This window comes from Heptranchias perlo, chromosome 16, assembly GCF_035084215.1.
Source record: "Heptranchias perlo isolate sHepPer1 chromosome 16, sHepPer1.hap1, whole genome shotgun sequence".
NCBI classification, from domain to species: domain Eukaryota; kingdom Metazoa; phylum Chordata; class Chondrichthyes; order Hexanchiformes; family Hexanchidae; genus Heptranchias; species Heptranchias perlo.
Window position 1 is genome coordinate 2,518,506 of NC_090340.1, and position 144,179 is coordinate 2,662,684.

The following is a 144,179-nucleotide window of genomic DNA, read 5'->3' on the forward strand; positions in this document are numbered from 1 at the left end:
CCTCAGGGCAGTGTCCTAGGCCCAACCATCATAAGGTCAGAAATGAGGATGTTCGCTGATGATTGCACAGTGTTCAGTTCCATTCGCAACCCTTCAGATAATGAAGCAGTCCGAGCCCACATGCAGAAAGACCTGGACAACATCCAGGCTTGGGCTGATAAGTGGCAAGTAACATTCGCGCCAGACAAGTGCCAGGCAATGACCATCTCCAACAAGAGAGTGTCTAACCACCTCCCCTTGACATTCAACGCATTACCATTGCCGAATCCCCCACCTGGGGGTCACCATTGACCAGAAACTTAACTGGACCAGCCACATAAATACTGCGACTACAAGAGCAGGTCAGAGACTGGGTATTCTGTGGCGAGTGACTCACCTCCTGATTCCCCAAAGCCTTTCCACCATCTACAAGGCACAAGTCAGGAGTGTGATAGAATACTCTCCACTTGCCTGGATGAGTGCAGCTCCAACAACACTCAAGAAGCTCGACACCATCCAGGACAAAGCAGCCCTCTTGATTGGCACCCCATCCACCACCCTAAACATTCACTCCCTTCACCCCCAGTGCACTGTGGCTGCAGTGTGTACCATCCACAGGATGCACTACAGCAACTCGCCAAGGCTTCTTCGACAGCACCTCCCAAACCCGCGACCTCTACCACCTAGAAGGACAAGAGCAGCAGGCACATGGGAACAACACCACCTGCACGTTCCCCTCCAAGTCACACACCATCCCGACTTGGATCTGCGCTGCACCCCCTCCAAGGCCAATATATCCTTCCTGAGTAAGGTGCCCAAAACTGAATGCAGTCTCCAGATGGGGTCTGATCAAGGCTCTGTACAATTGAAGCATCACTTCCACCCCTTTGTATTCCAGCCCCTTTGAGATAAAGGCCAACATTCCATGAGCCCTTTCGATTGCCTTTTGTACCTGTCCACTAGCTTTTGATGATTTGTGCACATGGACTCCCAAATCTCTTCGCTCCTCTACAGTTCCTATTTTCTCACTATTTGGAAAATACTCTAGATTTATCTTTCTTAGGTGAAATGTGGATGACCTCACATTTGCCGACATTAAATTCCATCTGCCAGAGTTTTGCCCGCTCACATAATCTGTCTATGTCCTTTGCAACTTCCTGCTCTCATCTGCACTACTTCCTGTCTCTCCATAGTGTCATCTGCAGTCTTATACAACTCTCTATTCCTTTATCTGGGTCATAAATAAATATGGTGAAAAGGCCTAAGAACAGATCTCTGGGGAACACCGCTTGTCACATCCTGCCAATCTGAGTACGTTCCCTTTTTCCCCACTCTCTGTCTCCTACCACCCAACCAATTTCCAACCCAAGTCAAAATGATACCGGGTTTAGAGGGTTAAATTATGAGGGCAGGTTGTATAAACTCTCCCGGGTGTCCGCTTTTTTGTATATAAACCAACCAAACCCCTCGATCAGATCCCAGCCTGTAACTCACTCCCGAGTATATGAATTTTATATGTAGACCACCCTAACTTGGAAATATATCGCCGTTCCTTCATCGTCGCTGGGTCAAAATCCTGAAACTCCCTTCCTAACAGCACTGCAGCGGTTCAAGAAGGCGGCTCACCACCACCTTCTCAAGGGCAATTAGGGATGGGCAATAAATGCCGGCCTTGCCCATGACGCCCACATCCCATGAACGAATAAAAAAAAAAATCCTCTGGTGAGGGAATACAGAAGAAGGGGACATAATCTTAAAATTAGAGCTCGGCCATTCAGGAGCGTGATCACGAAGCACTTTTTCACACAAAGGGTAGTTTAAATCTAGAACTCTCCCCCCTAAAAGATTGTGGGTGCTGGGGATCAATTGGAGCTTTGAAGACTAAGATCAACAGATTTTTGTCAGGTAATGGTATCAAGGAATATGGAGCAGATACAGGAAAATGGAGTTGAGGTACAGATCAGCCACGATCTGACTGAATGATGGAACAGGCCCGAGGGGCTGAATGGCCTACTCCTGTTCCTCCTAATGTTAATATGTAATTTAGTATTTGTCACACCTTGAGGTTTTTTATCTATTTGCCTTGGAAGGGAGTTAATTTATATTATGATGCTGCTATGAAGTTAAAATAAATGTTTGTGGTTTAGAATTACTCAAGTCTGCCTCCTGGGAGATAGGAGAACTCACGTTGGGCATGGGTGAGACCATAGTATCCAATACACACAACAAGGGGTCTTATTGTTACACCAACCCCCTGCCCCACTAGGTATTGGGCAGTGAAGGTGCAGTCCAGGTGGTCGAGGATGTGAGGTTCACTGGCAGGAGCCGCTGGTGACTCTGATCCTGTGGGAATATTTAGTGCCGACCCGAGATTTGGAACAGTAATTGTCAGCAGGTGTCAGTTGGCATTTTTTAATGCAAGGTTTTAATAAGTGGAATCTTTCAGACACTGAAGAGAATATCATGCACCAAAGATTAATTTGGGATTGAAGTGAAAAGCTAAATTAAGAGAAAAGATCATGAACAGCAAGTATTGAAACACACTGTTACGCCAACAAGTTTAACACATTTGTAGGATATTCTTCTTAATTCAACAGAGGTGATAACCCATTTAGAACAATCTGATTAGCAATTCCATTCAATAGCGAACAGAAGGTCAAGTGAACATGAGCACAATCGCCCGTGAATACTACCCTCGGTGTATTTAAAACAAAGCAAAATTATTTGACATAAATATACAATTTCAAAATCCTGCCCAGTTACAGGAGTTATTAACATCAGCATGAACAAACCCCAGCCTGGCTCAGTGCTGGATGTTATAACAGCTAATCTAACCGCTGCAGTCACCATGCACACGCTGGTGCATCAGCAGATACGATGAACAAATGAATCCCTTCCCACACACTGAGCATTTATACAGCCTCTCGCCAGAGTGAATGCGCTGATGATTCAGCAGGTGGGATGACTGAGTGAATCCCTTCCCACACACAGAGCAGGTGAATGGCCTTTCCCTGGTGTGAACACGCTGGTGCGTCAGTAGGTGTGAAGACTGGGTGAATCCCTTACCACACACGGAGCAGGAGAATGGTCTCTCTCCAGAATGAGCACGCTGGTGCCTCAGGAGGGTGGAGGACTGAGTGAATCCTTTCTCACACACTGAGCAGGTGAACAGCCTTTCTTTATTGTGAACACGTTCGTGTGTCAGTAGGTGGGAGGACTGAGTGAATCTCTTCCCACACACGGAGCAGGTGAACGGGTGCTCCCTGGTGTGAACACGATGGTGTGTCAGTAGATGGAACGACCGAGCAAATCCCTTTCCACACATGGAGCAGGTAAACGGCTTCTCTCCCGTGTGAACTCGCTGGTGTGTCAGTAGGCTGGAGGACTGGGTGAATCCCTTCCCACACACGGAGCAGGTGAATGGCAACTCTCCAGTGTGACTGCGTCGATGAATTTCCAGCTCAGAGGGGTAATTGAATCCCTTCCCACAGTCCCCACATTTACACGGTTTCTCCCCGCCGTGGTTGCCCTTGTGTCTTGCCAGGTTGGATGATCGGCTGAAGCCTCGTCCACACACAGAACACGTGTACAGTTTCTCCCCGCTGTGAATGGTGCAATGTTTTTTCAGGTTGCGTGACTGGTTAAAGCTCTTTCCACAGTCAGTGCACTGGAACACTCTCCCTCGGGTGTGTGTGTCTTGGTGCTTTTCCAGCCACACCGATGTTTTAAATTTTTTCCCACAGACAGAACACTCAAACAGTTTTCCTTCCATATTCAAAAGCTGGACATTTTTAGGGTCTGGCGAATGGAGTGATGTTTGGTTTGAGCTTCCCGTTTGCACATCCTCCATTTCTAATATGCTGTAAAATTAATTTACAAAAGTCATTACTTGAGTATAGGACAGAAATTCAGAAGAGACCACTGTAGTTTCCAGGTAGCTTTCTTCGCGCTGTCATTCCCACTGAGCTGTAAATACACCATCCGGTTCATTATTCTATCTTCCTGTATTCTCATCGTGTTGAAATCAATATTACCAACCGATTTTGCACTTTCCAATTTTTTTCTTTCTCTCTTTTCCAGAACGCACTGACTCATTTTCAGTTATGATTCAACTGTTGCTGTTTGTCATTCAGTAACCCAACCAAGTGCCTATTTTTCACCTGTCACCTTGGCCAGACAGTGTTAGAGCTGGCTATTCGACTGTAGTGGGTTGCCTCGCAGCTGAGCTGAACTTTCACCTCACCCAGTATCAAAACACGGGTGTCACTGGATAGTGACCGGGAGCAGGAACACACGGGGTGTCACTGGATAGTGATCGGGAGCAGGAACACACGGGGGTCACTGGATAGTGATCGGGAGCAGGAACCTTGGCTGATTGTTTTCCTTTCGTTGTTCAAAGGTACAAGAACTGTGCCTTGGCTACTGGAGCACAGATGGAAGCTGAAACTGTCCTGATCTGTATATATTTTTCATCTGTTGCCTAATGTCAAGGAGACACTGTATTTGGGGGAATTCAGCAGCAGTTGGAAGGATGAAGCAACTAAGCAGCATATCAGGGACCTGGAGCTGTTCAGGAACTGAGAACTTTGCGTTTAATCATTGGTAAGGTGGGACTGGATGGGAATCACTTTTAGGATCTAAGGCCCCACCATATGTACAGCCTGCTCTTTAATGTTTTTTGATCTCGACTTGGCATTACAACCAAGACCGTGTCTCTCCTCACCCGACAAGTGATGCCACCCATGGTCAAATTTCCTGCTGAAACTCACTGTCCCAACTCACAGTTGAAGAATGGCCAGTCAGGCAATGCCTGTGGAGCACTAATCCCAGCGTGAGTCAGTGCTTTCAGGATAGATGGGGAGAAACCTGGCAGCAAACCTGGTGTGGAGTGAACGTATCAAATAAATGAGCCAAACATTATCTATCTGGGTGCCTGGGACCAGGTGGGAACAGACCCCGAGCCCACCCGCTCTGGCTCCTGTACCAAGATGGCGAATACATGCACTGTACTGCACAGTGACCCTCCCTCCTGTACCAAGATGGCGAATACATGCACTGTACTGCACACTGACCCTCCCTCCTGTACCAAGATGGCGAATACATGCACTGTTCTGCACACTGACCCTCCCTCCTGTACCAAGATGGCAGATACATGAACTGTGTTGCACACTGACCACCCTTCCTGTACTAAGATGGCAGATAAATGTACTGCGCTGCACACTGATCCCCCTTCCTGTTCCAAGATGGCAGAATACACCCACTGCGCTGCGCACTGACCCCTCCTGTACCAAGATGGCGGATACATGCACTGTGCTGCACACTGACCCCCCTCCTGTACCAAGATGGCAGATTTAAACCTGACTGTAAAAAGCGCCTGGAATTTCTGACAGGAAATGTGGAATAATTAGGACGGCAAGGGAAAAGGTGAGGTTTTTTTTATATAACAAACAAGGTTAATCCCAAACTCAGTGAGAGAAAGAAAGGCGAGCCATGCTCAATTACACTTCAGTATAAAGATATTTTTGAGAGTGTTTTGTCTGTTAACTATGAAGATTATTAAAAAAGATCTGTTGCGGCTCCAGATCCATTCCTGCTGTAGATAAACCTTGGCCGTGTCCCTGAGGAGCCTGCCTGTCTTCTGTCGCAGCCATTCCCTGCCTCCCATTTCAAGAAGAGGCCTGGAATTTCTTCTAACAGCCGGTCCCGCCCAATGACCCCTGCTTTCAATTCTGAGAATTTTAGCTCCGTTCTCTCTCTACTGACTGGCTTGCGAGATTCGGGATCGGGATTAATATTTCAACGGGTAAGAGCAGGGTGAGGGGAATCAAACAATGACACCTGGTCTCCCGTGACTGAAGATAGGGAGAGCAGCCACCGACCGCAGCCGCTGGATGGAGTAACCCAGCCTCTGGGAGAGGGCCAGTCCGTGTCAGCCTGCGCTGAACGCTGTTGTAGAATGTGTTTTATTACCAGAGTCAGGCAGCTTTGGTGCTTCTTCCTGAGGACTGAGCCTCAGCTCCCTGACACTGGGCTTCTGGGCTGGCACGTGGGAGTGAGAGAATTGAATGAATTCACCCACTCCCACTCTGACCTCTACGTCCTCGGCCTCTGACACTGTTCCAATGAAGCTCGAGGAACAGCACCTCGTCTTTCGTTTAGGCACTTTACAACCTTCCGGATTCCAAATTGATTTCAATAACTTCAGAGTATAACCACTGCTCCGATTTTTAACTTTTTTTGCTGGACTGCAGCTGCTGGTAATGGTTCTGCTGTTGCCATTTACAGCTCCTCTAGACTCATCATTTGTTTCTTTACTTGTCCCATTACCACCCTCCTTACCTTGAACTATCATCCCTTTCGACATTTAATCATTCTTGCCCTCTACCCTATCACAGACCTTCCCTTTTGTTTTTCCCTCGCCCGCACTCACTTTCCCTGGCTTTGTATTTGCTTAAAAACTTTAACTATTTAACATCTTTCAGTTCTGATGAAAGGTTTTCGACCTGAAACGTTAACTCTGTTTCTTTCTCCATAGATGCTGCCTCACTTGCTGAGCTTTTCCAACATTTTCTGTTTTTATTTCAGATTTCCAGCATCCGCAGTATTTTGCTTTTGATTTGGTGAATTGAATGAAATTTGGTTTGGTTTTATTTATTATTTTTACAACTGTGTATTATTATAGCTGCATTTGTAAAAACTCATAAAATTGCACGAAATTTTAGTTAGAAATTACTTCTATCAATGATATTTTTGTGGAATCAGTGGGATTGATGTTACTCTGTGGTCGATCCTGTAGCAACATCACAGGAGCAGTATTTATTTAATCATGACTTATCCTTAAAACTTTCTATTCTGTTGCATCCTTGCTTTGATTTATAAATTAGTTTGTAATTAAACTTCCTGAAATCTTCGTATTGTACAAACTACCGGACGGAAGTATTTTATTTGGCAGTAATTGATACTGTGATACTCAACTGAGGTAAATGCTAAGTGGGCAGATGCCACATGATCAGTGCCTTGGCAACCACAGGTGGAAGGGGCAGTAAATCAATGTCAAACCCACAGAGAAAGGATGCAGTGCCCCTTTAATTATCCTGGGGGTAGAGGATGGCCCCTGCCCCTTTAATTATCCTGGGGGGTGGAGGATGGCCTCTGCCCCTTTAATTATCCTGGGGGGGTGGAGGATGGCCCCTGCCCCTTTAATTCTCCTGGGGGTAAAGAATGGCCCCTGTCCCTTCAATTATCCTGGGGTGAAGATTGGCCCCTACGCCTTTAATTACCCTGGGAGTAGAGGATTGGCCCTGCCCCTTTAATTATTCTGGGGGTAGAGAATGGCCCCTGCCCCTTTAATTATCCTGGGGGTAGAGAATGGCCCCTGCCCCTTTAATTATCCTGGGGGTAGAGAATGGTCCCTGCCCCTTTCATTATCCTCGGGGTGGAGGATGGCACCTGCCCCTTTAATTATCCTGGGGGTAGAGGAAAGCCCCTGCCCCTTTAAGTATTCTGGGTGTAGAGAATGGCCCCTGCCCCTTTAATTATCCTGGGGGTAGAGAATGGTCCCTGCCCCTTCAATTATCCTGGGGGTGGAGGATGGCCTCTGCCCCTTTAATTATCCCGGGGGTGGAGGATTGTCCCTGCACCTTTAATTATCCTGAAGGTAGAAGATGGCTCCTGCCCCTTTAATTATCCTGGGGGTAGAAAATGGCCGCTGCCCCTTTAATTATACTGAAGGTGGAGGATGGCCCCTGCGCCTGAAATTATCCTGCAGGTGCAGGATGACCCCTGCCTCTTTAATTATCCTGGGGTGGAGATTGGCCCCTGCCCCTTTAATGATCCTGGGGGTGGAGGATGGCCCCTGCCCCTTTAATTATCCTGCGGGTGGAGGATGACCCTTGTCCCTTTAATTATCCTGGGGTGGAGATTGGCCCCTGCCCCTTTAATTATTCTGGGGGTAGAGAATGGCCCCTGCCCCTTTAATTATCCTGGGGGTAGAGAATGGTCCCTGCCCCTTTCATTATCCTCGGGGTGGAGGATGGCACCTGCCCCTTTAATTATCCTGGGGGTAGAGGAAAGCCCCTGCCCCTTTAAGTATTCTGGGTGTGGAGAATGGCCGCTGCCCCTTTAATTATCCTGAGGGTAGAGAATGGTCCCTGCCCCTTCAATTATCCTGGGGGTGGAGGATGGCCTCTGCCCCTTTAATTATCCCGGGGGTGGAGGATTGTCCCTGCACCTTTAATTATCCTGAAGGTAGAAGATGTCTCCTGCCCCTTTAATTATCCTGGGGGTAGAAAATGGCCCCTGCCCCTTTAATTATCCTGGGGGTGGAGGATGGCCCGTGCTCCTGAAATTATCCTGCAGGTGCAGGATGACCCCTGCCTCTTTAATTATCCTGGGGTGGAGATTGGCCCCTGCCCCTTTAATGATCCTGGGGGTGGAGGATGACCCCTGTCCCTTTAATTATCCTGCGGGTGGAGGATGACCCTTGCCCCTTTAATTATCCTGGGGTGGAGATTGGCCCCTGCCCCTTTAATTATCCTGGGAGCAGAGGATGGCCCATGCCCCTTTAATTCTCCTGGGGAGGAGATTGGCCCCTGCCCCTTTCATTATCCTGGGGTTGGAGGATTGCCCCCACCACTTTAATTATACTGGGGCGGAGATTGGCCCCTGCCCCTTTAATTATCCTGGTGCTAGAGGATGTTCCCTGCCCCTTTAATTATCCTGGTGATAGAGGATGGCCCCTTCCCCTTTAATTATCCTGGCGCTAGAGGATGGCCCCTGCCCCTTTAATTATCCTGGGAGTCGAGGAAGGCCCTCACCCCTTTAATTATCCTAGGGTGGCAATTGGCCCCTGCCCCTTTAATTATCCTGGGGGTGGAGGATGGCCCCTGCCTCTTTAATTATCCTAGCATGGAGATTGGCTCCTGCCCCTTTAATTATCCTGGGAGTCGAGGATAGCCCCCACCCCTTTAATTATCCCGGGGTGGCGATTGGCCCCTGCCACTTTAATTATCCTGGGGGCAGAGGATGGCCCCTGTCCCTTTAATTATCCTGGTGATAGAGGATTGCCCCTGCCCCTTTAATTATCCTGGTGATAGAGGACGGCCCCTGCCCCTTTAATTATCCTGGTGATCGAGGATGGCCATTGCCCCTTTAATTATCCTGGTGTTCGAGGATGGCCCCTGCCCCTTTAATTATCCCGGTGATCGAGGATGGCCCCTGCCCCTTTAATTATCCCGGGATGGTGATTGGCCCCTGCCCCTTTAATTATCCCGGGATGGTGATTGGCCCCTGCCTCTTTAATTATCCTGGGGGGTGGAGGATGGCCCCTGCCCTTTTAATTACACTGGTGTTAGAGGATGGCCCCTGCCCCTTTAATTATCCTGGTGATAGAGAATGGCCCCTGCCCCTTTAATTATCCTGGAGGTAGAGAATGGCCCCTGTCCCTCTAATTATCCTGGGGGTAGAGAATGGCCCCTGCCCCTTTAAATATCCTGGGAGTACAGGATGGTCCCTGCCCCTTTAATTATCCTGGAGGTAGAGAATGGCCCCTGTCCCTTTCTAATCCTGGTGGTAGAGGATGGCCCCTGTCCCTTTCATTATCCTGGTGGTAGAGGATGTCCCCTGCCCCTTTAATTATCCTGAGGTGAAGATTGGCACCTACCCCTTTAATTATCCTGGGAGTAGAGGATGGAACCTGCCCCTTTAATTATTCTGCGGGTAGAGAATGGCCCCTGCCCCTTTAATTATCCTGGGGGTAGAGAATGACCCCTACCCCTTTAGTTATCCTGGGGCTAGAGAATGGCCCCTGGCCCTTTAATTATCCTGGGGGTAGAGAATGACCCCTGCCCCTTTAGTTATCCTGGGGCGAGAGAATGGCCCCTGCTCCATTCATTATCCTAGGGGTGGAGGATGGCACCTGCCCCTTTAATTATCCTGGGGGTAGAGGATGGTCCCTGCCCCTTTAAGTATTCTGGGGGTAGAGAATGGCCCCTGCCACTGTAATTATCCTGGGGGTGGAGGATGGCCTCTGCCTCTTTAATTATCCTGGGGTGGAGATTGGCCCCTGCCCCTTTAATTATCCCGGGGGTGGAGGATGGCCCCTGCACCTGTAATTATCCTGCAGGTGGAGGATGACCCCTGCCCCTTTAATTATCCTGGGGGGTGGAGATTGGCCCCTGCCCCTTTAATTATCCTGGGGGTAGAGGATGGTCCCTGCCCCTTTAAGTATTCTGGGTGTAGATAATGGCCCCTGCCACTGTAATTATCCTGGGGGTGGAGGATGGCCTCTGCCCCTTTAATTATCCTGGGGTGGAGATTGGCCCCTGCCCCTTTAATTATCCCGGGGGTGGAGGATGGCCCCTGCACCTGTCATTATCCTGCAGGTGGAGGATGACCCCTGCCCCTTTAATTATCCTGGGGGGTGGAGATTGGCCCCTGCCCCTTTAATTATCCTGGGGGTAGAGGATGGTCCCTGCCCCTTTAAGTATTCTGGGTGTAGATAATGGCCCCTGCCACCTTAATTATCCTGGGGGTGGAGGATGGCCTCTGCCCCTTTAATTATCCTGGGGTGGAGATTGGCCCCTGCCCCTTTAATTATCCCGGGGGTGGAGGATGGCCCCTGCACCTGTCATTATCCTGCAGGTGGAGGATGACACCTGCCCCTTTAATTATCCTGGGGGTAGAGAATGGCCACTGCCCCTTAAATTATCCTGGGGGTGGAGTATGGCCCCTGCGCCTGTAATTATCCCGCAGGTGGAGGATGACCACTGCCCCTTTAATTATCCTGGGATGGAGATTGGCCCCTGCCCCTTTAATTATCCTGGAAGCAGAGGATGGCCCGTGCCACTTTAATTATCCTGGCGTGGAGATTGGCCCCTGCCCCTTTAATTATCCTGGGGTTGAAGGATGGCCCCCACCTCTTTGATTATCCTGGGGTGGCGATTGGCCCCTGCCCCTTTAATTATCCTGGAGGTGGAGGATGTCCCCTGCCCCTTTAATTATCCTGCAGTGCATGATGGCCGCCGCCCCTTTAATTATCCTGGGATGGAGATTAGCCCCTGCCGCTTTAATTATCCTGGGGTGGAGATTGGCCCCTGCACCTTTAATTATCCTGGTGATAGAGAATGGCCCCTGCCCCTTTAATTATCCTGGAGGTAGAGAATGGCCCCTGTCCCTCTAATTATCCTGGGGGTAGAGAATGGCCCCTGCCCCTTTAAATATCCTGGGAGTACAGGATGGTCCCTGCCCCTTTAATTATCCTGCAGGTAGAGAATGGACCCTGTCCCTTTCATTATCCTGGTGGTAGAGGATGGCCCCTGCTCCTTTAATTATCCTGAGGTGAAGATTGGCACCTACCCCTTTAATTATCCTGGGAGTAGAGGATGGAACCTGCCCCTTTAATTATTCTGCAGGTAGAGAATGGCCCCTGCCCCTTTAATTATCCTGGGGGTAGAGAATGACCCCTACCCCTTTAGTTATCCTGGGGCTAGAGAATGGCCCCTGCCCCTTTAATTATCCTGGGGTAGAGAATGACCCCTGCCCCTTTAGTTATCCTGGGGCCAGAGAATGGCCCCTGCTCCGTTCATTATCCTAGGGGTGGAGGATGGCACCTGCCCCTTTAATTATCCTGGGGGTAGAGGATGGTCCCTGCCCCTTTAAGTATTCTGGGGGTGGAGAATGGCCCCTGCCACTGTAATTATCCTGGGGGTGGAGGATGGCCTCTGCCCCTTTAATTATCCTGGGGTGGAGTTTGGCCCCTGCCCCTTTAATTATCCCGGGGGTGGAGGATGGCCCCTGCACTTGTAATTATCCTGCAGGTGGAGGATGACCCCTGCCCCTTTAATTATCCTGGGGGTGGAGATTGGCCCCTGCCCCTTTAATTATCCTGGGGGTAGAGGATGGTCCCTGCCCCTTTAAGTATTCTGGGGGTAGAGAATGGCCCCTGCCACTGTAATTATCCTGGGGGTGGAGGATGGCCTCTGCCACTTTAATTATCCTGGGGTGGAGATTGGCCCCTGCCCCTTTAATTATCCCGGGGGTGGAGGATGGCCCCTGCACCTGTAATTATCCTGCAGGTGGAGGATGACACCTGCCCCTTTAATTATCCTGGGGGTAGAGAATGGCCACTGCCCCTTAAATTATCCTGGGGGTAGAGGATGGCCTCTGCCACTTTAATTATCCTGGGGTGGAGATTGGCCCCTGCCCCTTTAATTATCCCGGGGGTGGAGGATGGCCCCTGCACCTGTAATTATCCTGCAGGTGGAGGATGACACCTGCCCCTTTAATTATCCTGGGGGTAGAGAATGGCCACTGCCCCTTAAATTATCCTGGGGGTGGAGGATGGCCCCTGCGCCTGTAATTATCCCGCAGGTGGAGGATGACCCCTGCCCCTTTAATTATCCTGGGATGGAGATTGGCCCCTGCCCCTTTAATTATCCTGGGAGCAGAGGATGGCCCGTGCCACTTTAATTATCCTGGCGTGGAGATTGGCCCCTGCCCCTTTAATTATCCTGGAGGTGGAGGATGTCCCCTGCCCCTTTAATTATCCTGCAGTGCATGATGGCCGCCGCCCCTTTAATTATCCTGGGGTGGAGATTAGCCCCTGCCGCTTTAATTATCCTGGGGTGGAGATTGGCCCCTGCACCTTTAATTATCCTGGTGATAGAGGATGGCCCCTGCCCCTTTAATTATCCTGGTGTTAGAGGATGGCCCCTGCCCCATTAATTATCCTTGTGTTACAGGATGGCCCCTGCCCCTTTAATTATCCTGGTGCTAGAGGATGGCCCCTGTCCCTTTAATTATCCTGGGGGTGGAGGATGGCCCCTGTCCCTTTAAATCATCCTGGTGATAGAGGATGGCCCATGCCCCATTCATTATCCTTGTGTTACAGGATGGCCCCTGCCCCTTTCATTATCCTCGGGGTGGAGGATGGCACCTGCCCCTTTAATTATCCTGGGGGTAGAGGAAAGCCCCTGCCCCTTTAAGTATTCTGGGTGTAGAGAATGGCCCCTGCCCCTTTAATTATCCTGGGGGTAGAGAATGGTCCCTGCCCCTTCAATTATCCTGGGGGTGGAGGATGGCCTCTGCCCCTTTAATTATCCCGGGGGTGGAGGATTGTCCCTGTGCCTGAAATTATCCTGCAGGTAGAAGATGGCTCCTGCCCCTTTAATTATCCTGGGGGTAGAAAATGGCTCCTGCCCCTTTAATTATCCTGGGGGTGGAGGATGGCCCCTGTGCCTGAAATTATCCTGCAGGTGCAGGATGACCCCTGCCTCTTTAATTATCCTGGGGTGGAGATTGGCCCCTGCCCCTTTAATGATCCTGGGGGTGGAGGATGACCCCTGTTCCTTTAATTATCCTGCGGGTGGAGGATGACCCTTGCCCCTTTAATTATCCTGGGGTGGAGATTGGCCCCTGCCCCTTTAATGATCCTGGGGGTGGAGGATGACCCCTGTCCCTTTAATTATCCTGCGGGTGGAGGATGACCCTTGCCCCTTTAATTATCCTGGGGTGGAGATTGGCCCCTGCCCCTTTAATTATCCTGGGAGCAGAGGATGGCCCATGCCCATTTAATTCTCCTGGGGAGGAGATTGGCCCCTGCCCCTTTAATTATCCTGGTGCTAGAGGATGTTCCCTGCCCCTTTAATTATCCTGGTGATAGAGGATGGCCCCTTCCCCTTTAATTATCCTGGCGCTAGAGAATGGCCCCTGCCACTTTAATTATCCTGGGAGTCGAGTATGGCCCTCACCGCTTTAATTATCCTAGGGTGGCAATTGGCCCCTGCCCCTTTAATTATCCTGGGGGTGGAGATTGGCCCCTGCCCCTTTAAGTATTCTGGGGGTAGAGAATGGCCCCTGCCACTGTAATTATCCTGGGGGTGGAGGATGGCCTCTGCCTCTTTAATTATCCTGGGGTGGAGATTGGCCCCTGCCCCTTTAATTATCCCGGGGGTGGAGGATGGCCCCTGCACCTGTAATTATCCTGCAGGTGGAGGATGACCCCTGCCCCTTTAATTATCCTGGGGGGTGGAGATTGGCCCCTGCCCCTTTAATTATCCTGGGGGTAGAGGATGGTCCCTGCCCCTTTAAGTATTCTGGGTGTAGATAATGGCCCCTGCCACTGTAATTATCCTGGGGGTGGAGGATGGCCTCTGCCCCTTTAATTATCCTGGGGTGGAGATTGGCCCCTGCCCCTTTAATTATCCCGGGGGTGGAGGATGGCCCCTGCACCTGTCATTATCCTGCAGGTGGAGGATGACCCCTGCCCCTTTAATTATCCTGGGGGGTGGAGATTGGCCCCTGCCCCTTTAATTATCCTGGGGGTAGAGGATGGTCCCTGCCCCTTTAAGTATTCTGGGTGTAGATAATGGCCCCTGCCACCTTAATTATCCTGGGGGTGGAGGATGGCCTCTGCCCCTTTAATTATCCTGGGGTGGAGATTGGCCCCTGCCCCTTTAATTATCCCGGGGGTGGAGGATGGCCCCTGCACCTGTCATTATCCTGCAGGTGGAGGATGACACCTGCCCCTTTAATTATCCTGGGGGTAGAGAATGGCCACTGCCCCTTAAATTATCCTGGGGGTGGAGTATGGCCCCTGCGCCTGTAATTATCCCGCAGGTGGAGGATGACCACTGCCCCTTTAATTATCCTGGGATGGAGATTGGCCCCTGCCCCTTTAATTATCCTGGAAGCAGAGGATGGCCCGTGCCACTTTAATTATCCTGGCGTGGAGATTGGCCCCTGCCCCTTTAATTATCCTGGGGTTGAAGGATGGCCCCCACCTCTTTGATTATCCTGGGGTGGCGATTGGCCCCTGCCCCTTTAATTATCCTGGAGGTGGAGGATGTCCCCTGCCCCTTTAATTATCCTGCAGTGCATGATGGCCGCCGCCCCTTTAATTATCCTGGGATGGAGATTAGCCCCTGCCGCTTTAATTATCCTGGGGTGGAGATTGGCCCCTGCACCTTTAATTATCCTGGTGATAGAGAATGGCCCCTGCCCCTTTAATTATCCTGGAGGTAGAGAATGGCCCCTGTCCCTCTAATTATCCTGGGGGTAGAGAATGGCCCCTGCCCCTTTAAATATCCTGGGAGTACAGGATGGTCCCTGCCCCTTTAATTATCCTGCAGGTAGAGAATGGACCCTGTCCCTTTCATTATCCTGGTGGTAGAGGATGGCCCCTGCTCCTTTAATTATCCTGAGGTGAAGATTGGCACCTACCCCTTTAATTATCCTGGGAGTAGAGGATGGAACCTGCCCCTTTAATTATTCTGCAGGTAGAGAATGGCCCCTGCCCCTTTAATTATCCTGGGGGTAGAGAATGACCCCTACCCCTTTAGTTATCCTGGGGCTAGAGAATGGCCCCTGCCCCTTTAATTATCCTGGGGTAGAGAATGACCCCTGCCCCTTTAGTTATCCTGGGGCCAGAGAATGGCCCCTGCTCCGTTCATTATCCTAGGGGTGGAGGATGGCACCTGCCCCTTTAATTATCCTGGGGGTAGAGGATGGTCCCTGCCCCTTTAAGTATTCTGGGGGTGGAGAATGGCCCCTGCCACTGTAATTATCCTGGGGGTGGAGGATGGCCTCTGCCCCTTTAATTATCCTGGGGTGGAGTTTGGCCCCTGCACTTGTAATTATCCTGCAGGTGGAGGATGACCCCTGCCCCTTTAATTATCCTGGGGGTGGAGATTGGCCCCTGCCCCTTTAATTATCCTGGGGGTAGAGGATGGTCCCTGCCCCTTTAAGTATTCTGGGGGTAGAGAATGGCCCCTGCCACTGTAATTATCCTGGGGGTGGAGGATGGCCTCTGCCACTTTAATTATCCTGGGGTGGAGATTGGCCCCTGCCCCTTTAATTATCCCGGGGGTGGAGGATGGCCCCTGCACCTGTAATTATCCTGCAGTGCATGATGGCCGCCGCCCCTTTAATTATCCTGGGGTGGAGATTAGCCCCTGCCGCTTTAATTATCCTGGGGTGGAGATTGGCCCCTGCACCTTTAATTATCCTGGTGATAGAGGATGGCCCCTGCCCCTTTAATTATCCTGGTGTTAGAGGATGGCCCCTGCCCCATTAATTATCCTTGTGTTACAGGATGGCCCCTGCCCCTTTAATTATCCTGGTGCTAGAGGATGGCCCCTGTCCCTTTAATTATCCTGGGGGTGGAGGATGGCCCCTGTCCCTTTAAATCATCCTGGTGATAGAGGATGGCCCATGCCCCATTCATTATCCTTGTGTTACAGGATGGCCCCTGCCCCTTTCATTATCCTCGGGGTGGAGGATGGCACCTGCCCCTTTAATTATCCTGGGGGTAGAGGAAAGCCCCTGCCCCTTTAAGTATTCTGGGTGTAGAGAATGGCCCCTGCCCCTTTAATTATCCTGGGGGTAGAGAATGGTCCCTGCCCCTTCAATTATCCTGGGGGTGTAGGATGGCCTCTGCCCCTTTAATTATCCCGGGGGTGGAGGATTGTCCCTGTGCCTGAAATTATCCTGCAGGTAGAAGATGGCTCCTGCCCCTTTAATTATCCTGGGGGTAGAAAATGGCTCCTGCCCCTTTAATTATCCTGGGGGTGGAGGATGGCCCCTGTGCCTGAAATTATCCTGCAGGTGCAGGATGACCCCTGCCTCTTTAATTATCCTGGGGTGGAGATTGGCCCCTGCCCCTTTAATGATCCTGGGGGTGGAGGATGACCCCTGTCCCTTTAATTATCCTGCGGGTGGAGGATGACCCTTGCCCCTTTAATTATCCTGGGGTGGAGATTGGCCCCTGCCCCTTTAATGATCCTGGGGGTGGAGGATGACCCCTGTCCCTTTAATTATCCTGCGGGTGGAGGATGACCCTTGCCCCTTTAATTATCCTGGGGTGGAGATTGGCCCCTGCCCCTTTAATTATCCTGGGAGCAGAGGATGGCCCATGCCCATTTAATTCTCCTGGGGAGGAGATTGGCCCCTGCCCCTTTAATTATCCTGGGGTTGGAGGATGGCCCCCACCCCTTTAATTATACTGGGGCGGAGATTGGCCCCTGCCCCTTTAATTATCCTGGTGCTAGAGGATGTTCCCTGCCCCTTTAATTATCCTGGTGATAGAGGATGGCCCCTTCCCCTTTAATTATCCTGGCGCTAGAGGATGGCCCCTGCCACTTTAATTATCCTGGGAGTCGAGTATGGCCCTCACCGCTTTAATTATCCTAGGGTGGCAATTGGCCACTGCCCCTTTAATTATCCTGGGGGTGGAGATTGGCCCCTGCCCCTTTAAGTATTCTGGGGGTAAAGAATGGCCCCTGCCACTGTAATTATCCTGGGGGTGGAGGATGGCCTCTGCCCCTTTAATTATCCTGGGGTGGAGATTGGCCCCTGCCCCTTTAATTATCCCGGGGGTGGAGGATGGCCCCTGCACCTGTCATTATCCTGCAGGTGGAGGATGACACCTGCCCCTTTAATTATCCTGGGGGTAGAGAATGGCCACTGCCCCTTTAATTATCCTGGGGGTGGAGGATGGCCCCTGCGCCTGTAATTATCTCGCAGGTGGAGGATGACCCCTGCCCCTTTAATTATCCTGGGATGGAGATTGGCCCCTGCCCCTTTAATTATCCTGGGAGCAGAGGATGGCCCGTGCCACTTTAATTATCCTGGCGTGGAGATTGGCCCCTGCCCCTTTAATTATCCTGGAGGTGGAGGATGTCCCCTGCCCCTTTAATTATCCTGCAGTGCATGATGGCCGCCGCCCCTTTAATTATCCTGGGGTGGAGATTAGCCCCTGCCGCTTTAATTATCCTGGGGTGGAGATTGGCCCCTGCACCTTTAATTATCCTGGTGATAGAGGATGGCCCCTGCCCCTTTAATTATCCTGGTGCTAGAGGATGGCCCCTGTCCCTTTAATTATCCTGGTGCTAGAGGATGGCCCCTGTCCCTTTAATTATCCTGGGGGTGGAGGATGGCCCCTCCCTTTAATTATCCAGGGGGTGGAGGATGGCCCCTGTCCCTTTAATTATCCTGGGGGTGGAGGATGGCACCTGCCCCTTTAATTATCTTGGGAGCAGAGGATGGCCCGTGCCACTTTAATTATCCTGGCGTGGAGATTGGCCCCTGCCCCTTTAATTATCCTGGAGGTGGAGGATGTCCCCTGCCCCTTTAATTATCCTGCAGTGCATGATGGCCGCCGCCCCTTTAATTATCCTGGGGTGGAGATTAGCCCCTGCACCTTTAATTATCCTGGTGATAGAGGATGGCCCCTGTCCCTTTAATTATCCTGGTGCTAGAGGATGGCCCCTGTCCCTTTAATTATCCTGTGGGTATTTCACGGACCGACGCTGCCATGAACCGCACTCACCGATCGAGCCGCGCTCCTCCCGACACTGGGCTTTAAACAGGAACCGTCTCCGGGGCCGAGACAATGAGCGGGCCTCAGGCCGCCCGTCCCGCCCCCCGACCCCCATTGGCAGCAGGTCCGGCGCCCAGTCCAGCTCCGCTCCCTCGATTGGTTCCCGGCTCGTCAACAGTGCGGGAGGCGGGACTGGAGGCCCTGAATCAGAATCACCGGGCCCGGGGGGATAGGGGCGGGTCCGTCCCGAGTCACCGGGCCCGGGGGATAGGGGGGGCTCCGTCCCGAGTCACCGGGCCCGGGGGGGTCCGTCCCGAGTCACCGGGCCCGGGGGGAGAGGGGGGCTCCGTCACCGGGCCCGGGGGGAGAGGGGGGCTCCGTCCCGAGTCACCGGGCCCGGGGGGAGAGGGGCGGCTCCGTCCCGAGTCACCGGGCCCGGGGGGATAGGGGGGGCTCCGTCCCGAGTCACCGGGCGCGGGGGGAGACGGGGGGCTCCGTCACCGGGCCCGGGGGGAGAGGGGGGGCTCCGTCCCGAGTCACCGGGGGGAGAGGGGGGGCTCCGTCCCGAGTCACCGGGGGGAGAGGGGGGGCTCCGTCCCGAGTCACCGGGGGGAGAGGGGGGGCTCCGTCCCGAGTCACCGGGGGGAGAGGGGGGGCTCCGTCCCGAGTCACCGGGGGGAGAGGGGGGGCTCCGTCACCGGGCCCGGGGGGAGAGGGGGGGCTCCGTCCCGAGTCACCGGGCCCGGGGGGATAGGGGGGGCTCCGTCCCGAGTCACCGGGCCCGGGGGGATACGGGGGGCTCCGTCCCGAGTCACCGGGCGCGGGGGGAGAGGGGGGGCTCCGTCACCGGGCCCGGGGGGAGAGGGGGGGCTCCGTCACCGGGCCCGGGGGGAGAGGGGGGGCTCCGTCACCGGGCCCGGGGGGAGAGGGGGGGCTCCGTCACCGGGCCCGGGGGGAGAGGGGGGGCTCCGTCACCGGGCCCGGGGGGAGAGGGGGGGCTCCGTCACCGGGCCCGGGGGGAGAGGGGGGGCTCCGTCACCGGGCCCGGGGGGAGAGGGGGGGCTCCGTCACCGGGCCCGGGGGGAGAGGGGGGGCTCCGTCACCGGGCCCGGGGGGAGCTCCGTCCCCTGGGGGAGGAGGCTCCATCCGGGGTCCTGTCCCAAGTCACCCAAGGAACGATTATTAAACAAAATTTGACACTGAGCCCCATCAGGAGATATTAGGACAGGAGACCAAAAGCTCGGTTAAAGAGGCAGGTTTTAAGGAGCGTCTTGAGAGAAGGGGAGAGGTTTAGGGAGAGAATTCCGGAGCTTAGGGCCCAGGCAGCTGAAGGCACGGTCGCCAATGGTGGAGCGATTAAAACCGGGAATGCACAAAAGGCCAGAATTGGAGGCGCCCAGAGATCTGGGAGGGTTGTAGGGCTGGAGGAGGTTACAGAGATAGGGAGGGGCGAGGCCGTGGAGGGATTTGAAAACAAGGATGAGAATTTTAAAATTAACGTGTTGCTGGACGGGGAGCCAATGTAGGTCAGTGAGCACAGGGGTGATGGGTGAACAGGACTTGGTGCAAGTTCGGATACGGGCAGCAGAGTTTTGGATGAGCTCAAGTTTACAGAGGCCGGCCAGGAGAGCATTGGAATAATCAAGTTTAGAGGTAACAAAGGCATGGATGAGGGTTTCAGCAGCAGATGGGCTGAGGCGAGAGACGGGCAATGTTACGTTAGTGGAAGTAGGTGATCTTGATGATGATGATATGGGGTTGGAAGCTCATCTCAGGGTCAAATAAGAAGCCAAGGTTGCTAACGGTCCGCTTCAGTCTCCGACAGTGATCAGGGAGAGGGATGGACTCGGTGGCTGGGGAATGGAGTTTGTGGTAGGGATCTAAGACAATGGCTTTGGTCTTCCCAATATTTAATTGGAGGAAATTTTTGCTCATCCAATATTGGATGTCAGACAAGCAGTGTGACAAATCAGAGGCAATGGAGGGGTCGAGAGAGGTGGTGGTGAGGTAGAGCTGGGTGTCGTTAGCGTACATTTGGAACCTGACGTGATTTCGGATGATGTTGCCGAGGGGCAGCATGTAGATGAGAAATAGGATAGATCCTTGGGGGACACCAGAGGTAACGATGCGGGAGTGGGAAGAGAAGCCATTGCAGGTGATTCTCTGGCTACGACTGGATAGATAGGATTGGAACCAGGTGAATGCAGTCCCGCCCAGCTGGACAACAGAGGAGACTCGTTGCAAGAGGATGGTGTGGTCAACCGTGTTATGCCATCTTTCATTTCTCCCCTTGACTACTATCTCCCCCCCCCAATCCCTATCCCAATCCTTCACTATTCCTCTATCTTCCTACTCTCCTGCCCATATCCCAGGTTTTACTCCCTCTTGGATAAGTTTTCAGCTTCCCTCTGTGCCTCTCTCGGCATCTTCCGAAGGGCCCATTGAAGCACTTGTCACTGCCTCCTTACGAGCAGCAACCCCAAAAGCCCAAACCTACCCTCTCACCGACTTTCCCACCAACCGCACCCGCTGGGGGCTAATCTTGCCAACCTCCTTCCCATTCCACTCACCCCTCCCAGCGCTGACCCTGTGGACTCTGCCAGTGCATCAGTTATCACCGCTCCTCTCCGCATCTCCCTCCAGAATGTCCATTCACTTGTGAACAAGACCCTTGCCATCCCTGTGCTTATTGTGGATGTTTACATTGACATCATGGCCTTGTTGGAAACTTAGCTTACGGGTGATGACACCGTCCCCTTACTGAAGCTTCCCCTCCCCGCCCAAATCGCCATGGTGGCAGTGTTTTCCCCTTATTACCAAATTACACCTTGGTCTGTCCCCTACTCCTTTGGCACCTTCTCCCCCTTTAAGCACCTCACGTCATTCCACACCTCTAAAATGTTTGTTCTCCACTGCCCATCCTGTGTTCCTCACCGAGATATCCTCACTCCTTTCCTCCCTCAACCTCTGCACTGATCAATTCCTTATCCTCTGTGATTTCAACCTCCATCTCAACTCACCTTGCCCTCGCTCCTCTGAGTTCATTGCGCTCCCTTAACCTCTCCCTCCATATAAACTCTCCTACCCATTTAATATTGGCATCTCGCATGGCCTCTATTCCCACTGTCTCAATCACAGACAAGGCTAAATCTGATCAGCTCCGTGTCCCACACATTCCCCTTCCATCCCCGCCTCCTTCTACATCCACCCTGGAAAAAACTCACCGAAATCGCTTACATGGCACTATCAAATTCCCAACTCTCAAGTCTTTGGCCCTCCATTTGCCACGATACTTCTGCAGCTGTCGATCTGCTCAATAACTCCTCATGTCTGCCTTTGATGCCCTTGTCCCCAGTAAAACCTTTAACACTCAAGAAACTCGACACCATCCAGGATAAAGCAACCCGCTTGATTGGCACCCCATCCACCACCCTAAACATTCACTCCCTTCACCACTGGCGCACCGTGGCTGCAGTGTGTACCACCTACAGAATGCACTGCAGCAACTCGCCAAGACTTCTTTGACAGCACCTCCCAAACCCGCGACCTCTACCACCTAGAAGGACAAGAGCAGCAGGCACATGGGAACAACACCACCTGCACATTCCCCTCCAAATCACACACCATCCCGATTTGGAAATATATCGCTGTTCCTTCATCGTCGCTGGGTCAAAATCCTGGAACTCCCTTCCTAACATCGCTGTGGGAGAACCGTCACCACACGGACTGCAGCGGTTCAAGAAGGCGGCTCACCACCACCTTCTCAAGGGCAATTAGGGATGGGCACAAATGCTGGCCTTGCCAGCGACGCCCACATCCCATGAACGAATTAAAAAAAAATCTCTCCACCCTGGTCATTCCTCCTGGTACGGCCTCCATCTCCGCTCCCTTAAGTCCAAGGGACGCAGACTTGGACGTAAAAGGCGCACAACTGGTTTAGCCATTCATCGCCAGTTACTTCTGGACCACGTTAAGCCTTGCTCTCCTCTGCCAAACTGCCAAAGCTGCTTATCCTGGAATGCAAACATAACCCTCAGCTTCTTTTCTCCACAACAATCCGTCTCCTTAACCCCTTTCCCCTGCCCCCACCACCCTCACCTCCAACAACAAGTGTAAGGATCTCATAGACTGCTTCATCACTAAGATTGGGACCATCCGTTCAGCTGCCTCTGTCCGTTCCCTCCCTTCCCCTAGCCCAACAAGCCAAGCTTCTCCCTTACCGTAGGCGTTAACCCACATCTTTCTCTAGTTTCTCTCCCATCAATCTTCATGCCCTCTCTGAGCTAATTTTGTCCATGAGACCCACCTCCTGCTCGCTCAACCATTTTCCAATTAAACTGCTTTCCTCCCACCCAACTTCCCTTCCTGGCCCCCACGTTAGCTGATGTTGTGAATGGATCCCTCTCCTGAAGTACAGCCCCCCTTCCTTTCAAATCTGCCATCATCACCCCCCACCTCAAAAAACACACCCTTGACCCCTCTATCCTTACAAACTACCGCCCCATTTCCAACCTCCCTTTCCTCTCCAAAGTCCTTGAACGTGCAGAAACACCTCCAAAATCCGTGCCCATCTTTCCCGTAACTCCATGTTTGATTCTCTCCAATCAGATTTCCGCTCCTGCCACAACACAGAAACAGCCCTAATCAAAGGCATAAATAACATCCTCTGTGTTGTAACCATGGTGCACTATCCCGCTTCATCCTTCTTGACCAGTCTGCAGCCTTTGACATGGTTGACTACACCGTCTGGGTGGGACTGCCCTGACCTGGTGCCATTCTTATCTATCCAGTCATAGCCAGAGAATCTCCTAAAATTGTTTCTCTTACCACTCCTGCACTGTTAAATCTGGAGTCACCCAAGGATCCATTCTTGAACCCTTCCTATTTCTCATCTACATGCTACCCCTTGGCGACATCATCCGAAAACAAAACGTCAGGCTCTATACGTATGTTAACGATACCCAGCTCTACCTCACCACCACATCTCGACATTGCCTGTGTTGTCAGACTGCTTGTCCGACATCCAGTATTGGATGAGCCATAATTTCCTCCAGTTAAACATTGGGAAGCTCAAAGCCATTGCCTTCAGCCCCCACCATAAACTCCGTTCCCTCGCCACCAATTCTATCCCCCTCAATGGCCACTGTCTCAGGCTGAACCAGACTGTTCACAACCTTGGCGCCCTATTGACCCTAAACTGAGCTGACCACATATCCTCTCCGTCACAAAGATCGCCTCATTCCATCTCCGCAATATGGCTCGTCCCTGACCCTGCCTCAGCTCATCTGCTGCTGAAACCCTCATCCATACCTCTGTTACCTCTAGACTCGACTATCCTAACGCTCTCCTGGCTGGCCTCCCATTTTCCACCCTCCGTAAACTTGAGCTCATCCAAAACTCTGTTGCCCGTATCCTAACTCACACCAAGTCCCATTCACCCCTCATTTCTGTGCTCGCTGACCAACATTGGCTCACAATCCGGGAACACCTCGATTTAAAATTCAGTAGTTCATGTTCAAATCCCTCTGTGGCCTCGTCCTTCACTATATCTGTAACCTCCTCCAGCCCGACAACCCTCCAAGAATTCTGCATTCCTCTAACTCTGACCTCTTGTGCATCCCCCGCTCATTTTGCTCCACCATTGGCGGCCGTGCCTTCAGCCGCCTAGACCCTAAGTTCTGGAATTCCCTCTGCCTCTTTCTCCTCCTTTAAGATCATCCTTCAAACCTACTTCTTTGGCCAAGCTTTTAGTCACCCTTCCTAGTATCTCCTTCTCTGGCTCTGCCTACCTTTGTTTGATTAGGCTCCTGTGAAGTGCCTTGGGATATTTTCCTATGTTAAAGGCACTATATAGGAACAGGAGTAGGCCATTCAGCCCCTCGAGCCTGTTCCGCCATTCAGTGAGATCATGGGTGATCTGTATCCTACCTCCATCCACCCACCTTAACTCCATATCCCTTAAAACCCTTGATTGGCAAAAATCTATCAATCTCAGATTTAAAATTATTAATTGAGCTAGCATCTACTGCTTTTTGTGGGAGAGAGTTCCACACCTCTACCGCCCTTTGCATGAAGATGTGTTTCTTAATTTCTCTCCTGAATGGCCTGGCTCAGATTTTAAGATTACGTCCCCTTGTCCTAGACTCCCTCACCAGCGGAAAAGTTTCTCTCTATTTACCCTATCAATTCCTTTCAAAATCCTAAAAACCTCAAAAGCACTCCTTAATCTTCTATATTCCAGGGAATACAAGCCTAAATTATATAATTTTGCCTCACATTCTGATGAATCTGCACTGCACTCCTTCCAAGGCCAATATATCCTTTCTAAGGTGCGGTGCCCAGAAATATACACAGTATTCCAGATGTGGTCTAACCAGGGCTTTGTATAGCTGTAGCAAAACTTCCTCCTATTTATATTCTAGGGTTATTAATGTGAGCTCTATTCATAGAATTACAAAGAATGTACAGCACAGAAATAGACCATTTGGCCCAACTGGTCTAAGTCAGTTTATGATCCACACGAGTCTCCTTCCACCCCTTTTCATCTAACCCTATTAGCATATTCTTCTATTCCTTTCTCCCTCGTGTATTTATCCAGCTTCCCTTAAATGCATCTATACTATTTGCCTCAACCACTCCTTGTGGTAGCGAGTTCCACATTCTAACCATTCTCTGGGTAAGGATGTTTCTCCTGAATTCCCTATTGGGTTTGTTAGTGACTATCTTATATTTATGCCCCCTAGTTTTGGTCTCACCCACAAATGGAAACATCTTCTCCACGTCTACCCTATCAAACCCATTCATAATCTTAAAGACCTCTCTTAGGTCACTCCTCAGCCTTCTCTTTTCCAGAGAAAAGAGCCCCAGCCTGTTCAATCTTTCCTGATAGGTATAACCTCTCAGTTCTGGTATCATCCATGTAAATCTTTTTTGCATCTTCTCCAGTGCCTCTATATACTTTTTATAATATGGACAACAGAACTGTGCACAGTACTCCCAAGTGCTTTGTTTTTTTTATGGCTACTTTTAGTGATTTGTGTTTGTGTACCCCCAGATCCCTTTGCTCCTCTACCCCATTCAGACTCTTATTTTCCAAGGAGTATGTGGTCGCCTTATTCTTTCTACCAAAATGCACCACCTCACACATATCCATGTTGAAATTCATTTGCAAATTACACATCCATTCCGCAAGTTTATTAACATCTTCTTGTACTTTGTCACATTCTTCCTCGGTATTAACTATACCCCCCCCCCCTCCCCAATTTGGTGTCGTCCGCAAATTTTGAAATTGTATTCCGATTCCGGAGTTCAAATCATTTAAGTAAATAGTGAACAACAGTGGTCCCAGCACCGATCCCTGTGGAACACCACTTCCCACCTTCCGCCAGTCTGAGTAAATACTCTTAACCTCTAAGACAGAGACTGATGACAGCAATCTGGTCAAAACTGTTATTGGGTAAAACCAGTACATACCCCTAAGGGGCGAGAGCTCTACTTACCAAATAAAACAGCCATGGTCGGCAAAAGAGGTGAGATAACAAAACTAAAGGAAAGAGCATACGAAAGTGCAAAGAACGGTGTAGATCCAGGGGACAGATACAAAAAAAAGCAAAGGAAGACAAAAAAGATAGTAAGAGCTGCAAAAAGGGAATACAAAAAGAAACTTGCGAGGGGTATCAAGATTAACACAAAAAGTTTTCACCATTATATTAGAAGAAAAAGAGCAGTCAAGGGTAATGCGGGCCCTTTGAAAGCAGATGTTTTATAACAGATGGTAGATAAAATAAGGGCTCATGGGGTTGGGGGTAATATTTTAGCATGGATAGAGGATTGGTTAATGAACAGAAAACAGAGAGTAGGGATAAACGAGTCATTTTCAGGTTGGCAGTTTGTAACTAATGGGGTGTCGCAAGGATCGGTGCTTGGACCTCAGCTATTTACAATCTATATTAATGACTTAGATGAAGGGACCAAGTGTAATGTATCCACGTTCGCTGACAATACAAAGCTAGGTGGGAAAGTAAGCAGTGAGGAGGACACAAAGTGTCTGCAAAAGGACATAGCCAGGTTAAGTGAGTGGGTAAGAAGGTGGCAGATGGAGTATAATGTGGGGAAATGTGAGCTTATTCACTTTGGTAGGAAGAATAGAAAAACAGAATATTTTTTAAATGGTGAGAAACTATTAAATGTTGGTGTTCAGAGCGATCTGGGTGTCCTCGTACAAGAAACACAAAAAGTTAGCATGCAGATACAGCAAGCAATTAGGAAGGCGAATGGCATGTTGGCCTTTATTGCAAGGGGGTTGGAGTACAAGAGTAAGGAAGTCTTACTTTGATGAGATCTCACTTGGAGTACTGCGTACAGTTTGGTCTCCTTATCTAAGGAAGGATGTACTTGCCTTAGAGGCGGTGCAACAAAGGTTCACTAGATTAATTCCTGGGATGAGAGGGTTGTCCTGTGAGGAGAGATTGAATAGAATGGGCCTATACTCCCTGGAGTTTAGAAGAATGAGTGGTGATCTAATTGAAACATATAAGATTCTGAGGGGGCTTGACAGGGTAGATGCTGAGAGGTTGTTTCCCCTGGCTGGAGAGTCTAGAACTAGAGGGCATAGTTCCAGGATAAGGGGTCGGCCATTTAAGACTGAGATGAGGAGGAATTTCTTCACTCAGAGGGTTGTAAATCTTTGGTGGATGCTGAGTCATTAATTATAATCAAGGCTGAGATAGATAGATTTTTGGACTCTAGGGGAAATCGAGGGATATGGGGATCGGGCAGGAAAGTGGAGTTGTGGTCAAAGATCAGCCATGATCTGATTGAATGGCAGAGCAAGCTCGAGGGGCCGAATGGCCTATTCCTGCTACTATTTCTTATGTTCTTATGACGAGGGTAATATTGCAAATGAAAATAAAAAAATCCGAGACTTGTTGAATAATTGTTTTGCATCAGTTTTCACGGAAGAGGACGAGGATAATATACCTGACATTCCAGGGGAACTAATAATGAATCAAGGATTGGATCTCACTAAAGTTAACGTTAGCAAGAAAACAATATTAGAAAAAGTAATGGCAGTAAAGACTGACCAATCCCCAGGACCTGATGGTTTGCACCCCAGGGTTTTAAAGGAAGAAGGTGAGGAAATTGCAAAAGCTTTAGCGATAATCTTCCAAAGCGCTCTCGATTCAGGAATTGTCCCTTTAGGTTGGAAAATTGCAAATGTAACTCCATTATTTAAGAAAGATGAGAGAGAAACCAGGAAATTGTAGACCTGCTGGTCTAACATCTGTTGTGGGGAAATTATTGGAATCTGGAATTAAGGATAGTGTGACTGAGCACTTAGAGAAATTTGAGCTGATTAGAGAGAGCCGACATGGATTTGAATAGGGTAGGTCATGTCTAATGAACCTAATTGAATTTTTTGAGGAACTAAAGTAATAGACAGGGGAATGTCTATGGATGTAGTTTATACGGACTTCCAGAAGGCATTCAATAAAGTTATACGTAAGAGACTGTTAGCTAAAATTAAAGCTCGTGGAATTGAAGGCAAATTATTAACCTTGTTCAGAGATTGGTTACGTGGTAGAAAGCAGACAGTAGGGATAATGGGTATGTACTCAAATTGGAAGGAAGTGACTAGTTGTGTCCCACAAGGATCTGTGCTGGGGCCTCAACTATTCACTATATTTATTCATAACTTAGATAACACAATAGAGAGCCAAAAATCCAAGTTTGCCAATGACACAAGATTGGAGGCATAGTAAGTAATGTAGATGGGAGCATAAAATTACAAAGAGACATTGTTGGATTAAGGGAGTGGGCAAAACTGTGTCAAATTTTCACAGTGCAGGAAGAAGACAAAATACCAGCGGTACAAGGGAACCTAAACAAAAGTCAAGGGGAGGAACTTAAAATAAACAAATCTCCAGTATCTGATGGTTTCCACTGTAGGGAAATAAAAGTAATCGGTGAGCAAATTGCAGATGCGCTAGTTTTAATTTTCCAAAGCTCTCTAGATTCAGGAATTGTGTCTTTGGATTGCTAAATAGCAAATGTCACTCCATTATTTAAGAAGGGAGGGAGAGATAAACCCGGTAACCACAGATCTGTTAGTTTAATGTCAGTTGTGGAGAAGTTATGGACTCTCTCATCAGGGACAGAGTGATTGAGCACTTGAACAAGTATGAGCTGATTAAAGCGAATCAGCGTGGATTTGTGAAGGGTATGTCACTTCTGACTAATCCAATTGAATTTTTTTGAAGAAACCACTAGCGTAGTGTCTATGGATCGTGTCTATATGGATTTCCAAAAGGCATTTGATGAGATTTCATATAACAGATTATTGGCAAAAATGAGAGCACACGGAATTGGAGATAACCTTGTGACATGCATTAGTAATTAGTTTGGGGAGGTAGGAGACAGAGAGTTGGGATATAGGTGGTGCTTCAGTTATATACAGCCTTGGTCAGACCCCATCTGGAGTACTGTGTTCAGTTTTGGGTACCAAACCTCAGGAAAGATACATTGACCTTGGAGTGGGTACAGCGCAGATTCACCAGAATGATACTGGGGTTAAATTATGAGGACAGGTTCAAAAACTTGGTTTGTATTCCTTTAAGTTCAGACGTTTGATTGGTGATCTAATCGAGGTGTTTGAAATCAAAATGATTTGATACGGTAGTTACAGAGAAACTATTTCCTCTGGTGGGGGAACCTAGAACAAGGGGGCACAATTTTTAAATTTGAGCCTGGCCAACTAGGAGTGAAACCAGGGTGTACATTTTCACACAAATAGTGGAAATATGGAATTCTCTTCCCCCAAAGCACTGTGAATGCTGGGCAAATTGAAATTTTCAATATTGAGATCTGTTAGGTTTTTGCCCCCTAGTAGGCTAAATACATAGATGTATTGGGTTTTTATAGGATAATCTGTATCCAGACCCCTTTAAACAAGCTTGAAAATTAGGAAACAATGAGTCGTCGGTTTAATGCTTTTTAATCATATTACACAACCTGCTACATACGGTAACCATGAGATTACTGGTACAGACAGATACTCACGGGAGGACTCATTCAGGAAGAGTTGTGAGTGCGTAGTTCTAATCTGCTTACACTGATCGAAGCTGGAAGTTCAAGTCCCCTGAGCTTTTATGTGTTGTACCTGCCTCTTTGGCCAAGCTTTTGGTCACCTGTCCTAATATCTCCTTATATGGCTCGCTGTCAAATTTTGTTTGATAATCGCTCCTGTGAAGCGCTTTATAAATGCAAGTTGTTGTTATAGTGTTAGTAATGTCTTGCTAGCCTGATGATAACATGTCAACACTTTCTGGTTATTTTTAATGAATATGTAACACGTTAACCCATTAAGTCATCTTGTAAATTATGTAATCCTCTTCAGTGTGCCAGCGTGACACTCTCATTGCTTTTCTCACGTTCTGTACCTTACAATCCCATCTTTTCTCTATCATACCTTCTCTATCAGCCTATTGTATTCAGTCAGTCCTCTGATCATCCCCTGATTGTTTGGCTCGGTGCCAAGATCACCCCATGTCTACCCTTGCAGGTTATTAGTCCATTAATGTCTGTTCACAGGTTCTAATATTGTCCTGAATATGACCTCTTAGAACCTGCTTATATTTCAGATTCTTAATTTTCATATGTGTAAGTGTCTTTAATATTGAGAAATGTTGAATGAAGTTATTAGAATTATTAGGGCCTTGCCCACCTGGCCTTCCTCTTTCCACAAGATGAACAGATTTTTGTTGGGTAAGGGTGTCGAGAGATATGGACCAAAGGCAGGTAAATGCAGCTGAGGTACAGATCAGCCATGATCTAATAAAATGGCACTCGAGAGGCTGAGTGGCCTACTCCTGTTCCTAGGATATCAATAGATTTTTGTTAGGTAAGGGCCTCAAGGAATATGGAACAAAGGTGGGTAAAGGGAGTTGAAGTACAGCCTTTATCTATTTTCAAGGGGCTGGGTTTTCTTAGTCCAACTTCATTTTTTTCAGCTGGAGCTGGGCTCCCCCCAGAACTCTGTTCCTCTGACTGCCTGTGCACTCTCCACTCCCTTTGGACCATCACTGGCAACCGTGCCTTCAGCTGTCTAGGCCCTACACCCTGGAATTCCCTCCCGAAACCCGCTCAGGTTCTCCACTCCCCTCTCCTCCTTTCAGACTCTTAAAACCTACCTAGGAACATAGTAACAGGAGTAGGCCATTCAGCCCCTCGTGCCTGCTCCGCCATTTGATAAGATCATGGCTGATCTGTGATCTAACTCCATATACCTGCCTTTGGCCCATATCCCTTAATACCTTTGGTTGCCAAAAAGCTATCTATCTCAGATTTAAATTTAGCAATTGAGCTAGTATCAATTGCCGTTTGCGGAAGAGAGTTCCAAACTTCTACAACTACCTATTCATCAAGCTTTTGGTCACCCCTCCTAATATCTCCTTCTTTGGTGCAAAGTCTATTTTCTGGCTCTTCCTTTCCTCGACTTCTCCACCTCCTTCTCTGGGGATTGACATCTATCACAAGCCCATCAACTCCCACAGCTACCTCGATTATCCTCTTCCCACCCCATTTCCTATATGGACTCCATTCCCTTCACCCAATTTCTCCATCTCCGTCGCGTCTGTTCCAACGACACCACCTTCCACACCAGTGCTTCCTAAATGCTTTCCTTTATCCTCAGCCGAGGATTTCCCTCCACTGTGGTTGACAGGGTCCTCGACCACTTCTGCTCACGTCCCCTGACGTCCCTCCCAGAAACATGATGGAGACCCCTTGTCCCCCTCTTCCACCCCACTAGCCTCCACATTCAAAGGATCATCCTCCGCCATCTCCAATGTGATGCTATCACCAAACACATCTTCCCCTCCCCTTTCAGCATTCTGAAGTGACTATTCCCTCCTGATCCATTCTCTTATCATCCCCAACACCTACTCCCCTTTCCTCAGCACCTTACCATACAAGCACAGGAGATGGAATACCTGCCCTTTCATTCTCCCCATACCACCTTCCAGGGCCCCAAACATTCCTTCTGGGTGAGACAATGATTTACTCCTTCCACCCTAGTATACTGTATTTGCTGCTCATGAATCTCCTCTACATCAGGGAGACCAAACTTCCATTCTGTTCTGTCTGTGAGTGCAACCCTCAGCTGCCGGTCACTTACCATTTCAATTCTCCGCCCCTTATAACCTCGGCCTTCTACACCGTTCCAATGAAGCTCAACGCATGCTCATAGAACAGCACCTCATCTTTCGATTAGGCAATTTGCAGCTTTCCAGCCGTAACACTGAGTTTAACAACTTCAGATCTTAACCACAGCAGCTGCTGGTAATGGAGGACAGGTGCACCAGCACTTCTGGGAGTGGGGGAGGCGTGGGTTGGTGCTTGGGGTGGGATACCTATTGGCTGGCTGGGTGGTCCTCACCCCTGGGGTCCACCTGCCTTTCTTCCACCACATTCCTGGGCCCTGGAAGCTGTCTCCTCTTTACCAGATTTCCCTCTCCCTCTGCAATTCTGCTGTAACCATTCACACCTCCTCTGAACCCATCTTTTGTTTCTCCAGTTTTTCTCACCTCCTTCTGTCTTGCACCATCAGCACCTGTCATTTCATCATCCTATGTCCTCCACCCAATCACAGAGCTCTCCTTTTTCCCTTTCCTGCCCCATGACTATGTACCTGTTTAAAAACTGTTAACTGTAACATCTTCCATTTCTGACCAAAGGTCATCGACCTGAAACGTTAACTCTCCACAGACACTGCCTGACCTGCTGAGCGTCTCCAGCATTTTCTGTTTAATTTCTATTTTTTGGATTCCCCTCTGTGAAGCGTCTTGGCCCGATTTTCTACATTAAAGGCTCTGTATAAATGCAGATTGTTGCAGGAGCGTGGCCAGTCTCACCATGCCCAGTCTAACTCTGTGTCCATTCTCATCCTGTGCCTAGTCTCACCATGCCCAGACTCACCCTGTACCCAGTCTCACAATGCCCAATCTCACCCTGTGCCCAATCTCACCATGCCCAGACTATCCCTGTGCCTAGTCTCACCATGCCCAGACTCACCCAGTGCACCAGCTCCCCTCACCCAGTGCCCAGTCTCACCGTGCACCAGCTGCCCTCGCCGTGCCCAGTCTCACCCTGTGCCCAGTCTCACCGTGCACCAGCTCCCCTCGCCCTGTGCCCAGTCTCACCGTGCACCAGCTGCCCTCGCCGCCCAGTCTCACCCAGTGCCCAGTCTCACCGTGAACCAGCTCCCCTCACCCTGTGCCATCTCACGCAGTGCCCAGTCTCATCATGCACCTGCTCCCCTCACCCAGTGCCCAGTCTCACCGTGCACCAGCTCCCCTCACCCAGTGCCCAGTCTCACCAAGCACCAGCTCCCCTCACCGTGCCGTCTCACTGTGCAGCAGCTCCTCTCACCCAGTGCCCAGTCACACGCTGTGCCCAGTCTCACCGTGCACCAGCTCCCCTCACTGTGCCCAGTCTCACCCAGAGCCCAGTCTCACCGTGCACCAGCTCCCCTCACTGTGCCCAGTCTCACCGTGCACCAGCTCCCCTCACCCTGTGCCCATTCTCACCGTGCACCAGCTCCCCTCACCCAGTGCCCAGTCTCACTGTGCACCAGCTCCCCTCGCCCTGTGCCCAGTCTCACCGTGTCCATTCTCATCCTGTGCCTAGTCTCACCATGCCCAGACTCACCCTGTGCCCAGTCTCACAATGCCCAATCTCACCCTGTGCCCAATCTCACCATGCCCAGACTATCCCTGTGCCTAGTCTCACCATGCCCAGACTCACCCAGTGCACCAGCTCCCCTCGCCCGGTGCCCGGCCTCACCGTGCACCAGCTCCCCTCGCGCGGTGCCCGGCCTCACCGTGCACCAGCTCCCCTCGCCCGGTGCCCGGCCTCACCGTGCACCAGCTCCCCTCGCCCGGTGCCCGGCCTCACCGTGCACCAGCTCCCCTCGCCCGGTGCCCGGCCTCACCGTGCACCAGCTCCCCTCGCCCGGTGCCCGGCCTCACCGTGCACCAGCTCCCCTCGCCCGGTGCCCGACCTCACCGTGCACCAGCTCCCCTCGCCCGGTGCCCGGCCTCACCGTGCACCAGCTCCCCTCGCCCGGTGCCCGGCCTCACCGTGCACCAGCTCCCCTCGCCCGGTGCCCGGCCTCACCGTGCACCAGCTCCCCTCGCCCGGTGCCCGGCCTCACCGTGCACCAGCTCCCCTCGCCCGGTGCCCGGCCTCACCGTGCACCAGCTCCCCTCGCCCGGTGCCCGGTGCCCGGCCTCACCGTGCACCAGCTCCCCTCGCCCGGCCTCACCGTGCACCAGCTCCCCTCGCCCGGTGCCCGGCCTCACCGTGCACCAGCTCCCCTCGCCCGGTGCCCGGCCTCACCGTGCACCAGCTCCCCTCGCCCGGTGCCCGGCCTCACCGTGCACCAGCTCCCCTCGCCCGGTGCCCGGCCTCACCGGGCACCAGCTCCCCTCGCCCGGTGCCCGGCCTCACCGGGCACCAGCTCCCCTCGCCCGGTGCCCGGCCTCACCGGGCACCAGCTCCCCTCGCCCGGTGCCCGGCCTCACCGGGCACCAGCTCCCCTCGCCCGGTGCCCGGCCTCACCGGGCACCAGCTCCCCTCGCCCGGTGCCCGGTCTCACCGTGCACCAGCTCCCCTCGCCCGGTGCCCGGTCTCACCATGCACCAGCTCCCCTCGCCCGGTGCCCGGCCTCACCGTGCACCAGCTCCCCTCGCCCGGTACCCAGTCTCACCGTGCACCAGCTCCCCTCGCCCGGTGCCCAGTCTCACCGTGCACCAGCTCCCCTCGCCCGGTGCCCAGCCTCACCGTGCACCAGCTCCCCTCGCCCGGTGCCCGGTCTCACCGTGCACCAGCTCCCCTCGCCCGGTGCCCGGTCTCACCGTGCACCAGCTCCCCTCGCCCGGTGCCCAGTCTCACCGTGCACCAGCTCCCCTCGCCCGGTGCCCAGCCTCACCGTGCACCAGCTCCCCTCGCCCGGTGCCCAGTCTCACCGTGCACCAGCTCCCCTCGCCCGGTGCCCGGTCTCACCGTGCACCAGCTCCCCTCGCCCGGTGCCCAGTCTCACCGTGCACCAGCTCCCCTCGCCCGGTGCCCGGCCTCACCGTGCACCAGCTCCCCTCGCCCGGTGCCCGGTCTCACCGTGCACCAGCTCCCCTCGCCCGGTGCCCGGTCTCACCGTGCACCAGCTCCCCTCGCCCGGTGCCCGGCCTCACCGCGCACCAGCTCCCCTCGCCCGGTGCCCGGCCTCACCGTGCACCAGCTCCCCTCGCCCGGTGCCCGGTGCCCGGCCTCACCGTGCACCAGCTCCCCTCGCCCGGCCTCACCGTGCACCAGCTCCCCTCGCCCAGTGCCCGGCCTCACCGTGCACCAGCTCCCCTCGCCCGGTGCCCGGCCTCACCGTGCACCAGCTCCCCTCGCCCGGTGCCCGGCCTCACCGTGCACCAGCTCCCCTCGCCCGGTGCCCGGCCTCACCGGGCACCAGCTCCCCTCGCCCGGTGCCCGGCCTCACGGTGCACCAGCTCCCCTCGCCCGGTGCCCGGCCTCACCGTGCACCAGCTCCCCTCGCCCGGTGCCCGGCCTCACCGTGCACCAGCTCCCCTCGCCCGGTGCCCGGTCTCACCGTGCACCAGCTCCCCTCGCCCGGTGCCCAGTCTCACCGTGCACCAGCTCCCCTCGCCCGGTGCCCGGCCTCACCGTGCACCAGCTCCCCTCGCCCGGTGCCCAGTCTCACCGTGCACCAGCTCCCCTCGCCCGGTGCCCAGCCTCACCGTGCACCAGCTCCCCTCGCCCGGTGCCCGGTCTCACCGTGCACCAGCTCCCCTCACCCGGTGCCCGGTCTCACCGTGCACCAGCTCCCCTCGCCCGGTGCCCAGTCTCACCGTGCACCAGCTCCCCTCGCCCGGTGCCCGGCCTCACCGTGCACCAGCTCCCCTCGCCCGGTGCCCGGCCTCACCGTGCACCAGCTCCCCTCGCCCGGTGCCCAGTCTCACCGTGCACCAGCTCCCCTCGCCCGGTGCCCAGTCTCACCGTGCACCAGCTCCCCTCGCCCGATGCCCAGCCTCACCGTGCACCAGCTCCCCTCGCCCGGTGCCCAGTCTCACCGTGCACCAGCTCCCCTCGCCCGGTGCCCAGTCTCACCGTGCACCAGCTCCCCTCGCCCGATGCCCAGCCTCACCGTGCACCAGCTCCCCTCGCCCGGTGCCCAGTCTCACCGTGCACCAGCTCCCCTCGCCCGGTGCCCAGTCTCACCGTGCACCAGCTCCCCTCGCCCGGTGCCCGGTCTCACCGTGCACCAGCTCCCCTCGCCCGGTGCCCGGTCTCACCGTGCACCAGCTCCCCTCGCCCGGTGCCCGGTCTCACCGTGCACCAGCTCCCCTCGCCCGGTGCCCGGTCTCACCGTGCACCAGCTCCCCTCGCCCGGTGCCCGGTCTCACCGTGCACCAGCTCCCCTCGCCCGGTGCCCGGTCTCACCGTGCACCAGCTCCCCTCGCCCGGTGCCCGGTCTCACCGTGCACCAGCTCCCCTCGCCCGGTGCCCGGCCTCACCGTGCACCAGCTCCCCTCGCCCCACCTTCAGCTGTCAATCAAACCAGGCAGCGTCACGTGACGCCCCTCCATCTTGGTGCAGGAACCGCACTCCGTTTTCCGGTCGCAGCCTCGTCCGCTTCAGGCGCGCCAAGAAAGGCCGAGCCGGTAACTTCAGTCTAGGGAATAACTTTACTCAGTCTGTGATCATTTTAATCGATGTCGCTGAGGTATTTCCGCCGCCTCCGCCCGGCCCGCTCCGAGATCCCATTGTTCTGTCCTCACCCGCTCTTCGGTCAGGATTTGGTGCGCATGCGCTCTGCGGGGCTGTGCAACCGATAGAGCGGTTTCCGAGCCGCGGGGGACGGTGGGTATGGAAAGCCGACATTGAGTCGCAACAAAGTCAGAATTTTGAACTGGGTATCGCTGGAAAGCAATGCTCTTGGGTTAAAGCACTTCTGCCAGTTTACACGAACATATATATAATAACTGTCAAAATATATTGTGAATTGAATTGTGGCTGTGACGGAGATCCGATCCGGCTCCCGCCTCCCCGATCGGGTTTAAACATTCACGCGTGCGCAGAAGGGGCTTCTAATCCAAGCGTGCAACATCCTGGCAGGCTGGTTTGCGCGCATGCGCGGGGCCGAGGCCCAGGTCAGGCCGCCATTGTTGAGGAATTGCTGAGTGTGAGGCAGGTAAGTGGGGCTGGGGGCTGGGGGCTGAGTCCAGGCTGCAGCCCCCATTACATTTCACTTTATATTTACCCAACTGGTTTTATTGACTGCGGAATGGGGTTTTCTATCAGGAGGAATCCTTAATAGAAAAGCCCGAGTCCCTGATTTGCAGTCAGCTCCTTTAGTGAAGTTGTCTGATGATTGAGTTGGTCAGGACTGTGAGTTTTCAGGAGTGGGCTGTATATCCAGGAGGGAGTTGTGGAGTGAGAACATTTACATTAACTGCACTAACAAGTTGTTTTATGTAAAAATATCATGGGACATTTCTTAGAGTCATGAAAGGACACTAAATAATTGAACGCTGTTACTTTCTTCTTTCAGTTGTCTCCAGAACAGAACCAACAAGATTCAGTTGTGTGAAAAATCCTAGAAGTTTACAGAAAGAATCTTGTGGGGAAATCCAGGTAAGTGTGAGTGTTTGAGCAATTCACTGCATTACATGTAGTCACACACAGAATGTGCCGGGAGTTCTCTGCATCCTGTATTCCGAGGGAATAGGGACTGTCAGTGATAGTCCCTCTCCAATTTCCCGAAGGTGGGCCAGTTTTACCAGTTCATGTGCAGCTGTCTACCTCCCTGGAAGTCATTGGGTTCTGTGTCTACACCCAATCTCAATCCCCTTCTCAGTTTTGGGATACTGCAGCTATCTGTTAATTTAGAACTGTAATTTAATGCTTCATTGTTTGTCAGTTGTTGATTGATTATGCTTTTGTGAAGCGCCTTTGGATGTTTTATGACATTAATGGTGCTGTGTAAATTCATTTGTTGTTCTACAAACAAGGATTCTACATTACACAGTAACTGGGATGTTGACAGAGAGAAACACAATTTGTAATGGAATAATGTGTATATTATAAGTTACTTTTTAAAATCGTTACAGAATCTGAGTTGACCGGAAGGATTCCACTGATTGTGTGCTGTTTTTTCCTCAGAATTCATAGCAACATCAACAGTTGTGTCCCAAAGTAGGTGAACACGGCACATATGTCTCAGGCTAAAATTGCAGACTGCAATATCACACACTGTTTAAAACTGTCCCATCTCTATGAACAGTAAACAGACAGTATAATATCAGTAGAGAAAAAGTACTAGAGAAACTAACACGACAAAAAGCTAACAAATCCCCATGACCTGATGGCCTACGTCCTAGGATTCTAAAAGAGGTGGCTGCAGAGATGGTGGATGCATTGGTTGTGTTCTTCCAAAATTCCCTAGATTCTAGAATGGTCCCAGTGGATTGGAAGGTGGCAAATGTAACCCCGCTATTCAAGAAAGGACGGAGAGAGAAAACAGGGAACTACAGGCCAGTTAGCCTGACATCAGTAGTCAGGAAAATGCTGGAATCCATTATTAAGGACGTAGTAACAGGGCACTTAGAAAATCATAATATGATTAGGCGGAGTCAACATGGTTTTATGAAAGGTGTTTGACAAATTTATTAGAGTTTTTTGAGACTAACTAGCAGGGTAGATAAAGGGAACCAGTGGATGTAGTATATTTGGATTTTCAAAAGGCATTTGATAAGGTGCCAGATAAAAAGTTGTTGTACAAGATAAGGGCTCATAGGGTTGGGGGTAATATATTAGCATGGTTTGGTTTACGGACAGAAAACAGAGAGTAGGGATAAATGGGTCATATTCAGGTTGGCAGGCTGTAACTAGTGGGGTGCCACAAGGATCGGTGCTTGGGCCTCAGCTATTTACAATCTATATTAATGACTGAGATGAAGCGACCGAGTGTAATGTATCCAAGTTTGCTGACGATACAAAGCTAGGTGGGAAAGTAAGCTGTGAGGAGGACACAAAGAGTCTGCAAAGGGATATAGACAGGTTTAAGTGAGTGGGCAAGAAGGGGGCAGATGGAGTATAATGTTGGGAAATGTGAGCTTATTCACTTTGGTAGGAAGAATAGAAAAACAATATTTTTTAAATGGTGAGAAACTATTAAATGTTGGTGTTCAGCGGGACCTGGGTGTCCTCATACAAGAAACACAAAAAGTTAGTGTGCAGATACAGCAAGCAATTAGGAAAGCAAATAAGACCATAAGAGATAGGAGCAGGATTAGGCCATTCGGCCCCTCGAGCCTGTTTTGCCATTTAATGAGATCATGGCTGATCTGATTTTTACCTCATCTCCACTTTCCTGCCTTTTCCCATATCCTTTGACTCCTTTGCTGATCAAAAATTTGTCTAACTCAGCCTTGAATGTACTCAATGACTGAGCCTTCACAGCTTTTGGGGTAAAGAATTCCAAAGATTCACGACCCTCTGGGAGAAGAAATTCCTTCTTATTTCCGTCTTAGACGGGCGACCCCTTATTCTGAGGTTATGCCCCCTAGTTCTTGATTCCCCCATGAGGGGTAACATCCTCTCAGCATCTACCCTATCGAGCCCCCTCAGAATCTTGTATATTTCAATAAGATCTCCTCTCATTCTTCTAAATTCCAATGAGTATAGACCCAACCTGTTCAATCTTTCCTCATAAGGCAACCCTTCCATACCGGGAATCAACCTAGTGAACCTTCTCTGAACTGCCTCCAATGCAAGTATGTCCTTCCTTAAATAAGGGCACCAGAACTGTACGCAGTACTCCAGGTCTGGTCCCACCAGCACCCTGTACAGTTGTAGCATAACTTCCCTGCTTTTATACTCCATCCCCCTAGAAATAAAGGGCAATATTCCGTTTGCCTTCCGGATTACCTGCTGCACCTGTATGTTGACTTTTTGTGTTTCATCTACGAGGGCACCCAGATCCCTCTGTACCGCAGCATTTTGTAGTATTTCTCCATTCAATAATTTGCTTTTTTATTTTTCCTCCCAAAGTGGATGACTTCACATTTTCCCACATTATATTCCATCTGCCAAATTTTTGGCCATTCGCTTAACCTGTCGGTATCCCTTTTCAGACACTTTGTGTCCTCCTCGCAACTTGCTTTTCCATCTGTCTTTGTATAATCAGCAAATTTGGCCACAATACACTTTGTTCCTTCATCCAAGTCATTGATGTATATTGTAAATAGTTGAGGCCCCAGCACTGATCCCTGCGGCACCCCATTAGTTACAGATTGCCATTTTGAAAATGACCCTTTTATCCTGACTCTTTGTTTTCTGTTAGTTAGTCAATCCTCTATCCATGCCAGTATATTACCTCCAACACCATGAGTTCTTATCTTGTGCAGTAACCTTTTATGTGGCACCTTATCGAATGCCTTTTGGAAATCCCAATACACTACATCTACTGGTTCACCTTTATCCACCGTGCCCGTTACTTCCTCAAATAACTCTAATAAATTTGTCAGACATGATTTCCCCTTCATACAATCAAGGAGAGTCAACATGGTTTTACTATGAGTCTCCAGATATATCCAGTAATGGATTCTAGCATTTTCACAATGACAGATGTTCGGCTAACAGGTCTATAGTTCCCTGCTTTCTGTCTCACTCCCTTCTTGAACAGGGGTGTTACGTTTGCGGTTTTCCAATCCGCTGGGACTTTTCCGGAATCTAGTGAATTCTGGAAGATTACAACCAATGCATCCACTATCTCTGTAGCCACTTCCTTTAAGACCCTTGGATGCAAGCCATCGGGTCCAGGGGACTTGTCAGCCTTTAGACTCATTAGTTTACCTAGTACTTTTTCTCTAGTGATAGTGATTGTTTTTAGTTCATCCCTCCCCTTTGCCCCTTGATTATCTACTATTATTGGTATGTTATTAGTGTCTTCTACTGTGAAGACAGATCCAAAATATCTGTTCAATTCCTCTGCCATTTCCTTGTTTTCCATTATTATTTCCCCAGTCTCATCCTCTAAGGGATCAGTGTTTACTTTAGCTACCCTCTTCCTTTTTATATACTTGTAGAAGCTTTTGCTGTCAGTTTTGAGTGTCCTTGAGTGTACAAGAAACACAAAAAGTTAGCGTGCAGACACAGCAATTAGGAAGGCAAATATCATGTTGGCCTTTATTGCAAGGGGGTTGGAGTACAAGAGTAAGGAAGTCTTACTACAATCTTTTGGTGAGACCGCACCTGGAGTATTGTGTATAGTTTAGATCCCCTTATCTAAGGAAGGTGGTGCATCGAATCATAGAAAGTTACGGCACAGAAGGGGGCGCTTCAGGCCATCGTGTCCGTGCCGGTCGAAAAAGAGCCATCTAAATTAATCCCACTTTCCAGCACTTGTTCCGTAGTCCTATAGGTTATGGCACTTCAAGTGCACATCCAAGTACTTTTTAAATGAGTTGAGTGTTTCTGCCTCTCCCACCCTCTCAGGCAGTGAGTTCCAGACCCCACCACTCTCTGGATGAAGAAAATTCTCCTCAGCTCCTCTCTAATCCTTCTACCAACTACTTTAAATCTATGTCCCCTGGTCACTGACTCCTCTGCTAAGGGAAATAGGTCCTCCCTATCCACTCTATCTAGTCCCGTCATAATTTTATACACCTCAATTAAGTTCTCCTCAGCCTCCTTTGTTCCAAAGAAAACAACCCCAGCCTATCCAATCTTTTCTCATAGCTAAAATTCTCCAGCCCTGGCAACATCCTCTTATATCTCCTCTGTACCCTCTAGTGCAATCACATCTTTCCTTAATGTGACCAGAACTGTACGCAGTACTCAAGCTGTGGCCTAACCAGTGTTTTATATTTTAATCCTGATTAATTCCTGAGATGAGAAGGTTGTCCTATGAGGAGAGGTTAGAAACATAGAAAATAGGAGTAGGAGTAGGCCGTTCAGCCCTTCGAGCCTGCTCCACCATTCAATATGATCATGGCTGATCCTCTATCTCAGTGCCATATTCCCGCTCTCTCCCCATACCCCTTGATGCCGTTTGTGTCTAGAAATCTATCTGTCTCCTCCTTAAATATATTCAGTGACTTGGCCTCCACAGCTTTCTGTGGTCGAGAATTCCACGGGTTCACCACCGTCAGAGTGAAGAAATTTCTCCTGATCTCAGTCCTAAATGTCCTACCCCGTATCCTGAGACTGTGAACCCTCGTTCTAGACCCCCCAGCCAGGGGAAACATCCTGCCTGCTGGGTTGAGTAGAATGGGCCTATACTCTCTGGAGTTGAGAAGAACGAGAGGTGATCTCATTGAAACATATAAGATTCTGAGGGAGCTTGACAGAGTAGATGCTGAGAGGTTGTTTCCCTGGCTGGAGAGTCCAGCACGAGGGGCCACAGTCGCAGGATAAGGGGTTGTTTTTTTAAGACTGAGATGAGGAGGAATTTCTTCACTCAGGGTTGTGAATTTTTGGAATTCTCTACCCCAGAGGGCTGTGGATGCTGAGTCATTGAGTATATTCAAGGCTTTGATGGATAGATTTTTGGACTCCAGGGGAATCAAGGGATATGGGGATCGGGCGGGAAAGTGGAGTTGAGGTCGAAGATCAGCAATGATCTTATTGAATGGTGGAGCAGACGCAAGGGGCCGGATGGCCTACTCCTGCTCCTATTTCTTATGTTCTTACTGGAGAAATGTATCACACACTGTCTAAACCTGTTCCATCTCTATAAACAGTAAACAGACAGTATAATCATAGAACTATAGAAAGGTTAAAACACGAAGCAGGCCATTCGGCTCATCAAGTCCGCACTTGCTCTATGCAAGAGCAATCGAGCACGTCCCACTCCCCTGCCCTTCTCCCGTAGCCCTGCAAATTTTTTCCTTTCAAGTACTTATCCAGTTCTCTTTAGAAAGCCATGATTGAATCTGCCTCCACCACCCCTCAGGCAGTGCATTCCAGATTCGAACCACTCGCTGAGTTTTTTAAAAAAAAGTTTTTCCTCATGTCACCTTTGGTTCTTCTGCCAATCACCTTAAATCTATGTCCTCTGGTTCTTGACTGTTCTGCCAATGGGAACAGTTTCTCTCTATCCACTCTGTCTACTCTCATCTCAATAAACTGTAAACAGACCTTCCCTCCATCATAAGGTCAGAAATGGGGATGATCTCTGATGATTGCACAGTGTTCAGTTCCATTCGCAACCCCTCAGATAATGAAGCAGTCCGAGCCAGCATGCAGCAAGACCTGGACAACATCCAGGCTTGGGCTCATAAGTGGCAAGTAACATTCACGCCAGACAAGTGCCAGGCAATGACCATCTGCAACAAGAGAGAGTCTAACCACGTTCCCTTGACGTTCAACGGCACTACCATCGTCGAATCGCCCACCATCAACATCCTGGGGGTCACCATTGACCAGAAACTTAACTGGACCAGCCATATAAGTACTGTGGCTACAAGAGCAGGTCAGAGGCTGGGTATTCTGCGGCGAGTGACTCACCTCCTGACTCCCCAAAGCCTTTCCACCATCTACAAGGCACAAGTCAGGAGTGTGATGGAATACTCTCCACTTGCCTATCCAGGCAAGTGGAGAGTATTCTTGAGTGCAGCTCCAACAACACTCAAGAAGCTCGACGCCATCCAAGACAAAGCAGCCCGTTTGATTGGCACCCCATCCACCACCCTAAACATTCACTCCCTTCACCACCGGCGCACTGTGGCTGCAGTGTGTACCATCCACAGGATGCACTGCAGCAACTCGCCAAGGCTTCTTCGACAGCACCTCCCAAACCCGCGACCTCTATCACCTAGAAGGACAAGAGCAGCAGGTACATGGGAACAACACCACCTGCACGTGCCCCTCCAAGTCACACACCATCCCGACTTGGAAATATATCGCCGTTCCTTCATCGTCGCTGGGTCAAAATCCTGGAACTCCCTTCCTAACAGCACTGTGGGAGAACCTTCACCACACGGACTGCAGCAGTTCAAGAAGGCGGCTCACCACCACCTTCTCAAGGGCAATTAGGGATGAGCAATAAATGCCGGCCTCTTATCAAATGGCAGAGCAGGCTCGAGGGGCCGAATGGCCTACTCCTGCTTTTAATTCGTATGTATTGAGTTCTTTGGTTGTTTCCTCAATTTCTTTGGCAGTTAAAGCCTCAGTCGATGTCTAGAGTGGGCACGAGATTTTGGGTCATTGAGGACCATTAGAAATTTACATTATAAAAGGAGATCATTCAGCCCAGTATCTGTGCCAGGTTTTTGCAGGAGAAATCCCAAACTAATCCCACTTCCCTGTGCTCTCCCCATAGCCCTGTATCGATCCTAAACTAATCACATTGCCCTGTTCTCCCTACAGCCCTGTATCGATCCAAAATTAATCCCATGGTACCACACCCTCCCCATAACCCAAAACTGATCCCACTGCCCTGCTTTCTCCCCACAGCACTATATCAGTCGCAAAGTAATCTCACTGACTTCCTTCTCCCCATAGCCCTGTGTCAATCCAAAACTAATCCCAATGACCCACTCTCCCCATCACCCTGTATCATTCTGAAACTAATCCCACTGTACTGCTCTCTCCCCATAGCGCTGTATCAATCCCAAAGTGATCTCATTGCCCTGCTTTCTCCCCATAGTCCTGTATCATTCCAAAACTAATCCTACTGCCCCGTTCCCTCCCCATAGCCCTGTGACAATCGCAATTAACCTCACGGTCCTGCTGTCTCCGCATAGCCCTGTATCAATCCCAAATTAATTCCACTGCCCCTTACTCTGCCCATTGCCCCGTATCAATCCAAAACTAATTCTACTGTACTGCTCACTCCCCATAGCACTGCATTAATCATAAAGAAATCTCACTGCAGTCCTCTCTCCCCTAGTCCTGTATCAATCCAGAATTAATTCCATTGCCCTGTATTCATCCAACGCTAATCACAATCTCTTGCTATAGCCCTGTATCAATCCAAAACTAATCTCACTGTCCTCATCTCTCCCCGTGACCCTGTATCAATCCCAGACTCATCCCACTGCATTGTGCTCTCCCCATTGCACTGCATCAATCCCAAACTAATCCCACTGCCCCACTCTCTCCCCATAGCCCTGTATCAATCCAGAACGAATCCACTGCCCTGCTCTCTCCGCATAGCCCTGTATCAATCCAGAACGAATCCACTGCCCTGCTCTCTCCGCATAGCCCTGTATCAATCCAGAACTAATCCCACTGCCCTCATCTCTCCCCATAGCCCTGTATCAAACCAAAACTAATCCCACTGCTGTGCTCCCTCCCCTTGTCCTGTATCGATCCCAAACTAATCCCACTGCCCCTCTCTCTCCGCATAGCCCTGTATCAATCCAAAACTAATCCCACTGTCCCGCTCTCTCCCTATAGCACAGTATCCACCCCAGACTAACCCCAACGCCCAACTTTCTATTTTTCCTTTAAAAGGTACAATGTTTTCTACCTCACCTACTCCCTGTGTCAAACCATTCCATGCTCCAACAGCCCTCTGTGTAAAGAAGTTTCTCCAAACCTCTCTCTTCACTCTGCAATGACTTTGAATTGATGACCCGTCATCACTGACTCTCGAATCAGAGGAAATAGTCTTTCCCGAATCACCCTATCAAAACTCTTCATAACTAAAAAAAAAACCTCAGCCTTTTCTGCTCCAGTGGTAATAGCCCCAGTTTCTCAAATCTCTCCTCATAATTATAGTTTCCCATCACTGGCATCATCCTGGTGAATCTACATTGTACGTTCTCTGTAACTTTAATGTCCTTTCCATAATGCAGTGCTCAACGCTGCACCCAGACTCTAACTGAGGCTGAACCATTTTTTACAAATAGATTGGAATCTTTATGCTCTTGTACTCTATGCCCCTTTCTATAAACGAGGCGCTGTGGGCCATCAGCAGCAGCAGAATTGTATTCCAGCACAATCTGTAACCTCACGGCACAGCATATTCCTCACTCTACCATTACCAACAAGCCAGGGGATCAATCCTGGTTCAATGAGGAGTGTGAAGAGCTTGCCAAGAGCAGCACCAGGCGTACCTAAAAATGAGGTGCCAACCTGGTGAAGCTACAACTCAGGACAGCATGCATGCTAAACAACAGAAGCAACATGCTCAGTTTGGGTTCCGCCAGGACCACTCTGCTCCAGACCTCATTACAGCCTTGGTCCTGACGAAGGAGGAAGCCTCCGAAAGCTTGTGGAATTTAAAATAAATTTGTTGGACTATAACTTGGTGTTGTAAAATTGTTTACAAAACTCTACAGTTTGACTAGGACTTCCTCTGACTTTCTCCTGTTCAGTATTCTACTGCTGCCAGCCAGTGCTTGGTCTGATTTTTCCCTCCTATGTACAGTACCCTACACTTTTCTGTGTTAAATTTCATCTGCCATCGTTCTGTGCACTAGTCTAGTTTGTCCATCTGATTCTGTAGTTGGGGAGTTGTGTCCTCAGAATCGATTCCCCTTCCCAGTTTGCTATTACCTGCAGGTTTTACCTGCACTTGGGTTTGGAATCCAAGTTATGAATGTAAATTTGAACCTGTGGTAGACCTGCTACTGATTCCTGCAACTAATTTAAACACAAATAGAACACTTCAATGTTTAACGCTGCACTTATCTTGAGAGGGAACACGATTCCAGGCCTATCAGTTGCTCCGTTATGGGGAGGTGAAGTCCAGTCATTCCCTAGGTGGAATCGTAGATGGGAACACCTACAACACCAAGCTGCTGCATTTATATTTAATAAATATATCAATCAGATGTACATGTACCTTGGCGTATGGTTTAATGATGATGGTGGCTCACCATTGCTCCGGGGGTGTCATTGCTGGGGTCGAGGTCATTGCTGAGGTCGGGGCTGAGGCACACTGCAGGGTTGTGCTGTACCTAATGTTGCAATGCCTGAATATTCTGAGCTACACCGACAGCAGCAGAAACAGTGACATTTTCCACTCCTTGAAATGCAGTTAAACCAGAGACCTGCGCAGAGGGCCCGGGGATATTAATAGCTGAGGGGAGCCCACTGGATGTTTACTGATTCACATGTTCTTTGTGTTCAGGTTTGCTAGACGGAGCACGGTCAGATACTCTGGGACAAAGAGCCAACATGGAAATACTGAAAGAAGCGGAAATGTTAGTAAATGATCAGCCTGGATCAGCGGAGACTCCTGGACCCAGTCAGCAGGGGACGGCCCCTCAGGACACAGACAGCTTTCAGTGTTTTGTTTGTGGGAAGCGTTTCAGGTGGCCCTGCCTGTTGAAAAAACACCTGCGAGTTCACACAGGAGAGAAGCCGTTTGAGTGTGCAGAGTGTAAAAAGCGATTTAGTAAATCCAGTAACTTGATAAGACATCAGCGATTTCACAGAGGAGAGAAACCGTTTGAGTGCAATGTTTGCACAAAGCGGTTTTCCACCTGCAACGACTTGAAAGTGCACCAGCGGATTCACACCGGAGAGAGACCGTTCGAATGTAGGGTGTGTAAGAAACGATTTTACACATCTGGTCACTTGATACGGCATCTGCAAATCCACACTGACTAGAAACTGCATGATTTGCATTGTGCATAAAAAGCATATTCTGTCAATTGCCAGGGTTACAATGATGTCACGCTGGAGAGATAGTGGATTAGGTCGGAGACTTGCGACTCCACTGTGTGCAGCTATGTCTCTGGTATTCAGTGTTTAGAGATTTAGAATGGCTTCCTTTGCCATGGTAACTATGTTAGCAACACTTGTAGAATGAAATGGATGATCTCACAAACAGCTGTCCAGTTCCAGGGTATCAGGTCACACACTTTCCCATGGTCAATTTCTCAATGAAGTGTTAACTGAAAACACCAGGGATTATCTCCACAAGACAGAGTACAGTATAGTGCTAACACCTTAGATCACAGTTTATGTCCATTAAATTGCTAATTAATCCCTCCAGGTAATTTGATGCACAGTTTTTACTGATCAACTTCCTCCGTGAATCACACAAAAGGTTTGATCGAGGTGGCCAAGTTTTCAAAGTTGAAGAGCAGCAAATTATATATCTGAGAAAAGGCAAAATTCTAAATATACTGTCAGTGTGACTACTCACTGACGTTACACACATACCATGCAGGGTGGTTTAAATCTCTCTTTTCTCTCTCTCTCTCTCTCTCTCTTTGCTCGCTCTCTTTCTTCTCTCCATCTCTTTCTCTCTCTCTCACTCCAGTTCTCTTTGTCCCTGTCTCAAATAAGGCGAACTGAAAAATATGTAAGGAAGGTTTGACAGGTTAATGGAATAGGAAGATAGGGGGCAGATGCAGTTTAATGTGGAGACGTGTGAAGTAATACGTTATGAAAGGACAAACAATGAATGTGAGTATACACTCAATGGAAAGACACTGAAGGGGGGGGATTGACACAGAGACCTGGGGTTTCCCACTGTGCACTCAGCCCCCTGGGATCCTCATACCACTAACGACCCTGGTCACAATTCCCCGGAAGTGTGAATGAAGGTGGATAAAGCTGTAAAGACCAACAGCATTTTGGATTTCATAAACAGTGGTAGAGTACAGGAGTAAAGAAGTAATTGGTTAAGCTATAGTTAGAGTCCTGGGCTCCCCATATTATGGAAAGGACATTAAAGCCATGGTGTACATTCACCAAGATGATGCCAGTGATGGAAACTATAATTATGAGGAGAGAGTTGAACAGAGTTTACTGTCGGGCAGGTGTAGCATAGAATCTTTGGTTGTGATCTGTGCTTGTGTTCCTGAATAATCCTTGTTTCATCTCACTGTTGTTGGGTAAAGTAATCAAGGTCCTTTTTCCATTAGCTGTCAACAAATTAAGCGGAAGAGAATAAAGTCCAATTTTCACAAACTGAGCGGGTTTGTACGGTGACCACGAGAAGGTCAGCCCTGACCTAACTACTTGTTCCCTGAACAAGCACGGATTGTAAAGCTCTCTTTCTAACAACACCTCAAATTTTCCCAAAAGACAGACAATACCCGCAGCCACAGCCGCTGAAAGTCAATGGTTCAGAGCATTCTACTTTCACAACTTTCACAATGCTTCACAGCCAGAGTTACTTTGGAAGTGTAGTCACTATTGTTACTAAGTCTCAAGTAAGCGTCACCTACAATGTCACAGTAAAGGAGGAGGTAGTTGACAAAGAGGAGGTACTTAAAAGGTTGGCAGCGTTCAAAGTAGAAAAGTCACCAGTTCCGAATGGGATACATCCTATGTTGCTGAGGGAATTAAGGGTGGAAATTGCAGAGGCTCTGGCCACAATTCTTCCAATTCTCCTTGAATATCAGAGTGGTGGCAGTGGACTAGAGGATTTTTTTTTATTATTCGTTCATGGGATGTTGGCGTTGCTGGCAAGGCCAGCATTTATTGCCCATCCCTAATTGCCCTTGAGAAGGTGGTGGTGAGCCGCCGCCTTAAACCGCTGCAGTCCGTGTGGTGAAGGTTCTCCCACAGTGCTGTTAGGAAGGGAGTTCCAGGATTTTGACCCAGCGACGATGAAGGAACGGCGATATATTTCCAAGTTGGGATGGTGTGTGACTTGGAGGGGAACGTGCAGGTGGTGGTGTTCCCATGTGCCTGCTGCTCTTGTCCTTCGAGGTGGTAGAGGTTGCAGATTCGGGAGGTGCTGTCGAAGAAGCCTTGGCGAGTTGCTGCAGTGCATCCTGTGGATGGTACACACTGCAGCCACAGTGCGCCGGTGGTGAAGGGAGTGAATGTTTAGGGTGGTGGAAGGGGTGCCAATCAGGCTGCTTTGTCCTGGATGGTGTCGAGCTTCTTGAGTGTTGTTGAAGCTGCACCCATCCAGACAAGTGGAGAGTATTCCATCACACTCCTGACTTGTGCCTTGTAGATGGTGGAAAGGCTTTGGGGAGTCAGGAGGTGAGGCACTCGCTGCAGAATACCCAGCCTCTGACCTGCTCTTGTAGCCACAGTATTTATATGGCTGGTCCAGTTAAGTTTCTGGTCAATGGTGACCCCCCAGGATGTTGTTGATGGGGGATTCGGCGATGGTAATGCCGTTGAATGTAAGGGGAGGTGTTAGACTCTCTCTTGTTGGAGATGGTCATTGCCTGGCACTTGTCTGGCGCGAATGTTATTTGCCACTCATCAGCCCAAGCCCGGATGTTGTCCAAGTCTTGCTGCATGTGGGCTCGGATTGCTTCATTATCTGAAAATGTTAAACCTCTGTTCAAAAAGGGGAGAGCGATAAACCCAGCAATTACAGGCCAGTCAGCCTAAGGTCAATGGTGGGGAAACTTTGAGAAATATTGGGCAGTAAATATTGGGCAGTTGCATCTGAACCAGAGCGGGACAAATATCCTTGCGGTGAGGTTTGCCAGCACTGTTGGGGGGGGGTTTAAACTAACTTGGCAGGGGGATGGGATACAGAGTGGAGCTACAATAGGGGGTGATGTGCAGCCAAATATTGAGAAAAAAACAAGTCAGCTTGGAAGACAGGGCAAATATGTAAGAGCAAGGCTGGATGGCATCTATTTTAATGCAAGGAGTCTTGCAAATAAGGTGGATGAACTGAAGGTGTTGATAAACACATGGGAGTATGATATTGTTGCTGTCACAGAGACATGGTTGAGGGAGGGGCAAGATTGGCAGCTCAATATTCCCGGGTACAGAATCTTCAGGCGAGACAGAGGGGGAGGTATAAGAGGAGGGGGGGTCGCAATATTAATTAAAGAATCAATTACTGCCATATTAGCAGGTTCCTCAAATGAGGCCATATGGGTGGAGCTTAAAAACAAAAAGGGGGCAAGCACTTTGATGGGAGTGTACTATAGACCCCCAAACAGTCAGGGGGAGATAGAGGAACAGATATGTAGGCAAATCTCAGAAAATTGTGCAAATAATAGGGTAATAATGGGGGATTTCAACTTCCCCAATATTAACTGGGATACTCAGAGTGTAAAAGGCTTAGAGGGTACAAAATTCTTAACGTGCATCCAGGAGAGCTTTTTGAGCCAGCATGTAGAAAGTCCTACAAGAGAGGGGGCGGTACTGGACCTAATTCTAGGGAATGTGGCCGTCCAAGTGGAAGAAGTGCTAGTAGGTGAGCACTTTGGTGACAGTGACCATAATTCAGTGAGATTTAAGGTGGTCATGGAAAAGGACAGGGAGGGGCCGGAAATAAAGGTTCTAAATTGGGGGAAGGCCGATTTTAATAGGATAAGGCAGGATCTGGCCAAAATGGACTGGGATCAGCTGCTTGTAGGAAAGTCCGCATCGGAGCAATGGGAGTCTTTCAGAAGGGAGATTGAGACCATACAATGGCAACATGTTCCCGTAAAGGTCAAGGGTGGTTCCAAGAACTCCAGGGAACCTTGGATGTCAGGGGATATACGAGAATGGATTAGGAAAAAAAGGAGGGCTTTTGGCAGATACAAAAGGCGAAGGACGGAGGAAGCCCCAGAGGAGTACAAAAAGTGCAGGGGGATACTTAAAAAAGAAATTAGGAGATCAAGGAGGGGCCATGAAAAAACACTGGCGAGCAAAATAAAGGAAAATCCTAAGATGTTTTTTAGTATATTAAGGGTAAGAGGATAACTAGGGAAAAAATAGGGCCCATTAGGGACAAAAATGGCAATCTGTGTGTGGAGCCGGCAGATGTAGGAGGGGTTCTAAATGAATTTTTTGCATCTGTTTTCACTATGGAGAAGGACGACATAGACATAGAAATACGACAGGGGGACTGTGATATACTCGAACATATTAACATCGAGCAGGAGGAGGTATTGGCGGTTTTAGCAGGCCTAAAAATGGATAAATCCCCAGGCCCGGACGAAATGTATCCCAGGCTACTGTGTGAGGCAGAGGAGGAGATTGCGGGGGCTCTAACACATATATTCAGAACCTCTCTGGCCACAGGGGATGTGCCAGAGGACTGGAGAACCGCTAATGTAGTACCATTATTCAAGAAGGGGAGTAGGGAAAAACCGGGGAACTACAGGCCAGTGAGCCTAACATCAGTGGTAGGAAAATTATTGGAAAAAATTCTGAAGGACAAAATTAGTCTCCACTTGGAGAAGCAAGGATTAATCAGGGATAGTCAACATGGCTTTGTCAAGGGAAGATCATGTCTGACTAATTTGATTGAATTTTTTGAGGGGGTGACTAGGCGTGTGGATGAGGGTAACGCAGTGGATGTGGTATACATGGATTTCAGTAAGGCCTTCGATAAAGTCCCCCACAGGAGACTGGTCAAGAAGGTACGAGCCCATGGAGTCCAGGGTGCCTTGGCACTTTGGATACAAAACTGGCTTAGTGGCAGAAGGCAGAGGGTGATGGTTGAAGGTTGTTTTTGTGACTGGAAGCCTGTGGCCAGTGGGGTACCACAGGGATCTGTGCTGGGGCCCTTGCTGTTTGTGGTCTACATTAACGACTTGGATATGAATGTAAAAGGTATGATCAGTAAGTTCGCTGATGATACAAAAATTGGTAGGGTGGTAAATAGCGAGGAGGATAGCCTCAGTCTGCAGGACGATATAGATGGGTTGGTCAGATGGGCGGAACAGTGGCAAATGGAATTTAACCCGGAAAAGTGCGAGGTGATGCACTTTGGAGGGACTAACAAGGCAAGGGAATACACAATGAATGGGAAGACCCTAGGCAAGACAGAGGGTCAGAGGGATCTTGGTGTGCAAGTTCACAGATCCCTGAAGGCGGCGGAACAGGTAGATAAGGTGGTAAAGAAGGCATATGGGATACTTGCCTTTATTAGCCGAGGCATAGAATATAAGAGCAAGGAGGTTATGATAGAGCTGTATAAAACACTGGTTAGGCCACAGCTGGAGTACTGTGTGCAGTTCTGGTCGCCGCACTACAGGAAGGATGTGATCGCTTTGGAGAGGGTGCAGAGGAGATTCACCAGGATGTTACCAGGGAGCTTTTTCCCTTCGTTGAGGGTTCTATAACAAGGGGGCATAGATTCAAGGTAAAAGGCGAGAGGTTTAGAGGGGATTTGAGAAAGAACTTTTTCACCCAGAGGGTGGTTGGAGTCTGGAACTCACTGCCTGAGAGGGTTGTGGAGGCAGGAACCCTCACAACATTCAAGAATCATTTGGATGAGCACTTGAAATGCCATAGCATACAAGGCTACGGACCAAATGCTGGAATATGGGATTAGATTCGACTGGGCTTGATGGCCGGCGCGGACACGATGGGCCGAAGGGCCTCTATCCGTGCTGTATAACTCTATGACTCTAAATTGCTCCGAGCGGCAAACCAGCAGTGCTCGCCACTCGTTTGATTTAAAGTCGCCCAGCAAGTTACTGTGCTCGTTTTGGCAGCAACTTCCTGGAACTGGTCAAATAACTTCAGCGTTCTGTCCCGGGCTGTGTGAGTGGTGAAAGGATCTTTAAGGCCCCTCAACCAATCAGCTTGAAGCAAGCCATGCCGTGAGACCTAGGAAGTGTTGTTCATAGTGAAACAGCACTAAGTTAAAAACCAGGAAGTGCCCGATAGGTTTTATAAAATGACATAGGGAAAGTGAACTAAAGAGAGGAAAAGATAAAAAGACTGAGATAAAAGAGCCAAAAGGAAAAAGCATAAAAAATTAGAAATTTTTAATTTAAAAAAAAACTTTTTAAATATCCAAAAACTATTAAGGTCAGAAGCAATGAGACTCCACATTTTTAAAAGTTGAGTTTTAGTGCCAGAGAGGTTGTTTGGCAGTCATTAAGACTTACCACACAGTTAAAACTTAGTTTAGACCTGATTATAACTGAGCGTACCTGTTTCCACTTGTGGGGGAATCCTAAACTAGAGGTCATAAATATAAGATAGTCACGAATAAATCCAATAGGGAATTCAGGAGAAACTTCTTTACCCAGAGAGTGGTGAGAATGTGGAACTCGCTCCCCCAAGGAGTAGTTGAGGCGAATAGCATTGATGCATTTAAGGGGAAGCTGGATAAACACATGAGGGAGAAAGGAATAGAAGGATATGCTGATAGGGTGAGAGGAGGCTGGTGTGGGGCATAAACACCGGCACAGACCAGTTGGGCTAAATGGCTTGTTTCTGTGCTGTGGACTCAATGTACCTGTTTTGTGGCAAGATTAGTTTGTTTCCAACTGGGCAGGAGAGCACATTGGTGCTAGTCTGTTGATTCTATTGTTTGCAGCCAGTGAGGTCCCTTTAACACGAAGCTGTCACATCACCGGCGAACCAGGAAGAGCAAGTTCTGGATTTCCGCGTTTGACTGCGCATGTGTGGTCACCGGAACTTGCTCTTCCATTTTGCCATCGATAACGGTGAACGCTATTTGGCTCACTGTTATTTTAAAAGCAATTGCTGGCCTTAGGCAGTAATCTGGGACAAAATTAATTGGCACTTGGAAAAATCCGGGTTAATAAATGAAAGCCAGCACAGATTTGTTAAAGGCAAATCGTGTTTGACTAACTTGATTGAGTTCTTTGATGAAGTAACAGAGAGGGTTGATGAGGGTAGTGTGGTTGATGTGTATATGGACTTTTAAAAGGCATTTGATAAAGTACCACATAATAGACTTGTTAGCAAAATTGAAGCTCATGGGATTAAAGGGGCAGTGGCAGTGTGGATACAAAATTGGCTAAGGGACAGAAAGCAGAGAGTAGTAGTGAACGGTTGTTTTTCAAACTGGAGGAAAGTATACAGCGATGACTTCCAGGGGTCGATACTAGGTCCACAGCTCTTTTTGATATATATTAATGACCTGGACATGGGTACAGAGTCCACAATTTCAAAGTTGCTAATGACACAAAACTCTGAAGTGTAGTAATCAGTGAAGAGGATAGTATCAGACGGACATAGACAGACTGGTGAAATGGGCAGACACATGGCAAATGAAATTTAACGCAGAGAAGTGTGAAGTGATTCATTTTGGTAGGAAGAATGAGGAGAGGCAATATAAACTAAATGGTATAATTTTAAAGGGGGTGCAAGAACAGAGAGACCTGGGGGTATGTACACAAGTTTTTGAAGTGGCAGGATGAGTTGAGATGGTGGTTAAAATGGCATCCAGGATCCTGGCCTGTAAATACAGAGGCAAAGAATACAAACGCAAGGATGTTATGCTAAGCCTTTATAAATCACTGGTTAGCCCCAGCTGGAGTATTGTATCCAATTCGGTGCACCACACTTTATCACACAGGATATCAAGGCCTTCATGAGGGTGCAGGAGAGATTTACTAGAATGGTACCAGGGATGAGGGACTTCAGTTATGTGGAGAGACTGGAGAAGCTGGGATTGTTCTCCTTAGAGTGGAGAAGGTTAAGTGGAGATTTATTAGAGGTGCTCAAAGTCATGAAGGGTTTTAATAGAGTAATGGGAGAAACCATTTCCAGTGGCAGAAGGGTCGGTAACCAGAAGACACAGATTTAAGGTGATTGGCAAAAGATCCAGAGGTGACATGAGGAAAAAAAAATACGCAGCAAGTTGTTATGATCTGGAATGCACTGCCTGAAAGGACGGTGGAAGTAGATTCAATTATAACTTTCAAGAAGGAATTGGATAAATATTAAAGTGGAAAAATTTGCAGGGCTATGGGGAAGAGCAGGGGAGTGGGACTAATTGGATAGCTCTTTCAAAGAGCCAGCACAGGCACGATGGGCTGAATGGCCTCATATGCTGTATAATTCTATGATTACAACAGTGACCACACTTCAAAAGTACTTCATTGACTGTAAAGTGTTTTGGTTGTGAAAGGCATGATATAAATGAAAGTTCTTTCCTTTGCAAGTCCTATGGGTAAGATCATTTTATAAAGAGTGTCCCTTCCTACAGCTGTCGGTTTATGTAACCAGGGTGCAATCCAGGAAACAGTGGCTCATATCAGCATATAGGATATTGGAACTTTTACACATTATTTAACACTAAAGGACAAGGGGGATATTTACTACAGTAAATCAACACCCTGTCCAGTAACAGCGCACAGACATTATATACGCATTCTGAGTTTGGTTGAGGTGTGGGGAGATTGTAACCTGCCATTTTAGAGGTCTACTGAGTGGTTTAAACCTGGCCTCATGATCTCTGTTAACCCAGCTGACCCGGGGAGGTCGTGCTGATGCCCCGAGACAGGTTGCCCTGAACCCCAATATATGGTGGAAGGGTCGGCAGATTTCCATGGGTTTGTTCAAGCTCCACCACGATCTCAAGTGGTCCCTCAGTGAGGAGGAGCTGTGCAAGGCTAGACTTCAACCCACACCTTTGTGCATAGACTGTCCTGACACCACTGCCCGTTTCCCTTCTTGGGGACAGCAAAACATTGGGTGGTGGGTGAGGCCTTTCTGTTCCAACCTCCACCCCCTCTGATCATCCCACCCAGAGTCAGCATCGTTCTGGGAATAAAGGGCAGACTGAGGGATGGAGAGGTTAGCACCAAGAGTCCTCGCCCCTTCACCAGGCAGGAGGTGCCCTCAGCTGTTGACTTTATGACTTTGTGCCCATTCCCTCTGATTTCATTAGATCTTTAAGAATGAGTGACTTTTAACTAGTTTGTGGGTTGCTGCTTATGGCGATTGGAGCCACTACTTGTTTCGACAACTACAGTCTGATGGGCCTCATCTAATAATTAGACTTTTAACTTGCTCTTATATTTTATTGCAAATCAAGTGTTCTTTGTATGGTGTGTATGTAAATGCCCCTTCTATGGGCTAAGTATTCCTTTCTCCACTATTTGAGTGGAGGCTTGAACACATTTAACATCGATGGGTTGTCTGCATTAAAGGAATGGAAGGAATGTCGTGAGTAGGTTGTCCATTAATACTTCACTAATCCGAACATCAGGCGGCTGTTCCATTATCACCACGTTTATACCCCCCAAAGTTCAGGTGTACAGTGTGATTTCAATAATATTCCAGCACAGGGCCTAGTACTTACAATGACAGATACACAGTAGACCAGAGCAGTACAGACTCCAGGTCCTAGATTAGCAGAGACTCCTGGAGTCCTTCTAACACACCGGAAAACCACCCCCTTCCTCTGGATCAGTGGAGATTGGCCCCTGAGGAAGCGGGTGGTTTTCAGTGTCCAGTTTGTGGGAAGGGCTTCAGGTGCCCGAGCCGCTTAAAAAGGCACCAGCGAGTTCACACAGGAGAGAAACCGTTCCAGTGCACAGTGTGTAGCAAACGGTTTTACACATCTAGTGACCTGGTCCAGCACCAGCGCATTCACACTGGGGAGAAACCGTTCGAGTGCTCCATGTGTACACAGCGGTTCTCCTTGTGCAATGCATTGAAAGTGCATCAATGAATTCACGCTGGAGAAAAAACATTTGAATGTTGAGTTTACACAGAGGTTTGGCACATCGTGTGAGCTGGCATTGCACCAGCGGCTTCATACTGGAGAGAAACCGTTTGAATGAACAGCAACCGAGACAGCTGACCAAGCACCAGCAGACTGACAGTGAGCTGAAGCCATTCGACTGCACAGACTGTTGGAAACAGTTCTGCAAATCACACAGGCTAGCAATTCACCAGTGGACTCGCACTGGCGAGTGACCCTACCTATGTGGGTGCAAAGCTCTTCAGACAGCCTGGGCACTGGTAACGTAAATCAGCGACTTCGCATGCGAGAGAAAGCATTTGCGTGTACCGCATGCTGGAACAGGTTTCACTGAGCCTGTTATCCAATGTGGCTTCAGCCGATTCATACTGGAGGGAAACTGCTGAATGTACTACTTTAGGTCAGATTCTTGTCACTCCCACGTCTGTCTTATTGCCTCTTTCAGTTGCTTTCTCCCAGGGTGTCGGTGTTTGGATGTTTAGAATCGGTTCCTTTCCTACAGTGACTCTCCTCAGCACTCGATCCAAGGCAAGCGGTTCCCTGGCCTGTGCTTCTAGTCCCAGGGTATCCTGTCACTCACTGTGTCCCAGGATGGGTTCCAAAACTCAGTGTTAACTGAAAGCTCCAGGGATTGTCCGTCAGGGGTTTTAATAGAGTGAATAAAGAGAAACTGTTTCCACTGGCAGAAGGGTTGGTAACCAGAGTAATTGGCAAAATATTTTTTTACGTAGCGATTTGTTATGACCTGGGATACACTGCCCGAGCAAATTCAATAATAACTTTCAAAAGGGAATTGGATAAATACTTGAAAAGGAAGAAAAAAAGCGGGACTATGGGGAAAGAGCGGGGGAGTGGGGCTAATTGGATAACTCTTTAAAAGAGCCAGCACAGGCGCAATGGGCCGAATGGCTTCCTTCTGTGCTGTATGATTCTTTTACAGCGAGCACAGTTACAGCATTAACGGATTTGACCACCGATTATACACGATATGGAATTACAATATTCATCTCATTCTGTTGTGCTCTGATTTATGTCTGAGAGCCATTTCACACTTGCTCATTAAACACTTGGCCCACTGTCTTAACAGACCTTTAGAATCAGACCAAACTATTAGGGGATCAGATCGCAGCCTATTCCCACTGTGGCACTGCACCTTCATAGTGAACGTTACAACAGTGACTACACTTAAAAAGTACTTCATTGGCTGTAAAGCGCTATGGCATATCCTGAGGTGGTGAAAGGTGCTTATCAATACAAGTCTTTAAGCATTCTTTAACCCATTTAATTTAAATAACTGGACCTCTTCACTAATAGGTCACATCTGATGGATCAAACATTCGTCCATCATTATTGCCATCAGCAGATTCTCTGGTAACAGAACCAGGACAGAGGAGTAGAAAATTGGCAAGCTTCAAGCAAGAAAATGTGGATTATAAGGACTTTCTATCATGATACGTAGAATAGATTCAATAAAATATGAACAGTGCATTTATCAAACTCTGACAAATAACTTATTACTGATAGAAGGATAGGGGGAGAGATCAGGGCAGTGGGACCAGTATTGGATTGATACAGGGCTATGGGGAGAGAGCGGGGCAGTGGGATTAGTTTGGGATTGCTACGGGGAGAGTGGGGCAGTGGGATTAGTTTGGATTGATACCGGGCTATGGAGAGAGAGCAGGGCAGTGGGACTAGTTTTGAATTGATACAAGGCTATGGGAAGACAACGGGGCAGTGGAAGTTACTTTGTATTGATACAGGGCTGTTGGGATAGAATGGGGCAGTGGGATTAATTTGGGATTGATACAGGGCTATGGGGAGAGAGTGGTCCTCTGGGATTAATTTGGGATTAGTGGCTGTGGGGAGATAGCGGGACAGTGGGAATAATTTTGGATTGATACAGGGTTATGGGGATAGAGTGATACAGTGGGACCAGTTTGAGATTTGTACAGGGGTATGTGGAGAGCAGAGCAACGGGATTAGTTTGGGATTTTTGCAGGCCCTAGGTAGATCAGGGCTATGGGACTACTTTTGGATTAACACAGGGCTCTGGGGAGAGAGCAGAGAATGGGATTAGTATTGGATTACTACAGGCCTATGGGAGAGAGCAGGGCAGTAGGATTAGTTTCAGATTGATAGGGCTATGGGGAAAGAGTGGGGAAATGGGATTAGCTTGGGATTGATACAGGGATCTAGGGAGAGAGTAGAGAGTGGGATTAGTATTGGATTGACATAGGGCTATGGGGAGAGCGCAGGGCAGTGGAATTAGTTTTGGATTGATACAGAGCTATGGGAAAAGAGTGGGTCAGTGGATTGATAGAGCTGTCAGGATAGAATGGGGCAATGGGATTAGTTTGGAATTGATACAGGGTTATGGGGAAAGAGCGGGTCAATGAGATTATTTTTATGTTTATACAGGGCTATGGGGAGAGTGTGGTGCACTGGGATTTATTTGGGATTGATGGCTGTGGGGAGAGAGCGGGACAGTGGGATTAGTTTGGAATTGATGTAGGGCTCTGGGGAGAGAGTAGAGAGTGAGATTAGTTTGGGATTGATACAGAGCTATGGGTGAGAGCAGGACTGTGGGATTAGTGATTAATACAGGGCTATGGGGAGCGAGTGATGCAGTGGGGTCAGTTTGGAATTGATGCAGGGCCCTAGGCCTATCAGGGCAGTGGGATTAGTTTTGGATTAGTACAGGGCTCTGGGGAGAGTGGGATTAGTATTGGACTGATATAGGGCTATGGGGAGAGAATGATGCAGTGGGATTAGTTTGAGCTTGATACAGGGCTATGGGGAGAGGGTGATGCAGTGGGATTAGTTTGGATTGATCAGGGCTCTGGGGAAAGAGCGGAGAAGTGGTATTACTTTGGGATTGATGCAGGGCTCTGGGGAGAGAGTAGAGACTGGGATTAGTTTTGGATTGATACAGAGCTATGGGGAGAGAGCAGGACAATGAGACTATTTTTAGATTGATACAGAGCTATGGGGAGAGAGTGGTGCAGTTGGATTTATTTGGGATTGATTGTTGTGGGGAGAGAGCGGGACGGTGGGATTAGTTTTGGATTGATACAGGACTACAGGGATAGAGTGATACAGTGGGATGAGTTTGGGATTCATACAGGGGTATGTGGAGAGCGGGGCAGTGGGATCAGTTTGGGATTGATACAAGGCTATAGGAACTGAGCAGAGCAGTACGATTAGTTTTATATTGAAACAGGGCTATGGAAGAGAGCAGGGTAGTGGGATTAGTTTGGGATTGATACAGGGCTATGGGGAGGGAGTGGTACCGTGAGAGTAACTTTGGATTGATACAGGACTGTCGGGCTACAATATGGCAGTGGGATTAGTTTGGAATTGATACAGGGCTATTGGGAGAGCACAGAGCAGAGAGATTAGTTTAGGATTGATACAGAGCTATGGGAAGAGAGCGGGGCAGAGCAATTAGTTTTTGATTGATAGAGGGCTATGGGGGTAGAGTGTTACAGTGGGAACAGTTTGGGATTCATACAGGGATATGTGGAGAGTGGGATCAGTTTGGATTGATAGAGGGCCATAGGCTGATCAGGGCAGTGGGACTAATTTTGGATTAATACAGGGCTCTGGAGAGAGAGAACAGAATGTGGGATTCGTTTTGGATTGATACAGGGCTATTGGGAGAGAGCAGGACAGTGGGATTAGTTTGGGATGGATACAGGACTATGAAGAGAGAGAGCGGGGCAGTGAGATTGGTTACATAGGAATTAAGCCCCTCAAGCCAGTTCTGCCATTCAATTAGATCATGGCTGATCTGTATCTTAACTCCATCTAACCGCCTTTGTTCTATTTCCCTTAATGCCCCTACCTTACAAAAATCTATCAATCTCTGTTTTGAAATTTTCAATTGACCCCCAGCCTCAACAGCTTATTAGGGAGAGAGTTCCAGATTTCCACTACCATTTGTTTCATGAAGTGCACCTGACAACAATCCTGAATGGCCTAGCTCTAATTTTAAGGTTATGCCCTTTTGTTCTGAACTCTACTACCAGAGGAAATAGTTTCTCTCCATCTACCCCATCAATCCTTAAACTATCTTAAACACCTCAATTGGTTACTTAATCTTCATTACTCAAGGGAATACAAGCCTAGTCTATGCAACCTGTCCTCATAATTTAACCCTTTTGGCACAGGTATCGTTCTGGTGAATATATATCCTTCCTAAGGTGTGGTGCCCAGAACTGAAAGCTGTACGCTAAATGGGGTACATGCCAGTGGAAAGTGGAGGCGGGGGGGGGGGGGGGTAGAATTTCCACTTTCAGCCATTCAAACCAGAGCTTTATATAACTTAACATAACTTCCACCCCTTTGTATTCCAGCACCCTTAAGATGAAGGCCAACATTTCATTAGACTTTTTAATTATTTGTTGTAGCTGTCCACTAACTTTTAGTGATTTCTGTACTTGGACCCCTAAATCTCTCCGCTCATCCACAGTTCCTAGCTTCTCACCATTTAGAAAATACTCTGATCTATCTTTCTTGGGTCCAAAGTGGATGACCACACACTTCCGTTGGTTAGACCACAATTACAAAAATAGGGGCACTGGAGAAAGTGTAGAAAAGATTTACAAGGATGACACCAGAACTGAGAGGGAATAATAAATCGAATAAGCAATTCAGGAGAATCTTCTTTGCTCAGAGAGTGGTGAGAATGTGGAATACTACCACATGGAGTAGTCAAGGCGAATAACATAGATGCATTTAAGAGGAAGCTAGATAAGTATATGAGGGAGAAAGGAATAGAAGGATATGCTGATATGGTGAGATGAAGTAGGGTGGGAGGAGGCTTATGTGGAGCATAAGCACAATCAGAGACCTGTTGGGCTGAATGGCCTGCTTCTGTACTGTAGAATTCTATGTAATTCCCCACATTGATCTCCATCTGCCACAACATCGCCCACTAACTGAATCTATCAATGACCCTTTGAGGGAGTGCTGCATTGTTGGAGATGCCATCTTTCAGATGAGATGTTAATTAAGGCCCCATCTGCTCTCTCAGGTGGACGTAAAAGATCCCATGGCACTATTTCAAAGAAGAGATGGGGAGTTTTCCTTTTATCCTCGAGGGCATTTATCTCTTAACCAACATTGTTAAAAAAACAAATTATCTGGTGATTATCTCATTGCTGTTTGTGGGACCTTGCTATGCATAAATTTGCTGCCACATTTCCTACATTACAACAGAGACTACACTTCATTGGCAGTGAAGCACTTTGAGACATCCAGAGGTCGTGAAAGGCACTATATAACTGCAAATTCTAACCCCTCCCCTCCCCGCCTCCACTTTCAGCCATTCACCAGTAGGTCTGTCAATAAAACTGGCCATTTACCGTCCCCTTTTAGGATGCCTGCTATTCTCAAAATCAGCAGGGAACATTCTGTCCAATGAATCATAGAATTATAGAATCATACAGCACAGAAGGAGGCCATTCGGCCCATCATGCCTGTGCCAGATCTCTGAAAGAGCTATCCAATTAGACCCACTTCCCCGCTCTTTCCCCATAGCCCTGCAATTTTTAAGTAGAGATTCACTTCCCTTTTGAAAGTTGCTTTTGAATCTGCTTCCATCACCCTTTCAAGGCAATGCATTCCAGATCATAACAACTCGCTGAGTAGAAAAAATTCTCCTCATCACCCCCCTTGCTTTTTTGCCAATTACCGTAAACCTGTCTTCTGGTTACTGACCCTCCTGCCAGTGGAAACAGTTTCTCCCTAACTACTCTATCAAAACCCTTCAAAAATTTTGAACACCTCTATTAAATCTCCCCTTAATTGTCTCTGCTCCAAGGAGAGCTATCCCAGCTTCTCTAGTCTCATATTAAACAACTGACCCTCATTGTCTTAGCTTGAAATAGACAGTGAGCCCCAACGTTTTTACAACAATCCAACAGCTTCAGGGTCACTTTACTGATACCAGCTTTTTATTTCCAGGTTCTTTATACTGAATTCAAATTCTCAAACTCCCATGGTGGGATTTGAACTCAAGTTCTTTGGATTATTAGTCCAGGTCTCTGGATTACTGGTCCAGTAATAACTACTACACTACCGTACCCACGTAATAAAGCTTTATGGAGTGAAACCCAGAACTCATTTAAGGGATGAACATAATGGCTCAGAAATTGCTTTTAAAATAATGGTGAGGTTAGCAGCGCTCACTGTTATTAGTGGTGAAATGGAAGAGCCAGTTCCAGGAACCGCACATGCACAGGTAAATGCGGAAATCTGGAGCTTGCTCTTCCTGGTTCGCTGGTGATGTGACAGCTTCACCTTAAAGGGACCTCGCCGGCTCCAATCAATGGAATCAACGGTCCAGTGCCAACGTGCTCTCCTACCCTGCTGGAAAGTAACTAATCTCGCCACAAAACAGGTATGCTCCAGCATTAAAACTAACTTTTAAAAATATGGAGTCTCATTACTCCTGATTTTACTAGTTTTTGGACATTTTAAAAGAAAAGATTTTTTAATGAGAAAATGTTATTTTTTTTTACTTTTTCCTTCCGTCTCTTTTACCTCAACCTTTTAATCTTATCCTCTCTTTATTTTGCTTTCACTATGTCATTCTCTAATACCTAATTGGGTATATCCGTACATCTGGGTTTTTAGTCTGCGCTGTTTGTCCATGAACTACACTTCCTGGTTCTCACAGCATGGCTTGCTTCAAGCTGATCAGTTGAGGGGCCTTAAAGGTCCTTTCACCACTCACACAGCCCAGGAAAGAACGCTGATGTTATCTGAACTCACAGTTCAAGGAAGTTGCCACCAAAAAGAACGCGATAACTTAGTGGGTGAATTTAAATCTAATGAGTGGCGTTCACTGCTGGTTTGCTGCTCGGAGCAATTTACAGGCCATTAAATACATTTCTATGGCAATCTTTAGTGTGTTACTGTAAGGCCGATGTTAATGGATTTATTATAAGCAGAATTACAACTTGGTTCATTCAACTTTCCTTCTACATTGTCAAGTTTAGAGCCAATGTTCACCAGCCCAAGTCTGAAGTGAAGAACATGTAAAATAGACCAGGAAACTTACTGTTAAAGCCATCTTTAAATACATGACTCAAATTTACAACATTGTGGGGAATGTTGGTTCAGTTAATTACAGATGGGAAACAGTAAAATTGTAGGCACAGTGTCCTTTATACCATCATTTGTGTAGGCGTCAGTAAATGTGATTGCGTTTTCTCTGCTGCCTGTTCCTTGCTGCTGTGGTGAGTTCAGACAGTTTATTGTCTGTATCAGACACCGCGAGCTCCTGGTCATCTGTCCCTTCCTCTTTGTCATCGCTGCAACAATCAGCACCACAGCACGTCCGCTTAATGCAGCGAAAGTGCTGGATAAGTGACAATAGTTCTGGTCATTGGGTAAGGGACACAGTTTCTTGGGGCTATAATGGCAATTGCAGTAACATCCAAACAGCACAGTGACTCCCAGCCATGCAATCTCCTGAGTGATTGCTGTGGAAACACAGTGACTCCCAGAGGTGCAATGTCCTGAGTGATCACTGTGGAAACACAGTGTCTCCCAGAGGTGCAATCTCCTGAGTGATCACTGTGGAAACACAGTGACTCCCAGAGGTGCAATCTCCTGAGTGATCACTGTGGAAACACAGTGTCTCCCAGAGATACAATCTCCTGAGTGATCACTGTGGAAACACAGTCACTCCCAGAGGTGCAATCTCCTGAGTGATTGCTGTGGAAACACAGTGTCTCCCAGAGGTGCAATCTCCTGAGTGATTGCTGTGGAAACACAGTCACTCCCAGAGGTGCAATCTCCTGAGTGATTGCTGTGGAAACACAGTGACTCCCAGAGGTGCAATCTCCTGAGTGATCGCCGTGGAAACACAGTCACTCCCAGAGGTGCAATCTCCTGAGTGATCACTGTGGAAACACAGTGACTCCCAGAGGTGCAATCTCCTGAGTGATCACTGTGGAAACACAGTGTCTCCCAGAGGTGCAATCTCCTGAGTGATTGCTGTGGAAACACAGTGACTCCCAGAGGTGCAATCTCCTGAGTGATCGCCGTGGAAACACAGTGACTCCCAGAGGTGCAATCTCCTGAGTGATTGCTGTGGAAACACTGTGACTCCCAGAGATACAATCTCCTGAGTGATTGCTGTGGAAACACAGTGACTCCCAGAGGTGCAATCTCCTGAGTGATTGCTGTGGAAACACAGTGACTCCCAGAGGTGCAATCTCCTGAGTGATCGCCGTGGAAACACAGTGACTCCCAGAGGTGCAATCTCCTGAGTGATCACTGTGGAAACACAGTCACTCCCAGAGGTGCAATCTCCTGAGTGATCGCTGTGGAAACACAGTCACTCCCAGCCATGCAATCTCCTGAGTGATCACTGTGGAAACACAGTGTCTCCCAGAGGTGCAATCTCCTGAGTGATCACTGTGGAAACACAGTCACTCCCAGAGGTGCAATCTCCTGAGTGATTGCTGTGGAAACACAGTGACTCCCAGAGGTGCAATCTCCTGAGTGATCGCCGTGGAAACACAGTCACTCCCAGAGGTGCAATCTCCTGAGTGATCACTGTGGAAACACAGTCACTCCCAGAGGTGCAATCTCCTGAGTGATCACTGTGGAAACACAGTCACTCCCAGAGGTGCAATCTCCTGAGTGATCGCCGTGGAAACACAGTCACTCCCAGAGGTGCAATCTCCTGAGTGATCACTGTGGAAACACAGTCACTCCCAGCCATGCAATCTCCTGAGTGATCGCCGTGGAAACACAGTCACTCCCAGAGGTGCAATCTCCTGAGTGATCACTGTGGAAACACAGTCACTCCCAGAGGTGCAATCTCCTGAGTGATCACTGTGGAAACACAGTCACTCCCAGCCATGCAATCTCCTGAGTGATCACTGTGGAAACACTGTGACTCCCAGAGATACAATCTCCTGAGTGATCGCCGTGGAAACACAGTTACTCCCCGCCATGCAATCTCCTGAGTGATCGCTGTGCAAACACAGTGACTCCCAGCCATGCACTGTCCTGAGTGATCGCTGTAAGCCCCATTTCGTCATCTATCTGGCGTCTCCGCCCACCTTCCCCCGGGGTCTCGGCTGATTTCCCCTGGGGTCTCCACCCATCTTCTCCAAGGGTTTTAAATAATCTAAAATATAAGGCAGAGTGTCAATATTGGTCAACTGTGGTTAATAAGGAAAGCTGAGTGGGATTATAAGGAACAAAATTTCAAAATACATTAAGCGGAACAGTAACGTGTTTTACAGATATATCAGTGAAGAGAGAATTTTTAACAATGAGGTGAGACTCTGAGGAGAGGATTGTCAGTCTGTAGATGATCAAAACATGTCGGATGTATTTAATAAATACTCCGTGTTGGTCTTTACTAAAGAGAAGGATTTCAGAGAAATGGTTGAGAACGAGATCAGCGATATTGTGATGGATAAAAGTAACATTTTAAATTAGTTATTTAGGCTGAAGGAAGACTAAGGACCAAGGCCCAGTGGGATATGTCCTGGGATCCTGAGGCCCTAGAAATTATATTTCAGGCTCTATTGAGTGTGGATGTGAGCCGGAGGACTGGTGAGTGGCCAGTGTAGTACTCATTATTAAATAGGGAGACAGAGCTAACGGGACAGGACGATTTGCTGAACACCTGCAGTGGGGAACATTTTAAAGTCTTTAATTAAGAATGAAATCACCACATATCTAGGTAAAAAAAAAATAGAAGTAGCCAGCACGGACTTCAAAACGGACAAAGATCAGGAGGGGTGAGGCTGTGAAGCGATTTAAACACAAAGTTGAAAATTTTAAATTTGAGCTGTCAGTAGACCAGGAGCCAATATAGGTCAGTGAGCACATCGGTGCTCGGTGAGCGGGACTCGATGCTGGATAGGATACGGACAGCAGAGTTTTGAATGAGCTGAAGTTTACGGAGGGTGGAAGATGGGAGGCCCGCCCAGAGAACATTGGAATAGTGGAGTCTAGAGGTAACATAAACATAGATGAGAGTTTTAGCAGCTGAGGCAGGGGCAGGGATGGGTGATGTTATAAAGGTGGAAGTAGACGATCTTGGTGATAGAGAGGATATAAGATTGGAAGCTCAGCTCAGGGTGAAATAAGATGCAGAGGTTGTGAACAGTCTGGTTCAACCTGAGATAGAGGCCAGGGAGGGGGATGCAGTCAGTGGCTAGGGAACGGAGTTTGTGGCAGGGACCAAAGACAATGGCCCCAATATTCACAGGGAGGCTTAGAGGGTGCGGGTGAGACCAATAATGGCCGAAGAACCCGGCAAGGCTGGAAATGTGGAGGTCCTGCCGAACTTAACAGATAGATCCTTGGGGGACTCCAGAGGTAACGATGCAGAAGTGGGAAGAGAAGCCATTTCAGGTGATTCTCTGGCTACGACAAAATAGATAGGAATGGAACCAGGTGAAGGCAGTCCCACCCAGCTGGACAATGGAGATGAGGCATTGGAGGAGGATGGTGTGGTCAACCATGTCAAAGGCTGCAGACACGTCGAGAAGGATGAGGAGGGATAGTTTACCACGGTCACAGTCATATAATTTGTGGCTTTGATAAGGGCCATTTCCGTGCTGTAGCAGGGGCAGAAATCTGATTGGAGGGGTTCAAACATAGAGTTGCAGGAAAGATGGGCACGGATTTGGGAGGTGACAACACGTTCAAAGACTTTGGAGTGGAAAGAGAGTTTGGAGATGGGGCTGTAGTTTACAAAAGCAGAGGGGTCAAGGGTGGGTTTTTTGAGGAGAGGGGTGATGAGGGGTGAAAGTACCTGAGGAGATGGAACCATTAACAATATTAGCTAACATGGGGGCCAGGACGGGAAGTTGGGTGGTCAGTAGTTTAGTGGGTCGAGGGAGCAAGTTGTGGATTTCATGGTCAAGAGAAGTTCAGTGTAGAATACATGATGGAATAAAAATAGGGAAAGGAAATACACCTTAGATGGTCAGATTTTAAATGGAGCAGAGGAGTGGTGGGTAGAGGCACAAGCATCACATGTGGACTAGGTCATAAAAAGACTGATTTTTATGACCAAGTGCAGTGAGGTGACGTGGAACTTGTTCAAGACTCTAGTTAGGCTGCAGTTGGAATATTGTGAGCAATGTTAAGGTAAGGATATAAAAGCAACGGAGAAGGTGCAGTGTAGGTTCACTGGGATGTTCTTTGATGAAACATCAGAGAGCGTTGATGAAGGTCGTATGGTTGATGTTGTGGATATGAACTTTCAAAAGGCATTTGATAAAGTACCCCAAAATAGACTAGTTGGCAATATTGACGCCCATGGGATTAAAGGGTCAGTGGCTGCGTGAATACAAAATTGGTTAAGGGACAGAAAGCAAAGTGTAGTGGTGAATGGTTGTTTTTCAGACTGGAGGGAAGTATACAATGGTGTCCCTCAGGGGTCGATGTTAGGATCACTGCTCCTTTTGGTATATAGTAACGACCTGGACTTGCGTATACAGGGCATAATTTCAAAGTTTCCAGATGATACGAAATGCAGAAATGGAGCAAACAGTGAGGACGATAGCTACAAACTTTTGGAGGATATAGATAGACTGGTGAAATGGATATAGATAGACTGGGCAGGCACATGGCAGATGGAATTTAATGCAGGGGAGTGTGAAGTGATACATCTGGATAGGAAGAATGAGGAGAGCCAATATAAACTAAATGGTACAATTTTAAAAGGAGTTCAAGACCAGAGAGACCTGGGAGTGCACATACACAAGTCTTTGAAGGTGGCAGGACAAGTTGAGAAGACAGTTAAGAAAGCAAATGGGATTTTTTTTTTATTCGTTCATGGAATGTGGGTGTCACTGGCGAGGCCGGCATTTATTGCCCATCCCTAATTGCCCTTGAGAAGCTGGTGGTGAGCCGCCTTCTTGAACCGTTGCAGTCCGTCTGGTGAAGGCTCTCCCACAATGCTGTTAGGAAGGGAGTTCCAGGATTTTGACCCAGTGACGATGAAGGAACGGCGATATATTTCCAAGTCGGGATGGTGTGTGACTTGGAGGGGAACGAGCAGGTGGTGTTGTTCCCATGTGCCTGCTGCACTTGTCCTTTTAGGTGGTAGAGGTCGCGGGTTTGGGAGGTGCTGTCGAAGAAGTCTTGGTAAGTTGCTGCAGTGCATCCTGTGGATGGTACACACAGCAGCCACTGTGCGCCGATGGTGAAGGGAGTGAATGTGTAGGGTGGTGGATGGGGTGCCAATCAAGCGGGCTGCTTTGTCCTGGATGGTGTCGAGCTTCTTGAGTGTTGTTGGAGCTGCACTCATCCAAGCAAGTGGAGAGTATTCCATCACACTCCAGACTTGTGCCTTGTAGATGGTGGAAAGGCTTTGGGGAATCAGGAGGTGAGTCACTCGCCGCAGAATACCTAGCCTCTGACCGGCTCTCGTAGCCACAGTATTTATATGGCTGGTCCAGTTAAGTTTCTGGTCAATGGTGACCCCCAGGGTGTTGATGGTGGGGGATTTGGAATTGGTAATGGCGTTGAATGTAAAGGGGAGGTAGTTAGGCTCTCCTTTGTTGGAGATGGTCATTACCTGGCACTTATCTGGTGCGAATGTTACTTGCCACTTATGAGCCCAAGCCTGAATGTTGTCCAGCTCTTGCTGCATGCGGGCTCGGACTGCTTCATTATTTGAGGGGTTGCGAATGGAACTGAACACTGTGCAATCATCAGCGAACATCCCCATTTCTGACCTTATGATGGAGGGACGGTCATTGATGAAGCAGCTGAAGATGGTTGGGCCTAGGACACTGCCCTGAGGAACTCCTGCAGCAATGCCCAGGGGCTGAGATGATTGGCCTCCAACAACCACTACCATCTTCCTTTGTGCTAGGTATGACTCCAGCCACTGGAGAGTTCTCCCCCTGATTCCCATTGACTTCAATTTTACTAGGGCTCATTGGTGTCACACTCGGTCAAATGCTGCCTTGATGTCAAGGGCAATCACTCTCACCTCACCTCTGGAATTCAGTTCTTTTGTCCATGTTTGGACCAAGACTGAAATGAGGTCTGGAGCCGAGTGGTCCTGGTGGAACCCAAACTGAGCATCGGTGAGCAGGTTATTGGTGAGTAAGTGCCGCTTGATAGCACTGTCGACGACGCCTTCCATCACTTTGCTGATGATTGAGAGTAGACTGATGGGGCGGTAATTGGCCGGATTGGATTTGTCCTGCCTTTTGTGGACAGGACATACCTGGGCAATTTTCCGCATTGTTGGGTAGATGCCAGTGTTGTAGCTGCACTGGAACAGCTTGGCCAGAGGCGCAGCTAGTTCTGGAGCACAAGTCTTCAGCACTACAGCTGGGATGTTGTCGGGGCCCATAGCCTTTGCTGTATCCAGTGCACTCAGCTGTTTCTTGATATCATGTGGAGTGAATCGAATTGGCTGAAGACTGGCTTCTGTGATGGTGGGGATATCAGGAGGAGGCCGAGATGGATAATCCACTCGGCACTTCAGGCTGATGGATCCTTGGCTTTATAAATAGAGGCACAGAGTACAAATGCAAAGAAGTTATGCAAAACATGTATAAAACACTGGTTAGGCCCCAACTGGAGTACTGTGTCCAATTCTGGACACCACACTTTAGGAAGGATGCAGAGGAGATTTTCAAGGCCTTAGAAAGGATGCAGAGGAGATTTGCTTGAATGGCACCAGGGATGAGGGACTTCAGTTACGTGGATAGACTGGAGAAGCTGGTGTTGTTCTCATTAGAACAGAGAAGGTTAAGGAAAGATTTGATAGAGGTGTTCAAAATCATGAAGGATTTTGATTGAGTAAATAAGGAGAAACCGTTTCCAGTGGCAGAAGGGTCGCTAACCAGAGGACACAGATTTAAGATGATTGGTAAAAGAACCAGAGGTGACATGAGGAAACATTTTTTTATACAACGAGTTGTAATGATCTGGAATGCACGGCCTGAAAGGATGGTGGACGCAGACTCAATAATAACTTTCAAAAGGGAATTGGATAAATACTTGAAGTGGAAAAAATTGCAGTGCTATGGGGCAAGAGCAGGGGAGTGTAAATAATTGGAAAGCTCTTTCAAAGAGCTGGCACAGGCATGATGGGCCGAATGGCCACCTTCTGTGCTGTATCATTCTCTGATTCCACGTGACTAGGGATGAGAGTGCAGTATTGATTCACTGGGATGTGACTAGGGATGAGGTTGCAGTGTAGATTCACTGGGATGAGACTAGGGATGAGAGTAGTATTAATTTACTGGGATGTGACTAGGGATGAGAGTTCAGTGTAGATTCACTGGGATGAGACTTTGGATGAGGTTGCAGTGTAGATTCACTGGGATGAGACTAGGGATGAGAGTAGTATTAATTTACTGGGATGTGACTAGGGATGTGGTTGCAGTGTAGATTCACTGGGATGTGACTAGGGATGAGAGTGCAGTGTAGATTCACTGGGATGACACTAGGGATGTGGTTGCAGTGTAGATTCACTGGGATGAGACTAGGGATGTGGTTGCAGTGTAGATTCACTGGGATGAGACTAGGGATGTGGTTGCAGTGTAGATTCACTGGGATGAGACTAGGGATGAGGGGGCTATAGGTATGAAGAGAGACTTGAGAAGACGGGGCTTTTTTCGCTAAAGATGTGAAACTCAACGAGTGAAGTAATAAGGTCTTCAAGATGATTAAGGATTATGACAAGGTAAATGGAGTGAACTTGTTTCTATTGAGAAGTTAAACTGAGCCCATTTTGGGTGTTCAGTTTTTGAAATTCTCCCTGTGTCCTCGGGCCAACATTCATCCGTCAACTCACACCACCAAAAACAGATTAACTGGAGTCTCATCTCACTGGTGTTAGTTGGATTGTCATATTTCAGAATTTGTAAACATTAACTTGTCATTTCTTTACTCAGCTTCCGAATAATATGTTGTGGTTTTGATGCATTTTGTGGTTTTATTCAAGTAATAATAAATGTTCTTGTGTGGGTGTAAACAATGGGGTAGATTGTCTTGGTGTAACACTGGTGGCTCAACCCCCCGTTGTAGAAACCGTCCGCTTTTTATCTCCGCTTAAGGTCAAGTTTTGCATTCCGGTGACCTTGAAATTTGACCCCAATCTGTTAAAATGTACAAAGTGTGGCCTCCTCCTCACCAAAAACCTCCAGCCTCTCAAACTGGCCCAACGCGACACAGTGAAATGCAAAATTAGCCGCCATGTCTCTCAACGTTTTATTGACACAACAGGTGTGGGAATATTTTAAACACTGTTAACCACAGCCATTTAAAGCTATAATAAAGTTTAATTTTTCAGTGACCAAGAACTTCAGATATTGCACTGATATCACTGAATTCTAACAGATTCATTTCATTTGAATTATTTTTTTTTACATGCAAGAAGGAAGAAAGAGGAGAGACAATATAGACTATATGGTACAATTTTAAAGGGATGCAGGAACAGACAGACCTGGGGGTGTAAGTACTCAAATCTTTGAAGGTAAGCGGATAAGTTGATAAGGTGGTTAATAAAGCATACGGGGTCCTGGACTTTACTAATAGAGGCATAGAGTACAAACGCAAGGAATATATGGTAAACCTTTATAAAACACTGGTTAGGCCTCAGCTAAAGTATTTTGTCCAATTCTGGGCACCACACATTAGGAAGGATATCAAGACATTGGACAGGGTGCAGATGAGATTTCTATAATGGTACCAGGGATCGGGAATTCAGTTTTGTGGCGAGACTGAAGAAGCTGCGGTTGTTCTCCTTAGAGCAGAGTAGGTTAAGGGGAGATTTAATGGAGGTGTTCAATATTAGAGGGGTTTTGACAGAGCAGATAGGGAGAAACTGTTTCCACTGGCAGGAGGGTTAGTAACCAGAGGATATAGATTTAAGGTAATTCTCAAAAGAACCAGAGGGAAATGGAGGAGAATTTCTTTTACTCATTGAGTTCTTTGATTGCACTGAATGCTCTGGATTGCACTGTCTGAATGGATGGTGGAAGCAGATTCAATAGTAACTTTCATAGAATCATAGAAGTCATAGAATCATTGAATCGTCACAGAAGGAGGACATTCAGCCCATCAAGTCTGTGCCAGCTCTTTGTAAGAGAAATTCAATTAGTACTACTCCCCCCACTCTTTCCCCGTAGCCCTGCAAATTCTTTCTCTTCAAATATTTATCCAATTCCTTTTTGAATTCCACAATTGAAGCTGGCTCCATCACCCTTTCAGGCAGTGCATTCCAGATCAGAACTATTGGCTGCGTAAAAAAGTTTTTCCTCATGTCGCCTTTGGTTCTTTTGCCAATCACCTTAAATCTGTGTCCTCTCGTTCTCGACCCTTCTGTCAATGGGAACAGTTTCTCTTTATTTACTTTATCTAAATGATTTGAAACACTTCTATCAAATCTCCTTTCAAACTTCTCTGCTCAAAGGAGAACAACCCCAGCTTCTCCAGTCTATCCACCTAACTGAAGTCCTCCATCCCTGGAACCATTCTAGTAAATCTTTTCTGCACCCTCTCTAAGGCCTTCACATCTTTCCTAAGGTGTGATGCCCAGAATTGGACACAATACTACAGTTGTGGCCGAACCAGTGTTTTATAAAGGTTCAACTCAACTTCCTTGCTTTTGTACTCTCAGCCTCTATTTATAAAGCCCAGGATTCCGTATACTTTTTTAAATGCTTTCCCAACTTGTCCTGCCATCTTCAAAGATTTGTGCACATACACCCCCAGGTCTTCCTGTTCCTGCATGCCCTTTAGAATTATACCATTTAGTTTATATTGCCTCTCTTCATTCTTCCTGCCAAAATGTCTCACTTCGCACTTCTCTGCGTTAAATTTCATCAGCCATGTGTCCACCAATTCCACCAACCTGTCTATATCCTCTTGAAGCCTATTACTATCCTCCTCACTGTTTACTATACTTCCAAGTTTTGTGTCATCTGCAAATTTTGAAATTGTGCCCTCTATACCCAAGCCCAAGTCATTAATATATATCAAAAAAAGCAATGGCTCCAGGACCACCACTGTACAACTCCCTCCAATCCGAAAAACAACTGTTCACCAATACTCTCTGTTTCCTGTCACTTAGCCAATTTCGTATCCAAGCTGCCACTACCCCTTTTATTCCATGGGCTTCAATTTTGCTGACAAGCCTATTATGTGGCATTTTATCAAACACCGTTTGAAAGTCAATATACACAGCATCAACCGTGTTGCCATCATCTGTTACCTCATCAAAGACTTCAATCAAGTTAGTTAAACACCATTTGCCTTTAACAAATCCGTGCCGGCTTTCCTTTATTAATCCACACTTGTCCAAGCGACTATTTATTTTGTCACGGATTATCGTTTCTAAAAGCTTCCCCACCACCGAGGTTAAACTGACTGGCCTATAGTTGCTGGATTAATCCATACATTCTTTTTTGAACAAGGGTGTAACATTTGCAATTCTCCAGTCCTCTGGCACCGCCCCCGTATCTAAGGAGGATTGGAAGATTATGGCCAGCAATGGGCAATGGGGAAAGAACAGGATAAGTGGGAATAATTGGAGAACTTTTTAAAAGAGCCGGTAAAGGCAGGGTGGGCTGAATGGCCTCCTTCTGTATTGTATGATCCCATGCCTAAACATATCAGCAAACGCAACCAAGCTTTAACAACCAGGAAGCAGAGAATGGCTTTGATCCATTGCCCTCTGGGCTTTGCGTCCAGCACTGCTCCTTTAGCCCAGCACACCTCCTCTGGGCTTTGGGCCCATCACTGCTCCTCTGGGCTATTCTGCTGGGACATGAGATTTATTATGAACTGAATTGTAACGCTGAAAAATCTTGGGTTTCTTTCACTGTTTGACAGATCTTAGAATTACAGCGAAAGGATATTTCACAACCTTTTTCAGCTGCTCTCGGAATTTGCTCTGAGTCACTGTGTAGATGCAGGTGTTTGTGCAGGAACTGAGGAGCTGAAGCAGGTATCCGACGGTACCCGAGGTGGGTGAAGCGGCATGGGAATCAGACATGAATGCGATTCGCTGATATATGAAACACGTAACATAGGTCGTCCATAAAACTATGAAACTGCCCGAGATAGCGAAGAGTAAAATGATGGAATTTCTGCGTTTGTCCATCTCTGGGTCACTGGGAATCTCGCCATCACTGTCCCGCCGGAGTCTCCTGCGGGCTCGACTCGCCACTAAAATGTATCTGACGGTCAGAGTGTTGAGGAGCAGAATCAGAACGAATGGGAGCAAAGGGGTTAGAAGGCGATGGATGAGCTCAAACGCTGCCCAGGCGAGTGAAGTGTAATACTCTGGTTTTGTAATGCAAAACCATTCTAGGTTATTAATAACGTACCGAGCTTCGAATCTGAAGAACACGGGAGCGCATTCCAAACAGCTGAGCACACTCACCGCTCCTAGAACCACCGCCGCTGTTCTCACGGTGCAATATTTAGCTTTCAGCTTCTGGCAACAAATAGCCACAAATCGATCAAAAGTGAAAGCGATCGTGAACCAGACAGAACTCTCCGTGGCGGCAAAGATGAGCACCGTAACCAAACTACACACGGGAGTGATATCCAGGAAAGAAACTGGGAAATAAATAATACTCCACCTCAGAATCACATCAGTGATGACAACCAGAAGATCGGCCGCTGCCATGGCGACCAGGTAACAAGTGACACATTTGGAGAGACCGCAATTTCCCCGAGACAGGATCACAATCGCCAGCAAGTTAACTGTAAAAAAGAACAAGGTGGAAATCACTGGACAAGCTCAAAGCAAAAGCATCAGTTGGACAGGATGTTCTGTTGAATTTGTTGCTTCCAGTATTTGAAAATGACGGCTGATTCTATCAGTATTTTCAGCAGGGGAGTCAATTATATCAGCAAACGCAATCAAGCTTTAACAACCAGGAAGCAGAGAATGGCTTTGATCCATTGCCCTCTGGGCTTTGCGTCCAGCACTGCTCCTTTAGCCCAGCACACCTCCTCTGGGCTTTGGGCCCATCACTGCTCCTCTGGGCTACTCTGCTGGGACATGAGATTTATTATGAACTGAATTGTAACGCTGAAAAATCTTGGGTTTCTTTCACTGTTTGACGGATCTTAGAATTACAGCGAAAGGATATTTCACAACCTTTTTCAGCTGCTCTCGGAATTTGCTCTGAGTCACTGTGTAGATGCAGGTGTTTGTGCAGGAACTGAGGAGCTGAAGCAGGTATCCAACAGTACCTGAGGTGGGTGAAGGGGCATGGAAATCAGATATGAATGCGATTCGCTGATATATGAAACATATAACATAAGTCGTCCATAAAACTATGAAACTGCCCGAGATAGCGAAGAGTAAAATAATAGATTTTCTGCGTTTGTCCATCTCTGGGTCACTGGGAATCTCGCCATCACTGTCCCGCCGGAGTCTCCTGCGGGCTCGACTCGCCACTAAAATGTATCTGACGGTCAGAGTGTTGAGGAGCAGAATCAGAACGAATGGGAGCAAAGGGGTTAGAAGGCGATGGATGAGCTCAAACGCTGCCCAGGCGAGTGAAGTGTAATACTCTGGTTTTGTAATGCAAAACCATTCTAGGTTATTAATAACGTACCGAGCTTCGAATCTGAAGAACACGGGAGCGCATTCCAAACAGCTGAGCACACTCACCGCTCCTAGAACCACCGCCGCTGTTCTCACGGTGCAATATTTAGCTTTCAGCTTCTGGCAACAAATAGCCACAAATCGATCAAAAGTGAAAGCGACCGTGAACCAGACAGAACTCTCCGTGGCGGCAAAGATGAGCACCGTAACCAAACTACACACGGGAGTGATATCCAGGAAAGAAACTGGGAAATAAATAATACTCCACCTCAGAATCACATCAGTGATGACGACCAGGAGATCGGCCGCTGCCATGGCGACCAGGTAACAAGTGACACATTTGGAGAGACCGCAATTTCCCCGAGACAGGATCACAATCGCCAGCAAGTTAACTGTAAAAAAGAACAAGGTGGAAATCACTGGACAAGCTCAAAGCAAAAGCATCAGTTGGACAGGATGTTCTGTTGAATTTGCTGCATCCAGTATTTGAAAATGACGGCTGATTCTATCAGTATTTTCAGCAGGGGACGGGTTGAAAAATGAAACTAATTGTTACCCAATTGTGAGAAATAAAAACAATAACTTAAATCTTTTTTAAAAATATAGAACAGGCCCAGGTTCCGGCCAAATGACCAGGGAGTAGGGCAAGGGAGGGCCTGGTGTTAACCAAAGGTGAGGGCGAGAGAGGAGGGTGAGGGAGAGCCTGGTCTTAACCAAAGATCGGGCGAGTTATAAGAGTGAGGGTGGATGGGCTGGTGTTAACCAAAGATGAGGGCGAGACAGAAGGATGAGGCGGGGTGGGGGGGGCGCGGTGGTGGGGGTGGTGTGGGGCCTGGTGTTAACTAGGGTGGAATGTGAGGGAGCGCCTGGTGCCGGCCAGGGAGGATGGACCCACCGGATGAGTCACATTGACCTCCACTAATGCAGCTCCTTCAAGTAACCTAACAGCACAAGGAGGGAGAGAGGACATTTTGTCGCCCAGATCCACATTTTGTGTGCTGTCTCACGCAGTCTCATTAAAGTCAACAGATCTTTGGAGGCCCCACTTCACTTTGAGTGGGGAATGTATCACAATTCCCCCATGCCCAGTCAACTGCATACAGACTTCCCTGTGTTGCCTATGGAGCAGGTTATTGCGACCGGCTCTGTGAGCCGTGCATGGAGGTCATTCTCTCGACTTACAACACTGACGTGATCCTCACGTTTGTGGATCCCGCTAGCTGTGAGAATCTGAGAACCTGTCCGGGGCTTCTGAATCTTTTGATTACAAAGAATTACATAGAATTCACAGCAGAGAAACAGGCCATTCGGCCCAACTGGTCTATGCCGGTGTTTATGGTCCACACGAGCATTGGATTTATTAGGGACTAACTTACGTCAATGGCCTTTAGTTTTGCACACCCTCGCAAGTTAAAACATCTCTACATCTACCCCATCAAACCATTTCATTCTCTTAAAGACCTCTATCAGGTCATCCTCGGCCTTCTCTTTTCCAGAGAAAAGAGCCCCAGCCTGTCCAGTCTTTTTTGATGGTTATAACCTATAACAAAATTGTACTCAATACTCCAGTTGCGGTCTCACCAAGGCCCTATATAATTGCAGTAAGACGTCTTTACTCATGTACTCAAATCCTCTTGTAATAAAGACCAACATACTATTTGCCTACCTAATTGCTTGCTGCACCTGCATGTTAGTTTTCACTGACTCATGTACAAGCACACCCAGGTCCCTTTGAACATCAACATTTCCCAATCTCTCACCATTTAAAAATTACTCTGTATTTCTGTTTTCCTACCAAAGTGGATAACATCACATTTGTCCTCATTATATTCCCCTGCCATGTTCTTGCCCACTCACTTAGCCTGTCTATATCCCCTTGAAGCCTCTATGCATCCTCCTCACAACTCACATTCCCACCTAGTTTTGTGTCATCAGCAAACTTGGAAATATTACATTTGGTCCCCTCATCCAAATCATTGATATAGATTGTGAATAGCTGGGGCCCAAGCACCGATCCCTGCGGTACCCGACTAGTCACAGTCTGCCAACCTGAAAAAGACCTGTTTATTTCTGCTCTCGGTTTTCTGTCTGTTAACCAATTCTCAATCCGTGCCAGTATATTATCCGCTATTCCATGTGCTCTAACTTTATTCACCAACCTCCTGTATGGGACCTTATCGAAAGCCTTCTGAAAATCCAAATACACCACATCCACTGGTTCCCCCTTATCTATTCTACTAGTTATATCCTCAAAGAACTCCAATAGGTTTGGCAAATGTGATTTCCCTTTAATAAATCCATGCTGACTCTGCCAAATCCTATTATTATTTTCTAAGTGCCCTGTTATCACATCCCTTATAATAGATTCTAGCATTTTCCCTACTACTGATGTCAGGCTAACAGGTCTGTAGTTCCCTGTTTTCTCTCTCCTTCCTTTCTTAAATAGTGGGGTTACATTTGCTACCCTCCAATCTGCAGGAATCATTCCAGAATCTATAGAATTTTGGAAGATGACAACCATTGCAACCACTATCTCTATAGCCACCTCTTTCAAAACCTTGGGATGTAGATCACCAGATCCTTGGGATTTATTGACTTTCAGTCCCATTAATTTCTCTAGTACTATTTTTTTACTAATACTAATTTCCTTCAGTTCCTCATTCTCGCCAGACCCTTGGTTCCATAGTACTTCTGGGAGGTTTTTTGTGTCTTCTTCCGTGAAGACAGACAAAGTATTTGTTTAATTTCTCTGCCATTTCCTTATTCCCCATTATAAATTATCCCGTCTGTCTATAAGGAATTCACATTTGCCTTCACCAGTCTTTTCCTTTTTACATACATATAGAAGCTTTTACAATCCGTTTTTATGTTTCTCGCTAGTTTACTCTCATATTCTATTTTCCCTTTCTTTATCAATTTCTTGGTCCTCCTTTGCTGAATTCTAAAATGCTCCCAATCCTGATGCTTACTGCGTTTTCTGGCGACTTTATATGCCTCTTTCTTCGATTTAATACTATCTTTAATTTCTCTTGTTAGCCACGGTTGGACTACTTTTCCCGTTGGGTTTTTGTGCCTTAAAGGAATATATATTTGTTGCAATTTATGTATTAATTCCTTAAATGCTGGCCATTGCCAGTTGTATCTGATCTGATCCCCGTACGGGCGGAACCGCTCATAGACAGGAGACCCCTAAACCCGCGGGTAATGGCCTCGCTTCCTGTTTGCAAGGGCCTGGGGATACGGGTTCGAACTGGATACCATCCTTGACTATTTCACCATCACTTCTGAGGTGAACAAGTTTTCTCCTGTTTGCAATGCTTTACCCTTATTACATTTCATCAATCATTGTTGGGCCCACAACTTATCTAACTCAGTCTGTAACTCCAGCGATCGCCTCTCAGGCTCAAATACTCCTTCCCCATCTACAATTCTCTCAATCACCTTCTAAACATCTACTAAAAAAGCGGGAAAAGGAACGTGAGGCGACACATTAGCTCCAGTATCCCACAGCGGGATTCCACGACCATTATAATTCATACAAAAATCACATTAAGCAAACATCACGTGTGTGGTGTGTCCTCACCGATCCGGAACACTGAAGAGATATCAGACAACATGTCACATTATCAGACCTCCAGCAATAAAATAGTCAAAAAGTAAAGACATTTACACAATGTTGAACCGATTTTAGAACTTACTGGGCACTCCGATGGCCCCGAGTATAGGGCAGTAAATGATCTCAACATCAGGCAGTGTTGGTAACAGATTGAACGGATATTTCATGCTCAGTTTGAAGCAATGTCTCCAATTTTAACTGACACTGTGAGCACGTAAAGGAACCCTTATACATACAAAATAAATCCTCCAGAGACATAATTATGTTGGATGATCATTGATGTTACTTACATTCGTTTGAACAAACAGATCTGCTCTGATCTGTTGAAATGGATATTACAGAGTTTAAACCCAACGCCCCAAAAGACAATATCACAGCTGGGCAGTGTATTCCGATGCTGCCCTTTACAGTTTGTATCACTCAATGACCTTTTCAGCACAGTAATTCAACTCCGAGAATATCTGTATTCTCACCTAGACATATACACTTAACCAGGGGAGTTTTCTATCTCCGTTATAATTGAATGTTTCAGTGTTTTACCGAGTTGGAAACTGATTACATTTAAATCATCGAGGATTTCCATTCCTGCAGCCGCTGCACCCGATTCCCAATCTATGAACGGCGGACACACAGAGCACAGAGGGAGATGAGCGGAGGCCTCAGTCTCAGGCTAGATTTTCCTTCTTATAGCTGCCCATTTGCTGGTGGTTTAGGGGCAATAAAAAAAAGTAAAATGGGATGTGTTGGTCGTGGAATCCCGCTGTGGGATACTGGAGCGAGTGTGTCGCCTCACGGTCCTCTTCCTGCTTTTTTAGTAGATGTTTAGAAGGTGACCAAGTTTCCAACTCTGTCAAACACCTAAACTTCCAATTAAAACAGAGATAGAAAACTCCCCCGATTAAGTGTATATGTCAGGGTGAGAGTGCAGCTCTTCCTGGAGTTGAATAACTGTGCTGAGAATGTCACTGAGCAATATATAAACTGTAAAGGGCAGCTTCAGAATACAGTGCCCACTGCTACTACACTGACCGAAGATTATCTCCACTAATTTGCAGGACCACTCATCTGCAGGCTGCTCTATCACACCTACATGGGAAAGATGAACTTGCCCAAGATCGCCACGGCGTTTCCCCAAATTTCAACCCCGCTCCCCCCAAATCTGACCTCTGAGTGCAAAGGCATTCTATATGTGCAACACAGGAGTTCCTGACTTGAGGAGCCCATCTTGGTTGGTATATTTAAAGCTTTGTGAAACTTTGCCTGGATATTGAGTTTTGGTCTTTGATTCTCTGGATTCTTCCTGAAGATTGGGAAGAGCAGAAAAACTCAAATCAGAGAAGTAGTGAATTTATTGAGTGCTTTCAAGATAGTTTACTGGAGCAATATGTTCTAGAACGAACAAGAGGACAGGCCATACTAGATTTAGTAAAGAATATTGACGTTAATAATCTAACAGTAAGGGAATATTTATTATCATATGATCTGATTCAATGTTAGGTTTGAAAAGGACAAACATAACACAGTTATAAGATTCTAGATTTTGGTACGGCTAAATTAACAGGATGAGACAGAGACTGATGACAGCAAACTGGTCAAAACTGTCATCGGGTAAAACAGTGGGAGGTGTTCAAAAAAGGAATTAGCTTAATACAAGACCAGTACATACCCCCAAGGGGTAAGAGCTCTTCTTACCAATTCAAACAGCCATGGTTATAAAAGAGATGAGCGATAACATGAAGGTAAAGGAAAGAGCATAGAAAAGTGCAAAGAATATTGTAAAGAACATCAAAGAAAGACAAAAAAGATAGTAAGAGCTGCAAAAAGGGAATATGAATAGAAACTTGCGAGGGATATCAAGATTATCACAAGTTTTTATAATAATATTAGAGGAAAAAGAGCAGTCAAGGGTAATAAGGGCCCTTTAAAAACAGGTGCGGGTAATAATGCAAATGAAAATAAGGAAATGGCAGACTTGTTGAATGATTACTTTGTGTCAGTCTTCACAGTAGAGGAAGAGGATAATATTACAATGAATTACATAGAATGTGCCGCACAGAAATATGTCATTTGGCCCAATAGGTCTGTGCCGGTGTTTATGCTCCACACAAGCCTCCTCCCACCCCTCTTCACCTAAACCCATCAACATATCCTTCTATTCCTTCCACCCTCATGTGTTGATCTCGGTTCCCCTTAAATGCATCTCTACTAATTGCCTCATCTACTCCTTGTGGTAGCGAGTTCCACATTCTCACCACTCTCTAGGTAAAGAAGTTTCCCCAGAATTCCCTGTTGGGTTTATTAGTGATTATCTTATATTCATGGCCCTTAGTTCTGGTCTCCCCCACAAGCGGAAACATCTTCTATACGTCGAACCTATCAAATCCTTTCATAATCTTAAAGGCTTAATGCCAACTCTCAGTCTTCTTTCCAGAGAGAAGAATCCCAGTCTGCGCAATCTTTCCTGATAGGTATTGTCCTAGTAAATCTTTTTTGCACCTACTCCAATGCATCTGTATCCTTTTCATAATATGGAGAACAGAACTGTTCACAGTACTCCAACTGTGGTCTAACCAAGGTTTTATACAAATTTAACATAACCTCTCTGCTTTTCAATTCTATCCCTCTAGAGATGAACCCAGTGTTTTGTTTGCTTTTTTATGGCCTTATTAACCTGTATTGCTACTTTTAGTGATTTTTGCATCTGTACCCCCAAGTCCCTCTGCTCCTCCAACCCATTTGGACTCTTATCATCCAAGGAGTATGTGGCCTCCTTATTCTTCCTACCAAAATGTACCACCTCACACTTACCTATATTGAAATTCATTTGCCAATTGCACGCCCATTCTGTAAGTTCATTAATGTATTCCTTTATTTTGTTGCAGTCCTCCTCAATATTAACTGTACCTCCCAGTTTGTTGTAATCTGCAAATTTTGAAATTATATTTCCGATTCCTGAGTCCAAATCATTAACATTAATGTGTACGACAGTGGTCCCAGCACCGATCCCTGTGGAACACCACTTCCCACCTTTTGCCAGTCTGAGAAACTACCTTTAACCCCTACTTTCTGTTTTCTGTTTTGTAGCCAGCTTGCTATCCTTTATGCTACTGTCTCTGACTCAACATGCTATGACCTTAGTCATGAGTCTACTGTGCAGTGTGCAATACCTTATCGAAGGCCTTCTAAAAATCCAAATGTATTATATCTGCTATGTTACCCTCGTCTACCCTTTCTGTTACTTCTTCAAAGAATTCAATAATGTTGGTCAAGCATGACTTCCCTTTTGAAATCCGTACTGACTATTTATTATATTTTTGGTTTCTAGATGTTTTTCTATTACATCTTTGGGTAAAGATTCCACTGGGGCAGAAATCGCCCATGAAATAACAGAGAGCTCACAGTACTCTCTATTGTTCGTGGCGAAATGGTGGAGTAAGTGCCAGCCTTCGCTCATGCGCAGTTAACCACAGAAATCTGGAAACCTAATGGTTCGCTGGTGATATAACAGTGTTGAATTAAAGGTAAATGGCACGCTGCAATCAGACAAATCATTGAAAAAGTGCAAACTTGCTTATCTGCCCATATGGAAAGTAACAAATTATGCCTCAAAACAGGTATACTTAAAAATACAGGTCAAAATTAAGTTTTAACAGCGCAGTAAGTCTTAATGATTGCTAAGCTATTAAAAATGTGGAGTCTCATTAGTCCTTATTTTAATAGTTTTGGTCATAACAATTTTTTTACAAAAATTAAAAGTTAATTTTAAAAAAATTTACTTCTCCCTTCTGTCTCTTTTATTTAATTAAATTCTTTCTTGCCCTCTTTTTTTTGCTGTCTATAACTGTTTTTACATTGATTTTAATGTTGTACCTTTCACTTTCTGGTTTAACAATTCTCGCCAGCAGAGACAGTGAACGCAGCTGTCAAAATGCTGTGATCTGATTGGTCGAGGGGAGAGAATCGCTGCCGTTAAGCTAATTGGTCTATAGTTCCCTGGACTTGTTCTATCTCCCTTTTTAAATATAGGAATAACATTAGTTGTCCACCAGTCCTCTGGCACTATTCCCTTTTCTAATGAATTTTATATATATATATATATATATATATGTAATAATGCCTCTGCTATCTCTTCCCAAACTTATTTTAATATGCGCAGATGCAATCCATCTGGACCAGGAGTTTTATCCTCTCCAAGTTTGTTTAGTTTATCAATTATCTCCTCCCTTTCTATCTTAAATGACTTCATATCCTCTTTGATGTCTTCTTCTAATATCATGTCAAACAGGTTAGTATCCCTGGTAAATACTGAAATAAAGTATTTGTTTAATATTTCTGCAATCTCTGTTTGTTTATCGTGTGTGTCCCTTTCCCTATCCTGATTTTTCTTTAGTTGTTTATGTGTCTGCAGAGTACTTTAGTATTTCTTTTTATATTTCTTGAAAATTTAATTTCGTAGTTTCTCTTTGCTTTCGTAATTGATTGTTTTGACTTTTTTCCTGACCTTTTCAAATTGCCTATTGTCATCCTCTCCTTTATTGTCTATGTACTTAGTGTTTGCCTTTTTCTTTAGTTTCAATTTTGCCCTTATTTCTTTATTCATCCATGGTGTGTCATTACTGCCTTGTTTTGTCTTGCTTTTTAGTGGGATCTATGTCTCGTGGACTCTATTAATCATCGTTGTAAATGTTTCCCACTGCTGTTCTGTTTCTCTGTTTGTCAGTAAATATTCCCACTTTACCTGACATTCCAGGGGAACTAATAATGAATCAAGGGTTGGATCTCACTGAAGTTAACATAAGCAAGAAAACAATATTAGAAAAAATAATAGCAGTAAAGACTGACAAATCCCCAGGACCTGATGGTTTCCACCCCAGGGTTTTACAGGAAGTAGGTGAGGAAATGGGAGTTGCTTTAGCCATAATCTTCCAAAGCTCTCTCGATTCAGGAATTATCCCTTTCTTTTGGAAAATTGCAAATGTAACTCAATGTTTTTAAAGAAAGGTGAGAGAGAGAGAGAGAGAGAAACCAGGAAATTATAGACCTGCTGGTCTAACATCTTTCGTGGGGAAGTTATTGGAATCTGTAATTACGGACATTGTGACTGAGCACTGAGAGAAATTTGAGCTGATTAAAGAGAAGCAATATGGATTTGTAAAGTGTAGGTCAAGTCTAATGAACTGGATTGAATTTTCTCCCTCCATAGCCCTGTATCAATCAAAAACTAATCCCACTGCCCCAATCTCTCCCAATGGCCCTATATCAATACCAAACTAATTGGACTGGCCAGCGCACCCTATAGCCCTTGATCAATTCTAAACTAATCCCATTACCCCGAGCTCCCCATAGCCCTGTATCAATCTCAAATTAATCCCACTGCACTGGTCTCTCCCGGTAGCCTTGTATTAATTCAAACTAACACCGCTACCCCGTTCTCCTGCTAGCCTTGTACCATTCCAAAACTAATCACAATCCCCACTTTCTCATCACAGTACTGTATCAATACCAAACTAAACACACTTTCCTGTTCTCTCCCCATTGCCCTGTATCAATCACAAACTAATCCCACAGCACTGCTGTCTCCCTTTAGCCCTGTATCAATTCAAACTAATCACAATGCCCCACTTTCTCCCCTCAGGTCTGTATCAATCACAAACTAATCCCACTGCCTCACTGTGTCCCCACAGCCTTGTATCATCCCAGAACTAATGCCCCAGTTGCACCCATATTTTTTAATATCAATCCCAAAACAAACCCACTTGTTTGCTCTCTTCCCGTAGCCCTGTATCAATCCGAAATTAATCCCACTGCACTGCTCGCCCGTAGCCTTGTACCAAATCAAACTAATCCCACTGCCCCAAACTCTCCCCATGGTTCTGAATCAATCCAAAACTAATCCCACTGCATTGATCTCTCCCCGTAGCTGTTAATCAATCCCAAACTAATTCCACTGCCCTCATCTCTCCCGATAGCATTGTATCAATCCCAAATTAATCCCATTGCCCTGCTTTCTCCCCTTAGCCCTGTATCAATCTCACACAAAACTCACTTCCCTGTTCTCTCCCCATAGCCCAGTATCACTCCCACATTTATCCCACTGCACTGCTCTCGCCCCGTAGCCTTTACCAATTGCAACTAATCCCACTGCCCCACTCTCTTCCCAAAGCCATATTTTAACCTCAAACTAATCCCAATGGCCCTCTCTTCCAATAGCCCTGTATGAAACCTAAACTAATCCCACTGCCCCGCTCTTTCCCCATAGCCCTGTATCAATCCCAAATTAATCCCACTGCCCCGCTTTCTCCTCATAGTACTGTATCACTCCATAACTAAACCCACTGCTCCGCTCTCCCCATAGCCCTGAATGAATCCAAAATTAATAATGGAAAATGCTGGAAATACTCAGCAAGTGACGCAGCATCTGTGGAGAAGATTAACGTTTAAGATCGAAGACATTTCCTCAGAAGAAGTTGAAGATTAAACAGTTTGTAAGCACGTACAGAGCCAGGGAAAGGTAGGGTAGGAAGGGGAGGGGAGGAAAGAGCTAAAGGGAAGGTCTCTGATGCAGTGGAGAGCAAGTGGTGCTGTTCCTCGAGCTTCTGTGAGCTTCAGTGGAACAGTGTAAGAGGCCGAGGACAAAGAGGCCAGAGTGGGAGTGGGACGGGGAATTAAAATGGCATGTGACTGGCAGGTCAGGATCACGTTTGGAGACAGAGCAAAACTGTTCAGCAAAGCAATCACCCAATCTACGTTTGGTCTCCCCAATGTAGCGGAGACTCCATCGTGAGCAGCGAATACTGCATGCTAAATTGAAAGAAGTACAAGTAAATTGTTGTTCAACCTGGAAGGAGTGTTTGGTGCCTTGGACGGTGGGAAGGGAGGAGGTGAAGGGGCAGGTGTTGCATCTCCTGTGCTCGCATGGGAAGGTGCCGTGGGGAGGAGAGCAGGTGTTGGGGATGATGGAAGAGTGGACCAGTTTGTCACGGAGGGAGCGGTACCTTCAGAATGCTGAAAGGGGAGGGGAGGGGAAGATGAGTTTGGTGGTGGGATCGTGCTGGAGGTGGTAGAAATGGCGGAGGATGATACATTGAATGTGGAGGCTGGTGGGGTGGAAGGTGAGGACATGGGGGGACCCTGTCATGGTTCTGGAAGGGAGGGGAAGGAGTGAGGGCAGAAGTGCGGAAAATAGGACAGACACGGTCGAGGGCCCTGTCAACTACAGACTGAACCCTCGGTTGAGGAAAAAGGAAGACATATCGGAAGTACTGATGTGGAAGGTGGCATCATCTGAACAGATTCAATGGAGATGGAAAAACTGGGAGAAGGGAATAGAGTCCTTACAGGATATGGGGTGGGAGTATGTGTAATCAAGGTAGTTAAACTAAATTCACTTTCCTGCTCTTTCCCTATAGCCCTGTATCAATCCCAAATTAATCCCACTGGCTGGCTTTCGCTATAGCACTGTATCATTTATAAACTAATCACACTGCCCCACTTTCTCCCCAGAGCACTGCATCAATCCAAAACTAATCCCACTGCTCTGCGCTCTTCCAGTAGCCTTTAGGATAATACCACTGGCCCTCTGTCTCTCTCCATAGCCCTGTATCAATCCAGAACATTTTTTTTATTCATTCATGGGATGTGGGCTTCGCTGGCAAGGCCAGCATTTATTGCCCATCTCTAATTGCCGTTGAGAAGGTGGTGTTGAGCCGCCTTCTTGAACCGCTGCAGTCGCTGTGGTGAAAGTTCTCCCACAGTGCTGTTAGCTGGGAAGTTCCAGGATTTTGAGCCAGTGACGATGAAGGAATGGCCATATAGTTCCAAGTCGGGATGGTGTGTGACTTGGAGGGGAACGTGCAAGTGGTGTTGTTCCCGTGTGCCTGATGCCGTTGTCCTTCTAGGTTGTATAGGCTGCAGGTTTCGGAGGTGCTGTCGAGGAAGCCTTGGCGAGTTGCTACAGTGCATCCTGTAGATGATACACACTGCAGCCATGGTGCGCTGATGGTGAAGGGAGTGAATGTTTGGGGTGGTGGATGGGGTGCCAATCAAGCGGGCTGCTTTGTCCTGGATGGTGACGAGCTCCTTGTGTGTTGTTGGAGCTGCACTCATCCAGGCAAGTGGAGAGTATTCCATCACACTCCTGACTTGTGCCTTGTCGATGCTGGAAAGGCGTTGGGGAGTCAGGATGTGAGTCAATCTCTGCAGAATACCCAGCCTCTGATCTGAACTAATCACGCTGCTCTCATCTCTCCAATAGTCCTGCACCAACCCAAAACTAATCCCACTGCCCTACTCCCTCCCCAAAGCCCTATATTCATCAAAAACGAATTCAACTGCACCACTTTCTCCCCATAGCACTGTCTCAATTCAAATTAATCCCACTGCCACGCTGTCCACATAGCCTTATATCATTCCACAACTAATCACAGTGGCCCTCTTTCTCCGCATTGCACTGCATCAATCCCAAACTTAACACACTGCTTTCCTTTTTCCCCATCACCCTGTGTCAATCCCAAGCAAATCCCACTGCCCCGCTCTCCCCAGAGCCTTGTATCAATCAAAAACTAATCCCACTGCCCAACTATCTCCCCTAAGCCATGTATCAATCCAAAATTGTTCCCACTTCACCACTCTCTGCCCACAACCTTGTAGAAATCCCAAACTAATCTAAATGGCCCGTTCCCCCTACATCCCTGTATCAATCCAAAACTAATCCCTCTGCACTGCCCTCTCCCCGTAGCCATGTCTGAATTTAAACGAATCCCATTGCCTTGCTCTCTCCCGAAACCCTGTATCAATCCCAATTAATCCCACTGCCCCCTGCTCTCTCCATAGCTCTGTATCAATCCAATAATAATTAAAATACCCCGCTCTTTCCCAACAGCCCTGTATCAACAGGAAACTAATTGCACTATCCCACTCTCTCCCCATAGCCCTAGAATCATGGAATCATAGAAAGTTACGGCACAGAAGGAGGCCATTTGGCCTATCGTGTCCGTGCCAGCCGAAAAGAGCTATCTGGCTTAATCACTTGCCAGCACTTGGTCCGTAGCCCTGTAGGTTACGGCACTTCAAGTGCACATCCAAGTACTTTTTACATGAGTTGAGGTTTCCTGCTTCTACCACCCTTTCAGGCAGTGAGTTCCAGAAACCCACCACCCTCTGGGTGAAAACGTTTCTCCTCAGCTCTGCTCGAATCCTGCTACCAATCACTTTAACTCTTTGCCCCCTGATTACTGACCCCTCTGCTAAGAGAAATAGGTCCTCTCTATCCACTCTATCCAGGCCTTTCATCATTTTATATAACTTAATTAAATCACCCCTCAGCCTCCTTTGTTCCAAAGAAAACAAACCCAGCCTATTCAATCTTTTCTCGTTGCTAAAATTCGACAGTCCTGTCAACATCCTTGTAAATCCCCTGCTTACCCTCTCCAGTGCAATCACATCTTTCCTGTAACGTGGTGAACATAATCATACGCAGTACTCAATCTGTGGCCTAACTAACGTTTTATACAGTTCTAGCATAACCTCCCTGCTCTTATATCCTACGCCTCGGCTAATAAAGGAAAGTATCCCGTATGCCTTCTTAACCATCTTATCAATCTGTCCTGCTACCTTCAGGGATCTGTGGACATGCACTCCAAGGTCCCTCAATTCCGCTACACCTCTCAGTATCCTTCCATTTATTGTGTATTCCCTTGCCTTGTTTGCCCTCCCCAAATACATAAACTCACACTTTTCTGGATTGAATTCCATTTGCCGTCTATCTGCCCACTTGACCAGTCCATTGATATCTTCCTGCAGTCTACAGTTCTCCTCCTCACTATCAACCACATGGCCAATTTTTGTATCATCTGCAAACTTCTTGGCCATGCCCCCTATATTCAAATCCAAATCATTAATATATATCGCAAAAAGCAAGGGACCTCGTACTGAGTCCTGTGGAACCTCAATTGAAACAACGTTCCAGTCACAAAAACACCTGTCAATCATTAACCTTTGCTTCCTGCCACTGAGACAATTTTGGTTCCAACTTGCCACTCTCCTTTGGATCCCATGGGCTTTTACTTTTTTGACCAGTCTGCCATGTGGGACCTTGTCAAAAGCCTTGCTAAAATCCATGTAGACTACATCAAATGCGTTACCCTTATCGACCCTCCTTGTTACTGCCTCAAAAAATTCAATCAAGTTAGTGAGACACGATCTTCCCATAACAAATCCATGCTCACTGTCCTTAATTAACCGGTGCCTGTCTAGATGACGATTTATTGCGTCTGTCAGAATTAATTCCAATAATTTGCCCACCACCGAGGTTAGACTGACTGGCCTATAATGATTCAGTCTATCCCTTTCTCCCCTTTTAAACAACGGTACAACGTTAGCAGTCCTCCAATCCTCCAGCACCACACCTGTAGCCAGGGAGGATTGGAAAATGATGGTCAGAGCCTCCGCTATTTCCTTGCTCACTTCTCTTAACAGCCTGGGATACATTTCATCGGGTTTGGCGATTAATCTACTTATTACCTCCTCTCTCACCATGTTTATCCCATCCAATATTTCACACTCCTCCTTAACTATAATCTCTACATCGACACCCACTTTTGTGAAGATAGATACAAAATATTCCTTAAGAATCATACCACATCTTCTGCCTCCACACATAGGTTATCTTTTTCGTTTCTAATAAGTCCTACTCTTTCCGCAGTATCAATCCTGTATCAATCCAAAACTAATCCCACTGCCCACTCTCTCCCCATCGCCCTGCATCAATCCCAAAATAAACCCACTGCCGCGGCCTCTCCCCATAGCCCTGTATCCATCCAAAACTAATCCCATTGTCACGCTTTTTTCAAAAAAGAACTGTATCAATCCCAAATTTATACCTTTGCACTGTTCTATCTCCATAGTCGTGTAGCAATCCAAAACTAATCCCACTACACTGCTCTCTCCCGTAGCCTTGTATCAATTCAAACTAATTCAACTGGTTGGCTCTCTCCACATAGCCTTGTATCAACCAAAAAAATAATCCCACTGCCCCACTCTCTCCCCACAATAAATGATCCCATTGCTCTACTCCATCCCCCTAGCCCTGTATTAATCCCAAACAATTTCCATTGGCCTGCTCTCTCCCTATAGCCCTGTATCAATCCTAAACTAATCCCACTGCCCTGCTTTCCCTTTAGTTCTGTATCAAACCCAAATTAATGCTAATGTGCTGCTCTCTCTCCATAGCCTTGTATCAATTCAAACTAATCACACTGTCCTTCTTTCTCCCCATAGCCCCGTACCAATCAAAAGACAAACGCACTGCCCCAGTCTTTCCCCATCGCCCTGTAACAATCGCAAATTAATTCTACTGTCCCACTCTCTCCCCATAGTCCTGTGTCAACGCAAAACTATTCCCACAGCCCCGTCCTCCCCAAAGCCTTGTATCATTACAAAACTAATCCCACTGCACTACTCTATGCTATACAACTGTATCAATCCCAAACTAATCGCACTGGCCTGCTCTCTCCCCATAGCCTGGTGGCAATCCAAAACTAAACCCGCACTCTCCCCTAGCTTTTATCAACTCAAACTAATCCTACTGCACTGCTTTCTCTCTGTAACCCTGTATCAATCCCAAACTAATCCCATTGCCCCACTCTAGACCCATAGCTCTGTAGCAATTCAAAATTAATCTCACTGAAACACTCCGTCATCATAGCTCTGAATCAATCCTAAATTTATCCCACTGCACTGCTCTCCCCATAGCCTTGTATCAATCCAAAACCAATGCCACTGCCCCGATTTCACCCAGTAACCCTTTGTCAATCCCAATCTAATCCCACTGCACCGCTCTCCCCATGGCACTGTATCAATAGAAAACTATTCCTACTGCACCATTCTTTCCCATAGCCCTGTAAGAATACAAACTGAATCCCATTGCCCTGCTCTCCCTACAGCCATGTATGAATCCAAAATTAACCCCAATGCCCCGTCCTTCCCATAGCCTTGCATCGTTCCGAAGCTAATACCGCTGCCACACTTTCTCCCCATCGCCCTGTATCAATCCCGAACTAATCGCAGCGCTCTGCTCCCCCCTCGTAGCCTTGTATCAATTCAAGTTAATACCACTGCCACGCTCTCTGCGTAGCATTGCATCAATTCCAAACTAATCAGGTTCTAACATGCCAGAGGCTGTTCACCTTGGAGACCTGCTGTAGATATGGGTACGGCATTTTCAAGGGCTGGCGAGAGCTCACCAGACGCCGCCAGAATCGTGACACTTTCCAAGGCACTGGCGCCTCTCTCGGGGCGAACCCATTCCAGGACGCCCTGCCCTTCACAAAGAAAAGAGAACTCTCCCCAAGGCTCACACCCGCTTCTCCGGGATCACTTGCGTTACCGTACTGGACGCCGTGAGGCACCCGTCTCCGCCACTCTGGATTCGGGGATCTGAACCCGACTCCCTTTCGATCGGCTGAGGGCAACGGAGGCCATCGCCCTTCCCTTCGGAATGGCATTCACCTATCTCTTAATACCGACTGACAGTACGGTAGCATAGTGGTTATGCTAATCGACTAGTAATCCGAAGAGCCACAATTAATAATCTAGGGTTACGAGTTCCAATCCCACCACAGCATCTGGGGAATTTAAATTCAATTAATTAAATAAAAATCTAGACTAAAAAAAACTAGTATCAGTAATAGTGGCTATGAAACTACTGGATTGTCGTAAAAGTCCATCTGGTTCACTAATGCCCTTCAGGGAAGGAATCCTTCTGTCCTTACCAGGTCTTGCCTATATGTGACTCCAGACCCACAGCAATGTGGTTCATTCTTAATCACCCTTGCAAGCCACTCAGTTGTCACGAAGCTGGCTCACCACCACCTTCTCAAGGGCAATTAAGTATGGACAATAAATGCCAGCGATGCCCACATCCCATAAGAAAACGAATAAAAAAATCAGGTTGCCCTCCTCTTTTATCTCTAGCCCTGAATCAATCCAAAACTAATCCCACTGCCCCACTCATTCCCCATAGCCCTGTATCAATCCAAAACTAATCCCACTGCCCCACTCACTCCCCATAGCCCTGTATCAATCGAAAACGAATCCCAATGCCTCGCTCTCTCCCGATAGCCCTCTATCAATTCAAAATTTATCCCACTGCATCACTCTCTTCCCATTGCCGTGTATCAATCCCAAACTAATCCCACAGCCCCACTCCCCCCATAGCGCTATGTCATTCCCAAACTGATGACACTACCCTTCAACTCTACCCATAGCCTTGAATCAATCCCAAACTAATCCCACTGCCCCACTGCCCCCCATAGCCATGTATCAATCCAAAATTAATCCCACTGCACCACACTCTCCCCAGAGCCCTGTATCAATCCCAAATTAATCCCACTGGCCGCTCTGCCTACAGCCCTTTATCAATCCGAAACTAATCACACTGACCCGCTTTCTCCCTGTTGCACTATATCGATCTCAAACTAAACCCACTTCCCTCCTCTCTCACCATAACCCTGTATCAAACTAAAGCTAATCCCACTGCCCTGCTCTCCCCCATAGCCCTGTATCAATCGAAAACTAATCCCACTGCGGCGCTCTCTCCTCATAGCCCTGTATTTATACCAAACTAATTCGACTGCCCCGCTCTCTCCCCGTAGCACTGTAACAATCGCAAAATAACCCCACGGCCCTGCTCGCTCCCCAAAGCCCTGTATCAATCCAGAGTGAACCCCACTGCTTTGCTCTCTCCCCATTCCCCTGTATGAATCCCAAAGTAATGTTACTGTACCATTCTCTCGCCGTAGCCCAGTATCAATCCAAAACTAATCCCACTACAATGCTCTCTCCAGGGATGAGGTCGTAGTGTAGATTAATCGGGATGTGACTAGGGATGAGAGTGTAGTATTGATTCACTGGGATGTGACTAGGGATGAGGTGGGTACAGGTATGAAGAGAGTCTTGAGAAGTCTGGGCTTTTTTCACTGGAGATGTCATGCTCAACGAGTGAAGTAATAAGGTCTTCAAGATGATTAAGGGTTATGACAAGGTAAATGGAGTTAACTTGTTTCTATTGATAAGTTAAACTGAGGCCCATTCTGGGTGTTCAGTTGGATCTGAATGATCCCAGGGCAGTTTTTGAAATTCTCCCTGTGTCCTCGGGCCAACATTCATCCGTCAACTCACACCAGCAAAAACAGATTAACTGGAGTCTCATCTCACTGGTGTTCGTTGGATTGTCATATTTCGGAATTTGTAAACATTAACTTGTCATTTCTTTACTCAGCTTCCGATTAATATGTTGTGGTTTTGGAGCATTTTGTGTTTTTATTCAAGAAAAAATAAATGTTCTTGTGTGGGTGTAAACAATGGGGTAGATTGTCTTGGTGTAACACTGGTGGCTCAACCCCCCGTTGTAGAAACCGTCTGCTTTTTATCTCCGTTTATGGACAAGTTTTACATTCCGGTGACCTTGAAATTTGACCCCAATCTGTTAAATTGTACAAAGTGTGGCCTCCTCCTCACCAAAAACCTCCCGCCTTTCAAACTAGCCCAATGCGACACAGTGAAATGAATAATTAGCCGCCATGTCGCTCAACGTTTTATTGACACGACAGATGTGGGGATATTTTGCAACATTCTAAACCACAGCCATTTTAAGCTATAATAAAGTTTCATTTTACAGTGACCAGGTACTGCACTGATATCACTGAATTCGAACAGATTCATTTCATTTCAATTATTTTATTTACATGCTAGAAGGAAGAAAGAGGAGAGACTATATAGACCACATGGTACAATTTTAAAGGGATGCAGGAACAGAGAGACCTGGGAGTGCAAGTATTCAAATCTTTGAAGGTGACAAGACAAGTTGATAAGGTGGTTAATAAAGCATACGGTGTCCTGGGCTTTATTAATGGAGGCATAGAGTAAAAACGCAAGGAATATATGGTAAACCTTTGTAAAACACTGGCTGGGCCTCAGCTGGATTATTGTGTTTAATTCTGGGCACCACACTTTGGGAAGAATATCAAGGCTTTGGAGAGGGTGCAGTGGAGATTTACTGGAATGGCACCAGGGATGCAGGACTTTAGTTATGTGGGGAGACTAGAGAGGCTGGGGTTGTTCTCCTAAGAGCAGCAAAGGCTAAGGGGAGCTTTAATAGAGGCATTCAAAATTATGAAGAGTTTTGATGGGGCAAATAGGAAAAAGCTGTTTCCACTGACAGGAGGGTCTGTAACCAGAGAACACAGATTTAAGGTAATTTGCAAAAGGACCAGAGGGGTCTTGAGGAGAATTTTTTTACGCAGCTAGTTGTTATGATCTGGAATGCACTGCCTGAAAGGGTGATGGAAGCAGATTCAACAGTAACATTTAAAAGGTAATTCGATAAAGACTCAAACAGGTAAAAAAAAATTGCATGGCAATGGGGAAAGAGCAAGGGCGTGGAACTAACCGGATATGACAGCTCTTTCAAAGAGCCGGCACAGGCACGATGGACTCAATGGCCTCCGTCTGTGCTGTATGATTCTGTGCTTAAACATATCAGCAAACACTACCAAGCTTTCACAACCAGTAAGCAGAGAATGGTTTTGTTCAATTGTCCTGTGGGGTCTGGACCCAGCACTGCGCCTCGGGGAGTCTGGGCTCAGCACTGCTACTCTGGGCGCTGCACTCTTCCTCTGGGTTTTGGGCCCATCACTGCTCCTCTGGGCTACTCTGCTGGGACATGAGATTTATTATGAACTGAATTGTAACGCTGAAAAATCTTGGGTTTCTTTCACTGTTTGACGGATCTTAGAATTACAGCGAAAGGATATTTCACAACCTTTTTCAGCTGCTCTCGGAATTTGCTCTGAGTCACTGTGTAGATGCAGGTGTTTGTGCAGGAACTGAGGAGCTGAAGCAGGTATCCGACAGTACCTGAGGTGGGTGAAGGGGCATGGAAATCAGATATGAATGCGATTCGCTGATATATGAAACATATAACATAAGTCGTCCATAAAACTATGAAACTGCCCGAGATAGCGAAGAGTAAAATAATAGATTTTCTGCGTTTGTCCATCTCTGGGTCACTGGGAATCTCGCCATCACTGTCCCGCCGGAGTCTCCTGCGGGCTCGACTCGCCACTAAAATGTATCTGACGGTCAGAGTGTTGAGGAGCAGAATCAGAACGAATGGGAGCAAAGGGGTTAGAAGGCGATGGATGAGCTCAAACGCTGCCCAGGCGAGTGAAGTGTAATACTCTGGTTTTGTAATGCAAAACCATTCTAGGTTATTAATAACGTACCGAGCTTCGAATCTGAAGAACACGGGAGCGCATTCCAAACAGCTGAGCACACTCACCGCTCCTAGAACCACCGCCGCTGTTCTCAGGGTGCAATATTTAGCTTTCAGCTTCTGGCAACAAATAGCCACAAATCGATCAAAAGTGAAAGCGACCGTGAACCAGACAGAACTCTCCGTGGCGGCAAAGATGAGCACCGTAACCAAACTACACACGGGAGTGATATCCAGGAAAGAAACTGGGAAATAAATAATACTCCACCTCAGAATCACATCAGTGATGACGACCAGGAGATCGGCCGCTGCCATGGCGACCAGGTAACAAGTGACACATTTGGAGAGACCGCAATTTCCCCGAGACAGGATCACAATCGCCAGCAAGTTAACTGTAAAAAAGAACAAGGTGGAAATCACTGGACAAGCTCAAAGCAAAAGCATCAGTTGGACAGGATGTTCTGTTGAATTTGTTGCATCCAGTATTTGAAAATGACGGCTGATTCTATCAGTATTTTCAGCAGGGGACGGGTTGAAAAATGAAACTAATTGTTACCCAATTGTGAGAAATAAAAACAATAACTTAATTCTTTTAAAAAAAATATAGAACAGGCCCAGGTTCCGGCCAAATGACCAGGGAGGAGGGCAAGGGAGGGCCTGGTGTTAACCAAAGGTGAGGGCGAGAGAGGAGGGTGAGGGAGAGCCTGGTCTTAACCAAAGATCGGGCGAGTTAGACGAGTGAGGGTGGATGGGCTGGTGTTAACCAAAGATGAGGGCGAGACAGAAGGATGAGGCGGGGTGGTGGGGGTGGTGTGGGGCCTGGTGTTAACCAGGGTGGAATGTGAGCGAGCGCCTGGTGCCGGCCAGGGAGGATGGACCCACCGGATGAGTCACATTGACCTCCACTAATGCAGCTCCTTCAAGTAACCTAACAGCACAAGGAGGGAGAGAGGACATTTTGTCGCCCAGATCCACATTTTGTGTGCTGTCTCATGCAGTCCCATTAAAGTCAACAGATCTTTGGAGGCCCCACTTCACTTTGAATGGGGAATGTATCGGAATTCCCCCATGCCCAGTCTACTGCATACAGACTTCCCTGTGTTGCCTGTGGAGCAGGTTATTGCGACCGGCTCTGTGAGCCGTGCATGGAGGTCATTCTCTCGGCTTACACCGCTGACGTGATCCTCACGTTTGTGGATCCCGCTAACTGTGAGAATCTGAGAACCTGTCCGGGGCTTCTGAGTCTTTTGATTACAAAGAATTACATAGAATTCACAGCAGAGAAACAGGCCATTCAGCCCAACTGGTCTATGCCGGTGTTTATGGTCCACACGAGCATTAGTGACCAACTTATTTTAATGACCTTTAGTTTTGGATTCCGTCACAAGTGGAAACATCTTCTCTACATCGACCCTATCAAACCCCTTCATTGTCTTAAAGACCTCTATCAGGTCACCCGGCTGCCTTCTCCTTTCTAGACAAATGAGCCCCAGCCTGTTCAGTCTTTGCTGATAGTTATAACCTCTCAGTTCACCTTCTCCGGTGCCTCTATATTCTTTTTGTAATATGGAGACCAGAGTTGTGCACAAGTTGGCCTTAGTGTGGTCTAATCAAAGGTTGCTGGGGTTGTTCACACACTCAGTTTGATAACTTTCCGTCTTCAGACCTTACAGCAACAATCTTACATTGAGGATCATTCCAGGCTGCCAGTAGGGGCTCTCCTGACGAGGAGGCATCGTACCCGCAAGGCTGCTTCTCCAGAATCCCACCCTTCACTGTCTTTTGTCAATGCACTGAAGGGAGGGGGAAATGGAGATATTGCAAAGGTTACCAGAATCAGGTGCATGCTGGATTACAGGAGTCCCGGCTGGAGCTCCTTAGAGGCAATCAGCGCATGCCTGCCACCAATCCCCTCCGCAGAATCAAATCCAAACTTTACACTGAGCCTGTTGAGTGTGTTGCCGCGCCTCAGATGCTTGGAACCGTTGTGTCTGATCTGATCCCCATTCGGGCAGAACTGCTCATAGACTGGAGACCTCGAACACCCCCCTCCCCCACCGCAGACAATCCTCACTGACAAATTTGCTTATCTCTCAGGAGTTCCTTTCGTGCCATTCGGCTCCACATGGATGAATTTCCTCTACTGTCTGCTGTTTCACACTCTCCACTTCCTCACCTTTCTCTTCCATCAGGATAAATCCTGGTGGTGTGTTCTACCACCTCGTGTGGGCAAATGGTCCAGTGGAAGATTCTATGCTCAGGAATCATTCCCAACACCACTGGAGACTTGGGGTGGAGAGTGGTGGTCTCCAATCACCATCTCAGCCATTTCATAAAGGTCTTGGTTGCGTGACCTTTCTGGGGCCAGAACAAAACCAATACTGACACATCTCACTCGTCACTTTTTTCGCCCCTCTATTCTCGATTGTATTTCACCCCTACAATGCTAATCTTTGGTCAAACAATGTGCAGGGCGAGCAGGTTGCAGGACCTCCTGGGTCTGCCAAAAGCCACCGCTTCCATGATGTGGAGCATTGCCGGGAATGGCCTCGCTTCCTACTTGCAGAGGCCTGGGATTGAGCATTGGATTTTAAGTCCTTTATGGTTCAGGCACGCATTGGTCAGTGAATCATCCCAGTGTGGTTAGAATTATTGAATAAATAAAAAAGCAATCTTTCAAATGATATCGCTGCACTAGTTCCAGCTCACGTACCTTTCTTTTCAAATTCAGCTGCAATTCTTTTCATTTATTCCACTGAATTTTCTTTCAAACAACAACTTGTATTTAGAAGGCAACATTAACATAGATAAACGTCCCAAGACATAATCAAAAAATAAACACGGAGACAAGCAGATATTAGGAGGGGTGATCAAATGGCTGGTCAAAGAGATGGGTTTTAAAGAAGGTCTTAATGGAGAATGGAGAGGGGAGTGGGGGGTTGGTGGCATGGGAAGGAATTCCAAAGCATGGTGCCTCGGTAGCTGCAAGTATGGCCATCAATGTTAGAGTGAATGGTTGGGAGGGGGGAATTGGTGGTGTTGCACAGTGGCCAGAGTCAGAGGAATGGAGAGACAGAGGGGGTTGTAGGGCTAAAGGAGGTTGCTAAAAATAGGAAGGGGTGAGGCCATTAAAGGATTAAACAGGAGGATGAGAATTTTAAATGGGAGGCATTGGGAGACCAGGATCTAATGAATGTCAGTGAGCACAGGGTGATGGGTGATTAGGACTTTGTACAGGATAGGTTACGGGCAGCAGAGTTTTAGATGTGCTAATGTTTTAGGAGGGTGGAGGATGATAAAGAGGGTATGGGGTCAGCAGCACAACTCGAGGTCAAATAGGACGCTGAAGTTTGAATAGTCTAGTTCAGCAGGAGGCAGTGGCCAGGCTGCGGGATCAAATCGGTATCAAGGTTGCAGAGTTTGTACTGGCGATTGGAGAGGTTGCTTCAGTCATTCCTGCTCAGTAATTATTAGCTTTTTTCGTGATATGTTGAAAGTTGAAAACCTAAGACCACAATGCTCACAAATTACATATTAGGTAGAGGAAAATCGGCCGAGGTTCCGTTCCTGAATACGATCGGCTGACCTCTACTGGAGCGACACACGATGGACCTGGTTCAGAACGTGCTCCTTTGAATTGTGAAAGTCGCTTAACAGTGGCTGTCAAGGCTCAAACATAAATAATAGCCGATGTAACAGAGGTTGACCAATGCCATTGAAATGTATCCACTACAACATTTTACACTTAAATCTCAGCTTTAAGTTACTCAAGTGTCTGAAGTCACTTTGCCAGGGACGGGATTCAGACACCAACAGGGAATTGGAGAGAAACTACCCCTGGTGATGGAAGGGAACGTCAAAGCAACTGAGAGAGAAGAAGCAAAATAGAGGAGAATTTCGCAGAACAGGACAAAGACGGGTGAAGGCTTGGCCATAATAATTGTGTGTGTCTGTGTATAGGGGGAGGGGAGGGGGACTGAGGTGAGAAGTAGCGGAGGGTGGGATTCAGGAAATAAGATTCAGAGATTTATAAATAAGTATTTGAAATCAATGCACTGGTGGATGGGGAGCGAGTAAATCTCACTAATGACAGGAATGCAGCTTCGTATAAGAAGAAAGAAGTTGCATTTATATAACGCCTTTCAGGACTACGAGACGTCCCAAAGCGCTTCCAAGTCAAATCTGGAACTAGGTCACAAGGTCACAAAACAGATAAAGACGGGAAAGGCCTTAAGAACCACCCTCAGTTCCAAGATCCAGACACACCCCATAGTGTCTCCACTCAGTACAGTATTCAATCGTTTCTCACTTGTCCCAGGGTTTCTGCTGCGGTACCTGGACCAACATCCAATCTATATCTTGTCGTGTGAAGAACTTCCTGAGGTCAACTCTAACTTTGTCGATAACCGGTTTGAACCCGTGTCCCCTTGACCCACTGTCATGGTTTATTTTGAAGTAGTGCTCAGTGTGTATCCTTTTATACCCTTTTTACCTCGGTCAATACATCTTTCAGTTTCTCATTTCAAAGCTAAAAAACTCAAGTTTACCCAGTTGCCCTTCATAAATTGAGCTTAGTGTCCGAATGACTGTCTTCCGGCCGTTCTCTAAACTGGTTCCTTTAATACGAGGGACCAGAACTCGAGCTCAGTTTGCTCCCCTCCCATTTTGATTCCAATGTTGTCGATACATAATTCAGCATTCTATTTATTTTGGTGAAAGTCACTCCACAGTGATTGGACAAAATGACCACGGAGTCCTCGAAAACTCTGGGATCATCCTTGACTATTTAACCATCACTTCTGAGGTGAACAAGTTTTCTCCTGTTTGCAATGCTTTACCCTTATTACATTTCATCGATCATTGTTGGGCCCACAACTTATCTAACTCAGTCTGTAACTCCAGAGTTCGCCTCTCAGGCTCAAGTACTCCTTCTCCATCTACAATTCTCTCAATCACCTTCTAAACATCTACTAAAAAAGCGGGAAAAGGAACGTGAGGCGACACATTCGCTCCAGTATCCCACAGCGGGATTCCACGACCATTATAATTCATACAAAAATCACATTAAGCAAACATCACGTGTGTGGTGTGTACTCACCGATCCGGAACACTGAAGAGATATCAGACAACATGTCACATTATCAGACCTCCAGCAATAAAACAGTCAAAAGGTAAAGACATTTACACAATGTTGAACCGATTTTAGAACTTACTGGGCACTCCGATGGCCCCGAGTGTAGGGCAGTAAATGAACTCAACATCAGGCAGTGTTGGTAACAGATTGAACGGATATTTCATGCTCAGTTTGAAGCAATGGCTCCAATTTTAACTGACACTGTGAGCACGTAAAGGCACCCTTATACATACAAAATAAATCCTCCAGAGACATAATTATATTGGATGATCATTGATGTTACTTACAGTCATTTGAACAAACAGATCTGCTCTGATCTGTTGAAATGGATATTACAGAGTTTAAACCCAACGCCCCAAAAGACAATATCACAGCTGGGCAGTGTATTCCGATGCTGCCCTTTACAGTTTGTATCACTCAATGACCTTTTCAGCACAGTAATTCAACTCCGAGAATATCTGTATTCTCACCTAGACATATACACTTAACCAGGGGAGTTTTCTATCTCCGTTATAATTGGAAGTTTCGGTGTTTAACGGAGTTGGAAACTGATTACATTTAAATCATCGAGGATTTCCATTCCTGCAGCCGCTGCACGCGATTCCTAATCTATGAACGGCGGACACACAGAGCACAGAGGAATAGAAGCGCAGGCCTCAGTCTGAGGCTAGATTTTCCTTCTTATTGCTGCACATTTGTTCGTATTTTCGGGGCAATAAAAAACGTGAAATGGGACGTGTTGGCCCACTGCTGCTACACTGCCCCAAGATTATCCCCACTAACCTGCTGGACCACTCGCCTGGAGGCCGTTCTATCACACTTGCATGGGTGTATCCAAAATCTCCATGGCATTTCGGCAAATCACCAATCAACCTGTCGCAAATGCATCTGTCCATGACGGTATTGGTAGGAGTGACCACCGCACAGTTCTTGTGGAGATGAAGTCCCGTCTTCACACTGAGGATACCATCCAATGTGCTGTGTGGCACTACCACCATGGTAAATGGGATAGATTCAAAACAGATCTAGCAGCTCAAAACTGGGCATCCATGAGGTGCTGTGGGCCATCACCAGCAGCAGGATTGTATTCCAGCACATTTTGTAACCTTATGGCCCGGCATATTCCTCACTCTACCATTAACAACAAGCCAGGGGATCAACCCTGGTTCAATGAGGAGTGTAGAAGAGCATGCCAGGAGCAGCACCAGGCGTACCTAAAAATGACGTGCCAACCTGGTGAAGCTAAACACAGGACAACATGCGTGATAAACCATGGAAGCAACATGCTATAGACAGAGCTAAGCGATTCCACAAAGAATGGATCAGATCAAAGCTCTGCAGTCCTGCCACATCCAGTCGTGAATGGTGGTGGGCAATTAAACAACTAACGGGAGGAGGAGGCGTTGTAAATATCCCCATCCTCAATGATGGCAGAGTCCAGCACTTGAGTGCAAAATACAAGGCTGAAGCGTTTGCAACCATCTTCAGCCAGAAGTGCTGAGTGGATGATCCATCTCGGCCTCCTCACGAGATCCCCACCATCACAGAAGCCAGTCTTCAGCCAATTCGATTCCCTCCACGTGATATCAAGAAACAGCAGAGTGCACTGGATACAGCAAAGACTACCGGCCCCCACAACATCCCGGCTGTAGTGCTGAAGATTTTGTGCTCCAGAATTGGCTGCACCTCTAGCCAAGTTGTTCCAGTACAGCTACAACACTGGCATCTACCCGACAATGTGGAAAATTGCCCAGGTATGTCCTGTCCACAAAAAGCAGGGCAAGTCCAATTCGGCCAATTACCGCCCCATTAATCTACTCTCAATCATCAGCAAAGTGATGGAAGGTGTCTTCGACAGTGCTATCAAGCGGCACTTACTCGCCAATAACCTGCTCACCGATGCTCAGTTTGGGTTCCGCCAGGACCACTCGGCTCCAGACTTCATTACAGCCTTGTTCCAAATTGGACAAAAGAGCTGAAGTCCCGAGGTGAGGTGAGAGTAACTGACCTTGACAACAAGGTAGCATTTGACTGAGTGTGGCACCAAGGAGCCCTAGTAAAATTGAAGTCAATGTTAATCCGGGGGAAAATTCTCCAGTGGTTGGAGTCATACCTAGCACAAAGGAAGATGGTAGTGGTTGTTGGAGATCAATCATCTCAGCCGCAGGACACTGCTGCAGGAGTTCCTCAGTGCAGTGTCCTAGGCCCAACCAACTTCAGCTGGTTCATCAATGACCTTCCCTCCATCATAAGTTCAGAAATGGGGATGTTCGCTGATGATTGCACAGTGTTCAGTTTCATTCGCAACCCCTCAAATAATGAAGCAGTTTGAGCCCGCATGCAGCAAGACCTGGACAACATCCAGGCTTGGGCTCATAAGTGGCAAGTAACATTCGCGCCAGACAAGTGCCTGGCAATGACCATCTCCAACAAGAGAGAATCTAACCACCTCCCCTTGACATTTAGCAGCATTACCATTGCTGAGTCACACACCTTCAACATCCTGGGGATCACCAGTGACCAGAAACGTAACTGGGCCAGCCTTATAAATACTGTGGCTACAAGAGCAGGTCAGAGGCTGGGTATTCTGCAGTGAGTGATTCACCTCCTGACTCCCCAAAGCCTTTACACCATCTACAAGACACAAGTCAGGATTGTGATGGAATACTCTCCACTTGCCTGGATGAGTGCAGCTCCAACAACACTCAAGAAGCTCAACACCATCCAGGACAAAGCAGCCCGCTTGATTGGCATCCCATCCACCACCCTAAATATTCACTCCCTTCACAACTGGCGCACAGTGGCTGCAGTGTATACCAACCACAGGATGCACTGCAGCAACTCGCCAAGGCGTCTTCGACAGCACCTCCGCGACCTCTACCACCTAGAAGGACAAGAGCAGCAGGCGCATGGGAACAACACCACCTGCACGTTCCCCTCCAAGTCACACACCATCCCGACTTGGAAATATTTCGCCATTCCTTCATCGTCGCTGGGTCAAAATCCTGGAACTCCCTTCCTAACAGCACTGTGGGAGAAACTTCACCAGACGGATTGCAGCGGTTCAAGAAGGCAGCTCACCACCACCTTCTCAAGTGCAATTAGGGATGGGCAATAAATACTGGCCTCGCCAGTGAAGCCCACATCCCATGTACGAAAAAAAACAACCCCCCCCCCCAAACCTGACCTCCAAGAGCACAGATACTCTATATGTGCAACACAGGAATTCCCGCCTTGAGGATCACCTCTTGGTTGGTATAGTTGAAGCTTTTTGAAACTTTGCCTTGATATTGATTTTTGCTCTTTGGTTCTCTGGATTCTTCCTCAAGATTGGGAAGATCAGAAAAGCTCAAGTCAGAAAAGTACTGAATTTCTTCAGTGCTTTCAAGTTAGTTTACTGGAGTAATATGTTCTCGAACCAACAAGAGAGCAGGCCATACTTGATTTAGTAAAGAGTAATAATCCGGAAATAGTTAATAATCTAACAGTAAGTGAATATTGATCATAATATGATCGGATTCAATGTTATGTTTGAAAAGGAGAAACGTAATAGAGTTACTAAGATTTTAAATTTTCGTAATACTAACTTATCAAGATGAGACAGAGACTGATGCCAGCAAGCTGGTCAAAACTGTTATCGCGTAAAACAGTGGGAGGTGTTCAATAACGGATTTAGATTAATACAGGACCGCTGTATACCCCTAAGAGGCAAGAGCTCGATGTACCTAATAAATATCAGCTGTGGCTCAGTTGGTAGAGGTCTAGCCTCTGAGTTAGAAAATCCTGTGTTCATTGTCCCACTCCAGAGACTTGAGCGCCAAATTTAGGTTCACACTTCAGTGTAGTACTGAGTTATTGCTGGAGGGCCGACTTTCAGATGAGATGTTAAACCAAGGCCCTATCTGCCCTCTCAGATGGATATAAAAGATCCTATGGCACTATTTCGAAGAAGAGCATGGGAGTTATCAGTGATCCCTCAATGAACTTCACTAAAGCCAATTATTTGGACATTATCAAATTATTGTTTGAGGGAACTTGCTGTGCACAAATTGGCTGCCGCATTTCCTATATAACAACAGTGACTATGCTTCAAAAATACTTCATGGACGACAAAGAGGTGAACGATAACATAAAGCTAAAGGAAACTGCATACAAAAGTGCAAAGAATAGCGTAGATCCAGGGGACTGGGAGAGATAAAGAACAGCAAATGAAGGTAAAAAAGGTGGTAAGAACTGCAAAAAGTGAATAGGAAAGGAAGCTTGTGAGGGATATCAAAATCAACACAATTTTGTTTTACAATAACATTAGTAGAAAAAAAGCAGTCGGAGTCATGTGGACTCTTTAAAAACAGATGTGGGTAATATTGCAAAAGAAAATGAGGAAGTGACAGACTTGTTGAATGATTACTTTGTGTCAGATTTCACAGTAGAGGAAGAGGATAATATTGCATAGAAATACATAGAATGTACAGCACAGAAACAGGCCATTCGGCCCAACAGGTCCATGCTGGTGTTTATGCTCCACACGAGCCTCCTCCCACCCTCCTTCATCTAAACTCTTCAACATATTTTTCTATTCCTTCCTCCCTCATGTTTTTATCTAGGTTCCCCTTAAATGCATTTCTACTAATTGCCTCAACGACTCCTTGTGGTAGCAACTTCCACATTCTAACCACTCTCTGGTTAAAAAGTTTCTCCTGAATTCCCTATCAGGCTTATTAGTGACTATCTTATACTTATGGCCCCTAGTTCTGGTCACACCCGCAAGTGGAAACATCTTCTATACGTCGAACTTATCAAATCCTTTCATAATCTTAAGGACCTAAGGTCAATCCTCAGTCTTCTCTTTTCTAGGGAGAAGAACCCCAGTCTGTGAAATCTTTCCTGATAGGTATCGCCCTAGTAAATCTTTTTTGCACCTTCTCCAATGCATCTATATGCTTTTCATAATATGGAGACCAGAACTGTTCACAGCACTCCAAGTATGGTCTAACCAAAGTTTTATACAAGTATAACATAACTTCTCTGCTTTTCATTTCTATCCCTCTTGAGATGAACCCCAGTGCTTTGTTTGCTTTTTTATAGCTTTATCAAACTGCATCACTACTTTTAGTCATTGTGTATCTGCACCCTAGATCCCTCTGTTCCTCTCCCCATTTAGACTCTTAGTAAGTGGTGTTGATGACATAACAGTGAGTGAAGTTAGTCATGTAACAGTGAGTAGAGGCTGATGATATAACAGTGAGTGATGTAAATGATGTTACATTAAGTGATGTTGATGATGCAATAATGAGTGAAGTTGTTGACGATGTAACAGTGAGTGATTTTGATGATGTATCAGTGGACGATGTCGTGACAGTGAGTGATGTTGATGTCGTAACAGTGAAGGAGGGATAGCGAATATGCAGTGAATGATGCTGATGATCTAATCATGAGTTATGTTGATGATGTAACAGTGAGTGATGTTGATGATGTAACAGTGAGTGATGTTGATGATGTAAAAGTGAGTGATGTTGGTGATATAACAGTGAGGGATGTTAATGGTGTAACAATGAATGATGCTGATGATGTAATGTTGAGTAAGTAAAGGCTGATGATGTAACATTGAGTAAGTGGAGGCTGGTGATGTAACAGTGAGCATTGTTGATGATGTAACAGTGAAAGCGGCATAGTGATGATGCAAAAGTGAGTGATGCTAATTATGTAACATTAAGAGATGATGATGATGGAATAGTGATTGAGTTGTTGGTGTAACAGTGAGTGATGCTGATGATGTAATAGTAAGTGGAGGCTGGTGAAGTAACAGTGAGTGATGTTGATGATGTAACCGTGAGTGATGTTGATGAAGTAACAGTGAATGATGTTGGCGATGTAACAGTGAGCGATGTTGATGATGTAACCGTGAGTGATGTTGATGATGTAACAGTGAGGGACATTGATGATACAACAGTAAGAGATTTTGATAATGTAACAGTGAGTAATGTAGATGATGCAATAGTGAGTGAAGTTGTTGATGATGTGTCAGTGAGTGATGTTGATGACGTAACAGTAAGAGATGCTTACGATGTAACAGTGAGTGATGTTGATGATGTAATAGTGAGAGATTTTGATGATGTAACAATAAGTGATGTTGATGACGTAAAAGTGAGTGATGCTGAACCTGTAACAGTGGGTGATGTTGAAGATATAACAGGGAGTGGAGTTGATAATTTTACACTCACAGATTTCGATGATATAACAGTGAGTGATATTGATGAAGTAACAATGAGTGATATTGATGATTTAACAGTGTGCGGTGTTGATGATTTACAGTGAGGGATGTTTTTAGGATTTTATAGTGAGTGATGTTGATGATACAATAGTGAGTGATAATAATGATGTAACATTGAGTGATGTTGAAGATTTACAGTGAGTGGAGGCAGATGATGTAACAGTGAGTGGTGCTGATGAAGTAACAGTGAGTGAAGTTTTCAGGATTTAACAGTGAGTGATGATGCTGTAACAGCGAAAGATTTGGATGATGTGACGGTGAGTGGTATTTATGGTATAACAGTGAGAGATTTTGATGATGCAACAGTGAGTGATGTTGATGACGTAAGAATGAGTGATGTTTATGATGTAACAGTGAGTGATGTAGATCATAGAATCATAGAATCATAGAAAATAGGAGCAAGAGTAGGTCATTCGTCCCTTCGGGCCTGCTCCACCATTCAAAGTGATCATGGCTGAGTGTCTAACTCAGTACCCTGTTCCGGCTTTTTCCCCATATCCCTTGATCCCTTTAGCATTAAGAAATATATCTATCTCCTTCTTGAATATATTTAATGACTTGGCCTCCACTGCATTCTGTGGTAGAGAATTCCACAGGTTCACCACCCACTGAATGAAGAAATTTCTCCTCATCTCGTTTCTAAATGGCATACCCCGTATCCTGAGACTGTGGCCCCTGGTTATGGAATCCTCATCCATCGGGAACATCCTCCCTGCATCTAGTCTGTCTGGTCCTGTTAGAATTTTATATGTTTCGATGCGGTCACCTCTCATTCTTCCAAACTCTAGTGAATATAGGCTTAGTCGACCCAATCTCTCCTCATACGTCAGTCCTGCCATCCCAGGAATCAGTCTGGTAAACTTTCGTTGCATTCCCTCCATGACAAGGACATCCTTCCTCAAATAAGGAGACCAGAACTGCACACAATACTCCAGATGTGGTGTCACCAAGGCCCTGTACAACTGCAGTAAGACATCCTGTTCCTGTACTCAAATCCTCTTGCGATGAACGCCAACATACCATTCACCTTCCTAACTGCTTGCTGCACCTGAATGCTCGCTTTCAGCGACTGGTGTGCAAGGACACCCAGGTCTCGTTGCACCTCCCCTTTTCCCAATCTATCACCATTCAGATAATAATCTGTCTTTCTGTTTTTACAACCAAAGTAGATAAACTCACATTTATCCACGTTATACTGCATCTGCCATGTTCTTGCCCTCTCACCCAACTTGTCTAAATCACGTTGGAGCCTCTTTGCATCCTCCTGACAGCTCACATTCCACTCCAGCTTTGTGTCATCAGCAAACTTGGAAATATTACATTTAATTCCCTCATCCAAATCATTGATATATATTGTGAATAGCTGGGGCCCAAGCACTGATCCCTGCGGTACCCCACTAGTCACTGCCTGCCACCTGTCTCTGTTCCCTGTCTGTCAACCAATTCTCAATCCATGCCAGTATATTCCCCCCAATCCCATGTGCTTTAATTTTGCACACTAACCTCTTGTGTGGGATCTCATCAAAAGCCTTCTGAAAATCCAAGTACACCACATCCACTGGTTCTCTCCTATCTATTCTACTAGTTACATCCTCAAAAAACTCCAATAGATTTGTTAAGCATGATTTCCCTTTCATAAACCCATGCTGACTTTGTCCAATCCCGTTAATGCCTTCCAAGTGTTCTGTTATCACATCTTTTATAATAGACTCAAGCAATTTCCCCACTACTGATGTAACAGAGATCGATGTTGATGTCGTAACAGTGAAGGAGGGATAGTGATAATATAATAGTGAATGATGATGCAACAGTGAGTGATGCTAATGATGTAACATTAAGAGATGTTGATGATGCAATAGTGAGTGATGTTGATGATGTAACATTGAAGGATTTCGATGATGTAACAGCGAATGATATTGATGATATAACGGTGAGATCTTTTGACGATGTAACAATGAATGATATTGATGATGTAACTGTGACTGATGTTTATGATGTAACAGTGAGCGATGTTGATGATGTAATAGTGAGTGATGCTGATGATGTAACAGTCAGCGATGTTGCTGATGCAAAAGTGAGTGAGGCTGTTGATGTAACTGAATGTTGTTGCTGATGTAACAGTGAGTGATGTACATGATGTAACAGTGAGTGATGTTGATGCAATGGTGAGTCGTGATGATGATGTAACATTGAGTGATGATGATGAAGTAACAGCATGTGATGCTGATGATGTAACAGTGAGTGATGCTGATGATGCACACTCACTGTTACATCATCAGCATCACATCACAGTAAGTGCAGGCTGATGATGTAACACTAGGTGATGTTGATGATGTAACACTGAGTGATGATGATGTAACACTGAGTGATTTTGATGATGTAACAGTGAGTGGTGTTGATGATGTAACAATGAGTGATGTTGATGACATAACAGTGAGTGATGCTGATGATGCATCAATGTGTGATGTTGATGATGTAACAGTGAGTGATGTTAATGATGTAACAGTGAGTGATGTTAATGATGTAAAAGTGAGTGATGTTAATGATGTAACAGTGAGTGGAGGCTGATGATGTAACAGTGAGCGTTGTTGATTATGTAACAGTGAATTATGTTAATAATGTAACAGTGAGTGATGTTCATGATGTAACAATGAATGACATTGATGATATAATAGTCAGGGATTTTGACGATGTAAGAGCGAGTAATGCTGATGATGTAACAGTGAGTGATGCTGATGATGTAATAGTGTGTGGAGGCTGATGGTGTAACAGTGAGCGATGTTGATGATGTAACAGAGATTGATGTTGATGTCGTAACAGTGAAGGAGAGTTAGTGATGAATTACCAGTGAATTATGCTAACAATGTAACATTAAGAGATGTTGATGATGCAACAGTGAGTGAAGCTTTGATGTAACATTGAGTGATGGTAATGATGTAACAGTGAGGGTTGTTGATGATGTAACAGTGATGGATGTTGAAGATGTAACAGTGAGTGATGCTGATGATGTAACAGAGTGAGATGTTGATGACATAATAGTGAATGATTTCGATGATGTAACCGTGAGTGATGTTGATGTAACAGTTAGTGATGTTGATGATGTAACACTGAGTGATGTTGATACAATGTTGAGTTGTGGTGATGATGTAACATTGAGTTATGTTGATGATGTAACAGCATGTGATGCTGATGTTGTAACAGTGAGTGATTTTAGTGATGTAATAGTGAGTGATACTGATGATGTAATAGTGAATGATGTTGATGATGTAACAGTGAGTGATGTTGTAGGTTTTTCATACTTTCGGGATTTAATTTAATCCTACTCAAGAGACTTTTCCTGACAGCAACAAAGTACTATCGGTACAAGTATTTGGTTATAAGTATAACAGATTTATTAAGTAGTTTTATAACTAGTACAAAGAAGTAATACTTAAAAAGATGATAGTCACAGTCTGTTCCTCGAAACCTCGGGAGTAGCCCCCCAAGTGAGTGCGGCGCGGTCTCTGTTTGTCTTGCTGTGTTCTGTTGACTGAAGATTCTCTTCTTCTTTCGTCTGGGTTTTCGAGCGGCCTCTCAAGTTCAATAGTAGTTCTTTTATACCCTTTTTTCTGCCTATGTGGCAGTTAGCAGCCACCTGGACTATCACACCCACACTGTTAATCATCCTTCCTAACCTTCAATAGTACAGTCTACGCTTACTCCCAGTATCACCCCGTTCCTTTCTTATGCAGACTGGACCATTCCTTATCTGTAAATTCACATCAACAGTCTCTACGTGGGATCCTGCAAAGGCAGTTTTACACAAACAATCCTCACATTAGCTCTTGGAAAGGTCTTTTACTCTGGCAATAAGGGATGCCTCTGAAGGTTCTAGACCCTTTCACTTGGTGATTTAATTAACACTCGGTCCTTGGTTTTATTTCAAACACCACATTACTACAGCGCCTCCCTTGCAGTTTTTACTCAATGATACTGCTTCAGCACATTCTTTGTTTTTAACATCCTTTTGACTTAATTCACCAACATGCTTTGCTTCTCGACCTTATGCCACATTACACTGCATGTTTATACATGTAATAGTTAATTTAGCAAAATCGAAAGCTTCAGTAGATAATAAATCAAAGCTCATAAAGACATCACACCATGAATGTATATATTAAAACACTTCTAAATCGACTACATTTCTAAATTGACTATATCTTACAACGTTGTGGATGTAGCAGAGATTGATGTTGATGGTGTAACATTTAAGGAGGGATTGTGATGATGTAACCATGCATGATGGTAACGATGTAATATTAAGAGATGTTGATGATGTAACAGTGAGTGATGTTGATGATGTAACAATAAGGGGTTTTGATGATATAACAGTGAGTGGTGTAGATGATGTGACAGTGTGTGATTTTGTACTAGTAGTGAGTGATGTTAATGATGTAATTGTGAGTGATGTTGATGTAACAGTGAGCGATGTTGATGATGTAACATTGAGTGTTTGATGATGTAACAGTGAGCGATGTTCATGATGTAAAAGTGAGTGATGCTGATGATACAATGTGTCGTGTTGATGGTGTGACAGTGAAATATGTTGATGATGCAACAGTGAAAGAGGGTTACTGATGATGTAACAGTGAGTGATGTTGGTGATGTAACAGTGAGGGATGTTGATGATGTAACAATGAATGATGTTGGTGATGTAAAGTTTAGAGATTTCGATGATGTGGCAGTGAGTGATGCTAATCATGTGACTGTGAGTGATGTTGATGATGTAACAGTAAGTGATACTGATGATGTAACAGTGAGGGCTGTTGATGATGTAACAATGAATGATGTTGGCAATGTAAAGTTTAGAGATTTCGATGATGTGACAGTGAGCGATGCTAATCATGTGACATGATGTGGAGATACCAGTGATGGACTGGGGTTGACAATTGTAAACAATTTTACAACACCAAGTTATAGTCCAACGATTTTATTTGAAATTTACAAGCTTTCGGAATTTACATGAGGAAGGAGGAAGCCTCCGAAAGCTTGTAAATTTCAAATAAAATCGTTGGATTATAACTTGGTGCTGTAAAATTGTTTACATAATCATGTGACAGTGAGTGATGTTGATGCTGTAACAGTGAGTGATACTGATGATGTAGCAGTGAGTGATACTGATGATGTAGCAGTGAGTGATACTGATGATGTAGCAGTGAGTGATACTGATGATGTAGCAGTGAGTGATACTGATGATGTAGCAGTGAGTGATACTGATGATGTAGCAGTGAGTGATACTGATGATGTAGCAGTGAGTGATACTGATGATGTAACAGTGAATGATACTGATGATGTAGCAGTGAGTGATACTGATGATGTAACAGTGAGGGATGTTGATGTAACAGTGAGTGATGATGATGATGCAACGGATAGTGATGTTGATGATGTAACAGTGAGTGATACTGATGATGTAACAGTGAGGGATGTTGATGGTGTAACAGTGTGTGATTTTGACGATGTAACAATGGGTAATGTTGATGATTTAATATTGTGTTGTTGATGATGTAACAGTGAGATATTATATTGATGTAACAGAGGGATGTTTATGATGTAAAAGAGATTGATGTTAATGTCGTAACAGTGAAGGAGGGATAGTAATCAGTGAGTAATGCTGATGATGTAAGCGAGTGGTGTTGATGATGTAACAGTGAGTGATGTTGGTGATGTAAAAGTGATAGATTTCGATGATGTGACCGTGAGTGATGCTGATCATGTAACAGTGAGTTATGTTAATGCATCAGTGAGTGATGCTGATGATTTAACAGTGAGTGATGCTGATGATGTAACAGTGAGTGATGATAATGATGTAACAGTGAGTGATGATGATGTAATATTGTGACGTTTGCCGGGTTGCGATGGGAAGTTGCAGATGTGCGTGTTTTAATTTAGCACTGTGCTTTGCGTTGTTGCGGGCCCGGCCGTGAGAGGCCTGGGAATCTCTCGATTAATTGAGCATCCTCCTGGGCATGCCCCCGCCGTCCAGCCGGGCCCGCTCCCGCTGGTCAGTGGTTGGAATGTGAGGAGCAGAACCTGAAACACGGTGTCAGTGGGAGAACGGAGAACGTGTCTTGCTCTCTGTGCAGAGGCCACTCCGCCTCTGCAATGGGATCAGGATCGGGATTGGGACTGGGATCGGGATCGGGACTGGGACTGGGATCGGGATTGGGATCAGAACTGGGATTGGAACTGGGATCTGGATCGGGACTGGGGATCGCGACCGGGATTGAGATCGGGATCGGAATTGGGATCGGATTGGGACTGAGACCTAGGCTGGGATCCTGGATGTTGTCCAGGTCTTGCTGCATGCGGGCATGGACTGCTTCATTATCTGAGGGCTTGCGAATGGAACTGAACGTTGTGCAATCATCAGGGAACATCCCCATTTCTGACCTTATGATGGAGGGAAGGTCATTGATGAAGCAGCTGAAGATAGTTTGGCCGAGGACACTGCCCTGAGGAACTCCTGCAGCAATGTCCTGAGGCTGAGATGATTGGCCTCCAACAACCACTACCATCTTCCTTTGTGCTACCTTTGACTCCAGCCACTGGAGAATTTTCCCCCTGATTCCCATTGACTTCAATTTTACTAGGGCTCCTTGGTGCCACACTCGGTCAAATGCTGCCTTCCTGTCAAGGGCAGTCACTCTCACCTCACCTCTGGAATTCAGCTCTTTTGTCCATGTTTGGACCAAGGCTTTAATGAGGTCTGGAGCCGAGTGGTCCTGGCGGAACCCAAACTGAGCATCGGTGAGCAGGTTATTGGTGAGTAAGTGCTGCTTGATAGCACTGTCGACGACACCTTCCATCACTTTGCTGATGACTGAGAGTAGACTGATGGGGCGGTAATTGGCCGGATGCACCGGTTCCCATTATACACCTCACCTAGTTATACATTTCATCCCATTATACAACTCACAATGTTATACACCTCTCTAAGTTATACTATTCACCCATTGAACACCTATCCCCATTATACTCCTCTCCAAATTATACAATTCTCCCCATTATAAACCTCTCCCAGTTATATACATCTCCCATTATACACCTCTCCCCGTTATACACCGCACCCCATTATACACCTCTCCAAGTTATACAATGCAACCCATTATAAATCTCTCCCCTTGATATATCTCACCCCATTGTACATCTCTCCATGTTATACACCTCTCACATTTATATACCTCACCCCATTATACACCTCTCGCCGCTTTACACCTGTCCCCGTTGTAAACCTGTCACCCTTATATGCCTGTCCTTGTTATCGAATCATAGAAAGGTTACAGCACGGAAGGAGGCCATTCGGCTCTATGCAAGAGCAGTCCAGCTAGTCCCACTCCCCTGCCCTATCCATCCCCGTAGCCCTGCAATTTTTCTCCTTTCAAGTACTTATCTAGTTCCCCTTTGAAGGCCATGATTAAATCTGCCCCCACCACCCCCTTGGGCAGTGCATTCCAGATCCTAACCACATGTTGTGTAAAAAAAGTTTTTCCTCATGTCCCATTTGGTTCTTTTGCCAATCACCTTAAATCTATGCCCTCTGGTTCTTGATGCTTCAACCAATAGGAAAAGTTTCTCTCTATCTACTCTGTCTCGACCCTTCATGATTTTGAATACCTCTATCAAATCTCCTCACAACCTCCTCTGTTCCAAGCTTCTCCAGTCTATCCACGTAAATAAAGTCCTCATTCCTGGAATCATTCTAGTAAATCTCTTTTGCACCCTTTCTAAGGCCTTCACATCTCTCCTAAAGTGCAGTGCCCAGAACTGGACACAATACTCCAGTTGCGGCTGAACCAGTGTTTTATAAAGGTTCAACATGACTTTCTTTCTTTTGTACTCTATGCCTCTATTGATAAAGCCCAGCATCCAGTATGCTTTTTTAACTGCTTTCTCAACCTGCCCTGCCACCTTCAACCATTTGTGCACATATGCCCCCAGATCCCCCTGTTCCTGTACCTCTTTCAGAATTATGCCCTGTCGTTTATATTGGCTCTCCTCGTTCTTCCTACCAAAAGATATCACTTCGCATTTTTCTTTGTTAAATTTCATCTGCTGTGTGTCCGTCCATGTCACCAGTCAGTCGATATCCTCTTGAAGTCTTTCATTATCCTCACTGTTCACTATACTTCCAAGTTTTGTGTCATCTGGAAATTTGGAATTTGTGCCCTGTACACCCAAGTCCAAGTCATTAATATATATCAAGAAAGAGCAGGTCAGAGGCTGGGTATTCTGCGGCGAGTGACTCACCTCCTGACTCCACAGTGCCTTTCCACCATCTACAAGGCACAAGTCAGGAGTGTGATGGAATACTCTCCACTTGCCTGGATGAGTGCAGCTCCAACAACACTCAAGAAGCTCGACACCATCCAGGACAAAGCAGCCCGCTTGATTGGCACCCCATCCACCACCCTAAATATTCACTCCCTTCACCATTGGCACATAACAATTCGCTGCGTAAAAACACTTCTCCTCATCTCGCCTCTGGTTCTTCTGCCAATTACCTTAAATCTGTGTCCTCTGGTTACTGACCCTCCTACTACTGAAAACAGTTTCTCCTTCTTTACTCAATCAAAACAGTTCATGAATTTGAATACCTCAATTAAATCTCCTCTTAACCTTCTATGTTCTAAGGACAGCAACCACAACTTCTCCAGTCTCTCCATGCAGCTGAAGTTGTGCATCCCTGGTACCATTCTAGTAAATGTCCTCTGCACCCTCTTTAAGGCTTAACATCCCTCCTAAGGTATGGTGCCCAGAATTGGCCACAATACTCCAGCAGAGGCCTAGCCAGTGTTTTTTTTTTAAGTTTGGCATAATTTCCTTGCTTTTGTAGACTATCCCTCTGTTTGTAAAACCAAGTACCCTGTATGCTTTTTAACAACCTTCTCAAGTTTTCCTGCCACCTTCAAAGGTTTGTGTATGTACAACCCAAGGTCTAATCGGAGGTCTATGGTAAGGAGCGGTTCGGTGTTGAGGGCAGAGCATCGGAGCGTATAAAGAGTTCGGGGCTTCAAGGTAAGGAGTGGACCTGTTTGGAGTCAGGGGCGGAGCATTGGAGAGTAAAGAGTTCGCGGCTTGAAGGAGTGAGGTAAGAAAATCAAGAGAGACGTCAGCCCAAGGGAAGGAGCTGATTGGCTGCTAGCTGGTGAGGTTTTCTTTTCTGGTGAGTGTCTTTATTTAAGTCTTTAGTTTATTTTTGTTAAATTTAGTTAATTTAATAAATCGAGGCATGGCAGGGCAGCTCACACCCGAGGAATGCGCATCCTGTGCCATGTGGGAACTCCAGGACGCTTCCCATATCCTGGACAACCACAGGTGCAGGAAGTGTCGTCAGCTGGAGGAGCTCGAGCTCCGGATTTCAGAGCTTGAGCAGCAGCTGGCGTCACTACAGTGCATCCGCAAGGCTGAGAGCGACGTGGATAGCATGTTTCTGGAGGTGGTCACCCTGCAGCTTAAGAGAGTGCAGACAGAGAGGGACTGGGTGACGGCCAGACAGACAAGGAGGACCAGGCAGGTAGTGCAGGAGTCCCCTGAGGGCATCTTACTCTCTAACCAGTATTCAGTTCTGAATACTGGCGGGGGAGAGGGTTCCTCTGCGGAGTGCAGCCAGAGCCAAGACCGGAGCACCATGGGTCGCTCAGCTGTACAGCGGGGGAGGAGAAAGGTCAGGACAGCAATAGTGATAGGGGATTCTATAGTTAGGGGAGAAGACAGGCATTTCTGCAGATGTAGATGTGATTCGAGGATGTTATGTTGCCTCCCTGGTGCTAGGGTCAGGGATATCACTGAGTGGCTGCAGACTATTCTGGAGGGAGAGGGTGAACAGCCAGAGGCCGTGGTCCATATCGGTGCCATATAGGAAGAGGGATGCGTTCCTGCAGGCAGACTTTAAGGTGTTAGGAAAGAGATTAAGAAGCAGGACCTCAAAGGTAGTAATCTCCAGATTACTCCCGGTGCCATGCACTAGTGAGTATAGAAATAGGAGGATAGAGCAGATGAATGCATGGCTGGAGAGATGGTGCAGCAGGGAGGGCTTCAGATTCCTGGGGTATTGGGACCTGTTCTGGGGGAGGTGGGATCTCTACAGGTCGGACGGGTTGAACCTCAACGGAGCTGGGACCAATGTCCTCATGGGGAGGTTCGCTAGTGCTGTGGGGGGTGGGGGGGTGGTTAAAATAATTTGGCAGGGAGATGGGCACCTGGATGCAGCAATGGAAAGGAGAAATAGGGGGCACAAAGGATCAGGAGAGAAGGATAGCCATAGAGTAGAAAATAGTAAGGTATTAGATGGGGATCAAGAGAAAGTACAAGAAAGTCTAAGACTGGTTTGCAGTGCATGTGTGTAAACGCACAAAGCCTGGTAAACAAGGTTGGTGAGCTGCAGGCGCAAATAGCCACATGGGAATATGATGTCGTGGTGATAACGGAGACCGGGCTCAAAAAAGGGCAGGATTGGATACTAAATATTCCTGGATACAAGGTGTTCAGGAAAGATAGGGAAGGAAGGAAAGGAGGGTGGGGGTGGCAGTATTGATTAAGGAGAATATTGCAGTACTGGAGAGAGAGGATGTCCTGGAGGGGTCAAGGACAGAATCTATTTGCTTCGAGTTCAGAAACAATAGAGGTGCCATTCTATAGGCCATCAACTAGTGGGAAGGATATAGAGGAGCAAATTTGCAGGGAAATTACAGAGAGATGTAAAAGCCATAGAGTAGTGGTAACGGGGGACTTCAACTATCCTAATATAGACTGGGATAGTAATAATATAAGGGGCAAAGAAGGAGAGGAATTTTTGAAATGTGTTCGGGATAACTTTCTCGACCAGTTTGTTTCTGGCCCAACGAGGAAGGAAGCATTGCTGGACTTGGTTCTAGGGAATGAGACGGGCCAAGTGGAGCAAGTGTCAGTGGGAGAACATTTAGGGAGCAGTGATCATAGTATCATAAGGTTTAGAATGGCTATGGAAAAGGACTCTGACCACACTAAAGTAAAAATACTCAATTGGAGGAGGGCCAATTTCAGTGGGATGAGAAAAAATCTGGCCCGGGTAAATTGGAATCATAGAGTGGCAGGCAAAACTGTAATTGAACAGTGGGTGGCCTTTAAAGAGGAGGTGATTCGGATACAGACAAGGTACATTCCAACGAGAGCGAAAGGTAGGGCAACTAAAGATTGAGCTCCCTAGATGACAAAGGAGATAGAGAATAAGTTGAAGCGGAAAAAGGGGCATATGACAGGTGTCAGGTTGATAATACAAGTGAGAACCAGGCAGAATATAGAAAGTTCAGAGGGGAAGTGAAAAAGGAAATAAGATGGGCCAAGAGAGAGTACGAAAATAGACTAGCGACCAACATAAAAGGGAATCTAAAAGTCTTCTACGGACATGTTAACAGGAAATGGGTAGCAAGAGGAGGGGTGGGGTTGATCAGGGACCATAAAGGAGATCTGCTCATGGAGGCAGTGGGCATGGCTGATGTATTAAATGAGTACTTTGCATCGATCTTTACCAAGGAAGAAGACGCTGCCAGAGACTCGATAAAGGGAGATATAGTTAAGATACTGGATGGGCCAAATATTGAGAAAAAAGAGGCACTAGAAAGGCTAGCTGTACAGGGAATAATTTCAAAATTTGCAGATGACACATGAAGCTTTGTATAATGATTTACGATTTGAGTTTGTTCCTGCTCTGTTAAATATTTTAGCTGTATCTTTGCCTTGTGCATTATGTAATTGAACTTATGAAGATTTTTATCCTGCAACCTTAAAAGAAATGGTACACAATTTTACTAAACGCTATTGTGGTAGAGATTTAGATGAACCATGGGCCCCTTTGATGCCAGGTTAGGAAAAGACTGAGGGTCCGAGAGTTAAGAGACAATTAGGAAAATGGCTAGGTACAGGAGCAGGTGGGGTTACAGCAGCATGGAACAGGGTTGATATTTGGTGATGTGGGAACACAATAAAACAATGCGTAATCAGTTGGAGGGGTGTCTTCGTGGAATGAATGAGCAAGAAAGGGAAGTTATTCCAGAGCCAACAGAGTCCCTGATTTCAATAAAAGATCCAGCAGAAGGATTAGGACAGATTAGGTATAATGTTAACACGGCAATCATTAAGAACAACTAAGACTATAAGGAACAACTGATCTCAGAGGCAATCACTTGCAGCATGTATGTGCTGAATCAGATTCAAAAATGATTAAACATAATAGAAAATAATCAGATCCCAAATTTTATATGAGACAAACAAATGAAAATTTGGAAATCAGACGGGAATATGGATTGGTGTAAGGTGCGAAGATTTGGATTGGTGGACTATGCCAGGAAGCCTTGACAGCAAAGTGACATTACATGGTGACTGTGATAGTGGCAATGCCATTGATGTCTGTTGGTGAAAACCCGATGGAAGTCTTTAAGGTTGAGTCAATAGGCTTGTTGGATGATGATATACACAAGGAATTTGTAAACTATCTGAGGATATTAGTAAAGGGGAAAAGAAGCGATCTGTAAAACACCAAACACTTCATGCAGTTCCAGGAAAAGTGGGGCCTGGTTGTGCAGATATGACATTTTATAAAGTCCACTGCCAGCCTGTGGTTTCATCCTGGATGAAGAATTCCCTAATTGTACTATTCAACATCACTCTCCGTTTTCAATGGCGAATTGAAGAATCAATGGACTGCTTGCTACCTCCCAGCTTCATGCCTCGATGCAGGCTTACAGATTGCCTGTGAAGCAGATAATTTGACTTCAAGAGAAAACCATGCTACACTACAGTGTCCATCAAAATACTTGGTCTCTCCCTGGCTAGTTTGAGCCAACCACGAGGGTATAACTTTTGTTATGGGGTTAGTCTAAGATAGACACATGGGGCACTAAATTGGGCCATGTAGCGCCCATTGTTTCGGCGCTACACAGCCTCTCCGACATCCAAGATGGCATCTTGGATACGCACGCACGTTTCCAGCGTGACGTTCACTGGATGCCATCTTGGTATAGGAGTTAGAGCAGGCACAGATAATGAACACTGGAATCATGTAAAGTAGGGAGAAAATGGCTTTAATCAGTGTGCCAAGCTATTTGGTACTTAATGCTCAACTCAATGTACAGTCTTAACCCCGACCATCTGAACGTGTCTTAGAGTGCCTGGAGGACACCCCACCAGCGCTATTTAAAGGGATCATGCAGGATTACAAGTTAGTGGCTGGATTATTGCTTCTGGTTGCTGAGACAATTGTGATTGTTTTTGGAGGTCTCCTAGACTTGAATACTAGGACTAAGGGACATAGCCGAATATTTAGAGCCAGGATGTGCAGGAGTGAAGTTAGGAAATGCTTCTACTTGCAAAGAATGAGAGACCTTTGGAATGTTCTTCTGCAGACGGCAGTTGATGCTAGCTCACTTGTGAACATTAAATCTGAGATTGATAGATTTCTGTGAACCAAGGGTATTAAGGGATATGGGGCTAATGCGGGTATATGCAGTTAGGTCACAGGTCCACCATGATCTCATTCAATATGGAACAGGCTCAAGGGGCTAAATGCCACGGCCACTTGCTGCCTCCTGATATGCACCACCTTATAGAATCATAGAATCATAGAAGTTACAACATGGAAACAGGCCCTTCGGCCCAACATGTCCATGTCGCCCAGTTTATACCACTAAGCTAGTCCCAATTGCCTGCACTTGGCCCATATCCCTCTATACCCATCTTACCCATGTAACTGTCCAAATGCTTTTTAAAAGACAAAATTGTACCCGCCTCTACTACTGCCTCTGGCAGCTCGTTCCAGACACTCACCACCCTTTGAGTGAAAAAATTGCCCCTCTGGACCCTTTTGTATCTCTCCCCTCTCACCTTAAATCTATGCCCCCTCGTTATAGACTCCCCTACCTTTGGGAAAAGATTTTGACAATCGACCTTATCTATGCCCCTCATTATTTTATAGACTTCGATAAGATCACCCCTTAACCTCCTGCTCTCCAGGGAAAAAAGTCCCAGTCTGTCTAACCTCTCCCTGTAAGTCAAACCATCAAGTCCCGGTAGCATCCTAGTAAATCTTTTCTGCACTCTTTCTAGTTTAATAATATCCTTTCTATAATAGGGTGACCAGAACTGTACACAGTACTCCAAGTGTGGCCTCACCAATGCCCTGTACAACTTCAACAAGACATCCCAACTCCTGCATTCAATGTTCTGACCAATGAAACCAAGCATGCTGAATGCCTTCTTCACTACCCTATCCACCTGTGACTCCACTTTCAAGGAGCTATGAATCTGTACTCCCAGATCTCTTTGTTCTATAACTCTCCCCAACGCCCTACCATTAACGGAGTAGGTCCTGGCCCGATTCGATCTACCAAAATGCATCACCTCACATTTATCTAAATTAAACTCCATCTGCCATTCATCGGCCCACTGGCCCAATTTATCAAGATCCCGTTGCAATCCTAGATAACCTTCTTCACTGTCCACAATGCCACCAATCTTGGTGTCATCTGCAAACTTACTAACCATGCCTCCTAAATTCTCATCCAAATCATTAATATAAATAACAAATAACAGCGGACCCAGCACCGATCCCTGAGGCACACCGCTGGACACAGGCATCCAGTTTGAAAAACAACCCTCTACAACCACCCTCTGTCTTCTGTCGTCAAGCCAATTTTGTATCCAATTGGCTACCTCACCTTGGATCCCATGAGATTTAACCTTATGTAACAACCTACCATGCGGTACCTTGTCAAATGCTTTGCTGAAGTCCATGTAGACCACGTCTACTGCACAGCCCTCATCTATCTTCTTGGTTACCCCTTCAAAAAACTCAATCAAATTCGTGAGACATGATTTTCCTCTCACAAAACCATGCTGACTGTTCCTATTTAGTCCCTGCCACTCCAAATGCCTGTAGATCCTGTCCCTCAGAATACCCTCTAACAACTTACCCACTACAGATGTCAGGCTCACTGGTCTGTAGTTCCCAGGCTTTTCCCTGCCGCCCTTCTTAAACAAAGGCACAACATTTGCTACCCTCCAATCTTCAGGCACCTCACCTGTAGCGGTGGATGATTCAAATATCTCTGCTAGGGGACCCGCAATTTCCTCCCTAACCTCCCATAACGTCCTGGGATACATTTCATCAGGTCCCGGAGATTTATCTACCTTGATGCGCGTTAAGACTTCCAGCACCTCCCTCTCTGTAATATGTACACTCCTCAAGACATCACTATTTATTTCCCCAAGTTCCCTAACATCCATGCCTTTCTCAACCGTAAATACCGATGTGAAATATTCATTCAGGATCTCACCCATCTCTTGTGGTTCCGCACATAGATGACCTTGTTGATCCTTAAGAGGCCCTACTCTCTCCCTAGTTACCCTTTTGCCCTTTATGTATTTGTAGAAGCTCTTTGGATTCACCTTTGCCTGATCTGCCAAAGCAATCTCATATCCCCTTTTTGCCCTCCTGATTTCTCTCTTAACTCTACTCCGGCAATCTCTATACTCTTCAAGGGATCCACTTGATCCCAGCTGCCTATGCATGTCATATGCCTCCTTCTTCTTTTTGACTAGTGCCTCAATCTCCCGAGTCATCCAAGGTTCCCTACTTCTACCAGCCTTGCCCTTCACTTTATAAGGAATGTGCTTACCCTGAACCCTGGTTAACACACTTTTGAAAGCCTCCCACTTACCAGACGTCCCTTTGCCTGCCAACAGACTCTCCCAATCAACTTCTGAAAGTTCCTGTCTAATACCATCAAAATTGGCCTTTCCCCAATTTAGAATTTTAACTTTTGGGCCAGACCTATCCTTCTCCATAGCTATCTTAAAACTAATGGAATTATGATCACTAGTCCCAAAGTGATCCCTCACTAACACTTCTGTCACCTGCCCTTCCTTATTTCCCAAGAGGAGGTCAAGTTTTGCCCCCTCTCTCGTCGGGCCATCCACATACTGAATGAGAAATTCCTCCTGAATACACTCAACAAATTTCTCTCCATCCAAGCCCCTAATGCTATGGCTGTCCCAGTCAATGTTGGGAAAGTTAAAGTCCCCTACTATTACCACCCTATTTTTCCTGCAAGAAAGCGGAAAATGTGTCTGGGTGATGTGTCTGTCATGATTGAATGTGTGGCCTGTGAGTTGTGGGTGGGCGGTTTGAAACAGTGGTAATGTGTAAGGGTGAGAGGAAGCATCTGGTTGGAAGAGTTGAGTACTGATGGAAAGAGTTTGTTGGTATGTGGGTGATGGGGGGTGTAGTCCGTGGTAGGAGGTGCCACTTGACAGTTGACCTCATTTACCTTGACCACTCATGTCAAAGCATCAAACTTCTTCATGCACTGCATCCATGTTCATGATGCTACGTGCCTGGCATTGACTTCGTCCCCTGCTGCCTCCCACTGCCTTTTGGATATATGTCTGGAGGGCATCTTGCCCTCCCACCCCCTCTATGGATATAAGATGTCCCACCTTCTGTCCACCTTTTGCACTAAGGTCTCTAGTGCATCAGCAGAGAACCTTGGTGCATACACTCTCGCAGGCCTGGTACCAACTCAGATCGGTAGATTGGTGAGGTCTGGCATGCAGGTTGGAGGATGTGGGATTTAATAGTGCGCAACCTTTATTCAATGTTTTAACATAACTCATCTGTCTGTAAACATAGGGATGGGACCTGAATCTGTATTTTACGTGTGTGATCTCTGATCACCGTTCAGACTCTGTGCATACAGTAGACTGTTATTTTCAGCAAATAACAGGTACCAGCTACCTTTACGAAATTTCGAAGGAACATCCTCCCTTTAAGAGATTGAGCTCCCCCCTGCTGGTGGAAAGTGGAAATTGTATTGATTCCACGTGCAAGGTCTGGAATGGAACACTGATTGCAGGTGAGTCCTCGGGTGGGCTGAAACTTGCGTCCTGCCTGCGCGGGGGTCTTTGGGCGTGGGGTATTAGCACATCACGTTACCTACGCCCAAAAACGGCCCCTATCCAATTGTTCCCCCTTGATTTCCAAAAGGTTATGTATTTTGGGAATTCGGAAGGTGTTGTTTTATTGATGTTAAAACCATTCTAAATTGAACATAAATCCAATTGTTTAAATTCTAATGTCATTTTTTCTAGTGTATTATAAATGATTGCTTTCTTTATAAAGCCATGGTTTGTGCCTGAAGTTTCTCTAGGAAAAAGAGCCCATTACATTAATTATAAAATTAAACCTTGTGGAGATAAAAAGTCATTTCCCCAATTTAAAGTGTACAATCACTTTGCACCTTTTTGCTCCTGCATAGATTTAATTTTATTTTTAACTTAATGGGCTCTTTTCCCTAAAGAAACTTAAGGCACAAACAATGGCTTTATAAAGAAAACAATCATTTATTATACGCTATTTCATTAAATCAGTTTTTACATAATGCCTCTCGCCTTCCCAATAAGCTACCGAAGCAAAAACTTTTCTTACACCTCTTACACTTGAGCATTATCATAAAGAATTACAGCTTCAGAAATTAACCGTTCAATAATCAGGAGAGAGTAAGGAATACAAACACAGAATAGAGATGCACCAAAAAGGGATAATGACGCAAAGGCCATGACTGATTGGAGAGGTCATTGTAAGGTCATTAGTTATGACAATTATCTTCTGCCCATAAAAAATAGATCCAAACATGCATTAATGCATTTAAAACAGTTAAGTTTCTTTTAACATGACGGGTATTGATCGAGTAGATAGGGAGAAACTTTCCACCGACAGGAGGGTCAGTAACTAGAGGAGACAGATTTAAGATAATTGGCAAGAGAACCAGTGGGGCGATAAGATTTTTTTTTACACAGCAAGTTTTTATGATTTAGAATGCACTGCCTGAAAGGGGGCTGGAAACAGATTGAATACTAACTCTCAAAAGGGAATTGGATATATACTTGAAAAGGAAAAAATTACAGGGCTATGGGGAAAGAGCGGGGTGGTGGGGGGGGGGGGGGTACTAATGGATAGCTCTCTTAAAGAGCCGGCATAGGCACATTAGGCCGAATGGCCTCCGTCTGTACTGTATGATTCTATGAAATCTTCTCTTAGCCTTCTCTCTACCGCTGTGGAAACAGTGCCACTCTCACGTCTCTCCTTATTACTATAGGTTTTCAACACTGCTATCCTCCTGGTAAATCTACACTATCCGCTTTCTCAGGCTTTCATGTTCTTTCTATAAATCTGAACACAGTACTCGAACTGTGGCATAAGCAATGCCTCTGATGAAGCTTTCATTCGTTGTTTGCTTTTGCACTCTATACCCCTATTTTTAAAATCTAAAATGTAATGAGCCCTCTAATGGCTTTATCTACCTTCTGTACTTGTATTTTCAAAGAATTATACATTTGAACACTAAAGTGTTTCAGTTCATCAACACCCTTCAGCATCATTTCATTGATGTGTTTCATTACTTCTTTTACCTCCAAAAGTGCAATACCCTCAATTTTTCCTACCAGACTCACTGTTCGATAACACTTTTACTTTTGATAATGGGCTTCCTATGCCCATTTAAATCATTATATATATAATATATATGTAGGGTAATTTTCATCTTCTCTGCCTGGCTAGTAATCCGGTGGAGTACAGCCCACCCAGCCCTTCGCCTCACCGTTAGCAGCTATGTCATCAGCCGCCTAGGCTGCACTCTGAAATTCGTTCCGTAATCTCTCCATCTCCCTTTCCTGCTTTAAGACCCTCCTTAAAACCCGTTTCTTTGACCAAACATTTGGTCACCCCTCTTAGTTGTCTGCTTCTTTGGCTCAGTGTCCCACGTGGCATCAACAGCTGGTTACACTGTAAAATTCTTCATATGCACAGAAAATATCAAGCTGGGAATACTGTTCAGGAAACTACAAGTTGAACACCTTCATTTCAGCAAGCTGGTTAATGGTAACGGAGTGAAGGTACAATTTAATGCTTGTGATTGATCTCTGGGGGAAATCTGACACAAATAGAAAGAAAAGGTGCCCTGCTGTTTGACAGTCCCTCAGCCAACCTAAATAGTGGATGACTGGATAAATGTTCAAACTGGTGTGGTACTGAGCTTACACAGGAGGAATCATGTTTCGTCTGTGCTGTTAGCTGATGTCAACTGGGACAGCAGTGGGGATTCAGTGTCTCAGGCTAGGAATTGGAGATGCCAGGCAGGGCCCTCAGGCCCGAGTGATTCATCGACAGTGTGGAGTGATATCTCAGGTCATTGGTCCATTCATGTTCTCATCGGACATGTGCAGGGATAAACCTTTAAGCACGAGTCACAGCATGAGGTTTGGACCTCCTCCTTCTAGAGCAGTAGTAACACCTCCCCCGGCTGCTATCAGACTACACTGCACTGGCAGCAGATCGAGCCTGGTCTGATTGGCTTGGTCAAGCTAATCACAGAGCCACTGAGGAGCCTTCATCCCACTTTCATGAGGAATTTTTAGAACAGGAAACATTTGTTGACGGTGCAGTCTCCATCAAACTGTCCCCGTGATCGTTGCTGCTTTTATATTTACATTAATCTAATCAGGTTTTGCACATGGTGTCCAAGCATCACTTGAATGTTGCATAGAACTGTTTGAATTGGCCCTCTTCTAACTGGCACTGGGACAGCAACCTGCTGTAGTGTGACAGAGACTCTCTCTTTCCAATCTCTCCCACATACACAGAAGATATAGAAGTTCAGAAGCAGAGAAAGCTGTGCCCAGATAATAATAATGGGGGATAAAAGTATGGGGGGAGGGGGGGAGGTCTTCTTCACCCCTCCCCCATTTCTGGAAAAAAAATAGGAATATTTAGTACCTGTTGAAAAGTGTGATTGAAATTGTTATTTTACAGCTTCCCAGCAAGTCCAGTTTGCTTCTGTCCATTCATCTTATCGCTATTCATGGGATCTTGCTGTGCACAATATAGCCTACATAATAGTCACTGCATTTAATTTGAAAATAATTGATTGTATGTGAAAAACTTTGAGGAGTTTCTAAGGGATGATGCTATATAAATGCGAGGTTTTGTTCCACTAATATAGGTTGCTGCATGCGACCTGGAACTGTTGCATCACTCCAATGGAGGCTAAGATTTTGTACTGAAATTGGAGCCAATCTGGGGAACCTGACCGCAGGAAGCCCGTTATTCTCTAAGGTTACAGCAGTTCCCAATATCTGGTATGACCTTCAGCAACTGTTTCAGTCTTTGGCTGCTCCCACTAACTGCACTGGTGCGAGTCCAGGATAGTGTCTGTTTGTGTAACAAATTCTCCTTTTAACTGTTAGTCGTGTAAACCCAACATTATGGAACATCCATCCTCCCTCAATCACCAGCAAGAACTTGGAAATATCTGTCTTTATTCATAGCCTGAATGCAAGTCGGATAATGTGGAACAGGAGAGTATTTGATGCCATAAACAAGGGTAATTGTTAGGCCTGTGACGTACTTGTAGTCACGACTTGTGCAAAGGCAGCCATATTTCATGCACGAGATCTGCTCATGGAAGCTGCCATTTTTCAGTGAGCCCAAGGTCTGTGTTGGGAGAGTCTATACTTTAACTCCAACAGCATGTTCTTTATTTATTGTTGCTAAGTTACCTCAATGTTGTTGTTCCGGCAGAGTCTCATTGCTTTCTGACATCACTGACACTGCAGTGCCTAGCAATCAACTTCCTTAAAGTCTGCTCATTCCAAGTTAGGTTCTGCCCAGGCTTAATCCAGCCTGTGTGCAGCCTATGGGGCTGGGGTGGTCGGAAGCATCTTCAAGGATAGCCCACTGTGCATTTCGCTCTGCAGCACCTCGAGCACACATCCATGTCATCGCAGCTGACACTGTGATTGTTTTTTTGTTTCATATCCGATTGCTTCATTATTTAGTTAATCAATAAACCACTTTGGATGTTGCCTTGAGGTCACAGAGTAAACTCTCTGTACCAAAGGAACTGGCTGAGGGAGTTTGTATTTTGCTGCAATTCTCACTGGTGCTTTAATTATTCCTTCATTCTGTTTGTCTCTAATTTCTATATTATCCACCTGTTTGTTTCTGTTGATCCTAAAGTGATAGGGGCCTCAATCATCACCATGAACTTCCCTGCTTTCTATCTGGTGTTCTATCACAGGCTGCTCTGGTTATAATCACCTGGCAATGCACAGACTCATCCCAAAAAGTTCAACTTTTGTTTGGGGATCAATAGAACAGATCTTAAAACAGCCGCTGCTGCAACAGGCTCCTGACCTCGTCACCTCTTGTATTAAGCACATTAAGCCCCTGTCCACCATCCTCAGGACTCGGCCGCAGTTCCTCCTGATACCAGAGCAATAGACTCTTTGACCTTACGTTTATTGTACAATTCTACATCCATCACTTCTGCGAGTGGATGTCCTTGGATTTTGGGTTTATGCTGATGCAAATGTACATGTAAACTAAAAGGGGAAACTGATATTTTGACTATAGAAACCAATAAATTTGGTCCTAATTAGATTCCCTGTAAGACTGTATTGGTACTGTGGTGTATATCATGTTAGAATTTAAAAGACCACGCTATTAAATTCTCTGCTATCACCCAAGAAACCAAAGTAATGAATGTGTGTTGAATGGAACAGGTCAGGAAAGCGACTGTTCAAAAAATTAGTGAGACCAGCATATTGCTGCAGTGGAAAGGTAAACACTGAACTGGTCTCCACTAGTAACATGAGATGATGTTTTAGTTCATATGGGGTTGGTCCAAGACCAGCTGCAGCAATAGTCTCCAAAACACAGGAAGGAGATTAATGTCCTCAAGAGCTTAATATGACAGCAGGTAAGACCGATCACTGTGAAACAGGCTGGGATTTAATCACATAACATTTCTACGGAGGAGGCAGTCAGTGACTTGATCCGTAAACGCTGCAGTCATTCAAACAACGGGTTTTATTAGTCTCTTAAAGTCATAAATGAAGACAGAACAGAGTAGAATAAATATGGTAATACCACATTTGATATATTGGCTGAGGGTTTGCCACCGGGCAATGGCAGGCTGCTGAGCAGACACAAACACGAAACATCCTGTGATCTAACCCATTATCGCTGTAACTGTGCTCTCTCAAACGATCCCTGGAGTTCTCAGTTAACACAGTTCTGGAACCCATCCTGGGACACAGTGAGTGACAGGATACCCTGGGACTAGAAGTCCCAAATCCTAACATCAGTTATCAGGAAAATGCTGGAATCCATTATTAAAGTAGTAACAGGGCACTTCAAAAATCATGATTACATAGTCAACATGGTTTTATGAAAGGGAAATCTTGTTTAACAAATTTATTAGAGTTCTTTGAGGATGTAACTAGCAGGGTATATAAAGAGAAACCAGTGGATGTGGTATATTTGGATTTCCAAAGGGCATTCGATAAGATGCCACACAAAAGGTTGTTACACAAGATAAAGGCTCAAGGAGTCGGGGGTAATATATTAGCATGGATACAGGATTGGTTAACAGACAAAAAAAAAGTAGGGATCAACACGTCATTTTCAGGTTGGCAGGCTGTAACGATCAGTGCTTGGGCCTCAGCTATTTACAATTTATATTAATGACTTAGATGAAGTGACCAAGTGTAATGTATTCAAGTTTGCTGATGACTCAGATAGGTGGGAAAGTAAGCTGTAAGGAGGACACAGAGTCTGCAAAGGGATATAGACAGATGAAGTGAGTGGGCATGAAGGTGGCTGATGGAGTATCATGTGGGGAAATGTGAGGTTATTCACTTTGGTAGGGAGAATAGAAAAACAGAATATTTTTGAAATGGTGAGAAATTAAAATTTGGTGTTCAGAGAGATCTGGGTATCCTCGTAAAAGAAACACAGAAAGATAGCCTGCAGGTACAGCAAGCAATTAGGAAGGCAAATGGCACGTTGGCCTTTATTGCAAAGTGGTTTGGAGTACAAGAGTAAGGAAGTCTTGCTACAATTGTAGAGCTTTGGTGAGTCCACACCTGGAGTACTGTATACAGATTTGGTCTCCTTATCTAAGGAAGGATATACTTGCCTTGGAGGCAGTGCAATGAAGGTTCATTAGATTGATTCCTGGGATGAGAGGGTTGTCCTATGAGGAGAGATTAAGTGGAATGGGCCTATATTCTCTGGAGTTTAGAAGAACGAGAGGTGATTTCATTGAAACATATAAGATTCTGAAGGGGCTTGACAGGTTAGATGCTGAGAGGTTGTTTCCCATGGCTGGAGAGTCCAGAACTAGAGGGCATCGTCTCAGGATAAGGGGTCAGCCATTTAATATGAGGAGGAATTTCTTCACTCAGAGGGTTGTGAATCTTTGGAATTCTCTACCCCAGAGGGCTGTGGTTGTTCAGTCATTGAGTATATTCAAGGCTGAGATAGATAGATTTTTGGGCTCTCGAGGAATCAAGGGATATGGGGATCGGGCAGGAAAGTGGAGTTGAGACCAAAGATCAGCCATGATCTTATTGAATGGCGCAGCAGGCTCGAGGGGCTGTACAGCCTACTCCTGCTCCTATTTCTTATGTAACTTATGTAAGCACAGTTCAGGGAACTGCTTGTGGTGGATTGAATACTGGGGAGAGTCACTGTAGGAAAGGAACCGATTCTAAACATCCAAACACTGACACCCTTGGAGGAACCAACTGAAAAAGAATTCATGCAGGAGATTGCAGAATCTCCAAGCTAATCCATTGCATTCAACAATATCTCTCCAATGTGAATTTACTGTGCTGGATCAAGTCATTTGGCTTGGCAAACTGAACATTACAGCGATTTCTGGCTGGTGTGAATTCGTTGATGTCTGCTCAAGCAGCCAGATGTATAAAAGTGCTTTCTACACACTGTACACTCAAATGGTTTCTCTCCGGTGTGAGTTTGGTAATGCCGTGTTAATTGACCAGATGTATAAAATTGTCTTTTACAAGCAGTACACTCAAACGGCCTCTCTCCAGTGTGAAATCGTTGATGCTGGATTAAGTTACTGGATTTGCCAAAACGCTTTTTACACACTGAACATTCAAAAGGTTTCTCACCCGTGTGAGTTCGCTGATGATGTATTAAGTTAGCGGACTGCCCGAACCGCTTCTTACACACTGTGCACTCAAACGGCTTCTCTCCAGTGTGAGTTCGTTGATGTGTTTTCAGATCACGAGATGTGCAAAACCGTTTCTTACACTCCGTACACTCGAACGGTTTCTCTCCTGTGTGATATCGTTGATGTACTGTTAAGTAACTGGATTTATTGAATCGCTTTTTACATAGCGTGCATTCGAACGGTTTCTCTCCTGTGTGAACTCGCAGGTGCATTTTCAAAAGATGGGGCCACCTGAAGCTCTTCCCACACACAAAACATTGAAAGCCGCCCCCTTCCTGAGGGACAGACCCCTGCTGACTGGGTCCAGGATTCTCAGTTGATCCACTTCCAGGAGTCACCGCTGATCCAGGCTGATCATTTACTAACATTTCTGCTTCATTCAGTATTTCCATGTTGGCTCTTTGTCCCAGATTATCCGAGCAATCTCCGTCTCGCAAACCTGAACACAAAGAACATGTGAATCCGTAAACGCCCTGTGGGTTCTCAGGTACGACAAAACCCCAACACTGTGTCGGCACTAGCCTCAAACAAGCATCCCCTACCATTACTGATAACAGCCGCTCTTGGGGGCTATCCAAGGGCTTTACTTACACCACAACTGTAGGCTCTGTGTGAAGCAGCAGTTATCGTGTAAATGAAACCTGAATCCAGAGTCAGGGCCCAGCTGACACTGAAGCAATGGTGGCCGAGATTCCCTGGAAGAGCGAGTCTCATTCGGCTTTGTTTCAAAGTCAACTTGAGCCTTAATACCCAATTTGTACTTTGCAAGCTTGACATCAGAGGGATGCTAAAACCGAGTTGCACTGATGCCAAATTGCAGTGCAACTGCGCCCTTAATGGAAGGATTGATTTTACAATGACCGTCAAATTATGGGACGCTTTGAGTTGTGAGCTCACAGGCACTGGGAACTACCCAAGCTCAGTTCAGGTATCAGTGAATGGAGATTCACAACCCATCACACTAGGCAGAATATGGACTCAGGACCCAAAGGAGAAAAGCCAATTTGCAGAAATTCACATGGTCCCAAAGACTCAAACACAGAATCATAGAAAGGTTATATCACGGAAGGAGTCTGTGCAGGCTCCATGCAACAGCAATCCAGCTAGTCCCACTCCACCGCCCTATCCCCGTAGCACTACAATTTTTTTCCTTTCAAGTACTTATCCACTTCCCTTTTGAAGGCCATAATTGAATCTGCCTCCACCACCCCTTCGGGCAGTGCATTCCAGATCCTAACCACTCGCTGTGTAAAAAAGTTTTTCCTCATGTCACCTTTGGTTCTTTTGTCAATCACCTTAAATCTTTGTCCTCTGGTTCTTGACCCTTCAACCAATGGGAACAGTTTCTATCTATTCTGTCTGGACCATTCATGATTTTGAATACCTCTATCAAATCTCCTATGTTCCAAGGAGAACAACCCCAGCTTCTTCAGTTTATCCACGTAACTAAAGACCCTCATCCCTGGAATCATTCTAGTAAATCTCTTCTGCACCCTCTCTAAGGCCTTCACATCTCTTTCTAAAGTGCAGTGCTCAGAACTGGACACAATACTCCAGTTGTGGCCGAACTAGTGTTTTATAAAGGTTCATCATGACTTGCATACTTTTGTACTCTATGCCTCTATTTATAAAGCCCAGGATCCCGTTTGCTTTTTTAACCGCTTTCTCAACCTGCCCTGCCACCTTCAACGATTTGTGCACATATACCCCCGGATCTCTCTGTTCCTGTTTCCCTTTTAGAGTTATGCCCTTTAGTTTATATCCCTCTCTTCGTTCTTCCTACCGAAATGTATCACTTCGCACTTTTCTGCATTAAAATTTCATCTGCCACGTGTCCACCCATGCCACCAGCCTGTCCATATCCTCATGAAGTCTATCACTATCCTCCTCACTGTTTACTACCCTTCCTAGTTTTGTGTCATCTGCAAATTTGGAAATTGTGCCCCTGTACACCCAAGTCTAAGTCATTAATCTATATCACGTAATGATGTGGAGATGCCGGTGATGGACTGGGGTTGACAATTGTAAACAATTTTACAACACCAAGTTATAGTCCAGCAATTTTATTTTAAATTCACAAGCTTTCGGAGGCTACCTCCTTCCTCATCGTTCACCTCCGAAAGCTTGTGAATTTAAAATAAAATTGCTGGACTATAACTTGGTGTTGTAAAATTGTTTACAATATATCACGTAAAGCAGTGGTCCCAGCATCGACCCCTGGGGAACACCACTGTACACCTCCCTCCAGTCCAAAAAATAACCTACCACCACTATTCTATTTTTCCTGTCACTTAGCCAATTCTGTATCCATATTGCTACTGCCCCCTTTATTCCGTGGGCTGCAATCTTGATGATAAGCCTACCATGGGGCACTTTATCAAACGTCTTTTGAAAGTCCATATACACCAAATCAACTGTATAGCCCTCATCTACCATCTTGGTTACCGCATCAAAAAACTGTATCAAATTAGTTAAACAGGATTTGCCTTTTACAAGTCCATGCTGGATTTCCTTAGCCAATCGACACGTCAATTGTGTCCCAGATTATTGTTTCTATAAGTTTCCACACCACTGAGGTTAAACTAACTGGCCATAGTTGCTAGGTTTATCCTTACACCCTTTTTTGAACAAGGGTGTAAATTCTCCAGTCCTCTGGCACTACCCCCGTATCTACGGATGTTTAGAAGATTATGGCCAGTACCTCTGCAATGTCCACCCTTACTTTCCTCAGCAACTTAGGATGTATCCCATCCGGACCGGGTGACTTATCTACTTTAAGTAAAGGTAGCCTTTCAAGTACCTCTGTTAATTTTTAGCCCATCCAGTATCTAAACTATATTTTCCTCTACTAAGATTCTGGCAGTATCTTCTTCATGGTAAAGACAAATGCAAAGTACTCATTTAGTACCTCGGCCATCCCCTCTGTTTCCATCAGTAGATCTCCATTATGGTCCCTAATCAGCCCCATCCCTCCTCCTATTACCGTATTATGCCAGTAGAAGACTTTTGGATTCTCTTTTATGTTGGCTCCCAGTCTATTCTCAGACTCTCTCTTTGCCCCTCTTATTTCCTTTTTCACTTCCCCTCTGAACTGCCTATATTCTGCCTGGTTCTCACTTGTGTCACCAACCTGACATCTGTCATTTGCCCCTTTTTTCCATTTCAACTTACTCACTATGTCTTTTGTCATCCAGGGAGCTCTGGCTTTAGTTGCCCTACCTTTCTGCCTTGTGGGAATGTGCCTAGACTATACCCGAACCATCTCCTCTTTAAAGGCTGCCCACTGTGCAATTATAGTTTTGCCTGCCAAGCTTTCATCCCTGGGCCAGATCTGTTCTCATCCCATTGAAATTGGCCCTCCTCCAATTGAGTATTTTTACTAGAGTGGTCCATGTCCTTTTCCATAGCTATTTTAAACCTTTTGATACTATGATCGCTGCTCCCTAAATGCTCTCCCACTGACACATTCAACTTTTAACCATTGCATTCAGCACAACGACACTTCACTTTACTGTACAGTTACTGTCCCGCATCACATTCACCTGGCATTTGTTAGGGGCAGTGTTTCAATTGGGGCAATATTCCATTTTAGTTTAATAAAATGTTCAGACACTATCATAAAAATGATTCCCCAATAACAAATGTAAATATGCTTTTGGTGAAACCGTTACAAGTAGCTTGCTATTCCAGATATCCTTCCCCGAACAATCACCTGTTCAATTACAGAACCTGAGGAGAGTTAGTAAAATATAATAAAGAATAGTCAGCACGGATTTCAAAAGGGAAGGTCACACTTGACCAACCTTGAAGTAGTAACAGAAAAAGTAGATACGGGTGATGCAGTGGATGTAATATACATGGACTTTTAAAAGGCCTTCGATAAGGTACTGCATAGTAGACTCATGACTAAGGTCAGGGCATGTGAAGTCAGAGGACAAGTAGCAAGCTGGCTACAAAACAGAAAACAGTAGGGGTTAAAGCTATTTACTCAGATTGGCAGATAGAGGGAAGTGGTGTTCCACAGGGATCGCTGCTGGGACCACTGTTTTCATTTATGTAAATGACTTGGACTCGGGAATTGGAAGTACAATTTCAACATTTGCGGACCACACCAAATTGGGAGGTATAGTTAATACCCAGGAAGAATGGGATAAAATACAAGACATTAATAAACTTGCACAATAAGCATGTAAATGGCAAATTAATTTCAATTCCAATAGGGCATTCAGGAGAAACTTCTTTACCCAGAGAGTGGTTAGAATGTGGAACTTGCTACCAGAGGGATAATTGAGGCGAATGGCATAGATGCATTTAAGGTGAAGCTAGATAAGCAAGAGGGAGAAAGGATAGAAAGATATGCTGAGAGGGTTAGATGAAGTAGGAAGGGAGGAGGCTCAAGTGGAGCATAAACACCAGGATGCACCTGTTGGGCTGAATGGCCTGTTTCTGTGCTGCACATTCTATGTAATATAGATAAGTGTGAAGTAGTGCATTTTGGTAGGAGGAACGAGGAGGCCACATACTCCTTGGAAAATAAGAATCTAAATGGGGAAGCGGTGTAAAGGGATCTAGGGGTACAGATCCATGAATCATTAAAAATAGCAACACAGGTTAACAATGCCATAAAATGTGCAAAGAAAGCACATTTCCAGAGGAATAGAATTGAAAAGCAGAGAAATCATGTTAAACTTGTATAGAATCTTGGTTAGACCACACTTGGAGTAGTGTGCACAGTTTTGTTCTCCATATGCCAAAAAAGGATTTAGAAACACTGGAGAAGGTGCAATAAAGATTTACAAGGATGATAGTTGTACCCTCTCAGTTCTGCTAACAGGAAAGACTGAACAAGCTGGGGCTCTTTGAGTAAGAGGTGACCAAGAGGTCTCAGAGGTCTTTAAGATTATGAAGGGGTTTGATAGGGTAGACATAAAGAGGATGCTGCCACTTGTGGAGGAATCCAAAACTTGGGGCCATAAATAAGATAGTCATGAATAAATCCAATAGAGCATTCAGGAGAAACTTCTTTACTCAGAGTATGGTGAGAATGTGGAACTTGCTACCATATGGGAGTGGTTGAGGCAAATAGTATAAATACACTAAGGGGAAGCTAAATAAGTACATGAATCAGAAAGGAATGGAAGGATAGGATAAGATGAACTAAGGTGGGAGGAAGCTCGTGTGGAGCATAAACACCATCATAGGCCTGTTGGGCTGAATGGCCTGTTTCTGTGCTGTGAATTTTATGCAGTAATGACACCAACAATTGCAGAATCTGTGTATCAGGGGATATAATCATGGACACACTTTAACCAGTGCCAGTTAATGACGCTGGGTCACAGTGCGACATCTGCCCCATATACAGTGGGGGAAGGGGAGGGGGAATCAGTCAATGGTTCACTAAATATAACCGGCGTGGACCGAGAATATAGAGTGAGAGGTGATTCCAGCACCGCCGTCCGGCAAAACCAAAACCAAAGCCCAACAGACCGACGACCGCCCTGCTGCCCCGAGCGCATGCGCCGCTCTCTCGCGAGCCCGTGTTCACCAACGGGCGAAGTTAACCTGTGACCGCACCGCGGCCGGAAGCGTCTGTCCGAGGGGAGCCGGCGGCCTCCCGGTGAGACCTGAGCCCGCTCTCCGGGCCCCGAACCGGCGGGAGAGGGGGAGGCGTGGGGAAGTCGCCATTCATCCGCACCCACCGACCTGCGATCCGCTTCCACCCGGGCAGCGTGCGTCTGACGTCACCAGTCTGTGCCGCCCTCTCAATGGCCCAGTTGGGCATCAGCCTCTTAACCAATCAGCATCCGTCATCGTTGAACTTTTTTGATTCAAAGTTTTTGGCGGGACTGCAGGAAGACGACACGTCATCGGCACAGACCGTAACCGGGGAGACGACACGTCATCGGCACAGACCGTAACCGGGGAGACGACACGTCATCGGCACAGACCGTAACCGGGGAGACGACACGTCATCGGCACAGACCGTAACCGGGGAGACGACACGTCATCGGCACAGACCGTAACCGGGGAGACGACACGTCATCGACACAGACTGTCCCCGGAGGGGACACGTCATCACATAGGCCTTTTTATGGCCTTATTAACCTGTGTTACTACTTTTAGTGATTTGTGTATCAGTCCCCCTCGATCCATTTGCTCCTCTATCCCATCTAGACCCATTATCCAAGCAGTATGTGGCCTCCTTATTCTTCCCACCAAATGCTGCACCTCATACTTATCTATATGGAAATTCATTTGCCAATTACACGCCCATTCTGCAGGTTTATTAATGCCCTCTTACACTTGGACGTGTACTCCCTTTGTATTAACTACACCCCCAATTTGGTGTCGTCCCCAAATTTTAAAATTTTACTTCTGATTCCCGAATCCAAATCGTTAATGTAAATTGTGAACAACAGTGGTCCCAGCACCGATCCCTGTGGAACACCACTTCCCACCTTTTGTCAGTCTGAATACCTACCCTTAACCTCTACTCTCTCTTTTCTGTTTTGTAGCCAGCTTCCTATCCATTCTTCTTCCTATCCCCTGACTCCACATGCTCTGACCTTAGTCATGAGTCTATAATGCCGTACCTTATCGAAGACCGCTTGAAAATCCAAATATATTACATCTACTGCATTAAGTAGATGTAATATCATTTGTACAGATATTAAACTAAAGAGATCCCAAAACAGACCCCTGTGGGATCCCACTGGTATCAGGCTCCCTGGCTGATGACAACTCCTGCACCACCACCCTCTGGGTTCTATTAATCAACCAATTACAAATCCATTAAAAAATATTTGCACTGACTCCCACTTTATTTTTAGTACCTGCCTTTACAGGGGAACGGAAATCCAAGTACACCACATCCACTGTCTTACTGATATCAAGCTTGCTTGTTACACCTTCAAAGAAAACCAGTAAGTTTGATTGGCAAGACCTCCCCTTCATGAACCCATATTGGCTCTTTTTAATGATTTTATTTCTATCCAGAAGCTGCAAACCTGCCGTCCTTTCCCAGTCTGGCCTACATGTGACTCCAATCCCATGCCAATGCGGTTGACTCTTAACTGCCCTCTGAAATAGCCTAGCAAGCCCCTCAGTTGTAGCAAATGAGGACCCCACCACATTCTCAGGGCAATTAGGAATGGCCAATAAATGCTGGCCTTGCCAACGTCACACAGCGAATTTAAAAAACGGTTCATGATTTTGGGTAAATTTCCCGCTCTGACCTTAGATATCAGAGTCGATTTTCAACTTGCTGTCCTGGCATAAACCTGGTGTTGCAAATTAGCGGCCTGTTATAAAATCGCCCAATTTTCATTTCCATTGAAATATATATAGTTTCTCTAACGGGCAACCGATCTACAACAGGTTTATGGCTGGGCAGCAAGTTGAAACTCTATTCCCATAGATATAGAATTACTTGAGGTGTTTCAAAGCATGATAGATACTTGGGAAGTAAGAGACATGGAGAAAGGACAATGATTTGGGACTAAAGAGATAAAGAGCTGCCATGGTAGAGCAGCTCCAAGAGTCGAGTTCCTAGCACCATTCTTATGTTCTGGAGTCTTTAGATCTTTTTAACTGTCCTGGTTTGATCATCTGTTGATTTTAATTTATATTTACAACAAACCATTGCACTGAAGAGTTTACACAATGGCACACGATAAATTTCATCACAGAAATAATTTATTTGGCAGGTTTGGATTCCACATAAACTGGGCATGCATTCCCATGTCCAAATATCTACAAACTTATTCAAAATTTTAAGTTCAAACATGTAATTTTTCAGTTATATTTGCTGATTTCCCTCATTCTTTTACTCCCTGTAACCATAGGGGTTTACAGCATTGAAGGAGGCTATTCTGCCCATCATGTCTGTGCAGGCACTTTGCTACTGCAATCTAAAACTAATCTCACTGGCCTGCTCCCTCCCCATAGCCCTGTATCAATCCTAAACTAATCCCACTGCCCCGGTCCCTCCACATAGCCCTGCATCAATCACAACTAATCCTATTGCCCCACTCTCTCCCCTTACTCCTGTATCAATCCCAAACTAATCCTACTGCCCCACACCCTCCCCAGAGCCCCGTATCAATCTTACACTAATGCTGCTGCCTCGCTCATCCCATAGCCCTGTATCAATTGTAAACTAATCCCACTGCCCCACTCTCTCCCCAGAGCCCTGTATCAATCTTACACTAATGCTACTGCTTCACTCATCCCATAGCCCTGTATCAATTGTTAACTAATCCCACTGCCCCACTCTCTCCCCAAAGCCCTGTATCAGTTGAAAACTAATCACACTGCCCCACTGTACCCCAAAACCCTGCATGGTTAGCCCTGTTCTACCCATAGCCCTCTGTCAACCCAAAACTAATCTCCCTACCACGTTATCCATATACACTTCCATCAATCCAAAACTAATCCGACAATCAGAAACTTATACCACTGCTCTGGTCTCACGCCATAGCTCTGTTTCAATACAAAACTAATCCCACTGCACCGATCTATCCCAGAGCCCTGCATTATCCCAAAACTACTTCCACTGACTCGCTCTCCCCATTGTCCTCTATTAACCCCTAATTAATCCCACTGCCCTGCTCTCTTCCCATAGCCCTGTATCAATCCCAAACTAATCCCACTAACCCCCTCTCTCCCCATAGCCCTGGATCAATCCAAAACTAATTCCCCTGCCCAGCTCTATTCCCATAGTCCTCCATCAATCCCAAACTAAATCCCACTAACCCCCTCTCTCCCCATATCCCTGGATCAATCCCAAACTAAATCCCACTGCCCACGCTCTACCCATCACCCTGCTTCAATCCCAAACTAATTCCTCAACCCTGCACCCTATCCAGATCCCTGTATCAATCCAAAACTAATCCTGCTGCCCCACTCTACCCACAGCCCTGTATCATCCCAAAACTAATTTCCCTGACCCAGTCTCTCCCCATAGCCCTGTATCTCACCATAGACTTGTATCCAAAACTATTGCCATTTACGCACTCTCTCCCCATAGTCCTGTATCAATCCAAAACTAATTACCTTGCCCAGTTCTATTCTCATAGTCCTCTATCAATCCAAAATTAATGCCACTGCCCTGTTCTCCCCATAGTCCTGTATCAATCTCAAATTAATCCCACTTCCCCACACTCTCTCCATAGTCCTGTATCAATCCCAAACTAATTTCACTGCCCGCTGTTATAAATTGGATAGCCAAGCAGTGAAGGATAGAATACTAGGGCCAGGTCTTCAGTTGCTTCCAAGCCTTTTTCACAGATCCCCCTTACACACACATCACACCCTAGATAAGCTCTCCGATAAAAAGCGTTCACAAGAATTCCTAATTGACACACACCACCTGAATACAATTAACACTAATTGATATAAATCACATGATACCATTAACGGCCGCGCTTTCCCTGTAGCCCTATATCTACCCAAAACTAATGTCACTGCCCCCCTCTCCCCATTGCTCTGTATTAATCACAAACAAATCCCACTGCCTCACTGTTTCCCCGAAGCCCTGTAACAATACAAAACTAATCCCACTGCACTGATCTACCCCATAGCCCTATATCAATCACAAACTAATCGCACTGCCCCACTCTACTCGATAGCCCTGCATCAATCACAAACTAACATCATTGCCCCATTCTCTACCCTTAGCCCTGTGTTATTCCAGAACTAATTCCACCATTGCCCCATAGTCCTCTATCAATCCAAAACTAATCCCAATGCCCCGGTCTCTCCCCATAGTCCTCTATCAAAGCAAAACTAAACCCACTGCCTCACTCTCTCTCCATTGTTCTGCATTAATCCCAAAATAATCCCACTGCCCTGTTCTGTCCCCATACCCGTGTATCAATCTAAGATTAATTCCACTGCCACCCTCTCCCCATTGCCGTGTGTCAATCCAAAACTAATCCCACTGCCCCATTCTCACCCCTTAGCCCTGTATTATTCCAAAACTAATTCTACTGACCCACTCTCCCCATAGTCCTGTATCAATCCAAAACTAAACCTAATGCCTCATCTCTCTCCATAGCTCTGTACCAATCCCAAACTAATTCCATTGCCCCGCACCTTCCCCATAATTCTGTATCAATTCCAAACCATTCCCTCTGCCCCACTCTGTCCCCATAGCCCTGTAACAATCCAAAACTAATCCCACTGCCCCACTCTCCCCTTGGTCCTGTATCAATCCCAGCAAAATCCCACTGCCCCGCATCTTCCCCATACTCCTGTATCAATCCCAAACTGTTGCCCCACCCACTCTCCCCATAGCCCTGCATCCATCCAAAACTAATACCACTGCCCATCTCTCTCCAAACAGTATATCAATCAAAAACTAATCCCACTGCCCCACTCTCTCCATTGCTCTGTATCAATCATAAACTAATCTCCTTGCCCCGTTATCCCCATAGCCCGATATCAATCCAAAACTAATTCTACTGCCCCGCTCTTGCCATAGTCCTGTATCAATCCCAAATTAATCCCACTTCTCACGCTCTCTTTGTAGTCCTGTATCAATCCCAAACTATTCCTACTGCCCCGCTCTCCCCATAGCCCTGTATTAATCCAAAACTAATCCCAATGGCTCGCTACCCCCATAGCCACATGTCAATCCAAAACTGATCCCACTGCCCCGCACTCTCACCGTAGACCTGTACCAATCCAAAATTAATCCAACTGTCACACTCTCTCCCCATAGTCCTGTATCAATCAAAAACTAATGCCACCGATCCCCCTCTCTCCCCAGAGCCCTGTATCAATCCCAAATTTATCCCACTTCCCCACGCTCTCCCAATAGTCCTGTATCAATCCCAAACTTCTCACACTGCCCTGCTCACCACATAGCCCTGTATTAATTCAAAATTAATCCCACTGCCCCGGTCTCGGCCCATTGCCCTGTATCTTCCATCACCATCCATGGGTATGTCCTGTCCCACTGGCAGGACAGACCCACCAGAGGTGGCGGTACAGTGATACACAGTCAGGGGGGAGTGGCCCTGGAAGTCCTCAACATTGACTCCGGACCCCATGAAATCTCATGGCATCAGGTCAAACATGGGCAAGGAAACCTATTGATTCGCACATACTGCCTTCCCTCAGCTGATGAATCAGTCCTCCTCCATGTCGAGCACCACTTGGAGGAAGCACTAAGGGTAGCAAGGGCACAGAGTACACTCTGGATGGGGAACTTCAATGTCCATCATCAAGAGTGGCTCGGTCGCACCACTACTGACCGAGCTGGCTGAGTCCTGAAGTACATAGCTGCCAGACTGGGCCTGCAGCAGGTGGTGAGTGAACCAACAGGAGGGCCAAACCTACTTGACCTCGTCCTCACCAATCTACCTGTCGCAGATGCATCTGTCCATGACAGTGTTGGTAGGAGTGACCACCTCACAGTCCTTGTGGAGATGAAGTCCCATCTTCACACTGAGGGCACCATCCAATGCGTAGTGTGGCACTACCGCCGTGCTAAATGGGATAGATTCAGAACAGATCTAGCAGCTCAAAACTAGGCATCCATGAGGCGCTGTGGGCCATCAGCAGCAGTAGAATTGTATTCCAGCACAATCTGTAACCTCATGGCCCGGCATATTCCTTACTCTACCATTACCAACAAGCCAGGGGATCAATCCTGGTTCAATGAGGAGTGCAGAAGAGCATGCCAGAAGCAGCACCAGGCGTACCTAAAAATGAGGTGCCAACTTGGTGAAGCTAAACACAGGACTACATGCATGCTAAACAGCGGAAGCAACATGCCATAGACAGAGCTAAGTGATTCCACAACCAACGGAGCAGATCAAAGCTCTGCAGTCCTGCCACATCCAGTTGTAAATGGTGGTGGACAATTAAACAACTAACGGGAGGAGGAGGCTCTGCAAACATCTCCATCCTCAATGTTGGTGGAGTCCAGCATATGAGTGCAAAAGACAAGGCTGAAGTGTTTGCAAACCATCTTCAGCCAGAAGTACCGAGTGGATGATCCATCTCGGCCTCCTCCTGATATCCCCATCATCACAGAAGCCAGTCTTCAGCCAATTCGATTCACTCCACATGATATCAAGAAACAGCTGAGTGCACTGGATACAGCAAAAGCTATGGCCCCGACAACATCCCAGCTGCAGTGCTGAAGACTTGTGCCCCAGCCAAGCTGTTCTTGTACAGCTACAACACTGGCATCTACCGGACAATGTGGAAAATTGCCCAAGTATGTCCTGTCCACAAAAAGCAGGACAAATCCAATCCGGCCAATTACCGCCCCATCAGTCTACTCTCAATCATCAGCAAAGTGATGGAAGGTGTCATCAACAGTGCTACAAGCGGCACTTACTCACCAACAACCTGCTGACCAATGCTCAGTTTGGGTTCCGCCAGGACCACTCGGCTCCTGACCTCATTACGGCCTTGGTCCAAACATGAACAAGAGAGCTGAATTCCAGAGGTGAGTGAGAGTGATTGCCCTTGACAACAAGACAGCATTTGACCGAGTGTGGCACCAATGAGCCCTA

The 144,179-nt window shown here is 46.5% G+C and overlaps 5 protein-coding genes and 1 pseudogene across 7 annotated transcripts; 1 reads left to right on the top strand and 5 right to left on the bottom strand.

Moving 5' to 3' along the window:
- Positions 1 to 2,438: 2,438 nt before the first annotated feature.
- On the bottom strand, positions 2,439 to 18,725 carry LOC137333454 (zinc finger protein 16-like). The gene is made up of 2 exons (XM_067997605.1): positions 18,305 to 18,725; positions 2,439 to 3,839 (listed from the first exon to the last, which is right to left on the bottom strand). Exon 2 carries the CDS (start codon positions 3,827 to 3,829, stop codon positions 2,810 to 2,812), a length of 1,020 nt encoding a protein of 339 aa, XP_067853706.1. The 5' UTR covers positions 3,830 to 3,839; positions 18,305 to 18,725; the 3' UTR covers positions 2,439 to 2,809.
- Positions 18,726 to 36,463: 17,738 nt separating this feature from the next.
- On the top strand, positions 36,464 to 56,663 carry LOC137333867 (zinc finger protein 180-like; annotated as a pseudogene).
- Positions 56,664 to 74,499: 17,836 nt separating this feature from the next.
- On the bottom strand, positions 74,500 to 75,663 carry LOC137333868 (probable G-protein coupled receptor 139). Its single transcript, XM_067998255.1, has 2 exons — positions 75,642 to 75,663; positions 74,500 to 75,392 (listed from the first exon to the last, which is right to left on the bottom strand). The coding sequence occupies exons 1-2, from the start codon at positions 75,661 to 75,663 to the stop codon at positions 74,500 to 74,502; spliced, it is 915 nt and encodes a 304-aa protein (XP_067854356.1).
- Positions 75,664 to 75,744: 81 nt separating this feature from the next.
- On the bottom strand, positions 75,745 to 80,028 carry LOC137333869 (probable G-protein coupled receptor 139). Its single transcript, XM_067998256.1, has 2 exons — positions 79,944 to 80,028; positions 75,745 to 76,637 (listed from the first exon to the last, which is right to left on the bottom strand). The coding sequence occupies exons 1-2, from the start codon at positions 80,026 to 80,028 to the stop codon at positions 75,745 to 75,747; spliced, it is 978 nt and encodes a 325-aa protein (XP_067854357.1).
- Positions 80,029 to 95,633: 15,605 nt separating this feature from the next.
- Positions 95,634 to 101,432, bottom strand: LOC137333871 (probable G-protein coupled receptor 139). The gene is made up of 2 exons (XM_067998257.1): positions 101,348 to 101,432; positions 95,634 to 96,526 (listed from the first exon to the last, which is right to left on the bottom strand). The coding sequence occupies exons 1-2, from the start codon at positions 101,430 to 101,432 to the stop codon at positions 95,634 to 95,636; spliced, it is 978 nt and encodes a 325-aa protein (XP_067854358.1).
- A 28,025-nt stretch (positions 101,433 to 129,457) lies between these two features.
- Positions 129,458 to 137,450, bottom strand: LOC137333455 (zinc finger protein 501-like). Of its 3 annotated transcripts, none has more exons than XM_067997609.1 (2): positions 137,353 to 137,450; positions 129,458 to 132,088 (listed from the first exon to the last, which is right to left on the bottom strand). In XM_067997609.1, exons 1-2 carry the CDS (start codon positions 137,429 to 137,431, stop codon positions 131,319 to 131,321), a joined length of 849 nt encoding a protein of 282 aa, XP_067853710.1. In that variant the 5' UTR covers positions 137,432 to 137,450; the 3' UTR covers positions 129,458 to 131,318. The 3 variants fall into 3 exon arrangements, with proteins under 3 accessions (XP_067853710.1, XP_067853709.1, XP_067853708.1); XM_067997608.1 differs by lacking the exon at positions 137,353 to 137,450 and adding an exon at positions 137,224 to 137,342; XM_067997607.1 differs by lacking the exon at positions 137,353 to 137,450 and adding an exon at positions 137,212 to 137,342.
- Positions 137,451 to 144,179: the final 6,729 nt, after the last annotated feature.

Excerpts from the sequence above, each read along its gene's own strand:
- LOC137333454 (XM_067997605.1), bottom strand. The coding sequence starts at position 3,829 with ATGGAGGATGTGCAAACGGGAAGCTCAAACCAAACATCACTCCATTCG.
- LOC137333868 (XM_067998255.1), bottom strand. The coding sequence starts at position 75,663 with ATGGGCCCAAAGCCCAGAGGAG. Across the intron at positions 75,393-75,641 it reads GGGCCCAAAGCCCAGAGGAG|TTAACTTGCTGGCGATTGTG; the intron begins GTGTGCTGGGCT and ends TCTTTTTTACAG.
- LOC137333869 (XM_067998256.1), bottom strand. The coding sequence starts at position 80,028 with ATGAAATATCCGTTCAATCTGTTACCAACACTGCCTGATGTTGAGATC. Across the intron at positions 76,638-79,943 it reads CGGGGCCATCGGAGTGCCCA|TTAACTTGCTGGCGATTGTG; the intron begins GTAAGTTCTAAA and ends TCTTTTTTACAG.
- LOC137333871 (XM_067998257.1), bottom strand. The coding sequence starts at position 101,432 with ATGAAATATCCGTTCAATCTGTTACCAACACTGCCTGATGTTGAGTTC. Across the intron at positions 96,527-101,347 it reads CGGGGCCATCGGAGTGCCCA|TTAACTTGCTGGCGATTGTG; the intron begins GTAAGTTCTAAA and ends TCTTTTTTACAG.
- LOC137333455 (XM_067997607.1), bottom strand. The coding sequence starts at position 137,338 with ATGAATGGCGACTTCCCCACGCCTCCCCCTCTCCCGCCGGTTCGGGGC. Across the intron at positions 132,089-137,211 it reads CGGCCGCGGTGCGGTCACAG|GTTTGCGAGACGGAGATTGC; the intron begins GTTAACTTCGCC and ends CTTTGTGTTCAG.